The sequence below is a fragment of the Oncorhynchus mykiss genome, chromosome 5 (assembly GCF_057628025.1).
Source record: "Oncorhynchus mykiss isolate SJ-2025 chromosome 5, ASM5762802v1, whole genome shotgun sequence".
NCBI classification, from domain to species: domain Eukaryota; kingdom Metazoa; phylum Chordata; class Actinopteri; order Salmoniformes; family Salmonidae; genus Oncorhynchus; species Oncorhynchus mykiss.
The window spans coordinates 95,322,708-95,449,820 of record NC_143026.1 but is presented as its reverse complement, the minus strand read 5'-3'; the positions used below and the strand labels follow the sequence as shown (position 1 = coordinate 95,449,820).

General features: G+C 41.0%; 1 protein-coding gene across 1 annotated transcript; it reads right to left on the bottom strand.

Annotated features, from left to right (window-relative positions):
* Nucleotides 1-6,693: 6,693 nt before the first annotated feature.
* tprg1 (tumor protein p63 regulated 1) lies at nt 6,694-63,628 on the bottom strand. The gene is made up of 6 exons (XM_036979014.2): nt 63,257-63,628; nt 61,482-61,938; nt 58,893-58,981; nt 44,325-44,501; nt 9,021-9,174; nt 6,694-7,380 (listed from the first exon to the last, which is right to left on the bottom strand). Exons 2-6 carry the CDS (start codon nt 61,920-61,922, stop codon nt 7,186-7,188), a joined length of 1,056 nt encoding a protein of 351 aa, XP_036834909.2. The 5' UTR covers nt 61,923-61,938; nt 63,257-63,628; the 3' UTR covers nt 6,694-7,185.
* Between the last annotated feature and the right edge of the window lie 63,485 nt (nt 63,629-127,113).

Genomic DNA, 127,113 nt, shown 5'->3' with positions numbered 1-127,113 from the left:
GTAAACAGTCATTCAGGTACGTAAACAGTCATTCAGGGACGTAAACAGTCATTCAGGGACGTAAACAGTCATTCAGGGACGTAAACAGTCATTCAGGGACGTAAACAGTCATTCAGGGACGTAAACAGTCATTCAGGGACGTAAACAGTCATTCGGGTACGTAAACAGTCATTCAGGGACGTAAACAGTCATTCAGGTACGTAAACAGTCATTCAAGGACGTAAACAGTCATTCGGGTACGTAAACAGCCATGCAGGTAGGTAAACAGTCATTCGGGTATGTAAACAGTCATTCGGGTACGTAAACAGCCATGCAGGTAGGTAAACAGTCATTCGGGTACGTAAACAGTCATTCGGGTACGTAAACAGCCATGCAGGTAGGTAAACAGTCATTCGGGTATGTAAACAGTCATTCGGGTAGGTAAACAGTCATTCAGGTATGTAAGATGGACTATAGCCTTCTAAACTTTAGCTACAGTATTGTGTCCAATAATAAACAAACAAGATTCAATGGATGGACTTCTCAAGCCATGATCAAATGCAGCGTAATTGCAGTACAGAAATCTGAATGACATCTTATTTTAATGTTCCTCTTGCGAAACAACAATATAAAGCACTAAGTCAGTTTTAATGTCGTTGTGAAACCCTGCCCAGTGAAATACGTCTGGAGGGCTCTAACTAACTACAGTGCTTTATGTGCTCGGCTCTCAGACAAGTTATTTAATAACCTTTTTATTGTGGAGACCGGCGATATGTCCCCACTTGTCCAAACGTTCCTTGTTTTACTGTCCTTGTGAAGACTTCTGGATCAACTGAAGGGCTAGCGCTTAAGGTTAGGGTTAAGGTTAGGGTTAGGTTTAGGGGTTAAGGTTAGGGTTAAGGTTAGGGTTAAGGTTAGGGTTAAGGTTAGGGTTAAGGTTAGGGTTAAGGTTAGGGTTAAGGTTAGGGTTAAGGTTAGGGTTAAGGTTAGGGTTAAGGTTAGGGTTAAGGTTAGGGTTAAGGTTAGGGTTAAGGTTAGGGTTAAGGTTAGGGTTAAGGTTAGGGGTTTAGATTAGCAATTAAGGTTAGGGGTTAAGGTTAGGGGTTAAGGTTAGGGTTAAGTTTAGGGTTAAGTTTAGGGGTTAAGTTTAGGGGTTAAGTTTAGGGGTTAAGTTTAGGGGTTAGGTAAGGGTTAGGTTTAGGGGTTAAGGTTAGGGTTAGGTTTAGGGGTTAAGGTTAGGGGTTAAGATTAGGGATTCAGGTTAGGGTTGGGTTAGGGTTAGGTTAAGGTTAGGGTTAGGTGGTAAGGTTAGGTTAAGGATTAGGGGTTCAGGTTAGGTTAGGTTAAGTGTTAGGTTTAGGGGTTAAGGTTAGGGGTTAGGGTTAGAGGTTAAAGGTTAGGTTTAGGGGTTAAGGTTAGGGGTTAAGATTAGGGATTCAGGTTAGAGTTGGGTTAAGGGTTAGGTTAAGGTTAGGGTTAGGTGTTAAGGTTAGGTTAAGGATTAGGGGTTCAGGTTAGGTTAGGTTAAGTGTTAGGGGTTAAGGTTAGGTTAAGGGGTTAAGGTTAGGTTAAGGATTAGAGGTTAAGGTTAGGTTAGGGGTTAAGGTTAGGGTTAGGGGTTAAGATTAGGGATTCGGGTTAGGGTTAGAGGTTAGGGATAGGTTAAGGGTTAGGGTTAGGGGTTCAGGTTAGGTTAAGGGTTAGGGGTTCAGGTTAGATTAAGGGTTAGGGGTTAAGGTTAGGTTAGGGTTAGGGGTTAAGGTTAGGTTAAGGATTAGAGGTTAAGGTTAGGTTAGGGGTTAAGGTTAGGGTTAGGGGTTAAGATTAGGGTTAGGTTTAGGGGTTAAGGTTAGGGGTTAAGATTAGGGATTCAGGTTAGGGTTGGGTTAGGGTTAGGTTAAGGTTAGGGTTAGGTGGTAAGGTTAGGTTAAGGATTAGGGGTTCAGGTTAGGTTAGGTTAAGTGTTAGGTTTAGGGGTTAAGGTTAGGGGTTAAAGGTTAGGTTTAGGGGTTAAGGTTAGGGGTTAAGATTAGGGATTCAGGTTAGAGTTGGGTTAAGGGTTAGGTTAAGGTTAGGGTTAGGTGTTAAGGTTAGGTTAAGGATTAGGGGTTCAGGTTAGGTTAGGTTAAGTGTTAGGGGTTAAGGTTAGGTTAAGGGGTTAAGGTTAGGTTAAGGATTAGAGGTTAAGGTTAGGTTAGGGGTTAAGGTTAGGGTTAGGGGTTAAGATTAGGGATTCGGGTTAGGGTTAGAGGTTAGGGATAGGTTAAGGGTTAGGGTTAGGGGTTCAGGTTAGGTTAAGGGTTAGGGGTTCAGGTTAGATTAAGGGTTAGGGGTTAAGGTTAGGTTAGGGTTAGGGGTTAAGGTTAGGTTAAGGATTAGAGGTTAAGGTTAGGTTAGGGGTTAAGGTTAGGGTTAGGGGTTAAGATTAGGGATTCGGGTTAGGGTTAGAGGTTAGGGATAGGTTAAGGGTTAGGGTTAGGGGTTCAGGTTAGGTTAAGGGTTAGGGGTTCAGGTTAGATTAAGGGTTAGGGGTTCAGGTTAGATTAAGGGTTAGGGGTTAAGGTTAGGTTAGGGTTAGGGGTTCAGGTTAAGGGATAGGTTAAGGGTTATGTGTAGGGGTTAAGGTTAGGGTTCAGGTTAGGTTAGGTTAAGGGTTAGGGGTTCAGGTTAGGTTAGGTTAAGTGTTAGGGGTTAAGGTTAGGTTAAGGGTTAGGGTTAGGTTAAGGTTAGGGTTAGGTGTTAAGGTTAGGTTAAGGATTAGGGGTTCAGGTTAGGTTAAGGGTTGGGGGTTAAGGTTAGGTTAAGGATTAGGGGTTCAGGTTAGGTTAGGGGTTAAGGTTAGGGTTAGGGGTTAAGATTAGGGATTCGGGTTAGGGTTAGAGGTTAGGGATAGGTTAAGGGTTAGGGTTAGGGGTTCAGGTTAGGTTAAGGGTTAGGGGTTCAGGTTAGATTAAGGGTTAGGGGTTCAGGTTAGATTAAGGGTTAGGGGTTAAGGTTAGGTTAGGGTTAGGGGTTCAGGTTAAGGGATAGGTTAAGGGTTATGTGTAGGGGTTAAGGTTAGGGTTCAGGTTAGGTTAGGTTAAGGGTTAGGGGTTCAGGTTAGGTTAGGTTAAGTGTTAGGGGTTAAGGTTAGGTTAAGGGTTAGGGTTAGGTTAAGGTTAGGGTTAGGTGTTAAGGTTAGGTTAAGGATTAGGGGTTCAGGTTAGGTTAAGGGTTGGGGGTTAAGGTTAGGTTAAGGATTAGGGGTTCAGGTTAGGTTAGGTTAAGTGTTAGGGGTTAAGGTTAGGTTAGGGTTAGGGGTTAAGGTTAAGATTAGGGATTCAGGTTAGGGTTAGGGTTAGGTTAAGGGTTAAGCATTAAGGTTAAGGGATAGGTTAAAGAGCTATGGAAAATAAGGATTTTGAATGGTAATTGTTTGATACCCACAAGGATAGTATGTGTCCTTGTGGGCATCGAAAAAGTATTCAGACCCCTTGACTTCTTCTACATTTTGTTACGTTACAGTCTTATTCTAAAATGGATTCAATTGTTAGTTTTTCCCTTCACCAAATACATACAATACCCCATAACGACAGAGCAAAAACAGGTTTTTAGAAATGTTAGCAAGTTTAGCTGTGGGGAAATGTTAGCAAGCATCATGCTGTGGGGATGTTTTTCAGCGGATGGGACTGGGAGACTAGTCAGGATTGAGGCAAAGATGAACGGAATAAAGTACAGAGAGATCCTTGATGAAAACCTGCTCCAGAGCGGTCAGGACCTCAGACTGAGGCAAAGGTTCACCTTCCAAAAGGACAACGACACTAAACACACAGCCATGACAACTCAGGATTGTCTCTGAATGTCCTTGAGTGGCCCAGCCATAGCCCTGGCTTGAACCCAATCGAGTATCTCTGGAGAGACCTGAAAATAGCTGTGCTGCAACACTCGCCATACAACCTGACAGAGCTTGAGAGGATCTGCAGAGAAGAATGGGAGAAACTCCCCAAATACAGGTGTACCAAGCTTGTAGCGTCATACCCAAGAAGACTCCAGGCTGTAATCACATCCAAAGGTGTTTCAACAAAGTGCTGAGTAAAGGGTCTGAATACTTATGGAAATGTGATATTAGTTTTTTATATTTTATAAATCAGCAAACATTTCTAAAAACCTGTTTTAACTTGTCATTATGGGGTATTTTCTGAAGATTGATGGGGGAAAAATACATTTAATCCATTTTAAAATAAAACTGTAACCTAACAAAATGTGGAAAAAGTTAAGAGGTTTGAATACTTTCCGAAGGCAAAGTACAGAGCCATTACTGCATGGAACTTCCTTCCATCTCATATTGCTCAAATAAACAGCAAACCTGGTTTCAAAAAACATAAAGCAACACCTCACGGCACAACGCCTCTCCCCCTATTGGACCTAGACCTAGTTTGTGTGTATGTATTGATATGTAAAAACAGATAAAGCAACACCTCACGGCACAACGCCTCTCCCCCTATTGGACCTAGACCTAGTTTGTGTGTATGTATTGATATGTAAAAAAACATAAAGCAACACCTCACGGCACAACGCCTCTCCCCCTATTGGACCTAGACCTAGTTTGTGTGTATGTATTGATATGTAAAAACAGATAAAGCAACACCTCACGGCACAACGCCTCTCCCCCTATTGGACCTAGACCTAGTTTGTGTGTATGTATTGATATGTAAAAACAGATAAAGCAACACCTCACGGCACAACGCCTCTCCCCTATTGGACCTAGATAGTTTGTGGTGATTGTTAGGGCCCAGTGTTATAGATACAAGCATGACAACAGGTTACATGGTACACATACAAATCAGTGGAAATGCCCCTTGCTTTGCTCACTGTGATAATACACTACAAACCTAGCAGAGAGCTGCCAAACACAGTGAGTCTGTAAGACACAGAATGAGGCATGGATCATCTCTGAGCAGAAATCAGTTTACATCCCAAATGGTACCCTATTCTCTACGTCTCCAAGTTTTAATTTGACGTTTTGATTGTTTATGTGTAAAAATCACCAGGATGTTTATTTAGGAAATCAGTTCCCAAGAATCCCACTCATAAATAGAGAGACATACAGTATATGTGACCGACCGCCTAGAGTCTGTCTTATGAAGCAACATTTGATTATCATATTGGATGAAAGTAGAGACACAGAGCTACAAAATAGTATATATACACTGCATTTGAGGAACAATGGGAAAGTTATTCTGCTTTGAAATTTGATCAACTTGTAAACTTACTTTTGAGAAAATGGCCTTTAAATGTTTTGGTACCCACTGGAGAGCTCTTCTTTCTTTACACTCGTTCAGCATCGTTCCCTCTAAAGCTTTAGCCCCCCCCAAACTGTCACGTTCATCGTAACGAGGCGCAGCGTGATTGGAATACATTCTACTTTTATTAAAAGGATGAACACTTAAACAAACTAACAAAACAAACGTGACGCTATAAACAACTAGTGCTGACATGCAACTACACATAGACAATAACCCACAAAACCAAAATGGAAAATGGCAACCTAAATAGGATCCCCAATCAGAGACAATGATAAACAGCTGTCTCTGATTGGGAACCAATTCAGGCCACCATAGACCTACATTACCTAGACATACAAAAAACCCATAGATATACAAAAACCCTAGACAGGACAAAAACACACCTAGACACCCTCGTCACACCCTGACCAAAATAATACATAAAACATAGATAACTAAGGTCAGGGGGTGACACAAACCCTGACCGTTTTACCTATCCCTAGCAGAGATGCTTAGGCTGTTTCCATGTTATCCAGATGGTGACTGTAGCTGCAACCATTTAATTACTATTTTTTTGCTGACGTTTACTGACACCGGGCCATATTCAACGGGTGTTGAGCGTTTGTAAATTCATCAGTTATTCTGCGCTCTGGCACACTCAGGCGAGAGGGCTCTGAAATCGGAGTAGACGGCCAGACTGAATTTACGAACGCACCCGAAATGGTTACTTGCATCGTGGAGTCTTTTGTTAAAGACATGTTGTCATGTATTGTCATGTTGTGTCCTGTTCCTGTTCTTTCTCTTCACCCTGTCTCCCTCTGCTGGTCGTATTAGGTTACCTTTTCTTCCCCTCTTTCCCCCAGCTGTTCCTTGTCTCCTCTAACTACCTCGTTCACCCCTTTTCCCACCTGTTCCCTTTTTCCCTCTGATTAGGTCTCTATATCTCTCTCTGTTTCTGCTTCTGTCTTTGTCGGATTCTCGTTTGTGTTTCTCATGCCTGAACCAGACTATCGTCGTGTTTGCTGCAACCTTGTCCTGTCCTGTCGGAATCTGCCAGTTCATCTAACCTTGTCCTGTCCTGTCGGAATCTGCCTGTCCATCTGAGCCTACATGTGTTTCGTCATTAAAGAAACTCTGTTTTGTTAATTCGCTTTTGGGTCCTCATTCACGCACCTGACACATGTAGCTAGCTAAACAATGAACCATAATCACCACTCATGACGTTACTTTACAATGACGGCCTACACCGGCCAAACCCAGACGACGCTGGGACTCCCAATCACGGCAGGTTGTGATACAGCCAGGAATTGAACCAGGGTATGTAGTTACGCCTCTAGCACTGAGATGCAGTGCCTGAGACCGCTGGTGCCACTCGGGAGCCTGGTGAAATGTCTGTTTGTACAATAAGTGACTCAGTTAGAGGATTGTAAATCAGAGCTGTACAGTCACGGATGGTAATGCGAAAACTTTATTGACTGTGACGGCAGGAACAATTTGGCATGGTAATTTGAGTATGAAATTACAGTAGACTAATACCTTAGTCCTGTAGGTAATCCTAATGATAAGAGAACTACATACGTTTCAATTTTAGACAGACTTTAGTTGAACAAGCCAAGAAAACCAACCAACAAATCACCTCTAAACCACATATGAAATGAGGGTAAAAACACTTCCTTCCATGTTGTGACCTATTAAATACAAATAGACAATACTACTTCAAATCTGTAAATCTGACTAAATAAATGTAAACAAAGTGTTCAGAAACAAATCAAGTACAAATGTAGATTTAAAAATGTCTCACTAGAGCTTTTAAAACCCGAAGTATACCATTTTTTTTTTTTACAATATTACTTCAAATCTGTAACTCGGCCACAACTGTAAAATAGGGTTAAGTAATGAAGTAGTTATTGTACATTGAAAAGCACAAAGAAAAAATCCTAGATTAAAACCCAACGTTTCCCCGTGCCAGACTGTACCCCAGTTTGTTCTGGTTACCGATATAGGACATCAGACCCACGTAGGCCTCGATGAGCAGGGGCTGGTTCAGCACCAGGACCCCGTTGGCCTTGCCAGGGACGGGCATCTTTAGGTGGGCCTTCTGGGCTGACTCCATCAGCTGCTCACGGAAACTCTGGATCTGAGAAAGGGAGGGTGGGAGAGATAAAAGAAGAGAGGAAGAGAGGAGGGAGAGAGAGGGAAGAGAGGAGGGAGAGGGAGAGAGAGAGGAAGAGAGGAGGAGGGAGGGAGGGGGAGAGAGAGGAAGAAGAGAGAGGAAGAGAGAAGGGAGAGGGAGGAAGAGAGGAGGGAGAGAGGAGGGAGAGAGAGAGGAAGAGGGGAGGGAGAGAGAGAGGAAGAGAGGAGGAGGGAGGGAGAGAGAGAGGGAGAGAGAGAGGAAGAGATGAGGAGAACATGAGGGAGAGAGAGAGGAAGAAGAGAGAGGAAGAGAGAAGGGAGAGGGAGGAAGAGAGGAGGGAGAGAGGAGGGAGAGAGAGGAAGAGAGGAGGAGGAGAGAGAGGGAGAGAGGAGGAAGAGAGGAGGAAGAGAGAGGGGAGAGGGAGGAAGAGAGGAGGGAGAGAGAGGAAGAGAGGAGGAGAGAGAGAGGAAGAGAGGAGGAGAGAGAGAGGAAGAGAGGAGGAGAGAGAGAGGGAGAGAGAGAGGAGGAGAGAGAGGAGGAGAGAGAGAGGAGGAGAGAGAGAGGGAGAGAGAGAGGAAGAGAGGAGGGAGAGAGAGGGAGAGAGAGAGGGAGAGAGAGAGGGAGAGAGGAGGAGAGAGAGGGAGAGAGGAAGAGAGAGAGGAAGAGAGAAGGAGAGAGAGAGGGAGAGAGAAGGAGAGAGAGAGGAAGAGAGGAGGAGGGAGAGAGGAGAGGAAGAGGAAACATGCCAGAATGAGGAAAAGATCAAAACAGCGTTTGGCCTTTCTATCACCTCTGACCACAGAACATCGGCTGCAATGTTCTATTAATTTCCCGACTATTCTACATGTTGAATCGGCACAGTTTGTCGGTAGGATATAAGATGGTAGGGTAGCAGTATGGTATGGTTGTAGGGATGTAGGATGGTAGGGTGGGAGGATGTAAGATGGTAGGGTGGTACGGAGGTAGGAGGGTAGGGTGGTAGGATGTAAGATGGTATGGTGGTACGGAGGTAGGAGGGTAGGGTGGTAGGATGTAATATTGTAGGGTGGTAGGATGTAAGATGGTAGGGTGGTAGGATGTAAGATGGTATGGTGGTAGGGAGGTAGGGAGGTAGGATGGTAGGATGGTAGGGTGGTAGGATGTAAGATGGTACGATGGTAGGATGTAAGATGGTAGGGTGGTAGGATGTAAGATGGTATGGTGGTACGGAGGTAGGAGGGTAGGGTGGTAGGATGTAAGATGGTAGGGTGGTAGGATGTAAGATGGTAGGGTGGTAGGATGTAAGATGGTAGGGTGTAATATGGTAGGGTGGTAGGATGTAAGATGGTAGGGTCAAATATGGTAGGGTGGTAGGATGTAAGATGGTAGGGTCAAATATGGTAGGGTGGTAGGATGTAAGATGGTAGGGTCAAATATGGTAGGGTGGTAGGATGTAAAATGGTAGGGTCAAATATGGTAGGGTGGTAGGATGTAAGATGGTAGGGTCAAATATGGTAGGGTGGTAGGATGTAAGATGGTAGGGTCAAATATGGTAGGGTGGTAGGATAAAAGATGGTAGGGTGTAATATGGTAGGGTGATAGAATGTAAGATGGTAGGGTGTAATATGGTAGGGTGGCAGGATGGTACACATCACAAAGCTCACCTCACAGAGAGCAGTGAACCTGTGGTCTATGTTCCTGACAGGGTGATAGGTAAAGGTGCTGAATGGGTAGTCTGTAGCGAACGGGTTCCACCGAGACGAGAATGAGGGTTCCCTTAGCCGGTCCCAGAACACACGCACACCCTCTCCTTCTCTCCTGAAAACACACAGAGAAACAGAATGACAAATTACACCCTCCCCTGAAAACACAGAAAAACAGAATGACAGTCACACCCTCCCCCGAAAACACACAGAGAAACAGAATGACAGTCACACCCTCTCCTGAAAACACACAGTGAAACAGAATGACAAATCACACCCTCCCCTGAAAACACACAGAGGAACAGAATGACAGTCACACCCTCTCCTGAAAACACACAGAGGAACAGAATGACAGTCACACCCTCTCCTGAAAACACACAGAGGAACAGAATGACAGTCACACCCTCTCCTGAAAACACACAGAGGAACAGAATGACAGTCACACCCTCCCCTGAAAACACACAGAGGAACAGAATGAGAGTCTTGAAGGAACAACAGAACCATTCAACACAAATAATCAACTAACAGTAAACTGCCGATGTAACCTGTATGTAACCTGTATGTAACCTGTATGTATGTAACCTGTATGTAACCTGTATGTAACCTGTATGTAACCTGTATGTAACCTGTATGTATGTAACCTGTATGTATGTAACCTGTATGTAACCTGTATGTCATCTGTATGTGTGTAACCTGTATGTAACCCGTATGTAACCTGTATGTATGTAACCTGTATGTAACCTGTATGTAACCTGTATGTATGTAACCTGTATGTATGTAACCTGTATGTATGGAACCTGTATGTAACCTGTATGTAACCTGTATGTAACCTGTATGTAACCTGTATGTATGGAACCTGTATGTAACCTGTATGTATGTAACCTGTATGTATGGAACCTGTATGTAACCTGTATGTATGTAACCTGTATGTATGGAACCTGTATGTAACCTGTATGTAACCTGTATGTATGGAACCTGTATGTATGTAACCTGTATGTATGGAACCTGTATGTAACCTGTATGTAACCTGTATGTATGGAACCTGTATGTATGGAACCTGTATGTAACCTGTATGTAACCTGTATGTAACCTGTATGTATGGAACCTGTATGTATGGAACCTGTATGTATGGAACCTGTATGTAACCTGTATGTATGGAACCTGTATGTATGGAACCTGTATGTATGTAACCTGTATGTATGGAACCTGTATGTATGTAACCTGTATGTATGGAACCTGTATGTAACCTGTATGTAACCTGTATGTATGGAACCTGTATGTATGTAACCTGTATGTATGGAACCTGTATGTAACCTGTATGTAACCTGTATGTATGGAACCTGTATGTATGGAACCTGTATGTAACCTGTATGTAACCTGTATGTAACCTGTATGTATGGAACCTGTATGTATGGAACCTGTATGTATGGAACCTGTATGTAACCTGTATGTAACCTGTATGTATGGAACCTGTATGTAACCTGTATGTAACCTGTATGTATGGAACCTGTATATATGTAACCTGTATGTATGGAACCTGTATGTATGGAACCTGTATGTAACCTGTATGTATGGAACCTGTATGTATGGAACCTGTATGTAACCTGTATGTAACCTGTATGTATGTAACCTGTATGTAACCTGTATGTATGGAACCTGTATATATGTAACCTGTATGTATGGAACCTGTATGTATGTAACCTTTATGTATGGAACCTGTATGTAACCTGTATGTAACCTGTATGTATGGAACCTGTATGTATGTAACCTGTATGTATGGAACCTGTATGTATGGAACCTGTATGTAACCTGTATGGAACCTGTATGTATGGAACCTGTATGTATGTAACCTGTATGTAACCTGTATGGAACCTGTATGTATGTAACCTGTATGTATGGAACCTGTATGTATGGAACCTGTATGTATGGAACCTGTATGTAACCTGTATGGAACCTGTATGTATGGAACCTGTATGTAACCTGTATGGAACCTGTATGTATGTAACCTGTATGTATGGAACCTGTATGTATGGAACCTGTATGTATGTAACCTGTATGTAACCTGTATGTATGGAACCTGTATGTAACCTGTATGTATGGAACCTGTATCTATGTAACCTGTATGTAACCTGTATGTAACCTGTATGTAACCTGTATGTAACCTGTATGTATGTAACCTGTATGTAACCTGTATGTAACCTGTACGTAACCTGTATGTAACCTGTATGTATGTAACCTGTATGTATGTAACCTGTATGTAACCTGTATGTCATCTGTATGTATTCTGTATGTATGTAACATGTATGTAACCTGTATGTAACCTGTACGTAACCTGTATGTAACCTGTATGTATGTAACCTGTATGTAACCTGTATGTCATCTGTATGTATTCTGTATGTATGTAACCTGTATGTAACCTGTATGTAACCTGTACGTAACCTGTATGTAACCTGTATGTATGTAACCTGTATGTAACCTGTATGTCATCTGTATGTATTCTGTATGTATGTAACATGTATGTAACCTGTATGGAACCTGTATGTAACCTGTATGTAACCTGTATGTATGTAACCTGTATGTATCCTGTATGTAACCTGTATGTCATCTGTATGTATTCTGTATGTATGTAACATGTATGTAACCTGTATGGAACCTGTATGTCATCTGTATGTATTCTGTATGTATGTAACATGTATGTAACCTGTATGGAACCTGTATGTAACCTGTATGTAACCTGTATGTATGTAACCTGTATGTATCCTGTATGTAACCTGTATGATTGTAACCTGTATGTATGTAACCTGTATGTATGTAACATGTATGTATGTAACATGTATGTAACCTGTATGTATGTAACCTGCATGTAACCTGTATGTATGTAACCTGTATGTAACCTGTATGTAACCTGTATGTATGTAACCTGTATGTATGTAACCTGTATGTAACCTGTATGTATGTAACCTGTATGTAACCTGTATGTAACCTGTATGTAACCTGTATGTCATCTGTATGTATTCTGTATGTATGTAACCTGTATGTAACCTGTATGTAACCTGTATGTAACCTGTATGTATGTAACCTGTATGTAACCTGTATGACTGTAACCTGTATGTATGTAACCTGTATATATGTAACATGTATGTATGTAACCTGTATGTATGTAACCTGTATGTATGTAACCTGTATGTATGTAACCTGTATGTATGTAACCTGTATGTAACCTGTATGTAACCTGTATGTATGTAACCTGTATGTATGTAACCTGTATGTAACCTGTATGTAACCTGTATGTAACCTGTATGTATGTAACCTGTATGTAACCTCGTCCTTCAATAATTAAATTCTAAATGTTTTTGAGCAACAGCAGCATTCTAAATACGTTTCCTTCTCTTCTCAGAAATACACAGGAAGCTGGGTCTCTTCATGTGTCTATTACTGAACTGAATTATCATGTTATCAATTATCATCAATCCTTATCCCAGTCTGCTGTTCCCACATGCTTCAAGAGGGCCACCATTGTTCCTGTTCCCAAGAAAGCTAAGGTAACTGAGCTAAACGACTACCGCCCCGTAGCACTCACTTCCGTCATCATGAAGTGCTTTGAGAGACTAGTCAAGGACCATATCACCTCCACCCTACCTGACACCCTAGACCCACTCCAATTTGCTTACCGCCCAAATAGGTCCACAGACGACGCAATCACACTGCCCTAACCCATCTGGACAAGAGGAATACCTATCTGAGAATGCTGTTCATCGACTACAGCTCAGCATTTAACACCATAGTACCCTCCAAACTCGTCATCAAGCTCGAGTCCCTGGGTCTCGACCCCGCCCTGTGCAACTGGGTACTGGACTTCCTGACGGGCCGCCCCCAGGTGGTGAGGGTAGGTAACAACATCTCCACCCCGCTGATCCTCAACACTGGGGCCCCACAAGGCTGCGTTCTGAGCCCTCTCCTGTACTCCCTGTTCACCCATGACTGCGTGGCCATGCACGCCTCCAACTCAATCATCAAGTTTGCAGACGACACTACAGTGGTAGGTTTGATTACCAACAACGACGAGACGACCTACAGGGTGGAGGTGAGGGCCCTCGGAGTGTGGTGTCAGGAAAAAAACCTCACACTCAACGTCAACAAAACAAAGGAGATGATTGTGGACTTCAGGAAACAGCAGAGGGAGCACCCCCCTATCCACATTGACGGGACAGTGGTGGAGAGGGTAGTAAGTTAAGTTCCTCGGCGTACACATCACGGACAAATTTAATTGGTCCACCCACACAGACAGCGCCGTGAAGAAGGCGCAGCAGCGCCTCTTCAACCTCAGGAGGCTGAAGAAATTCAGCTTGTCACCAAAAGCACTCACAAACTTCTACAGATGCACAATCGAGAGCATCCTGTCGGGCTGTATCACCGCCTGGTACGGCAACTGCTCCGCCCACAACCGTACGGCTCTCCAGAGGGTAGTGAGGTCTGCACAACGCATCACCGGGGGCAAACTACCTGCCCTCCAGGACACCTACACCACCCAATGTCACGGGAAGGCCATAAAGATCATCAAGGATAACAACCACCCGAGCCACTGCCTGTTCACCCCGCTATCATCCAGAAGACGAGGTCAGTACAGGTGCATCAAAGCTGGGACCGAGAGACTGAAAAACAGCTTCTATCTCAAGGCCATCAGACTGTTAAACAGCCACCACTAACATTGAGTGGCTGCTGCCAACACACTGACCCAACTCCAGACACTTTAATAATGGGAATTGATGGAAATTGATGTAAAATATATCACTAGCCACTTTAAACAATGCTACTTAATATAATGTTTACATACCATACATTACTCATCTCATATGTATATGTATATACTGTACTCTATATCATCGACGGTATCTTTATGTAATACATGTATCACAAGCGACTTTAAACTATGCCACTTTGTTTACATACCCTACATTACTCATCTCATATGTATATACTGTACTCGATACCATCTACTGCATCTTGCCTATGCCGCTCTGTACCATCACTCATTCATATATCTTTATGTACATATTCTTCATCCCTTTACACTTGTGTGTATAAGGTAGTAGTTGTGGAATTGTTAGGTTAGATTACTCGTTGGTTATTACTGCATTGTCGGAACTAGAAGCACAAGCATTTCGCGACACTCACATTAACATCTGCTAACCATGTGTATGTGACAAATAAAATTGATTTGATTTGATAGACTAGGATACTATCTGAATGGACAGTCTTCCCGCCTGGACAGTCTTCCTGCCTGGACAGTCTCCCTGCCTGGACAGTCTCCCTGCCTGGACAGTCTTCCTGCCTGGACAGTCTTCCTGCCTGGACAGTCTCCCTGCCTGGACAGTCTCCCTGCCTGGACAGTCTTCCTGCCTGGACAGTCTCCCTGCCTGGACAGTCTCCCTGCCTGGACAGTCTCCCTGCCTGGACAATCTCCCTGCCTGGACAGTCTTCCTGCCTGGACAGTCTCCCTGCCTGGACAGTCTTCCTGCCTGGACAGTCTCCCTGCCTGGACAGTCTCCCTGCCTGGACAGTCTCCCTGCCTGGACAATCTCCCTGCCTGGACAGTCTTCCTGCCTGGACAGTCTTCCTGCCTGGCCCGTACGGATGTGAAAGTCTAGGACACCAAGGTAATATTGCCACCTAACTTCTGTTGTTCCACTTTGACTAACACACTATTTATATAATATACACTATACACTGAGTATACCAAACATTAAGAACACATTCCTATTATTGAGTTGCACCCCCGTTTGCCCTCAGAACAGCCTCAATTCGTCAGGACATCGACTCTATAAGGAAATGTTGATTCCAGTGCTTCACACAGTTGTGTCAAGACGGCTGGATGTCTTTTGGGTTCTTCCACACAGATCTTGACAAACCATTTCTGTATGGACCTCGCTTTGTGCACGGGGGCATTGTCATGCTGACAGGGGCCTTCCCCAAACTGTTGCCACAAAGTTGGAAGTATAGAATCGTCTATGTCATTGTTTGCTGTAGCGTTAAGATTTCCCTTCACTGGAACTAAGGGGCCCAAACCATGAAAACAGCCCCAGACATTATTCCTCCTCCACCAAACTTTACAGTTGGCACGGCACTATGCTTTGGGGCAGGTAGTGTTCTCTTGGCATCCGCCAAATCGGACTGCCAGATGGTGAAGCGTGATTCATCACTCCAGAGAACGCGTTTCCACTGCTCCAGAGTCTAATGGCGATGGGAGCACAACCTGGCATTGACTCCTTCTGATGGGTTATCTACAGCGCAACCACACGATGCCTTTCAGTTCTCCTTATATGCCTCTCATAATCATATTTATCAAGACACGATTGGAAGTTAAATGAGCCTGTATAGCTTCTCTCACTCCATTAAAATTCAGAGGAATCTGCTCCTTCTCCACCATTTAACCCCTCTGGTCCCTCTCTGTCCTCTGGTCCCTCTCTGTCCTCTGCTCCCCCTCTCTGTCTGTCCTCTGCTCCCTCTCTGTCCTCTGCTCCCTCTCTGTCCTCTGCTCCCTCTCTCTGTCTGTCCTCTGCTCCCCCTCTCTGTCTGTCCTCTGCTCCCCCTCTCTGTCTGTCCTCTGCTCCCTGTCCTCTGCTCCCCCTCTCTGTCCTCTGGTCCCCCTCTCTGTCCACTGGTCCCTCTCTGTCCACTTCTCCCTCTCTGTCCACTTCTCCCTCTCTGTCCACTTTTCCCTCTCTGTCCACTTCTCCCTCTCTGTCCACTGGTCCCTCTCTGTCCACTGGTCCCTCTCTGTCCTCTGGTCCCCCTCTCTGTCCACTTCTCCCTCTCTGTCCACTTCTCCCTCTCTGTCCACTGGTCCCTCTCTGTCCACTGGTCCCTCTCTGTCCACTGGTCCCTCTTCTGTCCACTTCTCCCTCTCTGTCCACTGGTCCCTCTCTGTCCACTTCTCCCTCTCTGTCCACTTCTCCCTCTCTGTCCACTGGTCCCTCTCTGTCCACTTCTCCCTCTCTGTCCACTTCTCCCTCTCGGTCCTCTGCTTCCTCCCTCTGTGTGTTACATTGACAGAGAATAGTTAGAAGAGTTGAGTCATTCCCCATCCTGAATGTTGGTCATGCTTTTAATCACCATTTGTCCTGATCTTATTTGTTCTAATGTTCTGTTGTCAGCCAGGTGAGACCTCTGGAACACACCTTAAGCAACAGTACATCCTGCCAAACACACTTCAACAGCCTCTCCCTCTCTCTCTTCCCCCTCTCTCTCATCTCCCTCTATCCCTCCTCTCCCTTTCTCTCATCTCCTTCCTATCCCTCTATCCCCCCACACACTCTCTCTTCTCCCTCTCTCTCCTATCCCTCTATCCCTCCTCTCCCTTTCTCTCATCTCCTTCCTATCCCTCTATCCCCCCACACACTCTCTCTTCACCCTCTCTCTCTTCTCCCTCTCTCTCTCATCTCCCTCTATCCCTCCTCTCCCTTTCTCTCATCTCCTTCCTATCCCTCTATCCCCCCACACACTCTCTCTTCTCCCTCTCTCTCCTATCCCTCTATCCCTCCTCTCCCTTTCTCTCATCTCCTTCCTATCCCTCTATCCCCCCACACACTCTCTCTTCACCCTCTCTCTCTTCTCCCTCTCTCTCTCATCTCCCTCTATCCCTCCTCTCCCTTTCTCTCATCTCCTTCCTATCCCTCTATCACCCCACACACTCTCTCTTCTCCCTCTCTCTCCTATCCCTCTATCCCTCCTCTCCCTTTCTCTCATCTCCTTCCTATCCCTCTATCCCCCCTCACACTCTCTCCTCTCCCTTTCTCTCCTCTCCCTCCTCTCCCTCTATCCCTCCTCACACTCTCTCGTCTCCCTCTCTCTCCTCTCCCTCTCTCTCCTCTCCCTTTCTCTCTTCTCTCTCATATCCCTCTATCCCTCCTATCACTCTCTTCTCTCTCTCGCTCTCTCTCTTCTCCCTCTCTTCTCTCTCCTCTCTCTCCCATTCTGTCACTCAGGACATTAATGGTAGCCTGTTGAGTCCTTCCCAGTAGCATACTGAACAGGATAGTGGTTAGAAGAATATTCCTGCTTTTATTTTTTCCCTAATGTTCTGTCTTCACAGTGCTCTCTACAGTACCTCCAGAACACACCTAGTACTTCCTGCCTGCCAAGCCCACTTCGATCCCTGAGGCTACAGAATACAGCTGTCTCCTCCTCCTCTTTATATCACACCTAGCCAGCAGGACAGGGTGGGGCTGCGTTTATAACGCAATCATGTACTATCCCTGTTTACACAACCACTCTATACACACACACACACACACACACACACACACACACACACGCACACACACACAGGACAATGTCCCCTGAACTCTGTGTGCTGCCAGCCCAGCTGCTACCAAAGCCTACGTCCCAAATGGCACCCTATTCCCTATATTGTGCACTACTTTAGACCAGGGTCAGTAGGATTCTGGCACCCTATTCCCTATATAGTGCACTACTTTAGACCAGGGTCAGTAGGATTCTGGCACCCTATTCCCTATATCGTACACTACTTTAGACCAGGGTCAGTAGGATTCTGGCACCCTATTCCCTATATAGTGCACTACTTTAGACCAGGGTCAGTAGGATTCTGGCACCCTATTCCCTATATAGTGCACTACTTTAGACCAGGGTCAGTAGGATTCTGGCACCCTATTCCCTATATAGTGCACTACTTTAGACCAGGGTCAGTAGGATTCTGGCACCCTATTCCCTATATAGTGCACTACTTTAGACCAGGGTCAGTAGGATTCTGGCACCCTATTCCCTATATAGTGCACTACTTTAGACCAGGGTCAGTAGGATTCTGGCACCCTATTCCCTATATAGTGCACTACTTTAGACCAGGGTCAGTAGGATTCTGGCACCCTATTCCCTATATAGTACACTACTTTAGAAGAGGGTCAGTAGGATTCTGGCACCCTATTCCCTATATAGTACACTACTTTAGACCAGGGTCAGTAGGATTCTGGCACCCTATTCCCTATATAGTACACTACTTTAGACCAGGGTCAGTAGGATTCTGGCACCCTATTCCCTATATAGTACACTACTTTAGACCAGGGTCAGTAGGATTCTTGCACCCTATTCCCTATATAGTGCACTACTTTAGACCAGGGTCAGTAGGATTCTGGCACCCTATTCCCTATATAGTACACTACTTTAGACCAGGGTCAGTAGGATTCTGGCACCCTATTCCCTATATAGTACACTACTTTAGACCAGGGTCAGTAGGATTCTGGCACCCTATTCCCTATATCGTGCACTACTTTAGACCAGGGTCAGTAGGATTCTGGCACCCTATTCCCTATATAGTACACTACTTTAGACCAGGGTCAGTAGGATTCTGGCACCCTATTCCCTATATAGTACACTACTTTAGACCAGGGTCAGTAGGATTCTGGCACCCTATTCCCTATATAGTGCACTACTTTAGACCAGGGTCAGTAGGATTCTGGCACCCTATTCCCTATATAGTACACTACTTTAGACCAGGGTCAGTAGGATTCTGGCACCCTATTCCCTATATAGTGCACTACTTTAGACCAGGGTCAGTAGGATTCTGGCACCCTATTCCCTATATAGTGCACTACTTTAGACCAGGGTCAGTAGGATTCTGGCACCCTATTCCCTATATAGTGCACTACTTTAGACCAGGGTCAGTAGGATTCTGGCACCCTATTCCCTATATCGTGCACTACTTTAGACCAGGGTCAGTAGGATTCTGGCACCCTATTCCCTATATAGTGCACTACTTTAGACCAGGGTCAGTAGGATTCTGGCACCCTATTCCCTATATAGTGCACTACTTTAGACCAGGGTCAGTAGGATTCTGGCACCCTATTCCCTATATAGTGCACTACTTTAGACCAGGGTCAGTAGGATTCTGGCACCCTATTCCCTATATAGTGCACTACTTTAGACCAGGGTCAGTAGGATTCTGGCACCCTATTCCCTATATAGTGCACTACTTTAGACCAGGGTCAGTAGGATTCTGGCACCCTATTCCCTATATAGTACACTACTTTAGACCAGGGTCAGTAGGATTCTGGCACCCTATTCCCTATATAGTACACTACTTTAGACCAGGGTCAGTAGGATTCTGGCACCCTATTCCCTATATAGTACACTACTTTAGACCAGGGTCAGTAGGATTCTGGCACCCTATTCCCTATATAGTACACTACTTTAGACCAGGGTCAGTAGGATTCTTGCACCCTATTCCCTATATAGTGCACTACTTTAGACCAGGGTCAGTAGGATTCTGGCACCCTATTCCCTATATAGTACACTACTTTAGACCAGGGTCAGTAGGATTCTGGCACCCTATTCCCTATATAGTACACAACTTTAGACCAGGGTCAGTAGGATTCTGGCACCCTATTCCCTATATAGTGCACTACTTTAGACCAGGGTCAGTAGGATTCTGGCACCCTATTCCCTATATAGTGCACTACTTTAGACCAGGGTCAGTAGGATTCTGCACCCTATTCCCTATATAGTACACTACTTTAGACCAGGGTCAGTAGGATTCTGGCACCCTATTCCCTATATAGTGTACTACTTTAGACCAGGGTCAGTAGGATTCTGGCACCCTATTCCCTATATAGTGCACTACTTTAGACCAGGGTCAGTAGGATTCTGGCACCCTATTCCCTATATAGTGCACTACTTTAGACCAGGGTCAGTAGGATTCTGCACCCTATTCCCTATATAGTGCACTACTTTAGACCAGGGTCAGTAGGATTCTGGCACCCTATTCCCTATATAGTGCACTACTTTAGACCAGGGTCAGTAGGATTCTTGCACCCTATTCCCTATATAGTACACTACTTTAGACCAGGGTCAGTAGGATTCTGGCACCCTATTCCCTATATAGTGCACTACTTTAGACCAGGGTCAGTAGGATTCTGGCACCCTATTCCCTATATAGTGCACTACTTTAGACCAGTGTCAGTAGGATTCTGGCACCCTATTCCCTATATAGTGCACTACTTTAGACCAGGGTCAGTAGGATTCTGGCACCCTATTCCCTATATAGTGCACTACTTTAGACCAGGGTCAGTAGGATTCTGGCACCCTATTCCCTATATAGTGCACTACTTTAGACCAGGGTCAGTAGGATTCTGGCACCCTATTCCCTATATAGTGCACTACTTTAGACCAGGGTCAGTAGGATTCTGGCACCCTATTCCCTATATAGTGCACTACTTTAGACCAGGGTCAGTAGGATTCTGGCACCCTATTCCATATATAGTGCACTACTTTTGACATAGAAATCAAATGGAATTGTATTTGTCCCATGAGCCAAATACCACTGGTGTAGAAGTTACCCTGAAATGCTTGCTTACGAGTCCTTCCCTAAAATTCAGAGTTTTAAAATAGTAACACTTGATGAATAAAATAAAATACACAAGAAAGGAGTTATAGACAGGAAGTACCAGATCAATGTGGAGCTATATACAGGAAGTACCAGATCAATGTGGAGCTATATACAGGAAGTACCAGATCAATGTGGAGCTATATACAGGAAGTACCAGATCAATGTGGAGCAATCAGCATCAGGATAGATAATAATAAGGTATTTGAGGTAGATATGTACATGAAGACAGGGTAAAGTGACTAGACATCAGGATAGATAATAATATGAGTAAAATAAAGAACAGAGTAGCAGGAAATGATGAGTGTAAAAGTGTGTGTGCGAATGTCAACAATAGTGTACAGTACTATATAGGGAATAGGGTGTGCGACACAGACCCAACCGTTCTGCTGAGAGGGAAGGAGACTCCGGGCGGGTACACAGACCTAAAGACCCAAAGCAATAAGCCCAGGGGGGGTACAAACACCTAAAGCCCTGGCTCATAGACAACTTATTATATTTTAGCAAAAGAAGACGAGGGTGGAGGAGAAGGGGATAAGGTGTGTATACACAACCCTTTTGTATGAGCGTGGAGCCTATTGCCCTGGTTATCAATGGAGATAGAAAAGAGTTTGAAAGAGGCAGAATTCCTCAGGTAAGGAACCAGGGTGGAGGGACTAGCCCAGACAGGCACAACAGGGCTGGGTTCTCCAACCTGCCAGAGACCTTGGAAGTCTTCACTGTGTTGACAATACACCACAACTAAACACACTGCTGGGGGCTGTACATAGCACGCCCGCTTCAACGCAAGTAGACAGACAGACAGACAGACAGACAGACAGACAGACAGACAGACAGACAGACAGACAGACAGACAGACAGACAGACAGAGACAGACAGAGACAGACAGAGACAGACAGAGACAGACAGAGACAGACAGACAGACAGACAGACAGACAGACAGACAGACAGACAGTTTTATTAGTCGTACTTGAAACATATGGTATTTATCTTCCAACAAAATGCTTACTTGCAGGTCTTGACAATGAAACTACAATAAGAAAATATATTTATAAGAACACAAAACAAAGTAAATAGAATAAACATTCTAGCATCAATATGAAACAGAAAGATACATTTTATAGTCCAATTTTTATACATTTTGGGGAAGTGGGGGTTGGGGGACGTGGGGGTTGGGGGACATGGGGGTAGGGGGACGTGGGGGTTGGGGGACGTGGGGGTTGGGGGACATGGGGGTAGGGGGACGTGGGGGTTGGGGGACGTGGGGGTTGGGGGAAGTGGTTACATTGTGAGGCATATAAAAATCATAATGAAAGACTGGTAGCAGCAGTTGAGATGCGTGTGTAGCATGAATGTGTGTGTGTGTGTGTGTGTGTGTGTGTGAGTGAGTGAGTGAGTGAGTGAGTGAGTGAGTGAGTGAGTGAGTGAGTGAGTGAGTGAGTGAGTGATAAGGTGTGGAGAATCAGAGCATGGAGGTCAGTCCAGTTCAAGTGTTCAGCAGTCTGATGGCTTGTAGACAGAAACTGTCTCTGAGCCTGTTAGTATCAGACCTCATGCTCCGATACAGTTTGCCCAACAGTAAGGGAGATAACAGCTCATGGCTGGGGGGGGTCCTTGATAATGCTGCAGGACTTCCTTACGTTTCAACTAGATGTCCTGGATGGGTGGGAGCACGGTTCCAGTGATGTACTGGGCCGTCTTCACCCACCTGTTGGTAGGCCTTGCGGTCGTGGTCGCAGCCTTTCCCTCACCAGTCCGTGATGCAACCGGTCAGGACGCTCTCGACGAAGCAGCAGTAGTATTAGGCCTACAACTGTCGTGTTGTCAGAAAACTTGATGATGGAGTAGGTGTCGTGCAAACCACCGCAGTCCTGGGTGAACAGGGAGTACAGCAAAGGACTGGGGGACACACCCCTGGGGGGGGCCCTGTGTTAAGAGTCAGTGTGGAGGAGGTGTTGTTGTGAATCCTCATAGTGTGTGGTTTGCCTGTCAGGAAGTCCAGAATCCATTTAGAGAGGGTGGTATACAGACCCAGGGCTCTGAGCTAGGTGTCCAGACCCAAGGCTCTGAGCTTGGTGTCCAGACCCGGGGCTCTGAGCTTGGTGTCCAGACCCAGGGCTCTGAGCTTGGTGTCCAGACCCAGGGCTCTGAGCTTGGTGTCCAGACCCGGGGCTCTGAGCTAGGTGTCCAGACCCGGGGCTCTGAGCTTGGTGTCCAGACCCAGGGCTCTGAGCTTGGTGTCCAGACCCAGGGCTCTGAGCTTGGTGTCCAGACCCAGGGCTCTGAGCTTGGTGTCCAGACCCAGGGCTCTGAGCTTGGTGTCCAGACCCAGGGCTCTGAGCTTGGTGTCCAGAACCAGGGCTCTGAGCTAGATGTCCAGACCCAGGGCTCTGAGCTAGGTGTCCAGACCCGGGGCTCTGAGCTAGGTGTCCAGACCCGGGGCTCTGAGCTTGGTGTCCAGACCCGGGGCTCTGAGCTTGGTGTCCAGACCCGGGGCTCTGAGCTAGGTGTCCAGACCCGGGGCTCTGAGCTTGGTGTCCAGACCCAGGGCTCTGAGCTTGGTGTCCAGACCCAGGGCTCTGAGCTTGGTGTCCAGACCCAGGGCTCTGAGCTTGGTGTCCAGACCCAGGGCTCTGAGCTTGGTGTCCAGACCCAGGGCTCTGAGCTTGGTGTCCAGACCCAGGGCTCTGAGCCTCAGAGTCGTCCTCTCTCTCACGGCCATCCATCCGTGAGAGGGGGAATAGATCTAGAGATGGAGTCAGAGATAGAATGGAGGGAGAATAGATCTAGAGATGGAGTCAGAGATAGAATGGAGGGAGAATAGATCTAGAGATGGAGTCAGATATAGAATGGAGGGAGAATAGATCTAGAGATAGAGTCAGAGATAGAATGGAGGGAGAATAGATCTAGAGATGGAGTCAGATATAGAATGGAGGGAGGGAGAGTAGATCTAGAGATGGAGTCAGATATAGAATGGAGGGAGAGAGAGTAGCTCTAGAGATGGAGTCAGATATAGAATGGAGGGAGGGAGAGTAGATCTAGAGATGGAGTCAGATATAGAATGGAGGGAGGGAGAGTAGATCTAGAGATGGAGTCAGATATAGAATGGAGGGAGCGAGGATAGATCTAGAGATGGAGTCAGATATAGAATGGAGAGAGGGAATTTAGATCTAGAGATGGAGTCAGAGATAGAATGGAGGGAGAATAGATCTAGAGATGCAGTCAGAGATAGAATGGAGGGAGAATAGATCTAGAGATGGAGTCAGATATAGAATGGAGGGAGGGAGAGTAGATCTAGAGATGGAGTCAGATATAGAATGGAGGGAGGGAGAATAGATCTAGAGATGGAGTCAGATATAGAATGGAGGGAGAATAGATCTAGAGATGGAGTCAGAGATAGAATGGAGGGAGGACAACAGATCTAGAGATGGAGTCAGATATAGAATGGAGGGAGGACAACAGATCTACAGATGTCTTCACTGTTTTGTTTGCTAGAGAGAGAAGTTGAGGGGTGGACTGTTCAGGTCAGGTTAGTTAGTACCTACAGGTGTGTTCACGGCAGTAAAACACATGTGTAGCTATGCTTCTTGTGGCCTCTCTCTATCCGCCACACCCCTCTGAACTGAGTGAACCAGATATACCAACCACATTCAGTATGTTGTTTAAGACCCCAGCCGAGAATTTCATTGACTCTACTATTTATTTATTTAACTAGGCAAGTCAGTTAAGAACAGATTCTTATTTTCAATGACGGCCTAGGAACAGTGAGGTAACTAACTGCCTTGTTCAGGGGCAGAACGACAGATTTTTACCAGTTCAGCTCAGGGATTTGATCTTACAACCTTTTAGTTACTAGTCCAACGCTCTAACCACTAGGCTACCCTGCCTCCTCTACACTCTAACCACTAGGCTACTTGCCTCCTCTACACTCTAACCACTAGGCTACTTGCCGCCTCTACACTCTAACCACTAGGCTACTTGCCGCCTCCACACTCTAACCACTAGGCTACTTGCCGCCTCTACACTCTAACCACTAGGCTACTTGCTGCCTCTATACTCTAACCACTAGGCTACTTGCCGCCTCTACACTCTAACCCCTAGGCTACTTGCCGCCCCAGGGTAGCCTAGTGGTTAGAGTACTAGATGGCTTCTAATTGATCCTTTAGGTGTTAAGGTGCACCTGTATGTGCATACTACAGCCCACCAACGTAATGCACTTTAATGGATTCATTTAGTAGTGCATTGGGCACAGTGCAGGAAAGTAAATCCTAAATATAATGCTGTAGTAGACATTAAAGCAGAATGGATCACCTTCCATATCTACCTCCATCACTCCAGTATCCCTGTACATTGTTAACATGGAACTGACCCTGTATATAGTCTGAGGTAGATATGAAGTGGGTGGGGTTATATCCTTCCTGTTTGGCCCTGTCCGGGGGTGTCCTCGGATGGGGCCACAGTGTCTCCTGACCCCTCCTGTCTCAGCCTCCAGTATTTATGCTGCAGTAGTTTACGTGTCGGGGGGCTAGGGTTAGTTTGTTATATCTGGAGTACTTCTCCTGTCCTATTCGGTGTCCTGTGTGAATCTAAGTGTGCGCTCTCTAATTCTCTCCTTCTCTCTTTCTTTCTCTCTCTCGGAGGACCTGAGCCCTAGGACCATGCCCCAGGACTACCTGACATGATGACTCCTTGCTGTCCCCAGTCCACCTGGCCGTGCTGCTGCTCCAGTTTCAACTGACCTGAGCCCCAGGACCATGCCCCAGGACTACCTGACTCCTTGCTGTCCCCAGTCCACCTGGCCGTGCAGCTGCTCCAGTTTCAACTGTTCTGCCTTATTATTATTCGACCATGCTGGTCATTTATGAACATTTGAACATCTTGGCCATGTTCTGTTATAATCTCCACCCGGCACAGCCAGAAGAGGACTGGCCACCCCACATAGCCTGGTTCCTCTCTAGGTTTCTTCCTAGGTTTTGGCCTTTCTAGGGAGTTTTTTTCTAGCCACCGTGCTTCTACACCTGCATTGCTTGCTGTTTGGGGTTTTAGGCTGGGTTTCTGTACAGCACTTTGAGATATCAGCTGAAGTACGAAGGGCTTTATAAATACATTTGATTTGATTTCAATTTGATTTGATACTGTAGAGTCTTACTTTCTTGAGTTCTTATTTCTTATTTTTTTATTTCTCGTTTGTTTGTAACGGCAGATTTCCTCTTCGTCTGAAGAAGAGTAAGGATCGGACCAAGATGCAGCGTGGTAAGTGTTCATGACAATTTATTAAAAACGAACTGAACACTGAAATACAAAACAATAAACGATGTGATGAAAACCTGAAACAGTGAAACCCAGTACCGTGTGGCGACAAACACCCACAAACCAACAGTGAAACAGTACCGTGTGGCGACAAACACCCACAAACCAACAGTGAAACCCAGTACCGTGTGGCGACAAACACCCACAAACCAACAGTGAAACCCAGTACCGTGTGGCGACAAACACCCACAAACCAACAGTGAAACAGTACCGTGTGGCGACAAACACCCACAAACCAACAGTGAAACCCAGTACCGTGTGGCGACAAACACCCACAAACCAACAGTGAAACCCAGTACCGTGTGGCGACAAACACCCACAAACCAACAGTGAAACAGTACCGTGTGGCGACAAACACCCACAAACCAACAGTGAAACCCAGTACCGTGTGGCGACAAACACCCACAAACCAACAGTGAAACCCAGTACCGTGTGGCGACAAACACCCACAAACCAACAGTGAAACAGTACCGTGTGGCGACAAACACCCACAAACCAACAGTGAAACCCAGTACCGTGTGGCGACAAACACCCACAAACCAACAGTGAAACCCAGTACCGTGTGGCGACAAACACCCACAAACCAACAGTGAAACAGTACCGTGTGGCGGCAAACACCCACAAACCAACAGTGAAACAGTACCGTGTGGCGACAAACACCCACAAACCAACAGTGAAACCCAGTACCGTGTGGCGACAAACACCCACAAACCAACAGTGAAACCCAGTACCGTGTGGCGACAAACACCCACAAACCAACAGTGAAACCCAGTACCGTGTGGCGACAAACACCCACAAACCAACAGTGAAACCCAGTACCGTGTGGCGACAAACACCCACAAACCAACAGTGAAACCCAGGCTACCTAAGTATGATTCTCGATCAGAGACAACTAACGACACCTGCCTCTGATTGAGAACCATACCAGGCCGAACTCAAAAACCAACATAGAAAAACAAACATAGACTGCCCACCCCAACTCACGCCCCGACCATACTAAATAAAGACAAAACAAATGAAATAGAGGTCAGAACGTGTTTTTGTTCCACCTTTATGTTATTTTTAGTGCTACGTTGACATTGATTACTACATTGTTGGCTTTAAACTGTGCAAGAAAGGCATTTCATTGTACTTGTGCACGTGACATTAAAACTGGAAACGTGAAACTTTTCTTATTGAAAACGGCATGTGTGACATCGATATTAGTCAGAAACATTTAAAAAAAAGAAGCAAAGTAGGTTCATTTTTGGTCACGAAGGTCAATCTCTTCCTACACGGAGTTGTGAGATTTGAAATGTTCGTCAGGACCTACCTGAGGGCTGGGTTTTGATTGGCCCACAACCACTAAGACGAACCACTGTGGTGACTAGTGTCTATCCAACGGCACAGACAGTGAAACAGACCTACACGGCAGCTATGACTTTGTTTACATGTGTTTTTTTTACTTGAGAAACACCCCACCAAACACCTACATGTCAAATTGTGTGACTAAAAAGCTCCTGTACGGAATTTTTTTTCTCTCAAAATTAACTATCCAACATTCATTCTGACTATTTTGAGGAAGGGACACTGGCTTTATTCCTATGGTGTCTCATCGGGGACAAACATCAGTAACTGCCACACCAAACCACACTGCCTAAAGACTCTTTGTTTTTTTCTAATGAGCAAAAGAAAACCAATAGGTGTGTTCAGTTGCTCTTTAAGAGGCAACATCTGTATGTGCTAGAGCGCCCTCTGCTGTTCATCTCAGTAGTTGCTACTGGTTCCAGCAGGTACAGTCAGGCCTGCTCTAAAATGAAGAAATAGAAATCAACCAAGTCCACCAGTGAATGGGCTATATTTAGATGCATGGCTTTGATTTTCTCCAGACCAAAAAGCTTGTAATACTGGAAATTGTATGAGCAAATAGGCAAATCCACGGTTTAGGAAAGGTAAGGTAAGGGTGTGTGTATTTGAAGTTGGGATCTCAGCAAGGTATCACTTATTCCCAGACAGACACCGCTATCTCTCTCTCTTCCCTGAGTCTGTTTACAGCCATCTCGCTATCTCTCTCTTCTTCCCTGAGTCTGTTTACAGCCATCTCGCTATCTCTCTCTCTTCCCTGAGTCTGTTTACAGCCATCTAGCTATCTCTCTCTTCTTCCCTGAGTCTGTTTACAGCCATCTCGCTATCTCTCTCTCTTCCCTGAGTCTGTTTACAGCCATCTAGCTATCTCTCTCTTCTTCCCTGAGTCTGTTTACAGCCATCTAGCTATCTCTCTCTCTTCCCTGAGTCTGTTTATAGCCATCTCGCTATCTCTCTCTCTTCCCTGAGTCTGTTTATAGCCATCTCGCTATCTCTCTCTTTTCCCTACGTCTGTTTATAGCCATCTCTCTCTCTCTTCCCTGAGTCTGTTTATAGCCATCTCGCTATCTCTCTTCCCTTTGTCTGTTTACAGCCACCTCTCTCTCTCTCTTCCCTACGTCTGTTTATAGCCACCTCTCTCTCTCTCTTCCCTACGTCTGTTTATAGCCACCTCTCTCTCTCTCTTCCCTACGTCTGTTTATAGCCACCTCTCTCTCTCTCTCTTCCCTACGTCTGTTTATAGCCACCTCTCTCTCTCTCTTCCCTACGTCTGTTTATAGCCACCTCTCTCCTTATCTCTCTCTCCCCTACACCTGTTTACAGACACCTCTCTTGGTTTGTTTTCTAATTCTTTGTGGATCTGTGTAATTTGAGGGAAATATGTCTCTCTAATATGGTCATACATTTGGCAGGATGTCAGGAAGTGAAAATCAGTTTCCACCTAATTTTGTGGGCAGTGAGCACATAGCCTGTCTTCTCTTGAGAGCCATGTCTGCCTACGGCGGTCTTTCTCAATATCAAGGCTATGCTCACGGAGTCTGTACAAGCTTTCTTTAAGTTTGAGTCAGTCACAGTGGTCAGGTATTCTGCCACTGTTCAGGGCCAAATAGCATTCCAGACTGATAAATCCTTTCCAATGTGTCAAGTAATTATCTTTTTGTTTTCTCATGATGTTTGGGTCTAATTGTGTTGCTGTCCTGGGGCTTTGTGGGGTGTGTTTGTGTTTGTCAACAGAGCCTCAGGATGGCTTCCTTTTAGGTGGTTGTTGAATTTAATGGCTCTTTTCTGGATTTTGATAATTAGTGGGTATCGGCCTAATTCTGCTCTGCATGCATTATTTGGTGTTCTACGTTGTACACGGAGGATATTTTTGCAGAATTCTGCATGCAGTCTCAATTTGGTGTTTGTCCCATTTTGTGAATTCTTGGTTGGTGAGCGGACCCCAGACCTCACAACCGTAAAGGGCAATGGGCTCTATGACTGATTCAAGTATTATTTTGCCAGATCCTAATTGGTATGGTGAATTTTAGGCCCTTCTTGCCTTGTCTCTCAGATCGTTCACAGCTTTGTTGAAGTCACCTGTGTTGCTGATGTTTAGGCCGAGGTATGTATAGTTTTTTGCGTGCTCTAGGGAAACGGTGTCGAGATGGAATTTGTATTCGTGCTCTTCCCTACGTCTGTTAACAGCAACTCCTCACTCTTTCTCTTTCTCTCTCTCTTCTCATCTGTGTACAGCAACCTCTGCTTTACCCCTACCTCTCTGTCTTCTCTCTCTCTTCCTCTACCTTTAAACTAACGAGTCACAGAAAACAGTGGTAGCAGGAGGAAGGATTATTTCCAAACTTCATAGACATCTTTCTCTGATATCACTACTGACTCCTTCAACTCCTGGTGGGTTTTCCTCTTTTGAATACTTCACAAAATGCTCCTTTATAATAAATCAATAAATAAAGAAGAATGTGTGTGTGAATGATGTGCCGGATAACTAATTACCATGTCAGTTTGGAGAGAAAGCAGTAAGGCAACACTCAAAAACACACTTGAACTCTCTCTCTTTCACACACACACACACACACACACACACACACCACCATGACACATTTAACTCTCCCTCCCCTGCAGCATCACATGACCCATTTAACTCTCCCTCCCCTGCAGCATCACATAACCTATTTAACTCTCCCTCTCCTGCAGCATCACAACCAACCAATGACATATATATATATATATATATATATATATATATATATATATATATATATGAACGGACAATGCCATCGATCATGTGACACGATTCATTCATATGTGAAGACTTATTAGTGCTTTGAGGCCAAATAAAGTTGGCAAAGATGGCGTCTCATGGAGACATAACACGCCCAGTTTAAACTACTCCAGGAAGTGATGTTGCAGGCTAGCTCAGTGATGCCCCCACTCATTGAGTAACTCAAGGTGAAGGCCAACCGGTGTACCGCAGGCTGACATTAGCAACTAAATTACCCTTATAACTTCTTCTGTGTGCGATTTTTAAATAATAAATTCAAGGACACACACCGTGTACAACATTTTTTTAAAACACCTGCTCTTTCCATGACATACTGTAGACTGACCAGGTGAATCCAGGTGAAAGCTATGATCTCTTATTGATGTCACTTGTTAAATCCACATAAGTCATTGTAGATAAAGGGGAGGAGACATGTTAAACCCCCTGAGGTCGAAGTCTGCGGCCCGTGGAAATCTATACTGGACAAAAATACAAATGCAACATGTAAAGCATTGATCCTTTCATGAAATAAACGATCCCAGAAATGTTCCAAATGGACAAAAAGCTTTTTTTCGTTAACATTTTTGTTACAAATTTGTTTAGATCCCTATAATGAGCATTTCTCCTTTGACAAGACAATCCATTCACCTGACAGGTGTAGCATATTAAACAGCATGATCATTACATAGGTGCAGCTTGTGCTGGGAACAATAAAAGGCCACTCTAAAATGTGCAGGTTTGTCACACAACACAATGCCAAAGATGGCAAATATTTTAAGGGAGAGAGCAATTGGCATGCTGACTGTAGGAATGTCCACCAGAGCTGTTGCCAGATAATTGAATGTTAATTTCTCTACCATAAGCCACCTCCAATGTCATTTTTAGAGAATTTGGCAGTATGTCCAACTGACCTCACAACCGCCAGCCAAGGACCTTGTAACGCTTGTCCTTTTCTTCTGACGAGGAGTCGCAAGGATCGGACCAAAGCGCAGCGTGGTACGTGTTCATGACGATATTTATTCAACTCAGAACACTAAAACAAAAATAACAACGAGAAAGATACGACACTAAACAGTCCTGTCTGGTGACAAACACAAAGACAGAAAATAAACACCCACGAAACACAAGTGGGAAAAGGCTACCTAAGTATGATTCTCAATCAGAGACAACTAACGACACCTGCCTCTGATTGAGAACCATACCAGGCCAAACGCGAAAACACAACATAGAAAATGGAACATAGACAAACGCACCCAACACACACCCTTGACCATGCTAAAACAAAGAGGAACTAAGAACATGACAGACCTCCACATCTGGATTCTTCACCTGCGGGATCGTCTGAGACCAGCCACCTGGACAGCTGATGTATCAGGTCTAATCCCGCTCCCCGGCGCTCATTTTTGGCCAGTTTACTCATTATTACGCACACCTGCCGCCGTCGTTACGCACACCTGTCGCCGTCGTTACGCACACCTGTCGCCGTCGTTACGCACACCTGTCGCCGTCGTTACGCACACCTGCCGCCGTCGTTACGCACACCTGCCGCCGTCGTTTGAATGATGTTTTAGGGGACCTATCTGCTGTCCCACATAGTGAATGATGTTTTAGGGGGACTATCTGTTGTTCCAGGTAGTGAATGATGTTTTAGGTGATAGTTTAGGGGACCTATCTGCTGTTCCAGGTAGTGAATGATGTTTTAGGGGAACTATCTGTTGTTCCAGGTAGTGAATGATGTTTTAGGGGGACTATCTGCTGTTCCAGGTAGTGAATGATGTTTTAGGGGGACTATCTGTTGTTCCATGTAGTGAATTATGTTTTAGGGGGACTATCTGTTGTTCAAGGTAGTGAATGGTGTTTTAGGGGGACTATCTGTTGTTCCAGGTAGTGAATGATGTTTTAGGGGGACTATCTGTTGTTCCAGGTAGTGAATGATGTTTTAGGGGGCCTATCTGTTGTTCCAGGTAGTGAATGATGTTTTAGGGGGCCTATCTGTTGTTCCAGGTAGTGAATGATGTTTTAGGGGACCTATCTGTTGTTCCAGGTAGTGAATGATGTTTTAGGGGACCTACAGTGCCTTGCGAAAGCATTCGGCCCCCTTGAACTTTGCGACCTTTTGCCACATTTCAGGCTTCAAACAAAGATATAAAACTGTATTTTTTTGTGAAGAATCAACAACAAGTGGGACACAATCATGAAGTGGAACGACATTTATTGGATATTTCAAACTTTTTTAACAAATCAAAAACTGAAAAATTGGGCGTGCAAAATTATTCAGCCCCTTTACTTTCAGTGCAGCAAACTCTCTACAGAAGTTCAGTGAGGATCTCTGAATGATCCAATGTTGACCTAAATGACTAATGATGATAAATACAATCCACCTGTGTGTAATCAAGTCTCTGTATAAATGCACCTGCACTGTGATAGTCTCAGAGGTCCGTCAAAAGCGCAGAGAGCATCATGAAGAACAAGGAACACACCAGGCAGGTCCGAGATACTGTTGTGAAGAAGTTTAAAGCCGGATTTGAATACAAAAAGATTTCCCAAGCTTTAAACATCCCAAGGAGCACTGTGCAAGCGATAACATTGAAATGGAAGGAGTATCAGACCACTGCAAATCTACCAAGACCTGGCCGTCCCGCTAAACTTTCAGCTCATACAAGGAGAAGACTGATCAGAGATGCAGCCAAGAGGCCCATGATCACTCTGGGTGAACTGCAGAGATCTACAGCTGAGGTGGGAGACTCTGTCCATAGGACAACAATCAGTCGTATATTGCACAAATCTGGCCTTTATGGAGAGTGGCAAGAAGAAAGCCATTTCTTAAAGATATCCATAAAAAGTGTAGTTTAAAGTTTGCCACAAGCCACCTGGGAGACACACCAAACATGTGGAAGAAGGTGCTCTGGTCAGATGAAACCAAAATTGAACTTTTTGGCAACAATGCAAGACGGTATGTTTGGCGTAAAAGCAACACAGCTGAACACACCATCCCCACTGTCAAACATGGTGGTGGCAGCATCATGGTTTGGACCTGCTTTTCTTCAGCAGGGACAGGGAAGATGGTTAAAATTGATGGGAAGATGGATGGAGCCAAATACAGGACCATTCTGGAAGAAAACCTGATGGAGTCTGCAAAAGACCTGAGACTGGGATGGAGATTTGTCTTCCAACAAGACAATGATCCAAAACATAAAGCAAAATCTACAATGGAATGGTTCAAAAATAAACATATCCAGGTGTTAGAATGGCCAAGTCAAAGTCCAGACCTGAATCCAATCGAGAATCTGTGGAAAGAACTGAAAACTGCTGTTCACAAATGCTCTCCATCCAACCTCACTGAGCTCGAGCTGTTTTGCAAGGAGGAATGGGAAAACATTTCAGTCTCTCGATGTGCAAAACTGATAGAGACATACCCCAAGCGACTTACAGCTGTAATCGCAGCAAAAGGTGGCGCTACAAAGTATTAACTTAAGGGGGCTGAATAATTTTGCACGCCCAATTTTTCAGTTTTTGATTTGTTAAAAAAGTTTGAAATATCCAATAAATGTCGTTCCACTTCATGATTGTGTCCCACTTGTTGTTGATTCTTCACAAAAAAATACAGTTTTGTATCTTTATTTTTGAAGCCTGAAATGTGGCAAAAGGTAGCAAAGTTCAAGGGGGCCGAATACTTTCGCAAGGCACTGTATCTGTTGTTCCAGGTAGTGAATGATGTTTTAGGGGGCCTATCTGTTGTTCCAGGTAGTGAATGATGTTTTAGGGGGCCTATCTGTTGTTCCAGGTAGTGAATGATGTTTTAGGGGGACTATCTGTTGTTCCAGGTAGTGAATGATGTTTTAGGGGGACTATCTGTTGTTCCACGTAGTGAATGATGTTTTAGGGGGCCTATTTGTTGTTCCACGTAGTGAATGATGTTTTAGGGGGCCTATCTGTTGTTCCAGGTAGTGAATGATGTTTTAGGGGGACTATCTGTTGTTCCACGTAGTGAATGATGTTTTAGGGGACCTATCTGCTGTTCCAGATAGTGAATGATGTTTTAGGGGGACTATCTGCTGTTCCAGGTAGTGAATGATGTTTTAGGGGACCTATCTGTTGTTCCAGGTAGTGAATGATGTTTTAGGGGGACTATCTGCTGTTCCACGTAGTGAATGATGTTTTAGGGGGACTATCTGTTGTTCCAGGTAGTGAATGATGTTTTAGGGGGCCTATCTGTTGTTCCAGGTAGTGAATTATGTTTTAGGGGGACTCCCTGTTGTTCCACGTAGTGAATTATGTTTTAGGGGGACTATCTGTTGTTCCAGGTAGCGAATTATGTTTTAGGGGGACTATCTGTTGTTCCAGGTAGTGAGTGATGTTTTAGGGGGACTATCTGTTGTTCCACGTAGTGAATTATGTTTTAGGGGGACTATCTGCTGTTCCAGGTAGTGAATGATGTTTTAGGGGGACTATCTGCTGTTCCAGGTAGTGAATGATGTTTTAGGGGGACTATCTGTTGTTCCAGGTAGTGAATTATGTTTTAGGGGGACTCCCTGTTGTTCCACGTAGTGAATTATGTTTTAGGGGGACTATCTGCTCTTCCAGGTAGTGAATGATGTTTTAGGGGGACTATCTGTTGTTCCACGTAGTGAATGATGTTTTAGGGGGCCTATTTGTTGTTCCACGTAGTGAATGATGTTTTAGGGGGCCTATTTGTTGTTCCACGTAGTGAATGATGTTTTAAGGGGCCTATCTGTTGTTCCAGGTAGTGAATGATGTTTTAGGGGGACTAGCTGCTGTTCCACGTAGTGAATTATGTTTTAGGGGGACTATCTGCTGTTCCAGGTAGTGAATGATGTTTTAGGGGGCCTATCTGTTGTTCCAGGTAGTGAATTATGTTTTAGGGGGACTCCCTGTTGTTCCACGTAGTGAATTATGTTTTAGGGGGACTATCTGTTGTTCCAGGTAGCGAATTATGTTTTAGGGGGACTATCTGTTGTTCCAGGTAGTGAGTGATGTTTTAGGGGGACTATCTGTTGTTCCACGTAGTGAATTATGTTTTAGGGGGACTATCTGCTGTTCCAGGTAGTGAATGATGTTTTAGGGGGACTATCTGCTGTTCCAGGTAGTGAATGATGTTTTAGAGGGACTATCTGTTGTTCCAGGTAGTGAATGAAGTTTTAGGGGAACCTTAAAACAATTCCATATAGCTTAGTAGAACCCACCTCCCCCGGCTTAGACTATTGTGGGTTAAAGAAGGATTGTTAAACCTCGAGACAATTCAGATATGGATGATGTATATGTGCCATTCAGAGGGTGAATGAGCAACACAAGAGATTGAAGTGCCTTCGAACAGGGGTATGGAAGGTGATCAGTCCCAGGGTCCTGAGCTTGGTGATGAAACTGGAAGGTACTATGTTGTTGAATGCAGAACTGTAGTCAATGAACAGCATTCTCACATAGGTGTTCCTTTTGTCCAGGTGGGTGAGGGCAGTGTGGAGTGCAATAGAGATTGCATCATCTGTGGATCTGTTGGGGTGGTATGTGAACTGGAGTGGGTCCAGGGTGTCTGGGATGATGGTGTTGATCTGAGCCATGACCAGCCTTTCAAACCATTTCAATGGATTTAGATGCTTCCTAAGTAATTTAGGAAGGTTACCTTGACGTCCTTGGGCACGGGGAGTATGGTGGTGTGCTTGAAACAAGTTGGTATTACAGACCGGGTCAGGGATAGGTTGAACGTGTCAGCTAATGGAGATCCAAATGAAGATCCAGATTAAGGAGGTTTTGGTGTGTGTGTTAAACACTAAGGGGAGCCAAAGCTCCATAGTAGACCCTGGTCCTGCACAGCACAGAACGGTCCAATGAACAGGCAAGACAACGACACGTCACTGGCCTTGGTCTCTGTTAAAGTCTTGAAACACATCATAGAGCCATCTCTTCCTCACTCACTCTCTTCCTCACTCACTCTCTTCTTCCCCACTCACTCTCTTCTTCCCCACTCACTCTCTTCTTCCTCACTCACTCTCTTCCTCCTCACTCACTCTCTTCCTCCCCACTCACTCTCTTCCTCCCCACTCACTCTCTTCCTCCCCACTCACTCTCTTCCTCCCCACTCACTCTCTTCTTCCCCACTCACTCTCTTCTTCCTCACTCACTCTCTTCTTCCTCACTCACTCTCTTCTTCCTCACTCACTCTCTTCTTCCTCACTCACTCTCTTCCTCCTCACTCACTCTCTTCCTCCTCACTCACTCTCTTCCTCCTCACTCACTCACTATCTTCCTCCTCACTCACTCACTTCCTCCTCACTCACTCACTTCCTCCTCACTCACTCACTTCCTCCTCACTCACTCACTTCCTCCTCACTCACTCACTTCCTCCTCACTCACTCTTCCTCACTCACTCTCTTCTTCCTCACTCACTCTCTTCTTCCTCACTCACTCCCTTCCTCACTCTCCCCCTTTCACATTCTCTCCCAATCCTAACCCTGATACAGTTCACTCTCCCCCTTTCACATTCTCTCCCAATCCTAACCCAGATACAGTTCACTCTGGCCCAAAGAAATGTTACATCTCCCTCTCTTTTTTTGAATGGCAATCATCTGTCCAATCATCTGTCCAATCATCTGTCTAATTTCATTGATAACTTCCCCATCCAAACACTGCTAATACCTCCCCATCCAACCACTGTTAATACTGCCACCCCCAACCACAGCTAATACTGCCACCCCCAACCACTGCTAAAACTGCCAACCACTGTTAATACTGCCACCTCCAACCACTGTTAATACTGCCACCTCCAACCACTGCGAATACTGCCACCTCCAACCACTGTTAATACTGCCACCTCCAACCACTGCGAATACTGCCACCTCCAACCACCGCGAATACTGCCACCTCCAACCACTGTTAATACTGCCACCTCCAACCACTGTTAATACTGCCACCTCCAACCACTGCGAATACTGCCACCTCCAACCACTGCGAATACTGCCACCTCCAACCACTGCTAATACTGCCACCTCCAACCACTGCTAATACTGCCACCTCCAACCACTGCTAATACTGCCACCTCCAACCACTGCTAATACTGCCACCTCCAACCACTGCTAATACTGCCACCTCCAACCACTGCTAATACTGCCACCTCCAACCACTGCTAATACTGCCACCTCCAACCACTGCTAATACTGCCACCTCCAACCACTGCTAATACTGCCACCTCCAACCACAGCTAATACTGCCACCTCCAACCACAGCTAATACTGCCACCTCCAACCACAGCTAATACTGCCACCTCCAACCACAGCTAATACTGCCACCTCCAACCACAGCTAATACTGCCACCTCCAACCACAGCTAATACTGCCAACTCCAACCACTGTTAAAACTGCCAACTCCAACCACTGCTAATACTGCCACCTCCAACCACTGCTAATACTGCCACCTCCAACCACTGCTAATACTGCCACCTCCAACCACTGCTAATACTGCCACATCCAATCACAGCTAATACTGCCACCTCCAACCACAGCTAATACTGCCACCTCCAACCACTGCTAATGCTGCCACCTCCAACCACTGCTAATGCTGCCACCTCCAACCACAGCTAATACTGCCACCTCCAATCACAGCTAATACTGCCACCTCCAACCACAGCTAATACTGCCACCTCCAACCACAGCTAATACTGCCACCTCCAACCACAGCTAATACTGCCACCTCCAACCACAGCTAATACTGCCACCTCCAACCACTGCTAATACTGCCACCTCCAACCACTGCTAATACTGCCACCTCCAACCACAGCTAATACTGCCACCTCCAACCACAGCTAATACTGCCACCTCCAACCACAGCTAATACTGCCACCTCCAACCACAGCTAATACTGCCACCTCCAACCACTGCTAATACTGCCACCTCCAACCACTGCTAATACTGCCACCTCCAACCACTGCTAATACTGCCACCTCCAACCACAGCTAATACTGCCACCTCCAACCACTGCTAATACTGCCACCTCCAACCACTGCTAATACTGCCACCTCCAACCACTGCTAATACTGCCACCTCCAACCACTGCTAATACTGCCACCTCCAATCACAGCTAATACTGCCACCTCCAACCACAGCTAATACTGCCACCTCCAACCACTGCTAATGCTGCCACCTCCAACCACTGCTAATGCTGCCACCTCCAACCACTGCTAATGCTGCCACCTCCAACCACAGCTAATACTGCCACCTCCAATCACAGCTAATACTGCCACCTCCAACCACAGCTAATACTGCCACCTCCAACCACAGCTAATACTGCCACCTCCAACCACAGCTAATACTGCCACCTCCAACCACTGCTAATACTGCCACCTCCAACCACAGCTAATACTGCCACCTCCAACCACAGCTAATACTGCCACCTCCAACCACAGCTAATACTGCCACCTCCAACCACAGCTAATACTGCCACCTCCAACCACTGCTAATACTGCCACCTCCAACCACTGCTAATACTGCCACCTCCAACCACTGCTAATACTGCCACCTCCAACCACAGCTAATACTGCCACCTCCAACCACAGCTAATACTGCCACCTCCAACCACAGCTAATACTGCCCCCTCCAACCACTGTTAATACTGCCACCTCCAACCACTGCTAATACTTCCACCTCCAACCACTGTTGGAGAAATCCCGCTATGCCCTGCGACGAACCATCAAACAGGCAAGCGTCAATACAGGGCTAAGATTGAATCATACTACACCGGCTCTGATGCTCGTCGGATGTCGCAGGGCTTGCAAACTATTACAGATTACAAAGGGAAGCACAGCCAAGAGCTGCCCAGTGACACGAGCCTACCAGACGAGCTAAATCACTTCTATGCTCGCTTCGGGGCAAGCAACACTGAGGCATGCATGAGAGAATCAGCTGTTCCGGACGACTGTGTGATCACGTTGTCCGTAGCCGACGTGAGTAAGACCTTTAAACAAGTCAACATACACAAGGCTGCTGGGCCAGACGGATTACCAGGACGTGTGCTCCGGCCATGTGCTGACTAACTGGCAGGAGTCTTCACTGACATTTTCAACATGTCCCTGATTGAGTCTGTAAAACCAACATTCTTCAAGCAGACCACCATAGTCCCTGTGCCCAAGAACACAAAGGCAACCTGCCTAAATGACTACAGACACTCACTTCCATAGCCATGAAGTGCTTTGAAAGGATGGTCATGGCTCACATCAACACCAATATCCCAGAAACCCTAGACTCACTCCAATTTTCATACCGCCCAAACAGATCCACATGCAATCTCTATTGCACTCTACACTGCCCTTTCCCACCTGGACAAAAGGAACACCTATGTGAGAATGCTGTTCATTAACTACAGCTCAGAGTTCAACGCCATAGTACCCTCAGAGCTCATCACCAAGCTAAGGAACCTGGGACTAAAACACCTCCCTCTGCAACTGGAATCTGGACTTCTGGAATCTGGCTGCCCCCAGGTGGTGAGGGTAGGGAACAACACATCTGCCACGCTGATCCTCAACACTGGAGCTCCCCAGGGGTGCGTGCTCAGTCCCCTCCTGTACTCCCTGTTCACCCACGACTGCATGGCCAGGCTCGACTCCAACACCATCATTAAGTTTGCGGACGACACAACAGTGGTAGGCCTGATCACCAACAACGACGAGACAGCCTATAGGGAGGAGGTCAGAGACCTGGCCGGGTGGTGCCAGAATAACAACCTATCCCTCAACGTAACCAAGACTAAGGAGATGATTGTGGACTACAGGAAAAGGAGCACCGAGTACGTCCCCATTCTCATCGACGTGGCTGTAGTGGAGCAGGTTGTGAGCTTCAAATTCCTTGATGTCCACATCAACAACAAACTAGATTGGTCCAAACACACCAAGACAGTCATGAAGAGGGCACGACAAAGCCTATTCCCCCTCAAAAGGTTCTACAGCTGCAACATCGAGAGCATCCTGACCGGTTGCATCACTGCCTGTTATGGCAATTGTTCAGCCTCCGACCGCAAGGCACCACAGAGGGTTGTGCGTACGGCCCAGTACATCACTGGGGACACCAGGTGGTGTCAGAGGAAGGCCCTAATAATTGTCAAAGACCCCAGCCACCCCAGTCATAGACAAGCAGTACCGGATTGCCAAGTCTAGGACACAAATTATTCTCAAGAGATTTACCCCCAAGCCATAAGACTTCTGAACAGGTAACCAAATGGTTACCCGGACTATTTGCATTGTGTGCCCCCCTCCAACCCCTCTTTTTACACTTCTGCTACTCTCTGTTCATCATATATGCATAGTCACTTTAACCATATCTACATGTACATACTACCTCAATCAGCCTGACTAACAGGTGTCTGTATATAGCCTCGCTACTTTTATATCCTCTCTACTGTATGTAGCCTCGCTACTTTTATAGCCTCGCTACTGTATGTAGCCTGTCTTTTTACTGTTGTTTTATGTCTTTACTTACCCACACACACACACACACACACCTTTTTTTCCCCGCACCATTGGTTAGAGCCTGTAAGTAAGCATTTCACTGTAAGGTCTACTACACCTGTTGTATTCAGCATTTCACTGTAAGGTCTACCTGTTGTATTTAGCATTTCACTGTAAGGTCTACTACACCTGTTGTATTCAGCATTTCACTGTAAGGTCTACCTGTTGTATTTAGCATTTCACTGTAAGGTCTACTACACCTGTTGTATTTAGCATTTCACTGTAAGGTCTACCTGTTGTATTTAGCATTTCAATGCAAGGTGTACTACACCTGTTGTATTCAGCATTTCACTGTAAGGTCTACTACACCTGTTGTATTCAGCATTTCACTGTAAGGTCTACTACACCTGTTGTATTCAGCATTTCACTGTAAGGTCTACTACACCTGTTGTATTCAGCATTTCACTATGAGGTCTACTACACCTGTTGTATTCAACATTTCACTGTGAGGTCTACTACACCTGTTGTATTCAGCATTTCACTATGAGGTCTACTACACCTGTTGTATTCAACCTTTCACTGTGAGGTCTACTACACCTGTTGTATTCAGCATTTCACTGTAAGGTCTACTACACCTGTTGTATTCAGCATTTCACTGTGAGGTCTACTACACCTGTTGTATTCAGCATTTCACTGTAAGGTCTACTACACCTGTTGTATTCAGCATTTCACTGTAAGGTCTACTACACCTGTTGTATTCAGCATTTCACTGTAAGGTCTACTACACCTGTTGTATTCAGCATTTCACTGTAAGGTCTACTACACCTGTTGTATTCAGCATTTCACTGTAAGGTCTACTACACCTGTTGTATTCAGCATTTCACTGTAAGGTCTACTACACCTGTTGTATTTAGCATTTCACTGTAAGGTCTACTACACCTGTTGTATTCAGCATTTCACTGTAAGGTCTACTACACCTGTTGTATTCAGCATTTCACTGTAAGGTCTACTACACCTGTTGTATTCGGCGCATGTGACAAATAAACACTTCCACCTCCAACCACTGTTAATAACCACTGTTAATAACCACTGTTAATAACCACTGTTAATAGCCACTGTTAATAGCCACTGTTAACAGCCACTGTTAATAGCCACTGTTAATAACCACTGTTAATAGCCACTGTTAATAACCACTGTTAATAACCACTGTTAATAGCCACTGTTAATAGCCACTGTTAATAGCCACTGTTAATAACCTATTAATGCATTAATGGGCCTCTGTACACCTATGTAGATATTCCATTCAGCCGTTTCCAACTACAATAGTCATTTACAACATTAACAATGTCTACACCTTATTTCTGATCAATTTGATCTAATTTTAAATGGACCAAAAAAAATAGCTTTTCTTTCAAAAACAAGGAAATGTCTATAAGTGACCCCAAACTTTTGAACTGCAGTGTATATTTTTTGGCTATATAAAATATACATGCGTTTGATTTGCTTCTGTTCTGTGGATGGGTCGGGTTCTCATCGGGTCCATGGGATGACAACTCGGGATGAGGAGGGCTTTTAGCGGGTGGAATAGTGGGGACCAATTGGAGGTGTACGTATAAGCAATGCAATTGCTATATCATGGTACAGCTATATAGACACTCAATCATCATTTTACAAACAAACATATATTATGATCAATAGAATTGAAAGTTGTATCTCATTATGGTAAGTGGTGAAATAAGTATAGCCAGTTATATTTGTAGTGGTTTATCAGATAATAAGAAAAGACAATCAGTATTTACCTGGCTGAGAGAGAGGTAATATAATATATATAATATCTATTGTTTACAGGAAACTCAATCAACAATTTTAGATGAAGTTTTTGTGGAAAAGGACTGGGGGGGATAAATATATTTCTCCCATGGGCAAAGACGTTCAAAAGGGGGTGATGATATTAAAATAAACAGTCATTTTGATCCAAATGTGCAAATTGTCCAAACAGATCATCAAGGTATAGTTAAAGTCGGAAGTTAGGTTGGAGTCACTAAAGCTCGTTTTTCAAACACTCCACACATTTCTTGTTAACAAACTATAGTTTTGGCAAGTCGATTAGGACATCTACTTTGTGTATGACACAAGTCATTTTTACGACAATTGTTTACAGACAGATTATTTCACTTATAATTCACTGTGTCACAATTCCAGTGGGTCAAATGTTTACATACACTAAGTTGACTGTGCCTTTAAACAGTTTGGAAAATTACAGAAAATGATGTCATGGCTTTAGAAGCTTCTGATAGGCTAATTGACATCATTTGAGTCAATTGGAGGTGTACCTGTGGATGTATTTCAAGGCCTACCTTCCAACTCAGTGCCTCTTTGCTTGACATCATGGGAAAATCTAAAGAAATCAGCCAAGACGTCCACAAGTCTGGTTCATCCTTGGGAGCAATTTCCAAACGCCTGAAGGTACCACATTCATCTGTACAAACAATAGTACTTAAGTATAAACACCATGGAACCACGCAGCCGTCATACCGCTCAGGAAGGAGACGCGTTCTGTCTCCTAGAGATGAACGTACTTTGGTGCAAAAAGTGCAAATCAATCCCAGAACAACAGCAAAGGATCTTGTGAAGATGCTGGAGGAAACAGGTACATAAGTATCTATATCCACAGTAAAACGAGTCCTACATTGACATAACCTGAAAGGCCGCTCAGCAAGGAAGAAGCCACTGCTCCAAAACCGCCATAAAAAAAGCCAGACTACGGTTTCTGCACATGGGGACAAAGATCGTACTTTTTGGAGAAATGTCCTCTCGTCTGATGAAACAAAAATATAACTATTTGGCCATAATGACCATCGTTATGTTTGGAGGAAAAGGGGGGAGGCTTGCAAGCTGAAGAACACCATCCCAACCATGATGAACAGGGGTGGCAGCATCATGTTGTGGGGGTGCTTTGCTGCAGGAGGGACTGGTGCACTTCACAAAATAGATGGCATTGAAGGAAGGAAAATGATGTGGATATATTGAAGCAACATCTCAAGACATCAGTCAGGAAGATAGAGCTTGGTCGCAAATGGGTCTTCCAAATGGAAAATGACCCCAAGCATACTTCCAAAGTTGTGGAAAAATGGCTTAAGGACAACAAAGTCAAGGTATTGGAGTGGCCATCACAAAGCCCTGACCTCAATCCTATAAAAAATGTGTGGGCAGAACTGAAAAAGTGTGTGCGAGCAAGTAGGCCTACAAACCTGACTCAGTTACACCAGCTCTGTCAGGAGAAATGGGCCAAAATTCACCCAACTTATTGTGGGAAGCTTGTGGATGGTTACCCGAAACATTTGACCCAAGTTAAACAATTTAAAGGCGATGCTACCAAATACTAATTGAGTGTATGTAAACTTCTGACCCACTGGGAATGTGATGAAAGAAATAAAAGCTGAAAGAAATCTCTCTCTACTATTATTCTGACATTTCACATTCTTAAAATATAGTGGTGATCCTAACTGACGTAAGACGGAGAATTTTTACTAGGATTAAAATGTCAGGAATTGTGAAAAACGGAGAAAAAACCGATATATACCGTATATACATACACACACACACACATGCATGCATGTATGTATGTAGATATATTTACCCAAACAATATATGGGGTATTGGAAATGATGCAGACAATTACATTGATGGAAGAAACCATCTATCCACAATATTAAAGCTGATCCACCCCTTAGCAAAAAAGAAAAGCTGTTGGCCAGCAATGAAATGTATGGGTTAAGGAGGAAGAGGAGGAGGAAGAGGAGAGGGAGTGATGGAGATGGAAGGGAGGGATACTTATGTGAGGAGGAGAGGAGAGGAGATGAGGAAAGGAGAGGAGAGAGGAAAGGAGAGGAAAGAAGAGAAGAGGAGGAGAGGGAGGGGTACTCACGTGAGGAAGAGAGGAAAGGAGGAGAGGGGTACTCACGTGAGGAGGAGAGGAAAGGAGAAAAGGAGGAGAGAGGTACTCACTTGAGGAGAGACCGCTGGGGGAAGCTGAAGTTGCCATGGGAGATGCGGTCTATGAAGTTGAGAGGGATTTTCTGTATCTGCTCAATGTTGAGCATGATGAAGTCGTACTTACAGACCAGCAGGGAGTTGTCTGTGATCAGAACTACACGCTCTTTCTCGTTGTTCCAATGGTCAACCCTGGAGAATAGAGGTGAAGTATTCATCAGTTACTTAACAAAGTAAGGGCTCTACTCAATCTGTATCGCGGAAGTTCAGCGTTACAACGTGACTGAAATTGAAATGAAATGTTTTCCGCGTTACGGAGCCTGAATTCACGGTAAACGCTGCATTTATTGGCACAATTGGAAATGACCTTTAAAGGCCCAGTACAGTGAAAAAAAGTGATTTCCAACACTATGAGATTGGAATAATACTGTGAAAATTATGATAATGCCGTTTAAGTGTCAGAGCTGTTTGAAAAGACTGCCTGAAATGTCAGATTGTTTTGGTGGGATGGAGTTTTGGCCGGCCTTATGACATCACCAGGTGAGCAATTAGTTAATAGACCAATAAGAAAGAGAGTTCCGAATCTCTCTGCCAATAACAGCTAGTTTTCAGTTTTCCCCTCCCCATTCAGACCACTTTATAACATGTCGACAATACATAAATAATAAATATATAATAATAAAATCATCCTCTAATAATAACTGAACTATCTGGTACCGATAAAACTATCTGGTACCGACACAACTGTTCTGGTAACTGCATTAACACATTTTCCAAACAACTTCCATTTTGACCACTCATCCAAACAAGTCAGATAAAAACACAGAGTATGAAAACTTCCTCTATAGCAGAAGCAGATTCATTACTACCAGCCACTCCAGCCAATCAGTGAATTAAACAGACACACACACAGACACTCCAGCCAATCAGTGAATTAAACAGACACACACACAGACACTCCAGCCAATCAGTGAATTAGACAAACACAAACACACTCCAGCCAATCAGTGAATTAGACAGACACACACACAGACACTCCAGCCAATCAGTGAATTATACAGACACACACACAGACACTCCAGCCAATCAGTGAATTATACAGACACACACACAGACACTCCAGCCAATCAGTGAATTAAACAACAGGAACACACACACTAGTGATGTGCGGGTTGACTCATAACCTGCAGTCCCCACGGTCAACTTCAGCTTCCCCCAGCGGTCTCTCCTCAGACAGGTAACCCCACTGTTCCTAGGCAGTCATTGAAAATAAGAATTTGTTCTTAACTGACTTGCCTCGTTAAATAAAGGTAAAATAAATCAATAAAATATCCACGGGGCAGGTGGGTTTGGGGTCATTCAATACTGTGTGGTTGAAAGGTGGGCGGGTTGAATAAAGAGAAAAGAATACCTTCAAAAACAATCCATAAATGTATCATTCTTCTTCTATTGACATTCGGAAGGTACTCGGACCCCTTGACATTTTGTTATGCTACAGCCTCACCCTGTTTTCTACCATCCGTCAGCCTGAAGAAGAAGAAACTTCCCATGATGACAAAGAGAAAACAGGTTTTTAGACATTTCTGACCATGAATGAAAACATAAAAAACAGAAATACCTTATTTACATAAGTATTCAGACACTTTGCTATGAGACTTGAAATTGAGCTCAGTTGCATCCTGTTTCCATTGATGTTTCTACAACTTGATTGGAGTCCACCTGTGGAAAAATTCAATTGATTGGACATGATTTAGAAAGGCACACACCTGTCTATATAAGGTTCCACAGTTGACAGTGCATGTCAGAGCAAAAACCAAGCCATGAGGTCGAAGGAATTGTCTGTAGAGCTCCAAGACAGGATTGTGTCGAGGCACAAATCTGGGGAAGGGTACCAAAAAATACCTGCAGCATTGAAAGTACCGAATAACAAAATGGTCTTCATCATTCTTAAATGGAAGAAGTTTGGATTAACTATTCCTAGAGCTGGCCGCCCGGCCAAACTGAGCAATCGGGGGAGAAGGGCCTTGGTCAGGGAGGTGACCAAGAATCTGATGGTCACTGACAGAGCTCCAGAGTTCCTCCGTGGAGATGGGAGAACCTTCCAGAAGGACAACCATCTCTACAGCACTCCACCAATCAGGTGTTTATGGTAGAGTCGCCAGACGGAAGCCACTCCTCAGTAAAAGGCACATGACAGCCCGCTTGGAGTTTGCCAAAAGGCACCTAAAGGACTCTCATTCCATGAGAAACAAAATTCTCTGGTCTGTTTTAACCAAGATTGAACTCTTTGGCCTGAAAGCCAAGCATCACGTTTGGAGGAAACCTGGCACCATGGTGAAGCATGGTGGTGGCAGCATCATGCTGTAGGGATGTTTTTCAGCGGCAGGAACTGGGAGACGGAAAGTTCACCTTCCAACAGGACACCGACCCTAAGCACACAGCCAAGACAACGCAGGAGAAGCGTCGGGACAAGTCTCTGAATGAGTGGCTCAGCCAGAGCCGGGACTTGAACTCGATCAAACATCTCTGGAGAGACCTGAAAATAGCTGTGCAGCGACACTCCCCATCCAACCTGACAGAGCTTGAGAGGATCTGCAGAGAAGAATGGGTGAAACTCTCCAAATATACAGTACCAGTCAAAAGTTTGGACAAACGTACAGTACTCATTCAAGGGTTTTTCTTTATTTGTATTATATTCTACATTGTAGAATAATAGTGAAGACATTAAAACTATGAAATAACACATATGGAATCATGTAGTAACCAAAAAAGGGTTAAAAAAAAATCTAAATATATTTTATATTTGAGATTCTTCAAAATAGCCACTCTTTGCCTTGATGACATCTTTGCACACTCTTGGCATTCTCTCAACCAGCTTCATGAGGTAGTAAATCAATGCCTTTCAATTAACAGGTGTGCCTGGTTAAAAGTTAATTTGTGGAATTTCTTTCATTCTTAATGCGTTTGAGCCAATCAGTTTAGTTGTGACAAGGTAGGGGTGGTATACAGAAGATAACCCTATTTGGTAAAAGACCAAGTCCATATTATGGCAAGAACAGCTCAAATAAGCAGAGAGAAAGCAAAGCACCATGATGAAACTGGCTCTCAGGAGGACCGCCACAGGAAAGGAAGACCCAGAGTTACCTCTGCTGCAGAGGAGAAGTTCATTAGAGTTACCAGACTCAGAAATTGCAGCCCAAATAAATGGTTCCCAGAGTTTAAGTAACAGACACATCTCAACAACAATTGTTCAGAGGAGACTGTGTGAATCAAGCTTTCATGGTCGAATTGCTGCAAAGAAACCACTACAAAAGGACACCAATAAGAATATGGACATTAGACCAGTGGAAATCTATCCTTTGGTCTGATGAGTCCAAATTTGAGATTTTTGGTTCCAACTGCCGTGTCTCTGTGAGATGCAGAGTAGGTGAACGGATTATCTCTGCATGTGTGGTTACCACCGTGAAGCATGGAGGAGGAGGTGTGGGAGTGCTTTAGTGGTGACGCTGTCAGTGATATATTTAGAATTCAAAGGCACACTTAACCAGCGTGGCTACCACAGCATTCTGCAGTGAAACACCATCCCATCTGGTTTGCGCTTAGTGGGACTATCATTTGTTTTTCAACAGGACAATGAGCCAACACACCTCCAGGCTGGTAACTCTAATGAAATGGTTTGGGATGAGTCGGACTGCAGAGTGAAGGAAAAGCAGCCAACAAGTGCTCAGCATATGTGGGAATTCCTTCCATACTGTTGGAAAAGCATTTTAGGTAAAGCTGGTTGAGAGAATGCCAAGAGTGTGTAGAGTGTGGCTACATAGAAGAATCAAACATATATTTTGATTTGTTTAACACTTTTTGGTTACTACATGACTCCATATGTGCTATTTAATAGTTTTGATGTCTTCAGTATTATTCTACAATGTAGAAAATAGTAAAAATAAAGAAAAACCCTTGAATGAGAAGGTGTGTCCAAACGTTTGAGTGGTACTGTAGGTGGGCCATGCTTGTAGCATCAGACCCAAGAAGACAAGGCTTTAATTGCTGCCAAAGGTGCTTCAACAAAGTACTGAATAAAGGGTCTGAATACTTATGTTAATGTGATATTTCAGTTTTTTTATTTCATACATTTGCTAAAATGTCTAAAAACCTGTTTCTGCTTTGTCATTCTGGGGTATTGTGATGTGATTATAGGGTATTGTGTGTAGATTGATGAGGAAAAAATATAATTGAATCCATTGTAGAATAAGGCTGTAACGTAACAAAATGTGGAAAAAGTCAAGGGGTCTGAATGCTTTCCGAATGCACTGTACAAGACAGGAACTTCAAATAGGTCAAGGGAACTGTAGCCTACTGTTCAGATTGGTTAAAAGGAATATGAAATCTGTAACCTCTCACATGCAGTGGCAAGAAAACGTATGTGAACCCCCTAGGATAATGACGTATCAAAAAGCTAATTGGAGTCAGGAGTCAGCTAACCTGGAGTCCAATCAATGAGATGAGATTGGAGATGTTGGTTAGAGCTGCCCTTCCCTATACAGAACACTCACAAAATTTGAGTTTGCTATTCACAAGAAGCATTGCCTGATGTGAACCATGCCTCCAACAAAAGAGATCTCAGAAGACCAAAGATTAAGAATTGTTGACTTGCATGAAGCTGGAAAGGGTTACAGATGTATCACTAAAAGCCTTGACAAATTGTCTATAAATGGAGAAAGTTCAGCCCTGTTGCTTCTCTTCCTAGGAGTGGCCGTCCTGCAAAGATGAATGCAAGAGCACAGTGCAGAATGCTCAATTAGGTTAAGAAGAATCCTAGACTTACAGAAATCTCTGGAGCATGCTAACATCTCTGTTGACGAGTCTACGATACGTAAAACACTAAACAAGAATGGTGTTCATGGGAGGACACCACGGAAGAAGCCACTGCTGTCCAAAAAAAACATTGCTGCACGTCTGAAGTTTGTAAAAGAGCACCTGGATGTTCCACAGAGCTACTGGCAAAATATTCTGTGGACAGATGAAACTACAGTTGAGTTGTTTGGAAGGAACACACAACACTAGGTGTGGAGAAAAAAAGGCACAGCACACCTACATCAAAACCTTATCCCAACTGTAAAGAATGGTGGAGGGAGCATCATGGTTTGGGGCTGCTTTGCTGCCTCAGGGTCTGGACAGCTGGCTATCATCGACAGAAAAATGAATTCACCAAGACATTTTGCAGAAGAATGCAAGGCTATCTGTCCACCTATTGAAGCTCAACAGAAGTTGGGTGATGCAACAAGACAACGACCCAAAACACAGAAGTAAATCAACAACAGAGTGGCTTCAACAGAAGAAAATACGCCTTCTGGAGTGGCCCAGTCCGTCCTAACCTCAACCCGATTGAGATGCTGTGGCACCACCTCAAGAGAGTGGTTCATTCCAGACATCCTAAGAATATTGCTGAACTGAAACAGATTTGTAAAATTCCTCCTGACCGCTGTGCAGGTCTGTTCCGCAACTACAGAAAACATATGGTTGAGGTTATTGGTTGCCAAAGGAGGGTCAACCAGTTATTAAATCCAAGGGTTCACATACTTTTCCCACCCTGCACTGTGAATGTTGACATGGTGTGTTCAATAAAGACATGAAAACATATAATTGTTTTTCTGTTATTAGTTTAAGCAGACTGTGTTTGTCTATTGTTGTGACCTAGATGAAGATCAGATAAAATTTTATGACAAATTTATGCAGAAATCCAGGTAATTCCAAAGGTTTCAAATATTTGTTGTTGACACTGTAGCCGTAATATTAACTCATGCATAATGAAGTATTTATTGCAGTAAAATTATATACCAAATGTACTCGGGAACAAGAGTGGAGAAATATGTTTGATTTCTTTCAGCATCTTGAGAGAATGTAAATGTGCAGTTAGGGACCGTCTGTAAAGGTGCTGTCTTCAACAGCATCATAACAGCTGATAGTAGTTCAACCACAGTTAGGGACCGTCTGTAAAGGTGCTGTCTTCAACAGCATCATAACAGCTGATAGTATTTCAACCACAGTTAGGGACTGTCTATAAAAGGTGCTGTCTTTATCAGCATCATAACAGCTGAGAGTAGTTCAACCACAGTTAGGGACCGTCTGTAAAGGTGCTGTCTTTATCAGCATCATAACAGCTGCTAGTATTTCAACCACAGTTAGGGACCGTCTGTAAAGGTGCTGTCTTCAACAGCATCATAACAGCTGATAGTATTTCAACCACAGTTAGGGACTGTCTATAAAAGGTGCTGTCTTTATCAGCATCATAACAGCTGCTAGTATTTCAACCAAATACAATATGAAGTGAAATATTATCAGAAACATGTTGGGTCGTTTTCACAGCTTTCTATTTCCTGATGTCAATAGAAAATCTGTCCCGTTTATTTTGAGTTGTTGCATTTTCTCCCCTGTCCCTAAATGTCTTTGCTTCACTAAAGATGTGAACTAGATTGAAGCATTCCATTCTATTGATTTATGCCATTATTCTCGCGAGTAAGAGTTGCCAAATCTAGTGCATAGGACCTGTATTAAATGATCATGTTTACGCTCAACATAGCTACTGCATATGAGCACTCGCACCAGAATGGGATAAGGAGCCTTTCTATTTTATTCAGCTGAATTCAATTATATTTTTCTTACTATAAAAATAATATAAAACAATGTCAGGGGACTTATAAGCATATCTAGTCTGATAAATGAACAAGCCTACAGCCCTATTGCCAGATAACACACAGTATCTAGTCTGATAAATGAACAAGCCTACAGCCCTATAGCCAGATAATATACAGTATCTAGTCTGATAAATGAACAAGCCTACAGCCCTATAGCCAGATAACATACAGTATCTAGACTGATAAATGAACAAGCCTACAGCCCTATAGCCAGATAATATACAGTATCTAGACTGATAAATGAACAAGCCTACAGCCCTATAGCCAGATAACATACAGTATTTAGTCTGATAAATGAACAAGCCTACAGCCCTATAGCCAGATAACACACAGTATCTAGTCTGATAAATGAACAAGACTACAGCCCTATAGCCAGATAACACACAGTATCTAGTCTGATAAATGAACAAGCCTACAGCCCTATAGCCAGATAACATACAGTATCTAGACTGATAAATTAACAAGCCTACAGCCCTATAGCCAGATAACATACAGTATCTAGTCTGATAAATGAACAAGCCTACAGCCCTATAGCCAGATAACATACAGTATCTAGACTGATAAATGAACAAGCCTACAGCCCTATAGCCAGATAACATACAGTAAGTATCTAGACTGATAAATGAACAAGCCTACAGCCCTATAGCCAGATAACATACAGTATCTAGACTGATAAATGAACAAGCCTACAGCCCTATAGCCAGATAACATACAGTATCTAGACTGATAAATGAACAAGCCTACAGCCCTATAGCCAGATAACATACAGTATCTAGTCTGATAAATGAACAAGCCTACAGCCCTATAGCCAGATAACATACAGTGGACCAACTCGTAATCTGTTCTTCTGAAATACATTTTCTTCATATCATAATGTTTCTTCAGACCTGACAAAAATAAATCATGGATTTATTGTGATATTATTGATTTAAAAAAAATATTATTACTTTTAAAAATGCAGATGTTCCAAAAGCACGCTGTCACGTCTACCCCAGCTCCAGCGCTTGGCGTCGCCGGTTTACCAAACACCGGTCCTGGCAACCCTCACGATGCCCACCTGGCAACCCTCACTACGCCCACCTGGCAACCCTCATTATGCCCACCTGGCAACCCTAAATACGCCCACCTGGCAACCCTAAATACGCCCACCTGGCAACCCTAAATACGCCCACCTGGCAACCCTAAATACGCCCACCTGGCAACCCTAAATACGCCCTCCTGGCAACCCTAAATACGCCCACCTGGCAACCCTAAATACGCCCACCTGGCAACCCTAAATACACCCACCTGGCAACCCTAAATACGCCTACCTGGCAACCCTCACACCTGGACTTCATCACCTCCCTGATTACTCCCTCTTTATCTAGCACCACCTAGCATCACTCTACAGGCAGTATTGGTTCAGTTTTAATGTCCAGACGCTGCTCTTGTTTTCTCCATGTTTGTTATTATTAAACTCACCATTTTCAACCTGCTTCCTGACTCCCTGCATCTACGTTACACATTAGCGGCATGTAGCCAGCTTGTTTCCGTAGAGGCGTGGAGAAGCTAAACGTGTTCATGTTAATTACCGGTCAATTACCGTGAGACCGGCTGACCGCGCTCCCTCCCCCTCCCCGCCACACCCATAGTAGCAGACACAGAACAAATGCAAAAACAGGTTGATTCTGATTGTTATTCAAATTGAGAGATCAATGAATAAAAACACCTAGTGAATACATTTTTTTTTAAATCAGAAGGAACAGAAATCGAGAACTCAAGAGAAGACCGACTATGTGCACACTGCCCACAAAATGAGATGGAAACTGAAAAGCACTCCCTGACCTAACCTCCTGCCAAATGTATGACCATATTAGAGACACATATTTCCCTCAGATTACACAGACCCACAAAGAATTCGACAACAAATCACAGCAGCAAGATTTGTGACCTGTTGCCACAAGAAAAATGCAACCAGTGAAGAACAAACACCATTGTAAAATACAACACAAATGTATGTTTATTTAGAGAGAGAGAAGTAGAGAGCCCTAGAGCACACAAAAAAACTATTCAAACCTCGGCCTGAACATCAGCGCCACAGGTAACTTCCACAAAGCTGTGAACGATCTAAGAGACAAGGCAAGAAGGGCCTTCTATGCCATCAAAAGAAACATAAAAAGCAACCATTAGGATTTGGCTAAAAAATACTTGAATCAGTCATAGAACCCGTTGTCCTTTATGGTTGTGAGGTCTGGGGTCCGCTCACCAACCAAGAATTCACAAAATGGGACAAACACCAAATTGAAACTGCATGCAGAGCAGAATAAGGCCGATACCCACTAATTATAAAAATCCAGACAATATTCTACAACCACCTAAAAGGAAGCGATTCCCAAACCTTCCATAACAAAGCCATCACCTACAGAGAGATGAACCTGGAGAAGAGTCCCCTAAGCAAGCAGGTCCTGGGGCTCTGTTCACAAACACAAACAGACCCCATAGAGCCCCAGGACAGAAACACAATTAGACCCAACCAAATCATGAGAAAACAAAAAGATAATTACTTGACACATTGGAAAGAATTAACAAAAAACAGAGCAAACTAGAATGGTATTTGGCCCTAAACAGAGAGTACACAGTGGCAGAATACCTGACCACTGTGACTGACCCTAAACAGAGAGTACACAGTGGCAGAATACCTGACCACTGTGACTGACCCCAACTTAAGGAAAGCGTTGACTATGTACAGACTCAGTGAGCATAGCCTTGCTATTGAGAAAGGCCGCCGTAGGCAGACATGGCTCTCAAGAGAAGACAGGCTATGTGCACACTGCCCACAAAATGAGGTGGAAACTTCAACTCATCTAACTGAAGAAAGAGAATGAAATGCTCCTCCATTATTCATCATAGATGAAGACAAGGAGAGAGAAAGTGGAGCATTTCATTCTCTAGCTTTCTTCCACACCCCCTCTTTCTTCCACACCCCCTCTTTCTTCCACACCCCCTCTTCCTTCCACACCCCCTCTTCCTTCCACACCCCCTCTTCATTCCTTCAGCACTTCTGAGTCTAAGGGGGAGCTGAGAAATGTTGTCTTATTAATTGATGTCATGAGGACCTCTGTCTGAACGTGTTGTTTGTGTCTCACACGCACACACACGCACACGCACACACACACACTTAGTCCCTTGCCCCTGTGCATACAAGTAATTAACAATGGCATGGATTCTCTCTCGCTCTCTCTTCCACAGCTCGGTGAGCCGGTAGCACGTGGCCTCAGCCTCCGTCTCCGCCTCCGTCGACACTCAGACTTCTGCTAGGAGCCTTCAGGGTTGCTGGGTGGATAGTTCACTGAGGCAAGTCAAAACAACGGCAGAAGAAAGAGCTGAAGTAACTTTGACTGATCCAATAGGATGACTTTAACCTGGACTGGGCAGATAGGATGACTTGAACCTGGACTGGGCAGATAGGATGACTTGAACCTGGACTGGGCAGATAGGATGACTTGAACCTGGACTGGGAAGATAGGATGACTAACCTTGACTGGGCAGAGCAGAGAGCAAGGGGCTGTGTGGAGCAGGCCCCATGCGGTCTACGTGGCCGCTTCTGTTAAATGATACCAACAACAGAGTAACTCCTCAGGCAAGCAGCCGTGTGTGTGTGTGTGTGTGTTTTTGTGTGTGTGTGTATGTCTGTATCTGTCTGTGTGTGTGTGTATATATGTGTGTGTGTGTGTGTGTGTAGTGTGTGTATATATATATATAACGCCTTCTTCCTGCTTCCTGCTTCCTGCTCCGTCAGGAAGAGACTGTCTGTGTCCTAAATGGTACTTCATTCCCCACAGGGCTCTGGTCCAAAGTACTACATTGGTTCCTGAACTTATTTTGCCCCACCCATTCTGTAATGAAGAGACAATGTTCACTTTTTTTATTTCGGGCTATGGCAGTCAATTGTAAAACATTCAATCAGTATTTCTGATTGTATTCTCAAATCACCATCACATCATTTTAATGTGTGGCTATGAGAGTCAATTACAAATGAGTCTGACATAATGTATCTTATCTCACCACCACTAATGGGATGGGTGTGGCTTGACGCATGTCCCCTCAGAGCTTCTAAAAGTCAGGGGGGCGTGTCCCCTCATGTCAGGGGGCGTGGTCGACAGTGAGCACCTCATCTCCGCTGTCACATCCAACCTGGATGGATACTTTGGTTATAATGGAGACGAGAGCCCTGACTCCAGCTCCACACAGGTAAGAGCTGGTGAAAGGTACCATGAGTTTTATGGTGCTTTCAAGACAACTAGGAATTCAGAACAATACGAGGTCAAATCGAGACATCAGTGATCTACAGGTCGGAGAGTCGGAACTCTAGAAAGAGGCCTGAGTTCCTGAGTTGGAATTCCGAGTTGGAGCTCGTTTTTTTTTCTCTCCATAGTTCCCAGTTGTCTTGAACGCACTGAAGTTGTAGATTTCCTGGTTCCAAGTTCCCAGCTGTTTTGAACGCAACATTAATGCTCAGAGGCAGACGGCAGGGTATCGTTCCCTTCGAGTCAGGAACCAGAACTACTCCGTAGTGACCCGTGAATACATTGTCTGCAGCATTCGGTCACATGACAGCTCAGTCAGCTGTTCCATTTCCCTTACCGGCATGTCAACTGAGCCAGGATCACAGTCAAACGGTTTGGGAAGTAGGTCCCACGGTGCTCTTCCAAGTGTTGGAGGTGAGCAGTCATCACTGGTGTGGTACACTTACTGATGCTGTTACCTGTTATTTTATTTTCATTACACAGAAAGTCAACTAAATCTGTTTGTTTACATCCTATTGTGGATGACAACAGTATCCTCTCTCAATGTGAAAAAAACACTCCCCTCCATAACCACCAAGTATTGGTGTGAAGGGAAACATTGTCATGCTCTGATCCCAAATCTCCACAAAGTTTAGTGAACAGGCGTGAGTGATGTACTTTACAATCTAAATTACCTGCTGAATATCTCAGAGTTTTGCGCTCAGCTCTTTTTCCTCCAGTTGCTCCCGGTGTATCCATTCTAGCCCAGTGCGGTGTATCACACAATGCTTACATATGGGAATCGGAGACGCATTCATAACTAGAGTGAAGAGGCCTGCCCGCCGTCCCATGACGGCAGGCATCTGTACAAAAGCCCACCATTCGATGCCAAATGGAATCTGTTTTTCATCAATACGGACACGCAGCCCACTGAACATCCCCAATGGAATCTGTTTTTCATCAATACGGCCACGCAGCCCACTGAACATCCCCTATGGAATCTGTTTTTCATCAATACGGCCACGCAGCCCACTGAACATCCCCTATGGAATCTGTTTTTCATCAATACGGCCCCGCAGCCCACTGAACATCCCCTATGGAATCTGTTTTTCATCAATACGGCCACGCAGCCCACTGAACATCCCCTGTGGAATCTGTTTTTCATCAATACGGCCACGCAGCCCACTGAACATCCCCTATGGAATCTGTTTTTCATCAATACGGCCCCGCAGCCCACTGAACATCCTCTGTGGAATCTGTTTTTCATCAATACGGCCACGCAGCCCACTGAACATCCCCTATGGAATCTGTTTTTCATCAATACGGCCACGCAGCCCACTGAGCATAGAATCACGTATAGAATCACAATACGTATAGAATCACAATACGTGTAGAATCACAATACGTATAGAATCACAATACGTATAGAATCACAATACGTATAGAATCACAATACGTATAGAATCACAATACGTATAGAATCACAATACGTATAGAATCACAATACGTATAGAATCACAATACGTGTAGAATCACAATACGTATAGAATCACAATACGTATAGAATCACAATACGTATAGAATCACAATACTACGTATAGAATCACAATACGTATAGAATCACAATACGTGTAGAATCACGTATAGACCAGGTTTGTTTCCCTGGCGATTCCCCCATGCTGAGAGTGACCAGGTTTGTTTCCCTGATGATTCACCCATGCTGAGAGTGACCAGGTTTGTTTCCCTGACGATTCCCCCATGCTGAGAGTGACCAGGTTTGTTTCCCTGACGATTCCCCCATGCTGAGAGTGACCAGGTTTGTTTCCCTGACGATTCCCCCATGCTGAGAGTGACCAGGTTTGTTTCCCTGATGTTTCCCCCATGCTGAGAGTGACCAGGTTTGGAGTGTTTCTGCTCCAAGTAAATCAATTCCAGAGAAAAGCGATTGGCCTCATGTCCATACTGTTGATCAGTGGTTTGTTTCAGTTGCACCTATGACAGAAACACATCAGGAAAACCCCTACCTGGCTCTGACACTGATCAGATGGTTGTAACCTGATTATATGAAGTCCTCTCAACCAGAAAACCAGTTTACAACCAGCTCACTCTGCCTAGAATGACCATGGAAACAAGGACATCAAAGAGACAAAGTGATAAAGAATCTATAATGTATTTCTATGTGATAAACTCACTCAGCCAGACACTGGATAATGCCATCTTCCTCCTTAAAACGGACGCTTTGGGATTTTTTGGCAATGAAGCCCTTTATCTACTGACCCAGAGTCAGATGAAGCCCTTTATCTACTGACCCAGAGTCAGATGAGGCCCTTTATCTACTGACCCAGAGTCAGATGAAGCCCTTTATCTACTGACCCAGAGTCAGATGAGGCCCTTTATCTACTGACCCAGAGTCAGAGTTCCTTTATCTACTGACCCAGAGTCAGAGTTCCTTTATCTACTGACCCAGAGTCAGATGAAGCCCTTTATCTACTGACCCAGAGTCAGATGAGGTCCTTTATCTACTGACCCAGAGTCAGATGAGGTCCTTTATCTACTGACCCAGAGTCAGATGTGTCTCTGCGAGCAGTTTGAAGGAAGTTGCTAACTAGTGCAATTGTTAATTAGCGTTAGCACAATGCCTGGAAGTATATGGGTATCTGCTAGCGTTAGCACAATGCCTGGAAGTCTATGGGTATCTGCTAGCGTTAGCACAATGCCTGGAAGTCTATGGGTATCTGCTAGCGTTAGCACAATGCCTGGAAGTCTATGGGTATCTGCTAGCGTTAGCACAATGCCTGGAAGTCTATGGGTATCTGCTAGCGTTAGCACAATGCCTGGAAGTCTATGGGTATCTGCTAGCGTTAGCACAATGCCTGGAAGTCTATGGGTATCTGCTAGCGTTAGCACAATGCCTGGAAGTCTATGGGTATCTGCTAGCGTTAGCACAATGCCTGGAAGTCTATGGGTATCTGCTAGCGTTAGCACAATGCCTGGAAGTCTATTGGTATCTGCTAACGTTAGCGCAAAGCCTGGAAGTCTATGGGTATCTGCTAACGTTAGCACAAAGCCTGGAAGTCTATGGGTATCTGCTAGCGTTAGCACAAAGACTGGATGTCTATGGGTCTCTGCTAGCGTTAGCACAATGACTGAAAGTCTATGGGTATCTGCTAGCGTTAGCACAAAGACTGAAAGTGCTAATGTAATTTAGAGGTAGTTTCACCAGCCAATGCTAACTTTCTTCTCACTGGACACATACAAAGGGTATCCATGAGTACATCTGACTCCTACTGTGAAACGGTCATGTTAACTCTATTTTTTTTTAATATATTTTTTTACCTTTATTTAACCTTTATTTAACCTTTATTTAACTAGGCAAGTCAGTTAAGAACAAATTCTTATTTTCAATGACGGCCTAGGAACAGTGGGTTAACTGCCTGTTCAGGGGCAGAACGACAGATTTGTACCTTGTCAGCTCGGGGATTTGAACTTGCAACCTTTCTTACTAGTCCAACGCTCTAAGCTACCCTGCCGCCTATATTTAATACATGTGAAAATGCTCATTTGACATATCTTTTTTGTTGTTGTAAGGGATTAGAAGAGACGGTATGGGTAACAATGAAACTCACTCAGCCATGAGCCAGACACCGTGGACAGCTCCGTCCTCCTGATTGATCAGAGCCTTGATGTCTTCTAGGGATTGGTCCAGGGTCCCAGGCTGCACAGGACAGGGAAGCAATGTGTTAGATTACAGTTCAACCTTTAAAACGGGACAATAGCCACGTTTAAAATACACATCTTGCAGTTATGAGAGCTAAAACTTCAGAATTATTTTGACCATTAGCGATCATTATCATCTGAGTCACAGTGAACTTGAATCTATTCTGCTCTGTTGAGAGGGACTCAGGTGGCTGATATACTGTATATATGTCAAATCGGGAAATAAAATGCATCTTATGATGCAAAACGCGGACCTACGGGGATCATTTCTGTATTTAGAAAGTTACATATCTTGAAAACTTGATTGCTGACGAGCTAAATATTTTGGGACTATGTCAACAATGGACTAATGAAACAAAACAAAAAAAGACAGTTTTCCTTTAATACTTTTGAGTTTGTTTTGTACAAATGTTGTCCTCGACTTCAGAAGTTTTTCTTGATATTAAAATGGCTCAAAAGCGAAAGTGCGATTTTCACATGTGGAGTCATGTGGAGTTGTCTTACATGTGGAGTCATGTGGAGTTGTCTTACATGTGGAGTCATGTGGAGTTGTCTTACATGTGGAGTTGTCTTACATGTGGAGTCATGTGGAGTTGTCTTACATGTGGAGTTGTCTTACATGTGGAGTCATGTGGAGTTGTCTTACATGTGGAGTTGTCTTACATGTGGAGTTGTCTTACATGTGGAGTTGTCTTACATGTGGAGTTGTCTTACATGTGGAGTTGTCTTACATGTGGAGTTGTCTTACATGTGGAGTTGTCTTACATGTGGAGTTGTCTTACATGTGGAGTTGTCTTACATGTGGAGTTGTCTTACATGTGAAAGTGCAAATTGGATTTTCAGGCGTGAAAAAGTTATTTACATGTGAAACCACACATTTTGCAGGTCTTAAGTAGGGCACTATATAGTGAATAGGGTGTCAGCCCTGTTCAAAACTAGTGCACTAGAGAGGGAATAGGGTGCCAGCACTGATCAGAGGTAGTGCACTATATAGGGAATAGGGTGCCAGCCCTGGTCAGAGGTAGTGCACTAGAGAGGGAATACGGTGCCAGCCCTGGTCAGAGGTAGTGCACTATATAGGGAATAGGGTGCCAGCCCTGTTCAAAACTAGTGCACTATATAGGAATAGGGTGCCATTTGGAACACATTGACATGTCAGTAAATACAGTGCCTTCGTAAAGTATTCAGACCCCTTAACTTTTTTCCACATTTTGTTATGTTATGCCTTATGGATAAAATAGTTTTTCCACCACATAAATTTGGCCAATTTATAAAAAATTAAAAACTGAAATATCACATTAACATACGATAAGGATTCAGACCCTTTAATTCAGTACTTTGTTGAAGCATCTTTGGCAGCGATTACAGCCTCGAGTCGTCTTGGGTATGATGCTACAAGCTTGGCACACCTGTATTTGGGGAATTTCTCCCATTCTTCTCTGCAGATCCTCTCAACCTCTGTCAGGTTGGATGGGGAGCGTCGCTGCACAGCTATTATCAGGTCTCTACAGAGATGTTAGATCGGGTTCAAGTCCGGGTTCCGGCTGGGCCACTCAAGGACATTCAGAGACTTGTCCTGAAGCCACTCCTGCGTTGTCTTGGCTGTGTGCTTAAGATCATTGTCCTCTTGGAAGGTGAACCTTTGCCCCAGTCTGCAGTCTTGAGCGCTCTGAAGGTTTTCATCAATGATCTCTCTGTACTTTGCTTTGTCATTATGGGGAATTGTGTATAGATTGATGAGGAAAAATATATTTTTAACCAATTTTAGAATAAGGCTGTAACGTAAAAACACATTTTTGAAAAAGAGAAGGTGTCTGAATGCACTGTAAAAGCTCAGATTAATGTGGTTAGTTTAGGAGTGTCTCGTTGGCCTGGCAGCTGGTTAATCATTATTATATTTACTGTAGGAGTGGACAGACACAGCTGGTTGAGGGGGACGTTAATCTGGGGTCTTAATCTGATCAAACTGCATTGAGAGTAAATAAACGTGGCATTGTGGATCACTACAATAATTCAAATGTAATTCATCTGTGTAGTAGAACCATTGAAATGTTGATTTCACTTTACAGTAGTAGACCTACTATGTGTGTACAGTAAACCGTTACAGTAGTAGACCTACTATAGTGGGGCAAAAAAGTATTTAGTCAGCCACCAAATGTGCAAGTTTTGCCACTTAAAAAGAAATCTTGCTTGTTTGTAGGTGACCAAATACTTATTTTCCACCATAATTTGCAAATAAATTAATTAAAAATCCTACAATGTAATTTTCTGGATAATTTTTTCTAATTTTGTCTGTCATAGTTGAAGTGTACCTATGATGAAAATTACAGGCCTCTCTCATCTTTTTAACTGGGAGAACATGCACGATTGGTGGCTGACTAAATACTTTTTTGCCCCACTGTATGTGTGTACAGTAAACCTTTACAGTAGTATATCTACTATGTGTGTACAGTAAACCTTTACAGTAGGATAAGTTTTAAAAAGTAGGGTATTATTACCCTCAAAACAAAGAACCTCTTGAGTTTGAACTGATTTAGTGCAGAAGTCCAACGGTTCCCCTTGGCCCCGGGTCCAGCTCCATCCCCGGGTCCAGCTCCATCCCCGGGTCCAGCTCCAATATCAGGTGTAGGGGCAGCAGACCCTCTCTCCTCTGTCTCTACCTCGGGATGACCACTCTCCGGGACCTGGGAGCTCTGGGCCTGGGGGCTCTGGGCCTGGGGGCTCTGGTGCGGCTGGTTGCTCTGGGGCGGCTGGCTGCTCTGGGGCGGCTGGCTGCTCTGGGGCGGCTGGTTGCTCTGGGGGTCAGGTTGACTCTGGGGCGGGTGGTTGCTCTGGGGGTCAGGTTGACTCTGGGGCCGAGGGGAGGACTGGGTCTCTGGTCCTAGTTCTGGGGGCTCCAGCTCCACAGCCTTGGAAGTGACTGTTTTACCCTCAGACATTGTCCTATGACGAGATCTGAACAAAAACGCACATACATTCTGTAATAGGAATATCCAGGTGAACAAAAAGTTAGAGCAGCCGTTGATAATATCAATTAAAACAAATCTATCAGGTTTATTACAAGTTGCAACAGGGAGACACCTGAACAGAAGAAGACAACATGTCTAACTGGCCTCTTGAAGGCCCTTGTCTATTCTAATCGTTCAGTAAATACCAACCCGAGAGGCTTGTAGGAAGTCAAAACAAAACGCAGTGGCGTTGTCAGCTGCTACAGAATCACACAGTGTACAACAGAATACAATAATAATCAATGGATGTCCTTGTGCCTCCAGTCTGGTGTCAATCACTATCAACACAATCTTGAACAAACAAAACCTTGTAAAAATCAAGTGTATTAAAGAAAGAGAAAACATATCAATACACGAAGCATTGTGTTAATCAGTCTTTACTGTATATTAACTTTTATTAATATTGCCATTACACGTGTTATTTTACAGACTAACCCCACCACGGAAACCCATGAGATGTAAAGTGTACCAAATTTTAGACCAGGGCTCATAGAGTTCTGGTCAGAAGGAGTGCACTGTTAGACCAGGGCTCATAGAGTTCTGGTCAGAAGGAGTGCACTGTTAGACCAGGGCTCATAGAGTTCTGGTCAGAAGGAGTGCACTGTTAGACCAGGGTTCATAGAGTTCTGGTCAGAAGGAGTGCACTGTTAGACCAGGGCTCATAGAGTTCTGGTCAGAAGGAGTGCACTGTTAGACCAGGGTTCATAGAGTTCTGGTCAGAAGGAGTGCACTGTTAGACCAGGGTTCATAGAGTTCTGGTCAGAAGGAGTGCACTGTTAGACCAGGGTTCATAGAGTTCTGGTCAGAAGGAGTGCACTGTTAGACCATGGCTCATAGAGTTCTGGTCAGAAGGAGTGCAGGAGTGTAGGAAATAGGGTGCCTTGTGGGACAAATAGCCTTTCTCTTGCATTCGTTGCCATGTTCTGTTGGCAATTCATGTTTGATAGCTTTGGTCACTGATTAGGCAATGTCTACCTGTATTCAATCCCCAATCCCCCACCCAAATTAAATAGGCTATAATTAGGCCTACTAGGTTTCATTCCGCTATAATCAGTAGATTTCATTATGCTTCGGTCTTGAAACAAATGTGTTAGACTTTAGTGCTGACATTATTTCATAGAACAGAGCCATTCGGATACATTACGCACCATAAATCTAACGTGACACATTAGTGTTTCGCTGTTTCTTCATTAAAACAATATCGGGAGGAAAAAAACTCCTTATTTCAAACAAATTGAGATAGTTGACAAGTATAGGCTACTTACCGGTTGGTATTTGTGGACTCTGGGACGTATTGTTGTCAGAGGAAAACGAGTGGTATGAGAGTCAGTGAAAGATGCGCAACTGCAGGGCATCAGGTGTTTCCTTGTTCCGTGTTGTAGTTAAATGGGCAGCCACGGAGACGTACACGGAAACACAACACACTTGTTGTTCACGGTAGTTTCGGTGCTGGACAATCTGTACACTGGGCCAGTAGTGAAGGAAGGCGACACTTCTCCCTGGGTCAGAGCTATTTAGCCTTAAACGAGCAAAAAGCTTAAGTTCAAAAATAACGCCGCTTTCTTGTAGTCTAAATGTCTGAACGGCTTGAGAAGGCTGTCGCCTGCAGTCAGCTGCCGTATATCTGGTACCAATTCAATGTCAAGTACTATATTCAAATGTGGCTCGGGTATTACCCATGCCACCCATACATTGTGGTTACAGGCCTAGCTTATAGCCAGCTATTCACCCTACAAAAAATAATCAGTTTATGGGGATTTAAATATTCAAAGACACCCACGAAATGTGCCTACAGTCTATAAAAATCGCCCACAGTGATTGCAATAAAATGTCATTTTATTGGCTGTATTTCAATTTCCAATTGTAACACTGTTAGGCCTTGTGTATGACAAATCTCTAAAGAATAGATCTTAGGATACCATACAAGCTATTCCTTGGCTATACTCTCTTTTGTGCCTAAAATACCAATACTTAATTTCACCAGGTTTGACCGTGAGAGACAGACATTAATCTTTAAAACAATTTAATGACGGGGATGAGGCGATACATCTAGATTGAATAGGCCTTACATCATCAACCGTCGACGCACCGTTCATCTATTCGGGCTAATCGTTTCTGAAATGGCGCGCTGTAAAGGCCACTCATTTCTTCTAACTCTTTGAAGGAGCCTATTCTTATATTCTGTTAAGGGCTTGACGTTTAAACCCAAACCTAGTGCTAATCCTGAGGAACCGTCAAAGTCATGTTGACAGGCGACAGGCAGCGTTCTATAAAAGGCTTTGTGCGTATGGTTTGGCTACACCTACGCATGGCAGGTCTATTTTCTATTTAAAGACAGAAAAACAGTCTGAATTCAGTGTTAATCTATTCTCTATCCGCCGAGACAGGAGAAAGTCTTCAGTATTGTTAACTGAATACCCTAGAGCTGAAAGACCAGGAATCGATGGGTTATGGCCAGATTCATGTCATTACTGCTCATTTATCTAATCGCTGCTTTGATGTAATACGCTAATAATATGTTATTAAGTGTCCTCCTGTTTTAAATTCCTAAAGAAATTCCTAAAGAAACCTTTAATTAGATAACCAGAAGCATTACTGAAGGGTCCCCGACCCAGTGCTTTAGGACATCTGGGGATCATGTTGTATTTGCTATGAATAAGAAATATATACATTACCGTTCAAAAGTTTGGGGTCACTTAGAAATGTCCTTGTTTTTTGAAAGAAAAGCAAAAAAAATAACATCAAATTGATCAGAAATAGAGTATAGACGTTGTTAATGCTGTAAATAACTATTGTAGCTGGAAACGGCTGATTTTCAAATGGAATATCTACATTGATGTACAGAGGCCCATTATCAGCAACCATCACTCCTGTGTTCCAATGACACGATAATATGTACATACCGCTTTACTCATCTCATATGTATATCCTGTATTCTATTCTACTGTATTTTAAACAATGCCACCACGACATTACTCAATCTAATATTTATATGTTTCTTAATTTCATTATTTTACTTTTAGATTTGTGTGTATTGTTGTGAATTGTTAGGATACTACTACACTGTTGGAGCTAGAAGCACAAGCATTTCGCTACACCCGCAATAACATCTGCTCAATATGTGTATGTGACCAATAACATCTGATTTGATTTGCCCACTGACTGGCCTCAGTTCCAGGTGCAACACAACAGACTAAGGGAGAGCGCTGTAATGTGGGGTGACATGGACTTCAGCTGTTTATTGTCAGAGTAAGTCTAACGTAGTGAACAGACTGCTACAAGTTGATGTAGCGGACTGTATAAACAGGTCCAACAATGTGATCATTATTAGAGACTGCTGGAGGGTAATATACTGAACACCTTGTTCTATGGAGTCTAATGAAACCTCTCTTTCGGGAGTTGGCACCAGAACATAAGAGGTAAAAGCAAGGGTACACATACATAGGATCTACATAGGATCTGCATAGGATCTACATAGGATCTACATAGGATCTGCATAGGATCTGCATAGGATCTACATAGGATCTACATAGAATCCACATAGAATCTACATAGGATCCACATAGGATCTGCATAGGATCTACATAGGATCTACATAGGATCTACATATAGAATGGAGCGTCCATCTTTATGACGTCACGCTGCAGTGACGTCATAATGTGATAATCGGGTCTTTTACGATTATCACATGTTACCAAGGCCTAAAATGAACACCCGGGTGGTACCACAAGTGTTGAGCATTTCACTCACATTTGTGAATAACAATAGTCAAGTATGATCTCGTTTTAGGCAACAACAACATCAAAAATAATTATGCAGTAGCTGTTTTCAAAGTATTTCTGTTGTTTTGTTTCATAGCTTGTAAATTAAATCACTGAAAGTGAAAGAACTATGATTTATATGGCCTCTCCCACCTGGTGCCTCAACACTGCCTGGCTGGGGGCTGTACGCACATAAAGAGCTGAGTGAAAGATGAATTGTTCGAAGCGCTGAGCACAGGCATAACAGTTGGTCTAATTTATTTGAAACTAAAGTCTACTGAGACTTTGTCCTTGTGTTTCTTGGCTATTTACATTATTACACAGCTTTTGTCTCTTCGCTAGGAGCAGCCAATTGCAGGAAAACTCAAACTACTGTAATATTGAAAACAACCTAGCACTTGAACAAAACTATGTAAATAGCCAAGAAACACAAGGACAAAGTTACACTTTATTAGCATTTCGGGTCAAATCGACCAACTACATTTTGGCTTCAGATTTGATAAATGTTTTACTTTTCCCAAATGCTCTGGGTGACCACCCGCTGGTGAAATTGACATTCTTACCCGCCAATTCCAAAATCTACCCATATTTGTCGGGTGGTGGGTGTTATTTTTCCACCCGGTTTATGAATTGCACAATTATCAAAAAAGTCAGGCTAAGATGCTGCAACATCAGTCAAAATCCAGTGTACTGCCGGACACAGGTATTATTTGGGATGAGACTCAACATAATATTGTAGATACGAGCTAATAGAGTGTAGTTACCGATGATCAAGGTAAGAATTGACATTCTTTAACATTCTACATCTGTTTGATGAAACTGTTGCAGCATTATGCTATTGTATGTAATGTGAAGATTGGTTTTATTAGCTAACATAGCTAACTAGCTAGCTATATACACACTGAACAAAAAATACAAATGCAACATGTAAAATGTTGGTCCCATGTTTCATGAGTTGAAATAAAAGATCCCAGAACTTTTCCATACGCACAAAAAGCTTATTTCTCTCAAAATTTGGGCAAAACATGTGTTTACATCCCTGTTTGTGAACATTTCTCCTTTGCCAAAAAAAATCCATCCACCTGAATGGTGTGGCATGTCAAGAAACATGCTCATTACACAGGTGCACCTTGTGCTGGGGATAATAAAAGGCCTCTCTAAAATGTGCAGTTTTGTTACACAACACAATGCCACAGATGCCTTCAGTTTTGAGAGAGTGTGCAATTGGCATACTGACTGCAAGAATGTCCACCAGAGCTATTGCCAGATAATTGAATTTTAATTTCTCTACCATAACGTCATTTTAGAGAATTTGGCAGTACATCCAACCGGCCTCACAACCTCAGACTACATGCAACCACACCAGCCCAGGACCTCCACATCCGGGTTCTTCACCTGAGGGATCATCTGAGACCACCCAAACGGCTGACGAAACTAAGAAGTATTTATGTCTGTAATAACGCCCCGCGTTGATATTTTTGTTCAGTATAATTTTTAAAAAAGTAAGAAAGTATATATACCCCTTGACTTACTGCACATTTTGTTGTGTTACGGCCTGAATTCAAAATTGATTCAATATTTATTTAAAACTCACCCATCTACACACAATATCCCATAATGAGAGTGAAAACATGTTTTGAGAATTTTTTCAAATTTATTAAAAATAAAATATAGATATCTCATTTACATCAGTATTCACAACTCTGAATCAATGCTTTGTAGAAGCACCTTTAGCAACGATTACAGCTGTGAGTCTTTCTGGGTAAGTCTCTAAGAGATTTCCACACCTGGATTGTGCAACATTTGACCATGATTATTTTCAAAATTATTTTCAAAGTTCTGTCAAATTGATTGATTACCATTTTCAGGTCTTACCATAGATTTTCACGTAGATTTATGTCAAAACTGTAACTCGGCCAATCAGAAACATTCACTGTCTCTTGGTAAGCAACTCCAGTGTAGATTTGACCTTTTATTTTAGGTTAATGTTCAGCTGAAAGATCAATAGTTGGGCCTGAAAGGTGAATAGTTCGCTGCAGCTAGCGACTGGAACGATCTGCAACAAACACTCAAACTGGACAGTTTAATCTCAATCTCTTCATTCAAAGACTCAATCATGGACACTCTTACTGACAGTTGTGGCTGCTTTGTGTTATGTATTGTTGTCTCTACCTTCTTGCCCTTTGTGCTGTTGTCTGTGCCCAATAATGTTTGTACCATGTTGTGTTGCTACCATGTTGTGTTGCTACCATCTTGTGTTGCTACCATGTTGTTGTCATGTGGTGTTTCTACCATGCTGCGTTGTCATGTGTTGCTACCCTGCTGTGTTGTCACGTGTTGCTGCCATGCTATGTTGTTGTTGTCTTAGGTCTCTCTATGTGTAGTGTTGTGTTGTCTCTCTTGTTGTGATGTGTGTTTTGTCCTATATTTATTTATTTTTAATCCCCCTTCCCCGCAGGAGGCCTTTTGCCTTTTGGTAGGCTGTCATTGTAAATAATAATTTGTTCTTAATTAACTAACTTGCCTAGATAAATAAGGTTAAATAAAAATAAAATAAACAATTAATCAAAATGAATCTCCCCGTGTCTGGAAAGCAGACACGGGGAACAGGGCATGGTTTGCTTTTGAAAGAGTCTCTCTCCAATATGAATGATTTCCTCTGAATCCACTGATTCGGTCACTCATCTGTAGAAGGTTTTTGTATTTCCCTTGCATGCTTTCATTCAGCTTGTTCAGTTTCCCTAATATGTCTGTTACACATTTTCTTTTCATTACACAAAGTATTATTTTTTTTGCACTCATTGTGATTGACAACAGTTCCTCTCTCGATGAGAAAAATATTTCTCAACACCCCCTTGATAACCACCAAGTCTCGGTGTGAAATGAAGCATCATCATGCTCTGATATTTATTTATAAGGGACAATGCACATTAATCAGCATCTATATTACAATAATGCAACATCCATGTCAATGTGCCGGGGTTAGCCAAAAGCTAATTAGCCCCCGTAGTCCCAGGACAACCACAATGTCGTGCCTTTGGCATCTTAAACTGAAGACTGTTAGTTTACCAAATCAATTCTCTGTCATTATTATTACGTGATTAACTAAACAGGTAAATTTAATTAACTAGGAAGTCGGGGCACCAAGGAAAATATTCAGATTACAAAGTTATAATTTTCTCTCTTTAGATATTTTAATATCTGATCGACTAGTCTTCTAATTAATTGATTATTCTTTACCTCACGTCTCATTCCAAAAGTTGTAAATTGTTGGTTATCTGCACGAACCCAGTCTTCACTTTGAATCCTCCATACATCAATTGTCTCAATAATTTATTTATTAACTAACTAAATAATCGCAGAAATGCACATACAAACAAACAAAGTAGATATGATTACAAGGAAATGATAGGGGATGTGCCCTAGTGGGCTACCCCGGTATTGCGGCTTGGTGGGCAAAAGGGAAGTGGGTGTAGACTGAGAAAGGTGGGAATTATGCAAATTAATCACTACACACTTGATAATCATATTCATTGAAATGCTAATCCTTTGCACATGAACGCTCACTCATTCGGGAATAATTGCAATCAATATATATATATACGCTCAGTGTGTCATCGTGATCTCTGTTGGAAAGTTTGTTTCTGTTAGAGAGTTTGTCCACACTCTCTCTCTCGCTTCCGTGGTTAGAATGGATAGTTCAGAGTCCCATTCAGAAATGTTGTTATAGAATAGATGTGTCAGCGGTTGTCGGCCTTCGCATTCACGGGTACATAATTTCTAGCTGCAGACTAGTAATTAGTATCGAAGAGTAGCTCTTATTCTGTCGGATCGATAGTCTCAGAGTTTAACCACGTGGTACGGTTAAAAGATTCAGCAATCTACTCAAACCTTAGTCCTCTTGTGGTAATCGAGGTAAGCTGGTCTGAAACCTTAGCTCCCTCTGTGATGAGGTACTGGTCTCGACTCAAACCTTAGCCCTCTCGTGGTAACCGAGGTAAGCTGGTCTGAAACCTTAGCTCCCTCTGTGATGAGGTACTGGTCTCGACTCAAACCTTAGCCCTCTCGTGGTAGCCAAGGTAAGCTGGTCTGAAACCTTAGCTCCCTCTGTGATGAGGTACTGGTCTCGACTCAAACCTTAGCCCTCTCGGTAACCAAGGTAAGCTGGTCTGAAGGGAATTCCTCCCGGTGGGGGTTATATTCGGAAGAGTAGAAAGGGGCTGTCCCATGATGCCAGATCAATGTCTGTGCTCATGGGGCGAGCCAAGGGTTTAGTTAAACTCCAAAAGGAATTGGAGTTTCCTTCATTAAAAAGTTTAAAATCACAATACATCATTTCACAAATAGTTGTATCTTTACTCATTCATTTTATACAACAATTAGATGCAAGCCTCACAGCTGAGACTCTTGTATAAAAAGAGTTATGGTAATGTGTCTGTATTGTCTCTCATGAGTTTCACAAACATTAAATGAAATGGACCGGTGGTAGCTGGATTCTTCCCCGACCGTGTACACATTCTCCAAAACATGGAAATTGTTCAGTTCTCAAGTTCTGTGATGTGGAAGAGGTTCCTTTATTCTCCTGTGAAACTCACTCTCTCTATATACTCTGGCCATGAGGAGAGAAAATCTTCTAGGAATTTATGACCTGCCTAACAGAGCCTGGGTGAAGGGGGAAGAGAGAGAGAGAGGTGGTGAGAGAGAGAGGGAGATGGTGCTCGCTGTACCCAAAGAGGACCACATCATGACAACAATTACACAGTTACAATACACATACTCACTAAAACAATACAAAATACCATCCAATAATATATCATTCTAACAACAACAACAACACTATCATCAACTGTCGTCGTAGATATGAGGAACCACAGATAACAGGTTTGGATAGATTTGAGCCATGTTTTCAGTTTAAATTTAAAAGTACAATAATCAGTGCAGCTTCTCAAGTCCATGGGCATTGCATTCCAGGATATTGTAGCTCTAACAGAGAAGGCCGATTGGCCGATTTTATTGTGTCGAAAAGGGACAACGCCCCTTTAGTTACTGCCCTTGTTACCCTGGAGGTGCTTTCATTGAGCATGATATGCCGGCATAGAGGAGGAGGGGCAAAACCATGCAGGATCTTAAAGACAAGGCTTGCATCTACATACCGCTTAAAGCTATCCAAACTAAATAAAGTATGTTTGTAAATGATATGACAATGGTGGTAACTGTTTGGTTTGTAATCAAAAATAGTAGGTGTTTGTTTGTAGAGTGAATTCAATTTGTTTCAGAATAGTAGCACCTGTTTGTGACCAGCATGTGAGGCTACATCTCAGCTGTGAGAGGATCACAGCATATATAGTTTGGTGGCCTCCAGAGGAAGGAAAGGACTGATAAGCCTAAAGTTGGATAATCCAAACTTAACCATGTTAAACCACCTTCTTCACATGTTTCTTAAATGTCAAGTTGGAGTCCAAAATGTCAAGTTGGAGTCCAAAATGACAAGTTGGAGTCCAAAATGACACCAAGATACCTGAAGTTAGACACAACTTTCAGATGCTCCCCCATTAACAAGAGCAGCTGGTTGTGAAGAATCAATGGATTTCTTAGAGACGTACATACTAACAGTCTTAAAACGGCAGGAAATAATTAGTCATCCACATAGAATCATGTACCAGAGCTTCAGTTAACTTGTTAACAACTAGTTGTCTATTTTGTGGAGTGTACATACAGAACTCCATCGTCTACATACATCTGCATGTTAACTTGTGGGCAAGCAATTGGGAGATCATGTATATACATAGTAAACAGAAGGGGGCCTAATATTGACCCTTGTGGGACCCCAATGTTATAGTAAAGAGACTGACTGAGTGTCCCCCAGACAAACCCTTTGACTTCGGTTTGTCAGATAGGAATACAGCCAACTAATAACTTCAGTGGACACATTAAGGGAGGATAGTTTGGATAGGAGGACCTCCTGATTCACAGAATCAAAGGCTTTTTTAAGATCCAAACAGACTGATTTCACCACCTACGTCCAGGTTAGATGTAATGCACTCCAGAAAATAACTATTGGCTGTTTCGGTAGAATGGTTAGTTCTGAATCCAAATTGCATTTGATGTATGGAGTTGCCCTAAAGGAGGTGATCAGTCAGATGATCAGCCATCCATCTTTCAGCTACGTTGCACTGGAAGAATGCTTATAGGTCGGTCATTTCGGGTCCCCAGATTGTAAAACAGGTACCACTGCAGCAGACTTCCAAGCATTGGGGAATAACACATATTTGATGGACAGATGAACTAGATGTACAATAGGGGCAATCAGATAATATTTGTGTCTCTTCAAGAATACAGTGTCTAGACCAAATATATATATTTTGTTCTGGAGTTCCTGAAGAAGCTAATAATACTGTCCACTGCTGACGCGGAGATTTCAGCAATTCTGAATATCGGTTTATTACTATCTATGGGAGTGAGAACTGTGGTCTTGGTTGAACATATTTGAGCCAGTTCCCTGACAGAGTCAACAACAAAAAAATGTTAAAAGGTGGTGGATATGAAATTGGAGTCTTGAGAATTAGAATCCCATTAACCTAAGAGGACCTCAGGATGTTTTTTTGGGGGGACTTTTCAGCTCCTCTCCCTGTCAGTTTGTTGAGATTTTCCCAAATCACTTTGCCATTTCAATTTTGCTCTAAGAAAGAACTCATACTGTATTTCTAACCACCTTATTTCTCAGTGATTGAAATAAACATCTGTCATCATTCTGACTTCAGGGCTTTTTTCCAAGGAAAAATCCGGTTCTCTCATCTGCCTCCAGGAGGTCCTCGTTGAGCCATGCTAGAGAGGTTTTCCTTTTTTTGGCTTACGTTGAAATTTCCCAAAAAATGTTTTAAAAAAGGTATCCACTTTGTCAATAGCTGACAGAAATGTTCTGTATCCGGACTCTGTGTCTTCATTGCTTTTTTTTTCTTCTTCGTATTGTTTCACATTAATATGGTTCATAAATCTATTTTTAGTGAGTTTTCTAACTACCAATGTAACATTGTGGTCAGATATATCAGCTAGTAAGGTACTGGACTTATTCGGTCAGACTTATCAGGTCTGTTAGTAAACACCAGAGCAATTTGAGTCTGGGATGACTGTGTTACTCTGGTTGGTACTTGTATTATTTGAGTCAGGTTGAAATAGTCTGTGATCTCTTTGAGTTTTTTTTGCAAGTTTTGTTTTCCCAGTTTATATTGAAATCGCCCAAGATGATAATCTCCTTCTTATGATCACATTCTTTAAGCATGGCATTAAGATGGTCATGAAACGAGACAAGATATCAGATGTTGGTGGTCGATATAATCTGATAATATTGAAAGACATATGAGGGGAGAGGAAGACATTCAGCCCCATACATTCAATGTCATTGGTATGTTTCCATATGATACGATTGCGTTTAAAGTCTTTCATGTACATAAACAATCTACCCACTCTGCCCTCTCCCCTGCCCCTCCTGAATATGGAAAATCCAGGGACATTAAAGGCAGAAATAGGAGATTTCTTAATCTCATCTCAGAGAAACAGAAAAAAAATCTATATTAGAGTCGTTCAATAAATGTTCTACCTGTTCACTCTTAGAAATAATGCTAAGAAAATATAGATGACCTCCCAATATTCCTCGAGGCTTGGAACGAGGGTCCCAGAACCTTTTAACCTGATTAACAGTTTGAAAAGGTTTCATGGTACAAGGTGTTCTAATACCTGGGTAAAGGGAACCGAGTTTCTGACTCGAAGGCAGGTTTTTATTGGGACATGTATCAAGAGTTGGCATTAAAATTAAATTATCAGCAGATTGCTCAATCTCTTGAAAAGCCATGTTAGCGAACCAGATATATATATATATACGTATACTCAAATACAGATTATTTCATTTCATGGGAATTTTCTCCATTATCTCCCAGAATTACATCTTACATATCAGCCTTTTTTTCTGCAGGTGACCTAACTCCAGACTCTGATGGGGAGCTTGGTACCCTGGGCCGCTTGGGTGCATATTGATTCCGGATTGTTTGAATGAAGGCCAGCATTGATGCTTCAAGCATTGATGCTTGACTGCCTTCTTTTGTATTCCACAGAGAGTTGCCCCGCCTTCAGGGTACCCTTATTATCATTTGCATTTTCTATTGGCTTATGATTATCTCTGGTCTCAGTAGCCACTTTCCCAACTTCATTTTTAGCATTTTTCCTGTTATTCTTCTTATTTTTCTTGAAATGAGAGGTCACTGTGGCAGACTCAGGCTCACCAGGTACCAACCCCAATGTTTCATTCACTCCGTCTTTGTCCTTGGGAGCCGATGAATTATTCTCTTTAACCTTAGTCTCACGCTCAGTCATTTCAGCTGAGATAGCGAACAAAAATCAATACATGGCCATCTCGGCCCTCAAAGATAACATCCATTCGGAGAGCATAAGCTTGAGTCGTTCAGTCAGAGAATCAATTCTTTGTTTAACATCATTATTTGACAAAGGTATTAATGTGAGTTTTTGTTCCTCTGCCTCCCCATACATTGTTTTCACCATATCAGTTGCTGTGGGTAATACCGAAGTGTCTGCAATAGTGTTTCACAGCGTAGCAGCCTTCTCTGTGGAAGTGGTTAATGTGCAACGGTCAAGGGCAGCCGATTCCAATGATCTAAGGGCACTCTCTGGTTGAATTCTATCTTTCAGATTTTAATCCTTTTCATTTAGATTTTTAAGGTTAGCCACATTACCATGATTTTGAGAGACAAAGACGATATTCGAACAGTTAATTTATTTTGCATATAGATTTTTTTTCAGGATTTTGGGAAATTCTCCCGTGACCCCATTTTCTTATCAGGCTACCTCACATGGGGTTGCAAACCCTCATTTAGGAACTGCTGCTGTAATTGTAATTTTTAAAGTCACAATCGGCCTCATGGCGAAATACCTGAGCAGTTTCCTTCTTCGCCGGCAACTGAGTTAGAAAGGACCCCTGTATCTATGTAGTGACTGGGTTTATTGATACACCGTCCAAAGTGTAATTAACAATTTCACCATGCTCAAAGGTATCTAACGTGTAATTAATAACTTTACCATGCTCAAAGGGATATTCATTATCTGCTTTTTTGTTTTACCCATCTACCAATAGGTGCCCTTCTTTGCGAGGTATTGGAAAACCTTTCTGGGCTTTGTGATTGAATCTGTGTTTGAAATTCACTGCTCGACTGGGGACAGATAATTGTACTGTATGTGGGAGTACAGAGATGAGGTGGAAAATAATTTGTGAACATTTCTCAAAACATATTTCCACTTTGATATTATGGGGTGTTGTTTGTTGTGCCAGTGGGATGAAAATCTCAATTGAATCCATTTTAAATTCAGGTTGTAACACAACAACATTTGTGTCAAGGGGTCTGAATACTTTCTGAAAGCCCTGTAAACCATGAAGCATTTTATTTTGTCCTGCTGCTGAAGGTTGTATCCCGTTATCTGTGAACATCTTATGATATCTAGTCAGTCCTTTTTCTGCTCATAATTTAAATGTATCATCCATCATGCTTGGCTTGAAACCTTTTAAGGATCCCCCCCTTTAAAAAAAAACATTTTCGCCTAAAATGACATACCCAAATCTAACTGCATGTAGCTTAGGACCTAAAATGACATAACCAAATCTAACTGCCTGTAGCTTAGGACCTAAAATGACATATCCAAATCTAACTGCCTGTAGCTTAGGACCTAAAATGACATAACCAAATCTAACTGCCTGTAGCTTAGGACCTAAAATGACATACCCAAATCTAACTGCCTGTAGCTCAGGACCTAAAATGATATACCCAAATCTAACTGCATGTAGCTCAGGACCTAAAATGACATAACCAAATCTAACTGCCTGTAGCTCAGGACCTGAAGCAAGGATATGCATATTCTTGATACCATTTGAAAGGAAAAGCTTTGAAGTTTGTGGAAATGTTAAATGAATGTAGGAGAATATAACACAGATCTGGTAGAAGCCATCCCACAGGTCTAGAAATGTTCTTGTTACTTACAACCTCATGCTAATCACATTAGCCTACGTTAGCTCAACCATCCCACAGGTCTGGAAATGTTCTTGTTACTTGCAACCTCATGCTAATCACATTAGCCTACGTTAGCGCAACCATCCCACAGGTCTAGAAATGTTCTTGTTATTTACAACCTCATGCTAATCACATTAGCCTACGTTAGCTCAACCATCCCACAGGTCTAGAAATGTTCTTGTTACTTACAACCTCATGATAATCACATTAGCCTACGTTAGCTCAACCATCCCACAGGTCTGGAAATGTTCTTGTTACTTACAACCTCATGATAATCACATTAGCCTACGTTAGCTCAACCATCCCACAGGTCTGTTTGGATATCTTTAATTTTGGGGATCTTTGTCCAGACCTTTACGGTGTTATTTATGCAGGTATTTTCCATCTTCCTAGTACTTGTCTTGATTGTCTTCATTAATTTAGTTGTTCGTATTGGTTTTTCCACTTGTTCGACATCCATCTGTTTCCATTTAGCTGTTGATGCCAGATTCATCCATACAATAATTGATTTTAATTGGCCGGCTATGTAATAATTCATTAGGTTTGGTAATGCTAGTCGCCCTGCTTGTTTACATTGTTTGATTGTTTTTAAGTTTGACACAGGCTTTTCTACCTCCCCAAATAAATGTATTCAATTCATTGTCCCACTGTTTAAACATATTTGGAGTAATATTTATTGGTAGATTCTGGAACAGGAATAAACATACATTTGAATAGTTTCAATTATTCCTGTTATTGTTAAAAGGTACTAATGCCCATCTGTGTAGGTCCTGTATAAATCTATACTTCCTGTATAAGCTGCTTTTCCAATGTTCCAAAGTTTTACCAATGTACTTTCATTAGGTCTTAGGGAATAGTAATCCTCTATTTCAGTTTATTTTGATCTCTTTAAGCTCAAACTTAGTTTCGATGTCTTGGATGTTATTTAGTCTTTAACCGGATATGACATTGGATTCTTTCATTTCATCCATAGAGGCGGGAACTGACTGAGGTCTTCTGCCTACATTGCTAATTTGTGTTCTTCCAGGTCGATCTGTCGACCTTGTATTTTCCGATCGTTTTTTAAAATATTTTTGGCAAACGGTTCCATACTTATAATGAAGATTAAAGGGGAAAGAGGATCACCCTGTCTTGTCCCCCTAAGGAGGTTAAAAGAGCGCGATAATGTACCATGCACCCTTATTCTGGCACTTGGTGTTTTATAGCCAGTTCCGGAAAGTTTCACAAAAGTTAAATGTTTTGCATATTTCGAAGATGAAAGGCCTTTGACTTTATATAGTCAGTTGTTGGGTGAGGTCGTCTTACAAAGGATGCAACAACAAAAAAATAGACCATTTGCAGTTGAAATAAACAGTTGTTGACCACAGGAATCTATACCCTTAGGTATGGGAATCTAAAAGGGACTCCATCATTAGAGGGATACCCTGAACTTAATGGAGTGTGTGTATCACACCAGACTTCGCTTTGGCTCCCCCTTCTGTTCGGCTCAGGTGCTCAGCGTCGCCGGCCTTCAAGATGCTGCCAAACCTACTGCTGCCAAACGACCTTCACTCATCAACCCCGGACTCGTCTCGTCATCATTACACACACCTGGTTCCCAATCCCCACTCCATCCCTGTGTATACACACACTCCCTCTGTCATGTGTCTTTCATTGTAAATGTTACTTGTTTTCTCCTACTATTTCCTGAGCACTTTAGGTTCACCCCTTTTTGTTTATGAAGATAGATTTTCAGCACAACAGCGTTTGGGTTTCGTCCTGCTTTGATCTACGGTGCTTAAATAAACTCAGTAGTTCTAACCCTGCGACTGTCTCTTGCCTACTCCTCTCTACACCAGTGACAATGTGTATTTATATATGAATTATTCCTAATGTGCATCATTGTTTTTTTTTTTAAATGAATAATACTGTGTTTGCATGCTATATGAAAGATCCACTTCCTACCGTATAGGATTCATCTAACTAGATATGGTCCGCCCCAGTTTGACCACATATGCTAGTGTTGTTAGGAACTGTCCACGTTAAACACAAGGGTTACACCAATGAATCTCCCAGATGGTTTCTGGTCCAGTATGCTTTCAGTCTGTTTAAGCCTTATAAAAAGACACACAAGGAGGTTTTCCAATACCTCACATAGGGCACCTAATGGTGGGGGGGGGGGGTATAGAAAAGTGAACTCGATCCCTTTGACCACGGTGAAGTTATAGTTACTTGTTACCCTCTCCCTGCCTCTGTGGTTGTGCTTTTATTTTTTGAAGGGTGCACCTAATCAAAAACACATTATCAAGCAGATCACAAAACAAAATGGAGCTCGTGGTGAGAGAGGCAGGATTGGGCATTTTTTTTATCCTAGTTGATCCCAGGTGCAACTTGTCATCTTAACGATCCAATCAGCTCCACCTGTCCCCAATCTGCAAATAAAAGCACAAACACAGAGAAAGAGGCAGCGAGAGGGGGCGTAACATTACATTTTGGATGGTGTAGCAATACACCCAGTCGCTACAAAGATACTGGCGTCCTTCCTCTCAGTTGTCAGAGAGGAAAGAAATTAACTTTATGTCCTTAATGCAAAGCATTATGTTTGAGGCAAAACCAATACAACGGATCACTGAGTACCACTCTTTATATTTTCAAGCATGTTGGTGACTGCATCACGTTATGGGTTTGCTTGTCATCTACAAGTTTTAGGGGGATAAAAAGAAACAGACAACAGCTACTGTTTGCACAGGCAAAATCATAGAGGAAAACTTGGTTCAGTCAGCTTTCCAACAGACACAAATTCACCTTTCAGGCCCAACTGTTGATCTTTCAGCAGGACAATAACCTAAAACAAATGGACAAATATACACTGGAGTTGGTTACCAAGACGACATTGAACATTCCTAAGTGGCCTAGTTACAGTTTTGTCTTGAAAATCTATGGCAAGACTTGAAAATGGCTGTCTAGCAATGATCAACATTCAACTTGACAGAGCTTAAAGAATTTCAAAGAGAATAATGTGCAAATATTGTACAATCCAGGTATACAAAAATCGTGGAGACTTAAGACTCTGTAACAGCTGTAACCACTGCCAAAGGTGCTCGGGGGGTGTGAATACTTATGTAAATGAGATATTTCCATATTTAAACATTTCTATAACATGTTTTCAATTTGTCATTATGGGGTATTGTGATGTCATTATGGGGTATTGTGATGTCATTATGGGGTATTGTGATGTCATTATGGGGTATTGTGATGTCATTATTGGGTATTGTGATGTCATTATGGGGTATTGTGTGTAAATGGATTGGGGAAAATATATATTGAATAAATTTTGAATTCAGGCTGTAACGCAACAAAATGTGGATTAATTCAAATGAGATATTTCCATATTTAAACATTTCTATAACATGTTTTCAATTTGTCATTATGGGGTATTGTGATGTCATTATGGGGTATTGTGATGTCATTATGGGGTATTGTGATGTCATTATGGGGTATTGTGATGTCATTATTGGGTATTGTGATGTCATTATGGGGTATTGTGTGTAAATGGATTGGGGAAAATATATATTGAATAAATTTTGAATTCAGGCTGTAACGCAACAAAATGTGGATTAATTCAAATGAGATATTTCCATATTTAAACATTTCTATAACATGTTTTCAATTTGTCATTATGGGGTATTGTGATGTCATTATGGGGTATTGTGATGTCATTATGGGGTATTGTGATGTCATTATGGGGTATTGTGATGTCATTATGGGGTATTGTGATGTCATTATTGGGTATTGTGATGTCATTATGGGGTATTGTGTGTAAATGGATTGGGGAAAATATATATTGAATAAATTTTGAATTCAGGCTGTAACGCAACAAAATGTGGATTAATTCAAAGGGGTTCCTGAAGGCAATGTAAATATACGATGAATCAAAATAGCCAGACCCATGCACTTAATGGCACCTAGTAGGTCATGAATTGACCCTCAGGAACAGTCTCACAGCCATCAGAGAAAAACAAAACAAATCGGTCACGCAAAGTGAACCAACACGCACCGGAGAACCAACACGCACCGGAGAACCAACACGCACCGGAGAACCAACATGCACCGGAGAACCAACACACACCGGAGAACCAACATGCACCGGAGAACCAACACGCACCGGAGAACCAACATGCACCGGAGAACCAACACGCACCGGAGAACCAACATGCACCGGAGAACCAACACGCACCGGAGAACCAACACGCACCGGAGAACCAACACGCACCGGAGAACCAACACGCACCGGAGAACCAACATGCACCGGAGAACCAACATGCACCGGAGAACCAACATGCATCGGAGAACCAACATGCACCGGAGAACCAACACGCACCGGAGAACCAACACGCACCGGAGAACCAACATGCACCGGAGAACCAACACGCACCGGAGAACCAACACGCACCGGAGAACCAACACGCACCGGAGAACCAACACGCACCGGAGAACCAACATGCACCGGAGAACCAACATGCACCGGAGAACCAACACGCACCGGAGAACCAACACGCACCGGAGAACCAACACGCACCGGAGAACCAACACGCACCGGAGAACCCACACGCACCGGAGAACCAACACGCACCGGAGAACCAACACGCACCGGAGAACCAACACGCACCGGAGAACCAACACGCACCGGAGAACCAACATGCACCGGAGAACCAACACGCACCGGAGAACCAACACGCACCGGAGAACCAACATGCACCGGAGAACCAACATGAGATGGTGTATTTAGCTCTTTAGCCTGCTCTGCTGGAAGGCTACTAAGAATTGACCTCACACGGTCAAAAGGTCAAAATATCTGCCATTTTGTATACCAGTTGAAAGCTATTGAAACAATGGGTGATTCTGGGGTCATAGCAAAAAAATACATCTTTGCTCATAGATAATTAATCAAGACCTTGAGTATGTTTGATGTAATCCCAGAACCATCCCTTTCATTTCTGCTTCCTCATGCTTTATGTAAACCGTTATTTATATTAAACCGATGAACTTAACAAACCCTTTTGCCCCCAGACCCCCCCATCCCTATCCTCGTGATGCATTACATTATGCATTCGGAGAAGAGAAGCGAGGATCAGAATAATTCATTTTGCTGTATCTGGGCCAAGCAATCAACACACTGCTGCCTACTGGAAACGTTGCCTGTTGCCAAGCTGTGAGTGTGTGTGTGTGTGTGTGTGCGAGTGTGTGTGTGTGTACACGTCTGTCTGGGAATGTGCATGACCATGCATGGATGGTGTGTGTGTGTGGCCGTACGTGCGTATGTCTTTATGAGCCTTAAAGGCTTTAACAGACTGAAAGCAGTTGAACAATCATGTCTAATATACACATTGGACCATAAACCATCTGGGAGATTCATTGGTGTAACCCTTGTTAGGAACTGTCCACGTCAAACACAACACTAGCGTATGTTTTCAAACTGGGGCTGACCACATCATCTAGTTAGATGAATCCTATTTTTACATACAGTGGGATACGTAGGAAGTGGATCTTTCATAATGTGTAGCATGCATACATAATATTATTCATAACAATCATTGTAATATTCACAACAGTCATTATAATATTCATATTCATATTTCCTCAACATTCTAAAGCTCTCCATTGTGACATCATGACTTCAACATGGCTTTACTCCCGAGTGGAGCAGCGGTCTAAAGGCACTACATCTCAGTGCTAGAGGCATCACTACAGACCCTGGTTCAATCCCGGGCTGTATCTCACAACCGGCCGTGATCGGGAGTCCCAAAGGGTTGCGCACAATTGGCCCAGTGCCGTCCGGGTTAGGGGAGGGTTTGGCCGGGGTTGGCCGTCATTGTAAAATACGAATTTGTTCTTAACTGACTTGCCTAGTTAAATAAAGGTTAAGTAAAATATTCACTGTAAACAACGTTACTTTTGACACATAATCAACAGTTTTGACCACTTTCCCAACAAGTTTGACGTATAACATCTTGGACTACTTCTCTGCTATTCAAATCTTGAATCGGAACAGAAATATATTGTACAGAACTAATGTTTTAGTAACCACATCAATGATTTTTCGTCTCAATTTTACTTTTTAAAAACTGCTGTTTTGACTACTATCCGAACAAATTAGTCAAAAAATTAGAGGGTATGAAATCTTCTTCTACTTCTCTGCTTTTCAAATCTGGAAATAAGAACAGAAATATATACTACGAAACAAGAGGTACAGCTGTTTTAGTAACTACATCAGCTAATTTATCTAACTTCCCACTGTTGAATTTACTGCTATGGAATTATTCAGAACTTTCAAATTTTAACAATGGGGGAGCACATTCTAAGCATGAGACAATGAGTAAACAATGGGGGAGCACATTCTAAACATGAGACAATGAGTAAACAATGGGGGAGCACATTCTAAGCATGAGACAATGAGTAAACAATGTGCCTTTTGACACAAATTGACTTCCTTGACCACTTTCCCCAACAACGCGTCATAGATGAAAAACGTAAAGGGTATGACACCTTATCTATCCTATTTATTTATCTATCCTATTTATTTATCTATCCTATTTATCTATCCTATGTATTTATCTATCCTATTTATTTATCCTATTTATTTATCTATCCTATTTATCTATCCTATTTATCTATCCTATTTATTTATACTATTTATTTATCTATTCTATTTATTTATCTATCCAATTTATTTATCTATCCTATTTATTTATCCTATTTATTTATCTATCCTATTTATTTATCCTATTTATTTATCTATCCTATTTATTTATCTATCCTATTTATTTATCCTATTTATTTATCTATCCTATTTATCTATCCTATTTATCTATCCTATTTATTTATACTATTTATTTATCTATTCTATTTATTTATCTATCCTATTTATTTATCTATCCTATTTATTTATCCTATTTATTTATCTATCCTATTTATCTATCCTATTTATCTATCCTATTTATTTATACTATTTATTTATCTATTCTATTTATTTATCTATCCTATTTATTTATCTATCCTATTTATTTATCTGTCCAGTCTTAACTTTCTTTCAACAGCTTTATAATATGATTAAGATAATAATATATGATTGAGGTAAGGGACAAAGTTTTAATATGTTTTTATTTTAAACTTCAACAATGTCTCCTTGTCTTCTGTATTATATTATTCCAGGTGTCATATACTGTGATAGTCTGGTAGGATGGTGTATGAGAGTCTAGTAGTCTGAGTGCAGTTATTTGTGATGACATATGTGATCTAACTGCCCACAATCCAAAGTACTAAGGTTGATAGTGTAATGGTGACTAACGCCGTTCCGTAAAAATTTGCGCAACCGCGGCATTCAAACGAGGCTGCAATGAAAACGAACTGGGACTGTAGCGACTGTGTTGGCATCAAAATCTGGGGTGTGAACTACATTTTTCTATTCAAGCATTGATTGACATGGTAATGGCCCAATAGTATTGCAGAAAAGTTTTTAAAAAACGGACCCCTCTGACGATGTATGTTACATTGTGACGTGTCATGACGTAACGTACAGCACGAATAATGCAACTCATTCCTGTGTCGTACAGCCTCTCTCCACCAGGTGTAGAGCTTCTCTCGCAGATTAAAAACAAGAAAGGGACAGGGTGGTAAGGGGGGGATACCTAGTCAATCTGAATGCGTACATTTGTTGTGTCATCACTGCAAGCCATGGTCTCATCATTGATTTTTTTAATGGAAAGGAGAGAAATTGTGCTTTACGATACTATTCATATTACAATATACCCGGAAGTATGACGTTTTTTTGGCTCTAAAATAAGGTACTGAACAGTTGCGATGTACAAAAGTTTGTTAGCTACTGTTAGTCTATCAAAGTAATCATACCAAATATTGTACATTGTCACGTCTGCTCCTGCTCCTCTCCTCCGGCGTACGATGTCACCAGAGTGCTCACCATCCTGGGATTCATCATTACGCACACCTGGTACTCATCATTACGCGCACATGGTACTCATCATTACGCGCACCTGTGAATCATTATGACACCATTACCTTAATTTCCTCCCCTTTTATATCTCACTCTCCCATGTTCACTCACCAGTTGGTATTGTTCTTGTGTATCGGCGTTCTGCCTTATGTTAGTGTCCTGTTCTTGGATTGGGGTTTTATTCAAACGTTTCACCTGCTTCTGACTCACAGCCCCATCATTACACACATTTCACTTTGACTATATTTAACTGCTTGGCTCAAGTAAAACAGTTTAATTTCAGTTTAATCAGAATAAATAATACAACAAATATTGTGGTTAAACTCAAATATACTAATTGATAAAAAAATATATATATTTTCCCCAAAAATAAATATATAATCTTTGTAAATTATATCATAATTAGGACTGGTGGAGTTATGTCACACATGCAACTAACACAAATATATGGAAATATCTGCTCTACAAAATATATATATATATATATATATAGATTGCTAAATAGTTGGGAAGAGATTTTCGATGTACCGATTCCATGGAACATGGTTTATGAACCGATATGCAAAACAATGCCGGATTCAAAACTTAACATTTTTCTATTTAAATTATTATACAAAATTCTTGCAAACAATGGACTGTTATATATATGGGGGATACAACCTGCCCAACTCTGCAGATTTTGCTGCGAAGAAACAGAATAATTTTATATTTTTATTTGGTACTGTTCATATGTAGCTTGTTTTTGATCGCAGGTCCAGGAATGGCTGAAGAGTTGCAACATTTACCTAAAACTAACGCTGCAGAAAGTAATACTGGGTGATTTTAAAAGGCAATCGATCCATAATATAATATACAACAACAAAACATCTTTAATTTACAATCTGTAGAAACTATGAGAATAGAAAGGTTCAGAACTTTAGTGAAACATCACAGCACAGTTGAAAAATATAAGGATAATAGAAAAGCGAACTAGGGACCTTCTGCACACATCAACAGTCACCCTCGAAGCATCGTTACCCATCGCTCCACAAAAGCCGCGGCCCTTGCAGAGCAAGGGGAACTACTACTTCAAGGTCTCAGAGCAAGTGACGTCACTGATTGAAACGCTATTTAGCGCCCACGCTAACTAAGCTAGCCGTTTCACATCCGTTACATTCAGAGATAGATGGAGTTGAGCTGAGGGGTGTTCAGAGAAAGATGGAGTTGAGCTGAAGGGTGTTCAGAGATAGATGGGAGGAGTTGAGCTGAGGGGTGTTCAGAGATAGATGGGAGTTGAGCTGAGGGGTGTACAGAGATAGATGGGAGGGGTTGAGCAGAGGGGTGCTCAGAGATAGATGGGAGGGGTTGAGCAGAGGGGTGCTCAGAGATAGATGGGAGGGGTTGAGCAGAGGGGTGCTCAGAGATAGATGGGAGGGGTTGAGCTTAGGGGTGTTCAGAGATAGATGGGAGGAGTTGAGCTGAGGGGTGTTCAGAGATAGATGGGAGGAGTTGAGCTGAGGTGTCTCTATTATATTATGACAGACCAGCTAGATCTACTGTCGCTATTATATTATGACAGACCAGCTAGATCTACTGTCTCTATTTTAATGTGACAGAACCAGCTTGATATACTGTCTCTATGTCTCTATTATATTATGACAGACCAGCTAGATCTACTGTCTCTATTATATTATGACAGACCAGCTAGATCTACTCTCTCTATTATATTATGACAGACCAGCTAGATCTACTGTCTCTATTTTAATATGACAGAACCAGCTTGATATACTGTCTCTATGTCTCTATTATATTATGACAGACCAGCTAGATCTACTGTCTCTATTATATTATGACAGACCAGCTAGATCTACTGTCTCTATTTTAATATGACAGAACCAGCTTGATATACTGTCTCTATGTCTCTATTATATTATGACAGACCAGCTAGATCTACTCTCTATTATAATATGACAGACCAGCTAGATCTACTGTCTCTATTTTATTATGACATAGCAGCTAGATCTACTGTCTCTAATTAATTATGACAGACCAGCTGGATCTACTGTCTCTATTATAATATGACAGACCAGCTAGATCTACTGTATTTATTATAATATGACAGACCAGCTATATCTACTGTCTCTATTATATTATGACAGACCAGCTAGATCTACTGTTTCTATGTCTCTATTATATTATGACAGACCAGCTAGATCTACTGTCAGGACCCGGTTACGAACCTGGGTCTCCGGAGTGAGAAACAGTCACTTAACCTACTGAGCCACGAATAGTCGGCAGAACCCAGAAGATGAGGCAGACACAGCAGTACTTGAGACGGTGTATTTAATGAAGTAAAAAAAGGAGTCCTTCAGGAAAACATGTAACTCCACATCCTCAAAAGGAATTCCACAAGAACAAAGATAATCCTCCAAGACAAAAAGGTAAATCCACAAGGTGGTAGGAATAGCATAAAAAGCCTCAAAAGATACTCAAAAATAAATAAACAAGAACAAAAACAGAATTCCACAAGAGAGTCCACCGGGATCAACAAGAGTTCACAGAATACTAGGGCTGGGTGCTAACATACAAACACAGAGCAAAGAACTAAGGAAAACTAAGGGTTTAAATACAATCAGTGGAAACGAGGCACAGGTGCAAATAATAATGGGGATCAAGGGAAAACAAATGGTCAAAAAGCACAATGGGGGCATCTAGTGACCAAAAACCGAAACAACCCTGGCCAAATCCTGACAGAATCCCCCCCCCTAGGAACGGCTCCTGACGTTCCTACCAGCTCTCTCGGGGTGGAGGGCCCTGAACCGACGAATGAGGTCAGGGTCCAGTATGTCTTTGGCAGGATCCCAGGAGCGCTCCTCGGGACCGTAGCCTTCCCAGTCCACCAGATACTGCCAGGACCGCTGCACCCGGCGGGAATCCAGTATCCGATGGACGGTATAAGCCGGCTGGCCTCCAATGACACGAGGCGGAGGGGGAGGTCTGTCTGCCGGGACAAGGGGAGAAAAAACAACAGGTTTTAATAAGGAAATGTGAAACGTGGGATTAATCTTAAGGGATCTGGGTAAGTATAGGCGATAAGAAACTGGGTTAACTCTCCTGGCAACCTTAAAGGGACCGATGTATTTTTGGGACAGCTTGCGAGACTCCACCCGTAGTGGTAAGTCTCTTGTGGAGAGCCAGACTCTCTGGCCGGGGCGCAGGGTAGGCCCGGGTCGGCGACTTCTGTTGGCTTGTTGTTGGTACCTCTGTGAGGAACGCATAAGATTAAGACGGGTCTTCCTCCACATAAGCCGACAGCGTCTGACGAACTTCAAGGCTGAAGGCACTCTGACTTCTGCCTCCTGGTCCGGGAACAATGGAGGGGCATAGCCAAACTGACACTCGTGCGGGGACATACCAGTGGAGGAGGAGCGCAAGGTGTTGTGCGCGTATTCGGCCCAAACAATGAAGGACGACCATGTGGACAGGTTGTTACGAGTCATACATCGGAGGGTGGTTTCCAGCTCTTGATTCATCCTCTCTGTTTGACCGTTGGACTCCGGATGGTACCCTGAAGATAGACTGGCAGAAGCCCCCATGAGTTGGCAGAAGGCCTTCCAAAACCTTGAGGCGAACTGGGGACCTCTGTCAGAAACCATATCTTGAGGAATGCCGAAGACTCGGAACACATGATTAATTACCAACTCAGCAGTTTCCTTGGCAGAAGGTAACTTAGTCAGAGGGACGAACCTGGCCGCCTTAGAAAACCTGTCGATTATGACTAGGATAGTAGTATTGCCATGGGATGGAGGAAGGCCAGTAATAAAGTCCAACGAGATATGGGACCAGGGTCTGTGGGGAACAGGTAAAGGGTGAAGGAGTCCTTGAGGGCGGAGGTGAGAAGATTTGCCCTGGCAGCACACAGGGCAGGCTTTGACGAAAGTGGCAACGTCTTCTCTTATGGTAGGCCACCAGAACTTACGCTGGATGAACTCCAAGGTGCGACCTACGCCCGGATGACAGGTGAGGCGAGAGGAGTGCCCCCACAGAAGGACCTGAGTCCTCACTGCCTTGGGGACAAACAACCGATTGGCAGGGCCTCCTTTCGGGTCCGGTTCGATAGCTTGAGCTCGTCTCACGGTATCCTCAACTTGCCACGAGATCGGAGCCACGATCTTAGCAGCAGGAAGGACAGGCATGTCCGTGTCATCTCGAATGGCAGGAGCGTAGACTCGGGACAGGGCATCCGGTTTGAGATTCTTCGACCCGGGCCGATAGGTGAGGATAAACTGGAATCGATTGAAGAAAAGAGACCATCTAGCTTGTCTAGAGTTCAACCGCTTCGCCTGCTGGATATACTCCAGATTTTTGTGGTCCGTGAGCACTTGAAACGGGTGAGAAGCCCCCTCGAGCCAGTGTCTCCATTCCTTCAATGCCATCTTAACCGCTAGGAGTTCACGATCCCCCACATCGTAGTTCCTCTCAGTGTAAGCCGGTGTGAGAAGAAAGCGCACGGATGAAGCTTCTTGTCTTCACCCCTCTGAGACAGGACAGCTCCAACACCAACCTCTGAGGCGTCTACCTCCACCACAAACGGTTCATCCGTAGTCGGTAGTATCAGGATGGGAGCAGAGAGGACGCGCTGCCTGAGTCCTTGGAAGGCCGTCTCAGCTTCTCTTCCCCACAAAAACCTTGCATTGCCACCCTTGGTTAAAGCTGAGAGAGGGGCTGCCACCAAGCTGAAGTTCTTGATGAACTTGCGGTAAAAGTTTGTGAAGCCCAGGAAACGCTGAACTTCCTTAACAGATTTGGGGGTGGGCCAATCCGCTACCGCCCCTACCTTCCTGGGGTCCATTTGGACTCGACCGGGTTCCACTACAAATCCCAGGAATTGTACTCGGGATGAATGGAATTCACATTTTTCCGGCTTAACGTACAGATGGCTGTCTAGGAGGCGTCTGAGTACTTGTCTGACATGCTTTGTGTGTTCTTGAAGAGAGCTCGAAAAGATGAGGATGTCATCCAAGTAAACAAACACAAATATGTTAAGCATATCCCTAAGCACATCGTTTATGAGCGCTTGGAACACCGCTGGGGCGTTGGTCAGGCCGAAGGGCATCACCAAGTATTCATAGTGACCAGTAGGCGTGTTGAAAGCGGTCTTCCACTCGTCACCAGGTCTGATCCGCACAAGATGGTATGCGTTCCGCAGGTCAAGCTTAGTGAAAACAACTGCTTCCTGGAGCAGCTCGAAGGCTGTGGCCATAAGGGGTAGCGGGTAACGGTTACGGACGGTTATGGCATTGAGTCCCCGGTAGTCGATGCAAGGACGTAAGCCACCGTCTTTCTTGGCCACAAAGAAAAACCCTGCTCCCGCCGGGGAGGTGGATGGACGCATGAGGCCTGCTTCCAGAGCGTCCTTGATGTAGGTATCCATAGCAGCTCGTTCGGGTAGAGATAGGGAAAAGATCCGACCCCTGGGGGGGCAAGTGCCCGGAAACAGTTCGATGGGGCAATCATAAGGTCTATGGGGTGGTAGCATGGTGGCCCTCTGTTTGCTAAATACCAGTTTGAGGTCATGGTAACACTCGGGAACTCGGGTCAGGTCGATGGATTCTAAAGACTCGGGAGTAGAACTCGGGGAATTCGAGAAAATACAAGTAGCTTGGCACGTAGGACCCCACTGCTTGATAGTGCCCACAAACCAGTCGATGTGAGGGTTATGGCTGTGAAGCCAGGGGTATCCAAGGACGAGAGGGAACTCGGAAAAGGAGATCAAATGAAAGTTCATCAATTCCTGGTGTTGTGAAACTGAAAGTCGCAAGGAGGTAGTGACATGAGTGACAAGTCCAGATCCCAAAGGGCTTCCATCCAATGTAGTAACCCTCATGGGGTCACTTAGAGGTTCAGAGGGAACGCCATTCTCCTTCGCCCAGACACCATCCATGAAGTTACCTGCGGCTCCAGAGTCTACCAAGGCTTGAAGGTGAAGCTTGTGGTTGTCCCAGGAAAGGGTGACTGGAATGAGCAGACGGGAGTTGGACGGATGGGAGGAGGTTATGTTTCCCGTTACAGTTCCCCCCGGTCTGTACGGGACAGAGCGTTTCCCTGGATCCCGGGACACGTGGAACGGAAATGGCCCGGTTTGCCACAATATAGACAGCGTCGCTCCTTCATCCGGCGGTCTCTCTCAGCCTGGGAGATACGTCCAATCTGCATGGGTTCCGGTGGAGCCAGCGAGGATAAAGGTGGGGACTCGGAGCTGGGACTGATAGGGGCTAGAGGTCTACGGTTGAGTTCTCTCTCTCTCAGACGCTGGTCAATGCGTGAGGCCAACTTGATCAGGGACTCGAGATTGTCCGGTGGTTCCCGAGTGGCCAGTTCATCTTGGATAGTGTCGGAAAGGCCTTTCAGAAAGCACACCGTGAGCGCCTCGTTGTTCCAGCCACTCGCTGCTGCTACCGTGCGGAACTGGATGGCATAGTCCGTCACGCTGCGCCGACCTTGGTGGAGAGTCAGGAGCTGTTTGGCTGAGTCAGGACCACTGCTTGGGCCTTGAAACACTCGTTTGAATTCCTCAGCAAAGGCAGAGTTGCTGGCACAGCAGGAATTATGGGCATCCCACACAGCAGTAGCCCAGGCCAGGGCTTTTTCCGACAGCAGGGTGATGATATATGCGATCTTAGACCGGTCGGTGGGGAACGACGAGGGTTGCAGCTCGAAGGAGAGAGAACATTGGGTGAGAAACCCTTTACAAGCACTTGGATCACCTGAGAACCGTTGGGGAGGTGGAAGACGAGGTTCAGCCAGGGGATTAACTGCCATGGGTACGTGAATCTGAGGTACTGGGACGGGAACTGTTGCCGGGGTAAGTCGATCAGATATCTGCTTTATGCAAGTCAGCATCTCCGACAGAAGATGAGAATGTCTAGCCATTAAGGCCTCTTGCTGAACCAGGACGGCTTCGTGGCGTTGGACAGTCTCCTGGTGGTGGGACAGCATGGCAACAAGGTCCTGGGAACTGGCTGCCTCTGGGTTCATTTTTGGCTCTGTGTTTCTGTCAGGACCCGGTTACGAACCCGGGTCTCCGGAGTGAGAAACAGTCACTTAACCTACTGAGCCACGAATAGTCGGCAGAACCCAGAAGATGAGGCAGACACAGCAGTACTTGAGACGGTGTATTTAATGAAGTAAAAAAAGAAGTCCTTCAGGAAAACATGTAACTCCACAACCTCAAAAGGAATTCCACAAGAACAAAGGTAATCCTCCAAGACAAAAAGGTAAATCCACAAGGTGGTAGGAATAGCATAAAAAGCCTCAAAAGATACTCAAAAATAAATAAACAAGAACAAAAACAGAATTCCACAAGAGAGTCCACCGGGATCAACAAGAGTTCACAGAATACTAGGGATGGGTGCTAACATACAAACAAAGAGCAAAGAACTGAGGAAAACTAAGGGTTTAAATACAATCAGGGGAAACGAGGCACAGGTGCAAATAATAATGGGGATCAAGGGAAAACAAATGGTCAAAAAGCACAATGGGGGCATCTAGTGACCAAAAACCGGAACAACCCTGGCCAAATCCTGACATCTACTCTCTCTATTATATTATGACAGACATAATCTATATAATCTACTAGATCTACTGTCTCTATTATAATATGACAGACCAGCTAGATCTACAGTCTCTATAATAATATGACAGACCAGGTATATCTACTGTATCTATTATAATTTGAAAGACTAGCTAGATCTATTGTCTCTATAATAATATGACAGACCAGCTAGATCTACTGTCTCTATTATATTATGACAGACCAGCTAGATCTACTGTCTCTATTATATTATGACAGATCAGCTATATCTACTGTCTCTATTTTAATATGAAAGAACCAGCTTGATATACTGTCTCTATGTCTCTATTATATTATGACAGACCAGCTAGATCTACTGTCTCTATTATAATATGACAGACCAGCTAGATCTACTGTCTCTATTGTATTATGACATAGCAGCTAGATCTACTGTCTCTATAATATTATGACAGACCAGCTAGATCTACTGTTTCTATGTCTCTATTATATTATGACAGACAAGCTAGATCTACTCTCTCTATTCTATTATGACAGACATACTCTACATAATCTACTAGATCTACTATCTCTATTATAATATGACAGACCAGCTAGATCTACTGTCTCTATTATATTATGACAGACCAGCTAGATCTACTGTCTCTATTATATTATGACAGACCAGCTAGATCTACTGTCTCTATTATAATATGACAAACCAGCTAGATCTACTGTCTCTATTATATTATGACAGACCAGCTAGATCTACTGTCTCTATTATAATATGACAGACCAGCTGGATCTACTGTCTCTATTATAATATGACAGACCAGCTAGATCTACTGTATTTATTATAATATGACAGACTAGCTAGATCTACTGTCTCTATTATATTATGACAGACCAGCTAGATCTACTGTTTCTATGTCTCGATTATATCATGACAGACCAGCTAGATCTACTCTCTCTATTATATTATGACAGACCAGCTAGATCTACTGTCTCTATTATATTATGACAGACCAGCTAGATCTACTGTCTCTATTATAATATGACAGACCAGCTGGATCTACTGTCTCTATTATATTATGACAGACCAGCTAGATCTACTGTCTATATTATAATATGACAGACCAGCTCGATCTACTGTCTCTATTATAATATGACAGACCAGCTAGATCTACTGTCTCTATTATAATATGACAGACCAGCTGGATCTGCTGTCTCTATTATAATATGACAGACCAGCTTGATATACTGTCTCTATGTCTCTATTATATTATGACAGACCAGCTAGATCTACTGTCTCTATTATAATATGACAGACCAGCTAGATCTACTGTCACTATTGTATTATGAAATAGCAGCTAGATCTACTGTCTCTATTACATTATGACAGACCAGCTAGATCTACTGTTTCTATGTCTCTATTATATTATGACAGACCAGCTAGATCTACTCTCTCTATTATATTATGACAGACATACTCTACATAATCTACTAGATCTACTGTCTCTATTATAATATGACAGACCAGCTAGATCTACTCTCTCTATTATATTATGACAGACCAGCTAGATCTACTGTCTCTATTATATTATGACAGACCAGCTAGATCTACTGTCTCTATTATAATATGACAAACCAGCTAGATCTACTGTCTCAATTATATTATGACAGACCAGCTAGATCTACTGTCTCTATTATAATATGACAGACCAGCTGGATCTACTGTCTCTATTATAATATGACAGACCAGCTAGATCTACTGTATTTATTATAATATGACAGACCAGCTAGATCTACTGTTTCTATGTCTCGATTATATTATGACAGACCAGCTAGATCTACTCTCTCTATTATATTATGACAGACATAAACTACATAATCTACTAGATCTACTGTCTCTATTATAATATGACAGACCAGCTAGATCTATTGTCTCTAAAATAATATGACAGACCAGGTATATCTACTGTCTCTATTATATTATGACAGACCAGCTAGATCTACTCTCTCTATTATATTATGACAGACATAAACTACATAATCTACTAGATCTACTGTCTCTATTATAATTTGAAAGACCAGCTAGATCTATTGTCTCTAAAATAATATGACAGACCAGCTAGATCTACTGTCTCTATTATATTATGACAGACCAGCTAGATCTACTATCTCTATTATATTATGACAGACCAGCTAGATCTACTGTCTCTATTATAATATGACAGACCAGCTGGATCTACTGTCTCTATTATAATATGACAGGCCAGCTAGATCTACTGTATTTATTATAATATGACAGACCAGCTAGATCTACTGTCTCTATTATATTATGACAGACCAGCTAGATCTACTGTCTCTATTATAATATGACAGACCAGCTGGATCTGCTGTCTCTATTATAATATGACAGACCAGCTAGATCTAATGTATCTATCATAATATGACAGACCAGCTAGATCTACTGTCTCTATAAGATTATGACAGACCAGCTAGATCTACTGTCTCTATTATTATATGACAGACCAGCTGGATCTACTGTCTCTATTATAATATGACAGAACAGCTAGATCTACTGTCTCTATTATAATATGACAGACCAGCTAGATCTACTGTCTCTATTATATTATGACAGACTAGCTAGATCTACTGTCTCTATTATATTATGCGAGACCAGCTGGATCTACTGTCTCTATTATAATATGACAGACCAGCTAGATCTACTGTCTCTATTATATTATGACAGACCAGCAATATCTACTGTCTCTATTATAATATGACAGACCAGCTGGATCTGCTGTCTCTATTATAATATGACAGACCAGCTAGAACTACTGTATCTATCATAATATGACAGACCAGCTAGATCTACTGTCTCTATAATATATTTGACAGACCAGCTAGATCTACTGTCTCTATTAGATTATGACAGACCAGCTAGATCTACTGTCTCTATTATTATATGACAGACCAGCTGGATCTACTGTCTCTATTATAATATGACAGACCAGCTAGATCTAATGTCTCTATTATATTATGACAGACCAGCTAGATCTACTGTCTCTATTATAATATGACAGACCAGCTAGATCTACTGTCTCCATTATATTATGACAGACCAGCTAGATCTACTGTATCTATTATATTATGCCAGACCAGCTAGATCTACTGTCTCTATTATATTATGACAGACCAGCTAGATCTACTGTCTCTATAATAATATGACAGACCAGCTGGATCTACTGTCTCTATTATAATATGACAGACCAGCTAGATCTACTGTATTTATTATAATATGACATACCAGCTAGATCTACTCTCTCAATTATATTATGACAGACCAGCTAGATCTACTGTTTCTATGTCTCGATTATATTATGACAGACCAGCTAGATCTACTCTCTCTATTATATTATGACAGACATAAACTACATAATCTACTAGATCTACTGTCTCTATTATAATATGACAGACCAGCTAGATCTACTGTCTCTATAATAAAATGACAGACCAGGTATATCTACTGTATCTATTATAATTTGAAAGACCAGCTAGATCTATTGTTTCTAAAATAATATGACAGACCAGCTAGATCTACTGTCTCTATTATATTATGACAGACCAGCTAGATCTATTGTCTCCATTATATTATGTCAGACCAGCTAGATCTACTGTCCCTATTATATTATGACAGACCAGCTAGATCTACTGTCTCTATTATATTATGACAGACCAGCTAGATCTACTGTCTCTATTATAATATGACAGACCAGCTGGATCTGCTGTCTCTATTATAATATGACAGACCAGCTAGATCTACTGTATCTATCATAATATGACAGACCAGCTAGATCTACTGTCTCTATAATAATTTGACAGACCAGCTAGATCTACTGTCTCTATTAGATTATGACAGACCAGCTAGATCTACTGTCTCTATTATTATATGACAGACCAGCTGGATCTACTGTCTCTATTATAATATGACAGACCAGCTAGATCTACTGTCTCTATTATATTGTGACAGACCAGCTAGATCTACTGTCTCAATTATAACATGACAGACCAGCTAGATCTACTGTATCTATTATAATATGACAGACCAGCTAGATCTACTGTCTCTATTAGATTATGACAGACCAGCTGGATCTACTGTCTCTATTATAATATGACAGACCAGCTAGATCTACTGTATCTGTTATAATATGACAGACCAGTTGGATCTACTGCCTCTATTATAATATGACAGACCAGCTAGATCTACTGTCTCTATTATAATATGACAGACCAGCTGGAACTACTGTCTCTATTATAACATGACAGACCAGCTAGATCTACTGTATCTATTATAATGTGACAGACCAGCTAGATCTACTGTCTCTATTTTAATATGACAGACCTGCTGGATCTACTGTCTCTATTATAATATGACAGACCAGCTAGATCTACTGTCTCTATTATATTATGACAGACCAGCTAGATCTACTGTCTCTATTAGATTATGACAGACCAGCTGGATCTACTGTCTCTATTATAATATGACAGACCAGCTAGATCTACTGTATCTGTTATAATATGACAGACCAGCTAGATCTACTGCCTCTATTATAATATGACAGACCAGCTAGATCTACTGTCTCTATTATAATATGACAGACCAGCTGGAACTACTGTCTCTATTATAACATGACAGACCAGCTAGATCTTCTGTATCTATTATAATATGACAGACCAGCTAGATCTACTGTCTCTATTATAATATGACAGACCAGCTAGATCTACTGTCTCTATAATAAAATGACAGACCAGCTAGATCTACTGTATCTATTATAATTTGAAAGACCAGCTAGATCTATTGTCTCTATTATAATATGACAGACCAGCTGGATCTACTGTCTCTATTATATTATGACAGACCAGCTAGATCTACTGTCTATATTATAATATGACAGACCAGCTGGATCTGCTGTCTCTATTATAATGTGACAGACCAGCTAGATCTACTGTATCTATCATAATATGACAGACCAGCTAGATCTACTGTCTCTATAATAATTTGACAGACCAGCTAGATCTACTGTCTCTATTAGATTATGACAGACCAGCTAGATCTACTGTCTCTATTATTATATGACAGACCAGCTGGATCTACTGTCTCTATTATAATATGACAGACCAGCTAGATCTACTGTCTCTATTATATTGTGACAGACCAGCTAGATCTACTGTCTCTATTATAACATGACAGACCAGCTAGATCTACTGTATCTATTATAATATGACAGACCAGCTAGATCTACTGTCTCTATTAGATTATGACAGACCAGCTGGATCTACTGTCTCTATTATAATATGACAGAACAGCTAGATCTAATGTATCTGTTATAATATGACAGACCAGTTGGATCTACTGCCTCTATTATAATATGACAGACCAGCTAGATCTACTGTCTCTATTATAATATGACAGACCAGCTGGAACTACTGTCTCTATTATAACATGACAGAACAGCTAGATCTACTGTATCTATTATCATGTGACAGACCAGCTAGATCTAATGTCTCTATTTTAATATGACAGACCAGCTGGATCTACTGTCTCTATTATAATATGACAGACCAGCTAGATCTACTGTCTCTATTATATTATGACAGACCAGCTAGATCTACTGTCTCTATTAGATTATGACAGACCAGCTGGATCTACTGTCTCTATTATATTATGACAGACCAGCTAGATCTATTGTCTCCATTATATTATGTCAGACCAGCTAGATCTACTGTCCCTATTATATTATGCCAGACCAGCTAGATCTACTGTCTCTATTATATTATGACAGACCAGCTAGATCTACTGTCTCTATTATAATATGACAGACCAGCTGGATCTACTGTCTCTATTATATTATGACAGACCAGCTAGATCTACTGTCTATATTATAATATGACAGACCAGCTGGATCTGCTGTCTCTATTATAATATGACAGACCAGCTAGATCTACTGTATCTATCATAATATGACAGACCAGCTAGATCTACTGTCTCTATAATAATTTGACAGACCAGCTAGATCTACTGTCTCTATTAGATTATGACAGACCAGCTAGATCTACTGTCTCTATTATTATATGACAGACCAGCTGGATCTACTGTCTCTATTATAATATGACAGACCAGCTAGATCTACTGTCTCTATCATATTGTGAAAGACCAGCTAGATCTACTGTCTCTATTATAACATGACAGACCAGCTAGATCTACTGTATCTATTATAATATGACAGACCAGCTAGATCTACTGTCTCTATTAGATTATGACAGACCAGCTGGATCTACTGTCTCTATTATAATATGACAGACCAGCTAGATCTACTGTATCTGTTATAATATGACAGACCAGTTGGATCTACTGCCTCTATTATAATATGACAGACCAGCTAGATCTACTGTCTCTATTATAATATGACAGACCAGCTGGAACTACTGTCTCTATTATAACATGACAGACCAGCTAGATCTACTGTATCTATTATAATGTGACAGACCAGCTAGATCTACTGTCTCTATTTTAATATGACAGACCAGCTGGATCTACTGTCTCTATTATAATATGACAGACCAGCTAGATCTACTGTCTCTATTATATTATGACAGACCAGCTAGATCTACTGTCTCTATTAGATTATGACAGACCAGCTGGATCTACTGTCTCTATTATAATATGACAGACCAGCTAGATCTACTGTATCTGTTATAATATGACAGACCAGCTAGATCTACTGCCTCTATTATAATATGACAGACCAGCTAGATCTACTGTCTCTATTATAATATGACAGACCAGCTGGAACTACTGTCTCTATTATAACATGACAGACCAGCTAGATCTTCTGTATCTATTATAATATGACAGACCAGCTAGATCAACTGTCTCTATTTTAATATGACAGACCAGCTAGATCTACTGTATCTATTATAATTTGAAAGACCAGCTAGATCTATTGTCTCTATTATAATATGACAGACCAGCTGGATCTACTGTCTCTATTATATTATGACAGACCAGCTAGATCTACTGTCTATATTATAATATGACAGACCAGCTGGATCTGCTGTCTCTATTATAATATGACAGACCAGCTAGATCTACTGTATCTATCATAATATGACAGACCAGCTAGATCTACTGTCTCTATAATAATTTGACAGACCAGCTAGATCTACTGTCTCTATTAGATTATGACAGACCAGCTAGATCTACTGTCTCTATTATTATATGACAGACCAGCTGGATCTACTGTCTCTATTATAATATGACAGACCAGCTAGATCTACTGTCTCTATTATATTGTGACAGACCAGCTAGATCTACTGTCTCTATTATAACATGACAGACCAGCTAGATCTACTGTATCTATTATAATATGACAGACCAGCTAGATCTACTGTCTCTATTAGATTATGACAGACCAGCTGGATCTACTGTCTCTATTATAATATGACAGACCAGCTAGATCTACTGTATCTGTTATAATATGACAGACCAGTTGGATCTACTGCCTCTATTATAATATGACAGACCAGCTAGATCTACTGTCTCTATTATAATATGACAGACAAGCTGGAACTACTGTCTCTATTATAACATGACAGAACAGCTAGATCTACTGTATCTATTATCATGTGACAGACCAGCTAGATCTACTGTCTCTATTTTAATATGACAGACCAGCTGGATCTACTGTCTCTATTATAATATGACAGACCAGCTAGATCAACTGTCTCCATTATATTATGACAGACCAGCTAGATCTACTGTCTCTATTAGATTATGACAGACCAGCTGGATCTACTGTCTCTATTATAATATGACAGACCAGCTAGATCTACTGTATCTGTTATAAGATGACAGACCAGCTAGATCTACTGCCTCTATTATAATATGACAGACCATCTAGATCTACAGTCTCTATTATAATATGACAGACCAGCTGGAACTACTGTCTCTATTATAACATGACAGACCAGCTAGATCTTCTGTATCTATTATAATATGACAGACCAGCTAGATCTACTGTCTCTATTTTAATATGACAGACCAGCTAGATCTACTGTATCTATTATAATTTGAAAGACCAGCTAGATCTATTGTCTCTAAAATACTATGACAGACCAGCTAGATCTAATGTCTCTATTATATTATGACAGACCAGCTAGATCTACTGTCTCTATTATATTATGCCAGACCAGCTAGATCTACTGTCTCTATTATAATATGACAGACCAGCTGGAACTACTGTCTCTATTATAACATGACAGACCAGCTAGATCTACTGTCTCTATTTTAATATGACAGACCAGCTGGATCTACTGTCTCTATTATAATATGACAGACCAGCTAGATCTACTGTCTCTATTATATTATGACAGACCAGCTGGATCTACTGTCTCTATTATATTATGCCAGACCAGCTAGATCTACTGTCTCTATTATATTATGACAGACCAGCTAGATCTACTGTCTCTATTATATTATGACAGACCAGCTAGATCTACTGTCTCTATTATAATATGACAGACCAGCTGGATCTACTGTCTCTATTATATTATGACAAACCAGCTAGATCTACTGTCTATATTATAATATGACAGACCAGCTGGATCTACTGTCTCTATTATATTATGACAGATCAGCTATATCTACTGTCTATATTTTAAAATGACAGAACCAGCTTGATATACTGTCTCTATGTCTCTATTATATTATGACAGACCAGCTAGATCTACTGTCTCTATTATAATATGACAGACCGGCTAGATCTATTGTCTCTATTATAATTTGACAGAACCATCAAGATCTAATGTCTCTATGTCTCTATTATATTATGACAGACCAGCTAGAGCTACTGTCTCTATTGTATTATGACAGAGCAGCTAGATCTACTGTCTCTATTAAATTATGACAGACCAGCTAGATCTACTGTCTCTATTATATTATGACAGATCAGCTATATCTACTGTCTCTATTTTAAAATGACAGAACCAGCTTGATATACTGTCTCTATGTCTCTATTATATTATGACAGACCAGCTAGATCTACTGTCTCTATTATAATATGACAGACCAGCTAGATCTACTGTCTCTATTGTATTATGACATAGCAGCTAGATCTACTGTCTCTATTATATTATGACAGACCAGCTAGATCTACTGTTTCTATGTCTCTATTATATTATGACAGACCAGCTAGATCTACTCTCTCTATTATATTATGACAGACATAATCTACATAATCTACTAGATCTACTGTCTCTATTATAATATGACAGACCAGCTAGATCTACAGTCTCTATTATATTATGACAGACCAGGTAGATCTACTGTCTCTATTATATTATGGCAGACCAGGTATATCTACTATATCTATTATAATTTGAAAGACTTGCTAGATCTATTGTCTCTATAATAATATGACAGACCAGCTAGATCTACTGTCTCTATTATATTATGACAGACCAGGTAGATCTACTGTCTCTATTATAATATGACAGACCAGCTAGATCTACTGTCTCTATTATATTATGGCAGACCAGGTATATCTACTATATCTATTATAATTTGACAGACCAGCTAGATCTATTGTTTCTATTACATTATGACAGACAAGCTAGATCTACTGTCTCTATTATAATATGACAAACCAGCTAGATCTACTGTCTCTATTATATTATGACAGACCAGCTAGATCTACTGTCTCCATTATAATATGACAGACCAGCTGGATCTACTGTCTCTATTATAATATGACAGACCAGCTAGATCTACTGTATTTATTATCATATGACTGACCAGCTAGATCTACTGTTTCTATTATAATATGACAGACCAGCTGGATCTACTGTCTCAATTAGAATATGACAGACCAGCTAGATCTACTGTCTCTATTATATTATGACAGACCAGCTAGATCTACTGTTTCTATGTCTCGATTATATTATGACAGACCAGCTAGATCTACTCTCTCTATTATATTATGACAGACATAAACTACATAATCTACTAGATCTACTGTCTCTATTATAATATGACAGACCAGCTAGATCTACTGTCTCTATAATAAAATGACAGACCAGGTATATCTACTGTATCTATTATAATTTGAAAGACCAGCTAGATCTATTGTCTCTAAAATAATATGACAGACCAGCTAGATCTACTGTCTCTATTATATTATTACAGACCAGCTAGATCTACTGTCTCTATTATATTATGCCAGACCAGCTAGATCTACTGTCTCTATTATATTATGACAGACCAGCTAGATCTACTGTCTCTATTATATTATGACAGACCAGCTAGATCTACTGTCTATATTATAATATGACAGACCAGCTGGATCTACCGTCTCTATTATAATATGACAGACCAGCTAGATCTACTGTTTCTTTTACAATATGACAGACCAGCAATATCTACTGTCTCTATTATAATATGACAGACCAGCTAGATCTACTGTCTCTGTTAGATTATGTTAGACCAGCTAGATCTATTGTCTCTATTATATTATGACAGACCAGCAAGATCTACTGTCTCTATTATAATATGACAGACCAGCTGGATCTAATGTCTCTATTATAATATGACAGACCTGCTAGATCTACTGTATCTATTATATTATGACAGACCAGCTACATCTACCGTCTCTATTGGATTACGACACACCAGCTAGATCTATTGTCTCTATTATATTATGACAGACCAGCAAGATCTACTGTCTCTATTATAATATGACAGACCAGCTAAATCTACTGTCTCTGTCTCTATTATATTACTACAGACCAGCAAGATCTACTGTCTCTATTGTATTTTGAGAGACCAGCTAGATCTACTGTCTCTATTATATTATGAATGACCAGGTAGATCTAATGTCGCTATTATATTATGACAGACCAGCTAGATCTACTGTCTCTATTATAGTATGACAGACCAGCTAGATCTACTGTTTTTATGTTTCTATTATATTATGACAGACAAGTTAGATCTATTCTCTCTATTATATTATGATAGACAAGCTAGATCTACTGTCTCTATTATAATATAACAGACCAGCTAGATCTACTGTCTCTATTATAATATGACAGACCAGCTAGATCTACTGTCTCTATAATAATTTGACAGACCAGCTAGATCTACTGTCTCTATTATATTATGACAGACCAGCTAGATCTACTGTCTCTATTATAATATGACAGACCAGCTAGATCTACTGTATCTATTATAATATGACAGACCGGCTAGATCTATTGTCTCTATTATAATTTGACAGAACCATCAAGATATACTGTCTCTATGTCTCTATTATATTATGACAGACCAGCAAGAGCTACTGTCTCTATTGTATTATGACAGACCAGCTAGATCTACTGTCTCTATTAAATTATGACAGACCAGCTAGATCTACTGTCTCTATTATATTATGACAGATCAGCTATATCTACTGTCTCTATTATAATATGACAAACAAGCTAGATCTACTGTCTCTATGTCTCTATTGTATTATGACAGACCAGCTAGATCTACTGTCTCTATTAAATTATGACAGACCAGCTAGATCTACTGTCTCTATTATATTATGACAGATCAGCTATATCTACTGTCTCTATTATAATATGACAAACAAGCTAGATCTACTGTCTCTATGTCTCTATTGTATTATGACAGATCAGCTAGATCTACTCTCTATTGTATTATGACAGACCAGCTAGATCTACTGTCTCTATTATATTATGACAGACCAGCTAGATATACTGTATCTATTATAATTTGACAGACCAGCTAGATCTATTGTCTCTATAATAATATGACAGACTAGCTAGATCTGCTGTCTCTATTACATTATGACAGACCAGCTAGATCTACTGTCTCTATTATATTATGACAGACCAGCTAGATCTACTGTCTCTATTATATTATGACAGACCAGCTGGATCTACTGTCTCTATTATAATATGACAGACCAGCTAGATCTACTGTATCTATTATAATATGACTGACCAGCTAGATCTACTGTCTCTATAACAATATGATAGACCAGCTAGATCTACTGTCTCTATTATAATATGACAGACCAGCTGGATCTACTGTCTCTATTATAATATGACAGAAAAGCTAGATCTACTGTCTCTATTATAATATGACAGACCAGCTGGATCTACTGTCTCTATTATAATATGACATACCAGCTGGATCTACTGTCTCTATTATAATATGACATACCAGCTAGATCTACTGTCTCTATTATAATATGACAGACCAGCTGGATCTACTGTCTCTATTATAATATGACATACCAGCTGGATCTACTGTCTCTATTATAATATGACATACCAGCTAGATCTACTGTCTCTATTATAATATGACAGACCAGCTAGATCTACTGTCTCTATAATAATTTGACAGACCAGCTAGATCTACTGTCTCTATTATATTATGACAGACCAGCTAGATCTACAGTCTCTATTATAATATGACAGACCAGCTAGATCTACTGTATCTATTATAATATGACAGACCAGCTAGATCTACTGTATCTATTATAATATGACAGACCAGCTAGATCTACTGTATCTATTATAATATGACAGACCGGCTAGATCTATTGTCTCTATTATAATTTGACAGAACCATCAAGATATACTGTCTCTATGTCTCTATTATATTATGACAGACCAGCAAGAGCTACTGTCTCTATTGTATTATGACAGACCAGCTAGATCTACTGTCTCTATTAAATTATGACAGACCAGCTAGATCTACTGTCTCTATTATATTATGACAGATCAGCTATATCTACTGTCTCTATTATAATATGACAAACAAGCTAGATCTACTGTCTCTATGTCTCTATTGTATTATGACAGATCAGCTAGATCTACTCTCTATTGTATTATGACAGACCAGCTGGATCTACTGTCTCTATTATAATATGACAGAAAAGCTAGATCTACTGTCTCTATTATAATATGACAGACCAGCTGGATCTACTGTCTCTATTATAATATGACATACCAGCTAGATCTACTCTCTCTATTATAATATGACAGACCAGCTAGATCTACTGTCTCTATGTCTCTATTGTATTATGACAGATCAGCTAGATCTACTCTCTATTGTATTATGACAGACCAGCTAGATCTACTGTCTCTATTATATTATGACAGACCAGCTAGATATACTGTATCTATTATAATTTGACAGACCAGCTAGATCTATTGTCTCTATAATAATATGACAGACTAGCTAGATCTGCTGTCTCTATTACATTATGACAGACCAGCTAGATCTACTGTATCTATTATAATATGACAGACCAGCTAGATCTACTGTCTCTATAATAATTTGACAGACCAGCTAGATCTACTGTCTCTATTATATTATGACAGACCAGCTAGATCTACTGTCTCTATTATAATATGACAGACCAGCTAGATCTACTGTATCTATTATAATATGACAGACCAGCTAGATCTACTGTATCTATTATAATATGACAGACCAGCTAGATCTACTGTATCTATTATAATATGACAGACCGGCTAGATCTGTTTTCTCTATTATAATTTGACAGAACCATCAAGATATACTGTCTCTATGTCTCTATTATATTATGACAGACCAGCTAGAGCTACTGTCTCTATTGTATTATGACAAAGCAGCTAGATCTACTGTCTCTATTAAATTATGACCGACCAGCTAGATCTACTGTCTCTATTATATTATGACAGATCAGCTCTATCTACTGGCTCTATTATAATATGACAAACAAGCTAGATCTACTGTCTCTATGTCTCTATTGTATTATGACAGATCAGCTAGATCTACTCTCTATTGTATTATGACAGACCAGCTGGATCTACTGTCTCTATTATATTATGACAGACCAGCTAGATCTAGTGTCTCTATTATATTATGACAGACCAGCTGGATCTACTGTATCTATTATAATATGACCGACCAGCTAGATCTACTGTCTCTATAACAATATGATAGACCAGCTAGATCTACTGTCTCTATTATAATATGACAGACCAGCTAGATCTACTGTATCTATTATAATATGACAGACCAGCTAGATCTACTGTATCTATTATAATATGACAGACCAGCTGGATCTACTGTATCTATTATAATATGACCGACCAGCTAGATCTACTGTCTCTATAACAATATGATAGACCAGCTAGATCTACTGTCTCTATTATAATATGACAGACCAGCTAGATCTACTGTATCTATTATAATATGACAGACCAGCTAGATCTACTGTATCTATTATAATATGACAGACCAGCTGGATCTACTGTCTCTATTATAATATGACAGACAAGCTACATCTACTGTATCTATTATAATATGACAGACCAGCTAGATCTACTGTCTCTATAATAATATGACAGACCAGCTAGATCTACTGTCTCTATTATATTATAACAGATCAGCTAGATCTACTAGTTCTATTATAATATGACAGACCAGCAAGATCTACTGTCTCTATTATAATATGACAGACCAGCTAGTCCTACTGTTTCTATTATAATATGACAGACCAGCTATATCTACTGTCTCTATTATAATATGACAGAACCATCAAGATCTACTGTCTCTATGTCTCTATTATATCATGACAGACCAGCTAGAGCTACTGTCTATATTGTATTATGACAGAGCAGCTGGATCTACTGTCTCTATTAAATTATGACAGACCATCTAGATCTACTGTCTCTATTATATTACGACAGATCAGCTATATCTACTGTCTCTATTATAATATTACAAACCAGCTAGATCTACTGTCTCTATGTCTCTATTGTATTATGACAGACCAGCTAGATCTACTGTCTCTATTATATTATAACAGATCAGCTAGATCTACTAGTTCTATTATAATATGACAGACCAGCAAGATCTACTGTCTCTATTATAATTTGACAGACCAGCTAGTTCTACTGTTTCTATTATATTATGACAGACCAGCTATATCTACTGTCTCTATTATAATATGACATAACCATCAAGATCTACTGTCTCTATGTCTCTATTATATTATGACAGACCAGCTAGAGCTACTGTCTCTATTGTATTATGACAGAGCACCTAGATCTACTGTCTCTATTAAATTATGACAGACCAGCTAGATCTACTGTCTCTATTATATTATGACAGATCAGCTAGATCTACTGTATCTATTATAATATGACCGACCAGCTAGATCTACTGTCTCTATAACAATATGATAGACCAGCTAGATCTACTGTCTCTATTAGATTATGACAGACCAGCTGGATCTACTGTCTCTATTATAATATGACAGACCAGCTAGATCTAATGTCTCTATAATAATTTGACAGACCAGCTAGATCTACTGTCTGTATTATATTATGACAGACCAGCTATATCTACTCTCTCTATTATAATATGACATAACCATCAAGATCTACTGTCACTATGTCTCTATTATATTATGACAGACCAGCTAGAGCTACTGTCTCTATTGTATTATGACAGAGCACCTAGATCTACTGTCTCTATTAAATTATGACAGACCAGCTAGATCTACTGTCTCTATTATATTATGACAGATCAGCTATATCTACTGTCTCTATTATAATATGACAGACCAGCTAGATCTACTGTATCTATTATAATATGACAAACAAGCTAGATCTACTGTCTCTATGTCTCTATTGTATTATGACAGATCAGCTAGATCTACTCTCTATTGTATTATGACAGACCAGCTGGATCTACTGTCTCTATTATATTATGACAGACCAGCTAGATCTAGTGTCTCTATTATATTATGACAGACCAGCTGGAACTACTGTCTCTATAATAATATGACAGACCAGCTAGATCTACTGTATCTATTATAATATGACCGACCAGCTAGATCTACTGTCTCTATAACAATATGATAGACCAGCTAGATCTACTGTCTCTATTATAATATGACAGACCAGCTGGATCTACTGTCTCTATTATAATATGACAGACCAGCTACATCTACTGTATCTATTATAATATGACAGACCAGCTAGATCTACTGTCTCTATAATAATATGACAGACCAGCTAGATCTACTGTCTCTATTATATTATAACAGATCAGCTAGATCTACTAGTTCTATTATAATATGACAGACCAGCAAGATCTACTGTCTCTATTATAATATGACAGACCAGCTAGTCCTACTGTTTCTATTATAATATGACAGACCAGCTATATCTACTGTCTCTATTATATTATGACAGACCAGCTAGATCTACTCTCTATTGTATTATGACAGACCAGCTAGATCTACTGTATCTATTATAATTTGACAGACCAGCTAGATCTATTGTCTCTATAATAATATGACAGACTAGCTAGATCTGCTGTCTCTATTACATTATGACAGACCAGCTAGATCTACTGTCTCTATTATATTATGACAGACCAGCTAGATCTACTGTCTCTATTATATTATGACAGACCAGCTGGATCTACTGTCTCTATAATAATATGACAGACCAGCTAGATCTACTCTATCTATTATAATATGACTGACCAGCTAGATCTACTGTCTCTATAACAATATGATAGACCAGCTAGATCTACTGTCTCTATTATAATATGACAGACCAGCTGGATCTACTGTCTCTATTATAATTTGACAGAAAAGCTAGATCTACTGTCTCTATTATAATATGACAGACCAGCTGGATCTACTGTCTCTATTATAATATGACATACCAGCTAGATCTACTCTCTCTATTATAATATGACAGACCAGCTGGATCTACTGTCTCTATCATAATATGACAGACCAGCTAGATCTACTGTATCTATTATAATATGACAGACCAGCTAGATCTACTGTCTCTATAATAATTTGACAGACCAGCTAGATCTACTGTCTCTATTATATTATGACAGACCAGCTAGCTCTACTGTCTCTATTATAATATGACAGACCAGCTAGATCTACTGTATCTATTATAATATGACAGACCAGCTAGATCTACTGTATCTATTATAATATGACAGACCAGCTAGATCTACTGTATCTATTATAATATGACAGACCGGCTAGATCTGTTGTCTCTATTATAATTTGACAGAACCATCAAGATATACTGTCTCTATGTCTCTATTATATTATGACAGACCAGCTAGAGCTACTGTCTCTATTGTATTATGACAAAGCAGCTAGATCTACTGTCTCTATTAAATTATGACCGACCAGCTAGATCTACTGTCTCTATTATAATATGACAGACCAGCTAGATCTAATGTCTCTATAATAATTTGACAGACCAGCTAGATCTACTGTCTGTATTATATTATGACAGATCAGCTCTATCTACTGGCTCTATTATAATATGACAAACAAGCTAGATCTACTGTCTCTATGTCTCTATTGTATTATGACAGATCAGCTAGATCTACTCTCTATTGTATTATGACAGACCAGCTGGATCTACTGTCTCTATTATATTATGACAGACCAGCTAGATCTAGTGTCTCTATTATATTATGACAGACCAGCTGGATCTACTGTCTCTATAATAATATGACAGACCAGCTAGATCTACTGTATCTATTATAATATGACCGACCAGCTAGATCTACTGTCTCTATAACAATATGATAGACCAGCTAGATCTACTGTCTCTATTATAATATGACAGACCAGCTAGATCTACTGTATCTATTATAATATGACAGACCAGCTAGATCTACTGTATCTATTATAATATGACAGACCAGCTGGATCTACTGTCTCTATTATAATATGACAGACAAGCTACATCTACTGTATCTATTATAATATGACAGACCAGCTAGATCTACTGTCTCTATAATAATATGACAGACCAGCTAGATCTACTGTCTCTATTATATTATAACAGATCAGCTAGATCTACTAGTTCTATTATAATATGACAGACCAGCAAGATCTACTGTCTCTATTATAATATGACAGACCAGCTAGTCCTACTGTTTCTATTATAATATGACAGACCAGCTATATCTACTGTCTCTATTATAATATGACAGAACCATCAAGATCTACTGTCTCTATGTCTCTATTATATCATGACAGACCAGCTAGAGCTACTGTCTATATTGTATTATGACAGAGCAGCTGAATCTACTGTCTCTATTACATTATGACAGACCATCTAGATCTACTGTCTCTATTATATTACGACAGATCAGCTATATCTACTGTCTCTATTATAATATTACAAACCAGCTAGATCTACTGTCTCTATGTCTCTATTGTATTATGACAGACCAGCTAGATCTACTGTCTCTATTATATTATTACAGATCAGCTAGATCTACTAGTTCTATTATAATATGACAGACCAGCAAGATCTACTGTCTCTATTATAATTTGACAGACCAGCTAGTTCTACTGTTTCTATTATATTATGACAGACCAGCTATATCTACTGTCTCTATTATAATATGACACAACCATCAAGATCTACTGTCTCTATGTCTCTATTATATTATGACAGACCAGCTAGAGCTACTGTCTCTATTGTATTATGATAGAGCACCTAGATCTACTGTCTCTATTAAATTATGACAGACCAGCTAGATCTACTGTCTCTATTATATTATGACAGATCAGCTATATCTACTGTCTCTATTATAATATGACAGACCAGCTAGATCTACTGTATCTATTATAATATGACCGACCAGCTAGATCTACTGTCTCTATAACAATATGATAGACCAGCTAGATCTACTGTCTCTATTAGATTATGACAGACCAGCTGGATCTACTGTCTCTATTATAATATGACAGACCAGCTAGATCTAATGTCTCTATAATAATTTGACAGACCAGCTAGATCTACTGTCTGTATTATATTATGACAGACCAGCTATATCTACTGTCTCTATTATAATATGACATAACCATCAAGATCTACTGTCTCTATGTCTCTATTATATTATGACAGACCAGCTAGAGCTACTGTCTCTATTGTATTATGACAGAGCACCTAGATCTACTGTCTCTATTAAATTATGACAGACCAGCTAGATCTACTGTCTCTATTATATTATGACAGATCAGCTATATCTACTGTCTCTATTATAATATGACAGACCAGCTAGATCTACTGTATCTATTATAATATGACAAACAAGCTAGATCTACTGTCTCTATGTCTCTATTGTATTATGACAGATCAGCTAGATCTACTCTCTATTGTATTATGACAGACCAGCTGGATCTACTGTCTCTATTATATTATGACAGACCAGCTAGATCTAGTGTCTCTATTATATTATGACAGACCAGCTGGAACTACTGTCTCTATAATAATATGACAGACCAGCTAGATCTACTGTATCTATTATAATATGACCGACCAGCTAGATCTACTGTCTCTATAACAATATGATAGACCAGCTAGATCTACTGTCTCTATTATAATATGACAGACCAGCTGGATCTACTGTCTCTATTATAATATGACAGACCAGCTACATCTACTGTATCTATTATAATATGACAGACCAGCTAGATCTACTGTCTCTATAATAATATGACAGACCAGCTAGATCTACTGTCTCTATTATATTATAACAGATCAGCTAGATCTACTAGTTCTATTATAATATGACAGACCAGCAAGATCTACTGTCTCTATTATAATATGACAGACCAGCTAGTCCTACTGTTTCTATTATAATATGACAGACCAGCTATATCTACTGTCTCTATTATAATATGACAGAACCATCAAGATCTACTGTCTCTATGTCTCTATTATATTATGACAGACCAGCTAGAGCTACTGTCTATATTGTATTATGACAGAGCAGCTGGATCTACTGTCTCTATTAAATTATGACAGACCAGCTAGATCTACTGTCTCTATTATATTACGACAGATCAGCTATATCTACTGTCTCTATTATAATATTACAAACCAGCTAGATCTACTGTCTCTATGTCTCTATTGTATTATGACAGACCAGCTAGATCTACTGTCTCTATTATATTATAACAGATCAGCTAGATCTACTAGTTCTATTATAATATGACAGACCAGCAAGATCTACTGTCTCTATTATAATTTGACAGACCAGCTAGTTCTACTGTTTCTATTATATTATGACAGACCAGCTATATCTACTGTCTCTATTATAATATGACATAACCATCAAGATCTACTGTCTCTATGTCTCTATTATATTATGACAGACCAGCTAGAGCTACTGTCTCTATTGTATTATGACAGAGCACCTAGATCTACTGTCTCTATTAAATTATGACAGACCAGCTAGATCTACTGTCTCTATTATATTATGACAGATCAGCTATATCTACTGTCTCTATTATAATATGACAGACCAGCTAGATCTACTGTATCTATTATAACATGACCGACCAGCTAGATCTACTGTCTCTATAACAATATGATAGACCAGCTAGATCTACTGTCTCTATTAGATTATGACAGACCAGCTGGATCTACTGTCTCTATTATAATATGACAGACCAGCTAGATCTAATGTCTCTATAATAATTTGACAGACCAGCTAGATCTACTGTCTGTATTATATTATGACAGACCAGCTATATCTACTGTCTCTATTATAATATGACATAACCATCAAGATCTACTGTCTCTATGTCTCTATTATATTATGACAGACCAGCTAGAGCTACTGTCTCTATTGTATTATGACAGAGCACCTAGATCTACTGTCTCTATTAAATTATGACAGACCAGCTAGATCTACTGTCTCTATTATAATATGACAGATCAGCTATATCTACTGTCTCTATTATAATATGACAGACAAGCTAGATCTACTGTATCTATTATAATATGACAAACAAGCTAGATCTACTGTCTCTATGTCTCTATTGTATTATGCCAGATCAGCTAGATCTACTCTCTATTGTATTATGACAGACCAGCTGGATCTACTGTCTCTATTATATTATGACAGACCAGCTAGATCTAGTGTCTCTATTATATTATGACAGACCAGCTGGATCTACTGTCTCTATAATAATATGACAGACCAGCTAGATCTACTGTATCTATTATAATATGACCGACCAGCTAGATCTACTGTCTCTATAACAATATGATAGACCAGCTAGATCTACTGTCTCTATTATAATATGACAGACCAGCTGGATCTACTGTCTCTATTATAATATGACAGACCAGCTACATCTACTGTATCTATTATAATATTAAAGACCAGCTAGATCTACTGTCTCTATAATAATATGACAGACCAGCTAGATCTACTGTCTCTATTATATTATAACAGATCAGCTAGATCTACTAGTTCTATTATAATATGACAGACCAGCAAGATCTACTGTCTCTATTATAATATGACAGACCAGCTAGTCCTACTGTTTCTATTATAATATGACAGACCAGCTATATCTACTGTCTCTATTATAATATGACAGAACCATCAAGATCTACTGTCTCTATGTCTCTATTATATTATGACAGACCAGCTAGAGCTACTGTCTATATTGTATTATGACAGAGCAGCTGGATCTACTGTCTCTATTAAATTATGACAGACCAGCTAGATCTACTGTCTCTATTATATTACGACAGATCAGCTATATCTACTGTCTCTATTATAATATTACAAACCAGCTAGATCTACTGTCTCTATGTCTCTATTGTATTATGACAGACCAGCTAGATCTACTGTCTCTATTATATTATAACAGATCAGCTAGATCTACTAGTTCTATTATAATATGACAGACCAGCAAGATCTACTGTCTCTATTATAATTTGACAGACCAGCTAGTTCTACTGTTTCTATTATATTATGACAGACCAGCTATATCTACTGTCTCTATTATAATATGACATAACCATCAAGATCTACTCTCTATGTCTCTATTATATTATGACAGACCAGCTAGAGCTACTGTCTCTATTGTATTATGGCAGAGCACCTAGAGCTACTGTCTCTATTGTATTATGGCAGAGCACCTAGATCTACTGTCTCTATTAAATTATGACAGACCAGCTAGATCTACTGTCTCTATTATAATATGACAGACCAGCTAGATCTACTGTATCTATTATAATATGACCGACCAGCTAGATCTACTGTCTCTATAACAATATGATAGACCAGCTAGATCTACTGTCTCTATTAGATTATGACAGACCAGCTGGATCTACTGTCTCTATTATAATATGACAGACCAGCTAGATCTAATGTCTCTATAAAAATTTGACAGACCAGCTAGATCTACTGTCTGTATTATATTATGACAGACCAGCTAGATCTACTGTCTCTATTATAATATGACAGACCAGCTAGATCTACTGTATCTATTATAATATGACAGACCAGCTAGATCTACTGTATCTATTATAATATGACAGACCAGCTAGATCTACTGTATCTATTATAATATGACAGACCGGCTAGATCTGTTGTCTCTATTATAATTTGACAGAACCATCAAGATATACTGTCTCTATGTCTCTATTATATTATGACAGACCAGCTAGAGCTACTGTCTCTATTGTATTATGACAAAGCAGCTAGATCTACTGTCTCTATTAAATTATGACCGACCAGCTAGATCTACTGTCTCTATTATAATATGACAGACCAGCTAGATCTAATGTCTCTATAATAATTTGACAGACCAGCTAGATCTACTGTCTGTATTATATTATGACAGATCAGCTCTATCTACTGGCTCTATTATAATATGACAAACAAGCTAGATCTACTGTCTCTATGTCTCTATTGTATTATGACAGATCAGCTAGATCTACTCTCTATTGTATTATGACAGACCAGCTGGATCTACTGTCTCTATTATATTATGACAGACCAGCTAGATCTAGTGTCTCTATTATATTATGACAGACCAGCTGGATCTACTGTCTCTATAATAATATGACAGACCAGCTAGATCTACTGTCTCTATTATAATATGACAGACCAGCTAGATCTACTGTATCTATTATAATATGACAGACCAGCTAGATCTACTGTATCTATTATAATATGACAGACCAGCTGGATCTACTGTCTCTATTATAATATGACAGACCAGCTAGATCTACTGTATCTATTATAATATGACAGACCAGCTAGATCTACTGTATCTATTATAATATGACAGACCAGCTGGATCTACTGTCTCTATTATAATATGACAGACAAGCTACATCTACTGTATCTATTATAATATGACAGACCAGCTAGATCTACTGTCTCTATAATAATATGACAGACCAGCTAGATCTACTGTCTCTATTATATTATAACAGATCAGCTAGATCTACTAGTTCTATTATAATATGACAGACCAGCAAGATCTACTGTCTCTATTATAATATGACAGACCAGCTAGTCCTACTGTTTCTATTATAATATGACAGACCAGCTATATCTACTGTCTCTATTATAATATGACAGAACCATCAAGATCTACTGTCTCTATGTCTCTATTATATCATGACAGACCAGCTAGAGCTACTGTCTATATTGTATTATGACAGAGCAGCTGGATCTACTGTCTCTATTAAATTATGACAGACCATCTAGATCTACTGTCTCTATTATATTACGACAGATCAGCTATATCTACTGTCTCTATTATAATATTACAAACCAGCTAGATCTACTGTCTCTATGTCTCTATTGTATTATGACAGACCAGCTAGATCTACTGTCTCTATTATATTATTACAGATCAGCTAGATCTACTAGTTCTATTATAATATGACAGACCAGCAAGATCTACTGTCTCTATTATAATTTGACAGACCAGCTAGTTCTACTGTTTCTATTATATTATGACAGACCAGCTATATCTACTGTCTCTATTATAATATGACACAACCATCAAGATCTACTGTCTCTATGTCTCTATTATATTATGACAGACCAGCTAGAGCTACTGTCTCTATTGTATTATGATAGAGCACCTAGATCTACTGTCTCTATTAAATTATGACAGACCAGCTAGATCTACTGTCTCTATTATATTATGACAGATCAGCTATATCTACTGTCTCTATTATAATATGACAGACCAGCTAGATCTACTGTATCTATTATAATATGACCGACCAGCTAGATCTACTGTCTCTATAACAATATGATAGACCAGCTAGATCTACTGTCTCTATTAGATTATGACAGACCAGCTGGATCTACTGTCTCTATTATAATATGACAGACCAGCTAGATCTAATGTCTCTATAATAATTTGACAGACCAGCTAGATCTACTGTCTGTATTATATTATGACAGACCAGCTATATCTACTGTCTCTATTATAATATGACATAACCATCAAGATCTACTGTCTCTATGTCTCTATTATATTATAACAGACCAGCAAGAGCTACTGTCTCTATTGTATTATGACAGACCAGCTAGATCTAATGTCTCTATTAAATTATGACAGACCAGCTAGATCTACTGTCTCTATTATATTATGACAGATCAGCTATATCTACTGTCTCTATTATAATATGACAGACCAGCTAGATCTACTGTATCTATTATAATATGACAAACAAGCTAGATCTACTGTCTCTATGTCTCTATTGTATTATGACAGATCAGCTAGATCTACTCTCTATTGTATTATGACAGACCAGCTGGATCTACTGTCTCTATTATATTATGACAGACCAGCTAGATCTAGTGTCTCTATTATATTATGACAGACCAGCTGGAACTACTGTCTCTATAATAATATGACAGACCAGCTAGATCTACTGTATCTATTATAATATGACCGACCAGCTAGATCTACTGTCTCTATAACAATATGATAGACCAGCTAGATCTACTGTCTCTATTATAATATGACAGACCAGCTGGATCTACTGTCTCTATTATAATATGACAGACCAGCTACATCTACTGTATCTATTATAATATGACAGACCAGCTAGATCTACTGTCTCTATAATAATATGACAGACCAGCTAGATCTACTGTCTCTATTATATTATAACAGATCAGCTAGATCTACTAGTTCTATTATAATATGACAGACCAGCAAGATCTACTGTCTCTATTATAATATGACAGACCAGCTAGTCCTACTGTTTCTATTATAATATGACAGACCAGCTATATCTACTGTCTCTATTATAATATGACAGAACCATCAAGATCTACTGTCTCTATGTCTCTATTATATTATGACAGACCAGCTAGAGCTACTGTCTATATTGTATTATGACAGAGCAGCTGGATCTACTGTCTCTATTAAATTATGACAGACCAGCTAGATCTACTGTCTCTATTATATTACGACAGATCAGCTATATCTACTGTCTCTATTATAATATTACAAACCAGCTAGATCTACTGTCTCTATGTCTCTATTGTATTATGACAGACCAGCTAGATCTACTGTCTCTATTATATTATAACAGATCAGCTAGATCTACTAGTTCTATTATAATATGACAGACCAGCAAGATCTACTGTCTCTATTATAATTTGACAGACCAGCTAGTTCTACTGTTTCTATTATATTATGACAGACCAGCTATATCTACTGTCTCTATTATAATATGACATAACCATCAAGATCTACTGTCTCTATGTCTCTATTATATTATGACAGACCAGCTAGAGCTACTGTCTCTATTGTATTATGGCAGAGCACCTAGATCTACTGTCTCTATTAAATTATGACAGACCAGCTAGATCTACTGTCTCTATTATAATATGACAGACCAGCTAGATCTACTGTATCTATTATAATATGACCGACCAGCTAGATCTACTGTCTCTATAACAATATGATAGACCAGCTAGATCTACTGTCTCTATTAGATTATGACAGACCAGCTGGATCTACTGTCTCTATTATAATATGACAGACCAGCTAGATCTAATGTCTCTATAATAATTTGACAGACCAGCTAGATCTACTGTCTGTATTATATTATGACAGACCAGCTATATCTACTGTCTCTATTATAATATGACATAACCATCAAGATCTACTGTCTAATTTGTCTCTATTATATTATGACAGACCAGCTAGAGCTACTGTCTCTATTGTATTATGACAGAGCACCTAGATCTACTGTCTCTATTAAATTATGACAGACCAGCTAGATCTACTGTCTCTATTATATTATGACAGATCAGCTATATCTACTGTCTCTATTATAATATGACAGACCAGCTAGATCTACTATATCTATTATAATATGACCGACCAGCTAGATCTACTGTCTCTATAACAATATGATAGACCAGCTAGATCTACTGTCTCTATTAGATTATGACAGACCAGCTGGATCTACTGTCTCTATTATAATATGACAGACCAGCTAGATCTACTGTCTCTATAATAATTTGACAGACCAGCTAGATCTACTGTCTCTATTATATTATGACAGACCAGCTAGATCTACTGTCTCTATTATAATATGACAGACCAGCTAGATCTATTGTATCTATTATAATATGACAGACCAGCTAGATCTACTGTATCTATTATAATATGACAGACCAGCTAGATCTACTGTCTCTATTATAATATGACAGACCAGCTAGATCTACTGTATCTATTATAATATGACAGACCAGCTAGATCTACTGTCTCTATTATAATTTGACAGAACCATCAAGATATACTGTCTCTATGTCTCTATTATATTATGACAGACCAGCAAGAGCTACTGTCTCTATTGTATTATGACAGACCAGCTAGATCTACTGTCTCTATTAAATTATGACAGACCAGCTAGATCTACTGTCTCTATTATATTATGACAGATCAGCTATATCTACTGTCTCTATTATAATATGACAAACAAGCTAGATCTACTGTCTCTATGTCTCTATTGTATTATGACAGATCAGCTAGATCTACTCTCTATTGTATTATGACAGACCAGCTAGATCTACTGTCTCTATTTTATTATGACAGACCAGCTAGATATACTGTATCTATTATAATTTTACAGACCAGCTAGATCTATTGTCTCTATAATAATATGACAGTCTAGCTAGATCTGCTGTCTCTATTACATTATGACAGACCAGCTAGATCTACTGTCTCTATTATATTATGACAGACCAGCTAGATCTACTGTCTCTATTATATTATGACAGACCAGCTGGATCTACTGTCTCTATAATAATATGACAGACCAGCTAGATCTACTGTATCTATTATAATATGACCGACCAGCTAGATCTACTGTCTCTATAACAATATGATAGACCAGCTAGATCTACTGTCTCTATTATAATATGACAGACCAGCTGGATCTACTGTCTCTATTATAATATGACAGACCAGCTACATCTACTGTATCTATTATAATATGACAGACCAGCTAGATCTACTGTCTCTATAATAATATGACAGACCAGCTAGATCTACTGTCTCTATTATATTATAACAGATCAGCTAGATCTACTAGTTCTATTATAATATGACAGACCAGCAAGATCTACTGTCTCTATTATAATATGACATAACCATCAAGATCTACTGTCTCTATGTCTCTATTATATTACGACAGATCAGCTATATCTACTGTCTCTATTATAATATTACAAACCAGCTAGATCTACTGTCTCTATGTCTCTATTGTATTATGACAGACCAGCTAGATCTACTGTCTCTATTATATTATAACAGATCAGCTAGATCAACTAGTTCTATTATAATATGACAGACCAGCAAGATCTACTGTCTCTATTATAATATGACAGACCAGCTAGTCCTACTGTTTCTATTATAATATGACAGACCAGCTATATCTACTGTCTCTATTATAATATGACAGAACCATCAAGATCTACTGTCTCTATGTCTCTATTATATTATGACAGACCAGCTAGAGCTACTGTCTATATTGTATTATGACAGAGCAGCTGGATCTACTGTCTCTATTAAATTATGACAGACCAGCTAGATCTACTGTCTCTATTATATTACGACAGATCAGCTATATCTACTGTCTCTATTATAATATTACAAACCAGCTAGATCTACTGTCTCTATGTCTCTATTGTATTATGACAGACCAGCTAGATCTACTGTCTCTATTATATTATAACAGATCAGCTAGATCTACTAGTTCTATTATAATATGACAGACCAGCAAGATCTACTGTCTCTATTATAATATGACAGACCAGCTAGTTCTACTGTTTCTATTATATTATGACAGACCAGCTATATCTACTGTCTCTATTATAATATGACATAACCATCAAGATCTACTGTCTCTATGTCTCTATTACATTACGACAGATCAGCTATATCTACTGTCTCTATTATAATATTACAAACCAGCTAGATCTACTAGTTCTATTATAATATGACAGACCAGCAAGATCTACTGTCTCTATTATAATATGACAGACCAGCTAGTTCTACTGTTTCTATTATATTATGACAGACCAGCTATATCTACTGTCTCTATTATAATATGACATAACCATCAAGATCTACTGTCTCTATGTCTCTATTATATTATGACAGACCAGCTAGAGCTACTGTCTCTGTTGTATTATGACAGAGCACCTAGATCTACTGTCTCTATTAAATTATGACAGACCAGCTAGATCTACTGTCTCTATTATATTATGACAGATCAGCTATATCTACTGTCTCTATTATAATTTGACAGACCAGCTAGATATACTGTATCTATTATAATATGACAGACCAGCTAGATCTACTGTATCTATTATAATATGACAGACCGGCTAGATCTATTGTCTCTATTATAATTTGACAGAACCATCAAGATCTACTGCCAGCTAGATATACTGTATCTATTATAATTTGACAGACCAGCTAGATCTATTGTCTCTATAATAATATGACAGACTAGCTAGATCTGCTGTCTCTATTACATTATGACAGACCAGCTAGATCTACTGTCTCTATTATATTATGACAGACCAGCTAGATCTATTGTCTCTATTATATTATGACAGACCAGCTAGATCTACTGTCTCTATTATAATATGACAGACCAGCTGGATCTACTGTCTCTATTATAATATGACAGACCAGCTAGATCTACTGTATCTATTATAATATGACAGACCAGCTAGATCTACTGTATCTATTATAATATGACAGACCAGCTAGATCTACTGTCTCTATAATAATATGACAGACCAGCTAGATCTACTGTCTCTATTATATTATAACAGATCAGCTAGATCTACTAGTTCTATTATAATATGACAGACCAGCAAGATCTACTGTCTCTATTATAATATGACAGACCAGCTAGTCCGACTGTTTCTATTATATTATGACAGACCAGCTATATCTACTGTCTCTATTATAATATGACAGACCATCTAGATCTAATGTTTCTATTATAGTATGACAGACCAGCTAGATCTACCTTCTCCATTATATTATGACAGTCTATATTATATTATAACAGATCAGCTAGATCTACTAGTTCTATTATAATATGACAGACCAGCAAGATCTAATGTCTCTATTATAATATGACAGACCAGCTAGTTCTACTGTTTCTATTATAATTTGACAGACCAGCTATATCTACTGTCTCTATTATAATATGACAGAACCATCAAGATCTACTGTCTCTATGTCTCTATTATATTATGACAGACCAGCTGGAGCTACTGTCTCTATTATAATATGACAGACCAGCTGGATCTACTGTCTCTATTATAATATGACAGACCAGCTAGATCTACTGTATTTATTATAATATGACAGACCAGCTAGATCTACCGTCTCTATTATATTATGACAGACCAGCTAGAACTACTGTTTCTATGTCTCGATTATATTATGACAGACCTGCTAGATCTACTCTCTCTATTATATTATGACAGACATGAACTACATAATCTACTAGATCTACTGTCTCTATTATATTATGAAAGACCAGCTAGATCTACTGTCTCTATTATAATATGACAGACCAGCTGGATCTACTGTCTCTATTATATTATGACAGACCAGCTAGATCTACTGTCTATATTATAATATGACAGAATTGCTGGATCTGCTGTCTCTATTATAATATGACAGACCAGCTAGATCTACTGTCTCTATTATAATATGACAGACCAGCTGGATCTGCTGTCTCTATTATAATATGACAGACCAGCTAGATCTACTGTATCTATCATAATATGACAGACCAGCTAGATCTACTGTCTCTATAATAATTTGACAGACCAGCTAGATCTACTGTCTCTATTATATTATGACAGATCAGCTATATCTACTGTCTCTATTATAATATGACAAACAAGCTAGATCTACTGTCTCTATGTCAATATTGTATTATGACAGATCAGCTAGATCTACTCTCTATTGTATTATGACAGACCAGCTAGATCTACTGTCTCTATTAAATTATGACAGACCAGCTAGATCTACTGTCTCTATTATATTATGACAGATCAGCTATATCTACTGTCTCTATTATAATATGACAAACAAGCTAGATCTACTGTCTCTATGTCTCTATTGTATTATGACAGATCAGCTAGATCTACTCTCTATTGTATTATGACAGACCAGCTAGATCTACTGTCTCTATTTTATTATGACAGACCAGCTAGATATACTGTATCTATTATAATTTGACAGACCAGCTAGATCTATTGTCTCTATAATAATATGACAGACTAGCTAGATCTGCTGTCTCTATTACATTATGACAGACCAGCTAGATCTACTGTCTCTATTATATTATGACAGACCAGCTAGATCTACTGTCTCTATTATATTATGACAGACCAGCTGGATCTACTGTCTCTATAATAATATGACAGACCAGCTAGATCTACTGTATCTATTATAATATGACCGACCAGCTAGATCTACTGTCTCTATAACAATATGATAGACCAGCTAGATCTACTGTCTCTATTATAATATGACAGACCAGCTGGATCTACTGTCTCTATTATAATATGACAGACCAGCTACATCTACTGTATCTATTATAATATGACAGACCAGCTAGATCTACTGTCTCTATAATAATATGACAGACCAGCTAGATCTACTGTCTCTATTATATTATAACAGATCAGCTAGATCTACTAGTTCTATTATAATATGACAGACCAGCAAGATCTACTGTCTCTATTATAATATGACAGACCAGCTAGTCCTACTGTTTCTATTATAATATGACAGACCAGCTATATCTACTGTCTCTATTATAATATGACAGAACCATCAAGATCTACTGTCTCTATGTCTCTATTATATTATGACAGACCAGCTAGTGCTACTGTCTATATTGTATTATGACAGAGCAGCTGGATCTACTGTCTCTATTAAATTATGACAGACCAGCTAGATCTACTGTCTCTATTATATTACGACAGATCAGCTATATCTACTGTCTCTATTATAATATTACAAACCAGCTAGATCTACTGTCTCTATGTCTCTATTGTATTATGACAGACCAGCTAGATCTACTGTCTCTATTATATTATAACAGATCAGCTAGATCTACTAGTTCTATTATAATATGACAGACCAGCAAGATCTACTGTCTCTATTATAATATGACAGACCAGCTAGTTCTACTGTTTCTATTATATTATGACAGACCAGCTATATCTACTGTCTCTATTATAATATGACATAACCATCAAGATCTACTGTCTCTATGTCTCTATTATATTACGACAGATCAGCTATATCTACTGTCTCTATTATAATATTACAAACCAGCTAGATCTACTGTCTCTATGTCTCTATTGTATTATGACAGACCAGCTAGATCTACTGTCTCTATTATATTATAACAGATCAGCTAGATCAACTAGTTCCATTATAATATGACAGACCAGCAAGATCTACTGTCTCTATTATAATATGACAGACCAGCTAGTCCTACTGTTTCTATTATAATATGACAGACCAGCTATATCTACTGTCTCTATTATAATATGACAGAACCATCAAGATCTACTGTCTCTATGTCTCTATTATATTATGACAGACCAGCTAGAGCTACTGTCTATATTGTATTAAGACAGAGCAGCTGGATCTACTGTCTCTATTAAATTATGACAGACCAGCTAGATCTACTGTCTCTATTATATTACGACAGATCAGCTATATCTACTGTCTCTATTATAATATTACAAACCAGCTAGATCTACTGTCTCTATGTCTCTATTGTATTATGACAGACCAGCTAGATCTACTGTCTCTATTATATTATAACAGATCAGCTAGATCTACTAGTTCTATTATAATATGACAGACCAGCAAGATCTACTGTCTCTATTATAATATGACAGACCAGCTAGTTCTACTGTTTCTATTATATTATGACAGACCAGCTAGATCTACTGTCTCTATTATATTACGACAGATCAGCTATATCTACTGTCTCTATTATAATATTACAAACCAGCTAGATCTACTGTCTCTATGTCTCTATTGTATTATGACAGACCAGCTAGATCTACTGTCTCTATTATATTATAACAGATCAGCTAGATCTACTAGTTCTATTATAATATGACAGACCAGCAAGATCTACTGTCTCTATTATAATATGACAGACCAGCTAGTTCTACTGTTTCTATTATATTATGACAGACCAGCTATATCTACTGTCTCTATTATAATATGACATAACCATCAAGATCTACTGTCTCTATGTCTCTATTACATTACGACAGATCAGCTATATCTACTGTCTCTATTATAATATTACAAACCAGCTAGATCTACTGTCTCTATGTCTCTATTGTATTATGACAGACCAGCTAGATCTACTGTCTCTATTATATTATAACAGATCAGCTAGATCAACTAGTTCTATTATAATATGACAGACCAGCAAGATCTACTGTCTCTATTATAATATGACAGACCAGCTAGTTCTACTGTTTCTATTATATTATGACAGACCAGCTATATCTACTGTCTCTATTATAATATGACATAACCATCAAGATCTACTGTCTCTATGTCTCTATTATATTATGACAGACCAGCTAGAGCTACTGTCTCTATTGTATTATGACAGAGCACCTAGATCTACTGTCTCTATTAAATTATGACAGACCAGCTAGATCTACTGTCTCTATTATATTATGACAGATCAGCTATATCTACTGTCTCTATTATAATTTGACAGACCAGCTAGATATACTGTATCTATTATAATATGACAGACCAGCTAGATCTACTGTATCTATTATAATATGACAGACCGGCTAGATCTATTGTCTCTATTATAATTTGACAGAACCATCAAGATCTACTGCCAGCTAGATATACTGTATCTATTATAATTTGACAGACCAGCTAGATCTATTGTCTCTATAATAATATGACAGACTAGCTAGATCTGCTGTCTCTATTACATTATGACAGACCAGCTAGATCTACTGTCTCTATTATATTATGACAGACCAGCTAGATCTATTGTCTCTATTATATTATGACAGACCAGCTAGATCTACTGTCTCTATTATAATATGACAGACCAGCTGGATCTACTGTCTCTATTATAATATGACTATACCAGCTAGATCTACTGTATCTATTATAATATGACAGACCAGCTAGATCTACTGTATCTATTATAATATGACAGACCAGCTAGATCTACTGTCTCTATAATAATATGACAGACCAGCTAGATCTACTGTCTCTATTATATTATAACAGATCAGCTAGATCTACTAGTTCTATTATAATATGACAGACCAGCAAGATCTACTGTCTCTATTATAATATGACAGACCAGCTAGTCCGACTGTTTCTATTATATTATGACAGACCAGCTATATCTACTGTCTCTATTATAATATGACAGACCATCTAGATCTAATGTTTCTATTATAGTATGACAGACCAGCTAGATCTACCTTCTCCATTATATTATGACAGTCTCTATTATATTATAACAGATCAGCTAGATCTACTAGTTCTATTATAATATGACAGACCAGCAAGATCTAATGTCTCTATTATAATATGACAGACCAGCTAGTTCTACTGTTTCTATTATAATTTGACAGACCAGCTATATCTACTGTCTCTATTATAATATGACAGAACCATCAAGATCTACTGTCTCTATGTCTCTATTATATTATGACAGACCAGCTGGAGCTACTGTCTCTATTATAATATGACAGACCAGCTGGATCTACTGTCTCTATTATAATATGACAGACCAGCTAGATCTACTGTATTTATTATAATATGACAGACCAGCTAGATCTACCGTCTCTATTATATTATGACAGACCAGCTAGAACTACTGTTTCTATGTCTCGATTATATTATGACAGACCTGCTAGATCTACTCTCTCTATTATATTATGACAGACATGAACTACATAATCTACTAGATCTACTGTCTCTATTATAATATGACAGACCAGCTAGATATACTGTCTCTATAATAAAATGACAGACCAGGTATATCTACTGTATCTATTATAATTTGAAAGACCAGCTAGATCTATTGTCTCTAAAATAATATGACAGACCAGCTAGATCTACTGTCTCTATTATATTATGACAGACCAGCTAGATCTACTGTCTCTATTATATTATGCCAGACCAGCTAGATCTACTGTCTCTGTTATATTATGACAGACCAGCTAGATCTACTGTCTCTATTATATTATGACAGACCAGCTAGATCTACTGTCTCTATTATAATATGACAGACCAGCTGGATCTACTGTCTCTATTATATTATGACAGACCAGCTAGATCTACTGTCTATATTATAATATGACAGAATTGCTGGATCTGCTGTCTCTATTATAATATGACAGACCAGCTAGATCTACTGTCTCTATTATAATATGACAGACCAGCTGGATCTGCTGTCTCTATTATAATATGACAGACCAGCTAGATCTACTGTATCTATCATAATATGACAGACCAGCTAGATCTACTGTCTCTATAATAATTTGACAGACCAGCTAGATCTACTGTCTCCATTAGATTATGACAAACCAGCTGGATCTACTGTCTCTATTATAATATGACAGACCAGCTAGATCTACTGTATCTGTTATAATATGACTGACCAGCTGGATCTACTGTCTCTATTATAATATGACAGACCAGCTAGATCTACTGTCTCTATTATAATATGACAGACCAGCTGGAACTACTGTCTCTATTATAACATGACAGACCAGCTAGATCTACAATATCTATTATAATATGACAGACCAGCTAGATCTACTGTCTCTATTTTAATATGACAGACCAGCTGGATCTACTGTCTCTATTATAATATGACAGACCAGCTAGATCTACTGTCTCTATTATATTATGACAGACCAGCAATATCTACTGTCTCTATTATAATATGACAGACCGTCTAGATCTACTGTATCTATTATAATATGACAGACCAGCTAGATCTACTGTCTCTATTATATTATGACAGACCAGCTAGATCAACTGTCTCTATTATAATATGACAGACCAGCTATATCTACTGTCTCTATTATAATATGACAGAACCATCAAGATCTACTGTCTCTATGTCTCTATTATATTATGACAGACCAGCTAGAGCTACTGTCTCTATTGTAATATGACAGAGCAGCTAGATCTACTGTCTCTATTAAATTATGACAGACCAGCTAGATCTACTGTCTCTATTATATTATGACAGATCA

Bases quoted from the DNA above. Each gene is read 5' to 3' on its own strand.
- tprg1 (XM_036979014.2), bottom strand. From the start codon at position 61,922: ATGTCTGAGGGTAAAACAGTCACTTCCAAGGCTGTGGAGCTGGAGCCC. The intron at 58,982-61,481 runs GTAATAATACCC...TGTCCTGTGCAG, and splicing joins AGAGGTTCTTTGTTTTGAGG to CCTGGGACCCTGGACCAATC. The intron at 44,502-58,892 runs GTGAGTTTCATT...TCTATTCTCCAG, and splicing joins GGTGTCTGGCTCATGGCTGA to GGTTGACCATTGGAACAACG.